Source organism: Oryza glaberrima, chromosome 11 (assembly GCF_000147395.1).
Source record: "Oryza glaberrima chromosome 11, OglaRS2, whole genome shotgun sequence".
NCBI classification, from domain to species: Eukaryota; Viridiplantae; Streptophyta; class Magnoliopsida; order Poales; family Poaceae; genus Oryza; species Oryza glaberrima.
This window is the reverse complement of record NC_068336.1, coordinates 530637-666756: the sequence shown is the minus strand read 5'-3', so window position 1 is coordinate 666756 and position 136120 is coordinate 530637. Positions and strand designations below refer to the sequence as shown.

At 44.0% G+C, this 136120-nt stretch overlaps 22 protein-coding genes, 3 long non-coding RNA genes, 2 other non-coding genes and 4 pseudogenes across 36 annotated transcripts in view; 15 read left to right on the top strand and 16 right to left on the bottom strand.

Annotated features, from left to right (window-relative positions):
- LOC127754323 (uncharacterized) overlaps positions 1-79 on the top strand; it is a 7722-nt gene extending 7643 nt beyond the window's left edge. The window contains exon 9 of the mRNA XM_052279803.1: positions 1-79. This exon is cut by the window's left edge and continues 720 nt beyond it. The gene's annotated coding sequence lies outside the window, so the exon portion shown is untranslated.
- A 2723-nt stretch (positions 80-2802) lies between these two features.
- LOC127754752 (probable serine/threonine-protein kinase WNK8) lies at positions 2803-9288 on the top strand. 2 transcript variants are annotated; one of them, XM_052280315.1, is made up of 3 exons: positions 2803-3984; positions 5808-7132; positions 8573-9288. In XM_052280315.1, the coding sequence occupies exons 1-3, from the start codon at positions 3944-3946 to the stop codon at positions 9007-9009; spliced, it is 1803 nt and encodes a 600-aa protein (XP_052136275.1). In that variant the 5' UTR covers positions 2803-3943; the 3' UTR covers positions 9010-9288. The 2 variants fall into 2 exon arrangements, with proteins under 2 accessions (XP_052136275.1, XP_052136274.1); XM_052280314.1 differs by having other exon boundaries at positions 2804-3984; positions 5824-7132.
- A 761-nt stretch (positions 9289-10049) lies between these two features.
- Positions 10050-10787, bottom strand: LOC127755186 (uncharacterized). The gene has a single exon (XM_052280845.1). The coding sequence runs from the start codon at positions 10525-10527 to the stop codon at positions 10228-10230; it is 300 nt and encodes a 99-aa protein (XP_052136805.1). The 5' UTR covers positions 10528-10787; the 3' UTR covers positions 10050-10227.
- A 2766-nt stretch (positions 10788-13553) lies between these two features.
- LOC127755207 (uncharacterized) lies at positions 13554-15306 on the bottom strand. Its single transcript, XR_008012974.1, has 2 exons — positions 13985-15306; positions 13554-13874 (listed from the first exon to the last, which is right to left on the bottom strand). It is a non-coding gene; the product is annotated as an uncharacterized LOC127755207 (long non-coding RNA).
- Positions 15307-16383: 1077 nt separating this feature from the next.
- LOC127754067 (protein GRAVITROPIC IN THE LIGHT 1-like) lies at positions 16384-18462 on the bottom strand. 2 transcript variants are annotated; one of them, XM_052279531.1, is made up of 2 exons: positions 18308-18462; positions 16384-17844 (listed from the first exon to the last, which is right to left on the bottom strand). In XM_052279531.1, the coding sequence occupies exon 2, from the start codon at positions 17837-17839 to the stop codon at positions 16571-16573; it is 1269 nt and encodes a 422-aa protein (XP_052135491.1). In that variant the 5' UTR covers positions 17840-17844; positions 18308-18462; the 3' UTR covers positions 16384-16570. The 2 variants fall into 2 exon arrangements, with proteins under 2 accessions (XP_052135491.1, XP_052135490.1); XM_052279530.1 differs by lacking the exon at positions 18308-18462 and adding an exon at positions 17988-18293.
- Positions 18463-22413: 3951 nt separating this feature from the next.
- Positions 22414-22815, bottom strand: LOC127754063 (putative RING-H2 finger protein ATL61). The gene has a single exon (XM_052279525.1). It carries the CDS (start codon positions 22813-22815, stop codon positions 22414-22416), a length of 402 nt encoding a protein of 133 aa, XP_052135485.1.
- A 568-nt stretch (positions 22816-23383) lies between these two features.
- Positions 23384-23821, top strand: LOC127755464 (probable E3 ubiquitin-protein ligase RHC1A). Its single transcript, XM_052281143.1, has one exon. It carries the CDS (start codon positions 23384-23386, stop codon positions 23819-23821), a length of 438 nt encoding a protein of 145 aa, XP_052137103.1.
- Positions 23822-35620: 11799 nt separating this feature from the next.
- LOC127754295 (CBL-interacting protein kinase 15) lies at positions 35621-38679 on the top strand. The gene is made up of 2 exons (XM_052279775.1): positions 35621-35782; positions 36778-38679. Exon 2 carries the CDS (start codon positions 37084-37086, stop codon positions 38386-38388), a length of 1305 nt encoding a protein of 434 aa, XP_052135735.1. The 5' UTR covers positions 35621-35782; positions 36778-37083; the 3' UTR covers positions 38389-38679.
- Positions 38680-41144: 2465 nt separating this feature from the next.
- LOC127754296 (uncharacterized) lies at positions 41145-42338 on the top strand. The gene has a single exon (XM_052279776.1). It carries the CDS (start codon positions 41145-41147, stop codon positions 42336-42338), a length of 1194 nt encoding a protein of 397 aa, XP_052135736.1.
- Positions 42339-44170: 1832 nt separating this feature from the next.
- On the top strand, positions 44171-45459 carry LOC127754297 (uncharacterized; annotated as a pseudogene).
- A 1777-nt stretch (positions 45460-47236) lies between these two features.
- On the top strand, positions 47237-48303 carry LOC127754574 (uncharacterized; annotated as a pseudogene).
- A 513-nt stretch (positions 48304-48816) lies between these two features.
- LOC127754298 (uncharacterized) lies at positions 48817-51159 on the bottom strand. The gene is made up of 2 exons (XM_052279778.1): positions 50598-51159; positions 48817-49182 (listed from the first exon to the last, which is right to left on the bottom strand). Exons 1-2 carry the CDS (start codon positions 50748-50750, stop codon positions 49066-49068), a joined length of 270 nt encoding a protein of 89 aa, XP_052135738.1. The 5' UTR covers positions 50751-51159; the 3' UTR covers positions 48817-49065.
- Positions 51160-53815: 2656 nt separating this feature from the next.
- LOC127754555 (stress response protein nst1-like) lies at positions 53816-59693 on the bottom strand. Its single transcript, XM_052280123.1, has 3 exons — positions 57914-59693; positions 56857-57782; positions 53816-54183 (listed from the first exon to the last, which is right to left on the bottom strand). Exons 1-3 carry the CDS (start codon positions 59267-59269, stop codon positions 54045-54047), a joined length of 2421 nt encoding a protein of 806 aa, XP_052136083.1. The 5' UTR covers positions 59270-59693; the 3' UTR covers positions 53816-54044.
- Positions 59694-62351: 2658 nt separating this feature from the next.
- LOC127754464 (phosphoglucan phosphatase LSF2, chloroplastic-like) lies at positions 62352-66533 on the top strand. Its single transcript, XM_052280013.1, has 4 exons — positions 62352-62754; positions 64842-65047; positions 65561-65731; positions 65813-66533. The coding sequence occupies exons 1-4, from the start codon at positions 62520-62522 to the stop codon at positions 66014-66016; spliced, it is 816 nt and encodes a 271-aa protein (XP_052135973.1). The 5' UTR covers positions 62352-62519; the 3' UTR covers positions 66017-66533.
- Positions 66534-66671: 138 nt separating this feature from the next.
- LOC127754465 (uncharacterized) lies at positions 66672-68052 on the bottom strand. The gene is made up of 3 exons (XM_052280014.1): positions 67277-68052; positions 67099-67161; positions 66672-66991 (listed from the first exon to the last, which is right to left on the bottom strand). The coding sequence occupies exons 1-3, from the start codon at positions 67947-67949 to the stop codon at positions 66978-66980; spliced, it is 750 nt and encodes a 249-aa protein (XP_052135974.1). The 5' UTR covers positions 67950-68052; the 3' UTR covers positions 66672-66977.
- Positions 68053-68313: 261 nt separating this feature from the next.
- Positions 68314-73967, bottom strand: LOC127754460 (uncharacterized). 7 transcript variants are annotated; one of them, XM_052280008.1, is made up of 14 exons: positions 73652-73965; positions 73399-73563; positions 72508-72606; positions 72247-72333; positions 72092-72160; positions 71905-72001; positions 71717-71819; positions 71204-71420; positions 70962-71075; positions 70033-70164; positions 69658-69738; positions 68970-69086; positions 68805-68848; positions 68314-68719 (listed from the first exon to the last, which is right to left on the bottom strand). In XM_052280008.1, exons 1-14 carry the CDS (start codon positions 73766-73768, stop codon positions 68698-68700), a joined length of 1464 nt encoding a protein of 487 aa, XP_052135968.1. In that variant the 5' UTR covers positions 73769-73965; the 3' UTR covers positions 68314-68697. The 7 variants fall into 7 exon arrangements, with proteins under 7 accessions (XP_052135968.1, XP_052135969.1, XP_052135965.1 ...); XM_052280009.1 differs by having other exon boundaries at positions 68811-68848; XM_052280005.1 differs by having other exon boundaries at positions 68805-68873; positions 73652-73963.
- A 516-nt stretch (positions 73968-74483) lies between these two features.
- On the bottom strand, positions 74484-77172 carry LOC127754466 (uncharacterized). The gene is made up of 6 exons (XM_052280015.1): positions 76955-77172; positions 76602-76707; positions 75572-75810; positions 75183-75380; positions 75032-75091; positions 74484-74909 (listed from the first exon to the last, which is right to left on the bottom strand). Exons 2-6 carry the CDS (start codon positions 76681-76683, stop codon positions 74751-74753), a joined length of 738 nt encoding a protein of 245 aa, XP_052135975.1. The 5' UTR covers positions 76684-76707; positions 76955-77172; the 3' UTR covers positions 74484-74750.
- A 2207-nt stretch (positions 77173-79379) lies between these two features.
- TRNAS-UGA (transfer RNA serine (anticodon UGA)) lies at positions 79380-79461 on the bottom strand. The gene has a single exon. It is a non-coding gene; the product is annotated as a tRNA-Ser (tRNA).
- A 353-nt stretch (positions 79462-79814) lies between these two features.
- LOC127754462 (peroxidase 4-like) lies at positions 79815-82253 on the bottom strand. Its single transcript, XM_052280010.1, has 4 exons — positions 81950-82253; positions 81672-81863; positions 81434-81599; positions 79815-80371 (listed from the first exon to the last, which is right to left on the bottom strand). Exons 1-4 carry the CDS (start codon positions 82172-82174, stop codon positions 79980-79982), a joined length of 975 nt encoding a protein of 324 aa, XP_052135970.1. The 5' UTR covers positions 82175-82253; the 3' UTR covers positions 79815-79979.
- Positions 82254-90618: 8365 nt separating this feature from the next.
- Positions 90619-91885, top strand: LOC127754468 (biogenesis of lysosome-related organelles complex 1 subunit 1). Its single transcript, XM_052280018.1, has 3 exons — positions 90619-90862; positions 90962-91167; positions 91472-91885. The coding sequence occupies exons 1-3, from the start codon at positions 90772-90774 to the stop codon at positions 91559-91561; spliced, it is 387 nt and encodes a 128-aa protein (XP_052135978.1). The 5' UTR covers positions 90619-90771; the 3' UTR covers positions 91562-91885.
- Positions 91886-92305: 420 nt separating this feature from the next.
- On the bottom strand, positions 92306-94099 carry LOC127754463 (cationic peroxidase 1-like). Its single transcript, XM_052280012.1, has 4 exons — positions 93806-94099; positions 93529-93720; positions 93100-93265; positions 92306-92873 (listed from the first exon to the last, which is right to left on the bottom strand). The coding sequence occupies exons 1-4, from the start codon at positions 94013-94015 to the stop codon at positions 92488-92490; spliced, it is 954 nt and encodes a 317-aa protein (XP_052135972.1). The 5' UTR covers positions 94016-94099; the 3' UTR covers positions 92306-92487.
- On the top strand, positions 93307-95956 carry LOC127754470 (uncharacterized). Its single transcript, XR_008012834.1, has 3 exons — positions 93307-93742; positions 94175-94348; positions 95366-95956. It is a non-coding gene; the product is annotated as an uncharacterized LOC127754470 (long non-coding RNA).
- Positions 95957-96635: 679 nt separating this feature from the next.
- LOC127754467 (uncharacterized) lies at positions 96636-99158 on the bottom strand. 2 transcript variants are annotated; one of them, XM_052280016.1, is made up of 4 exons: positions 98757-99158; positions 98528-98678; positions 97660-97726; positions 96636-97097 (listed from the first exon to the last, which is right to left on the bottom strand). In XM_052280016.1, exons 1-4 carry the CDS (start codon positions 99001-99003, stop codon positions 96954-96956), a joined length of 609 nt encoding a protein of 202 aa, XP_052135976.1. In that variant the 5' UTR covers positions 99004-99158; the 3' UTR covers positions 96636-96953. The 2 variants fall into 2 exon arrangements, with proteins under 2 accessions (XP_052135976.1, XP_052135977.1); XM_052280017.1 differs by having other exon boundaries at positions 97660-97707.
- A 2142-nt stretch (positions 99159-101300) lies between these two features.
- Positions 101301-102075, top strand: LOC127754938 (uncharacterized). The gene is made up of 2 exons (XM_052280550.1): positions 101301-101489; positions 101590-102075. Exons 1-2 carry the CDS (start codon positions 101429-101431, stop codon positions 101844-101846), a joined length of 318 nt encoding a protein of 105 aa, XP_052136510.1. The 5' UTR covers positions 101301-101428; the 3' UTR covers positions 101847-102075.
- A 2433-nt stretch (positions 102076-104508) lies between these two features.
- Positions 104509-106501, top strand: LOC127754171 (BTB/POZ domain-containing protein At3g56230-like). Its single transcript, XM_052279646.1, has 3 exons — positions 104509-104987; positions 105663-105839; positions 105935-106501. The coding sequence occupies exons 1-3, from the start codon at positions 104799-104801 to the stop codon at positions 106394-106396; spliced, it is 828 nt and encodes a 275-aa protein (XP_052135606.1). The 5' UTR covers positions 104509-104798; the 3' UTR covers positions 106397-106501.
- Positions 106502-106540: 39 nt separating this feature from the next.
- Positions 106541-112912, bottom strand: LOC127754172 (basic helix-loop-helix protein 004-like). Its single transcript, XM_052279647.1, has 4 exons — positions 112703-112912; positions 112090-112206; positions 106944-107135; positions 106541-106789 (listed from the first exon to the last, which is right to left on the bottom strand). Exons 1-4 carry the CDS (start codon positions 112784-112786, stop codon positions 106697-106699), a joined length of 486 nt encoding a protein of 161 aa, XP_052135607.1. The 5' UTR covers positions 112787-112912; the 3' UTR covers positions 106541-106696.
- Positions 112913-115420: 2508 nt separating this feature from the next.
- TRNAP-CGG (transfer RNA proline (anticodon CGG)) lies at positions 115421-115492 on the top strand. Its single transcript has one exon. It is a non-coding gene; the product is annotated as a tRNA-Pro (tRNA).
- Positions 115493-122984: 7492 nt separating this feature from the next.
- On the bottom strand, positions 122985-125732 carry LOC127753969 (uncharacterized; annotated as a pseudogene).
- On the top strand, positions 123458-128953 carry LOC127753970 (uncharacterized; annotated as a pseudogene).
- Positions 128954-130870: 1917 nt separating this feature from the next.
- On the top strand, positions 130871-132530 carry LOC127754573 (vegetative cell wall protein gp1-like). Its single transcript, XM_052280150.1, has 2 exons — positions 130871-130899; positions 131771-132530. Exons 1-2 carry the CDS (start codon positions 130871-130873, stop codon positions 132528-132530), a joined length of 789 nt encoding a protein of 262 aa, XP_052136110.1.
- A 1418-nt stretch (positions 132531-133948) lies between these two features.
- On the bottom strand, positions 133949-135379 carry LOC127755161 (uncharacterized). The gene is made up of 2 exons (XR_008012966.1): positions 134856-135379; positions 133949-134309 (listed from the first exon to the last, which is right to left on the bottom strand). It is a non-coding gene; the product is annotated as an uncharacterized LOC127755161 (long non-coding RNA).
- Positions 135380-136120: the final 741 nt, after the last annotated feature.

Here is a 136120-nt window from a genome sequence, read left to right as displayed (position 1 = left end):
ACTTGTAACATAGTTTTGCTCTGCTGTTGTTAGCTCGGCTCCAGGTTAAGAGAAAGGGGTATGATTTTGAGTAACACAACCATGATTGCTATTTACGTTTTGATTAGCATGGTTTTGCTCTTCTGTTAAATCGGAGTAGCCAATTAGCAAGTTTTTCATAGCTCCATGTCAGTAAGATCCCAATGTAGTGATGAGATGGCAAAGTCTTGAGATGTTCAGTCGCCACGTAAGCAAACCAAGGTGGTTTTGGTTTGAATGGGGTATCTTGAGAAGTTTGAGGTCGTGAAATGTACGCTTTTGTAATTTAAGGCCGATTTCTAATATTTTTCAAGAGCTTAGGTAGTAAAGCAGACTAAAGTTGAAGTCATGTCGCTTTCAAGATGGGAAACTTCAAACTCTCGATGGAAATACAATTAGACGAATCCTGAACCCCATCTTGATAAAAGATAAGATTGTCAAAGCAGGGCAGTACTCAAGGACATGTTTGGAGTTTTTGATTGGATGATTAGCCGAAAAAATTAATTACCGCTAGTCACAGACGCTATTTCTGTTATATGATTTCACACTAGATGCCACTCTACGTCGTAACAATCTTACAATTATTTCTATAAAATATTTCTGATGGTAGCATTAAACTACATGAATTATTGTATTGATACCCAATTATGTCACTTCTTATATTTTGCTTTGGTGGCTGGGAAATAAATAGATTTGGCAGATCAATTATTGTAGTCAACTTCAGAAAGCTGAAGAAGTCAAAGCTCAGCTCGCTAATGTGTGGTCCTTCGTTCTTACTTTAGGGTATTAATTTGGGTTGACAAATACTCCTACTAGAGTTTAAGGGCAGGTTACTTACCCTTTGTCTAAAGGCGTGTTTAGTTCACGCCAAAATTAGAAGTTTGGTTGAAATTGGAACGATGTGACGGAAAAGTTGGAAATTTGTGTGTGTAGGAAAATTTTGATGTGATGGAAAAGTTGGAAGTTTGAATAAAACGTTTGGAACTAAACTCGGCCTAACTCTGAGGGGCTGAAGAAAAATGAGCCTAAGATGTACTCCCTCCGTTTCACAATGTAAGTTATTCTAGTATTTTCACATTCATATTAATGTTAATGAATCTAGATAGATAAATATGTCTAGATTCATTAATATCAATATGGATGTAGAAAATGATAGAATAACATGTATTGTGAAACAGAGGAAGTATATTTTGTTTCTGAACTAATTGACGGTATAAATAATTCTCGTTTCGGAGGACAATTCTCGGTAAAATCAACAAATTGTGGCACACGTGTTTGTTTTCCAGCTCTTACATTAGCTTTTTATAAGTACGAGACAAAGTAAAAAAAAAAAAATCAGGTTCATTTCCACGAGAAATACTTGTGATATTATGAAATTTATGTACTGCCCTTTTGTTTAAAAAAGTTATTGTCTCATGAACAATTGAATTTAAGTTCACAAAATCCATACAAGAATGAACCATTCACAAAATCCATAGAAGAATGAACCAGTCAATCCTTATCCTGCCTGGCGACTGATGATGTATCACTCTATGAGTCCTTTTTCCTTTTCTCTGAAAAACGCACCAAAATTGCATTTAAAAAATGTATAATTGAATCGTTGACTTTGTGCTAAATCTGTCGCAGCATCCTGCTAGTGGATAATACCTTTTGATCTTTAGATCGGATCTTTCTGAATTATTGAGAGACAAGCTGATTGTCATCGGCCATCATTGGGACCCAGATCCATTTTGCCTGTTCTCATTCTAAACCACTCGTATGCTGAGTTTTTGTCCAAGTGTCATGAGAGCTGGGATAGAATTTTTCTAAAGTTGAAATGGCATAGCTCCTGCCCGCTTCCTAAAAAAAAAGAGAATTTTTCTATAGTTCCAAATGGTTGCAGCAAGATAACTTGTCAGTTTTTGTTAGCATGAGTGTTTTGACATGCATAATAGACTCCTTTCTCCCAAATCATGCGCTTTCCTATGTGTATAAAGGTTAACATAGTTTGAAGGTTCGTGTTGTTTCTTTTTAAGAGAAAAACAAATATGAGTATATATAAGCTTAGTCTCTTTTCTTTTCTTTCTTTTTATTTTGTTGTTCCTTTAGTTGTGGACTACTTGAGTCTATGTATTCCTGTAATCCATTATCTAAAAAGAAAAAACCTATCAAGTACTCCTCAAGTAGTCTGAAGATGCTTACTTTTTAATACTACTCATTCAATTTCACAATGTAAGTCATTCTAACATTTCTCATATTCATATTGATGTTAATGATCTAGATTCATTAACATTAATATGAATGTTGTAAATGCTAGAATGACTTACATTGTGAAACGGGGAAAGTACTATTTAATTAGTTAATCAGGTGTCAATCTTAGGAGAAGTGTGTGTTCAGGTTGAAGCCGGTGGTGGTGTTACTAGCACCCTGGCCTACAAGGGAGGTTGGACATGACAAGGACTCCAGGAAGGAGAACCTGAAACCCAAAATGAAGATAGAAAAAGGAAAAGAGAAATGATCGTTTGTCTGAATTCAAGATACAATATTCAGTCTAGTCAAGGAAAGGAATACTACCATTTATAACAATTTATTAGGCATGGTCTAAAATTTGTGAATACTCAAAGGTGTTTTTTTTTTTTCAAAATAAGAGTATATAAGATACCCCTGACATTACTTAAGCTAAGATAAAACGTGAAAAGAATATGTCAGATTTTTTACGAAAAAATAAGCAAAGTCAAATACGGATCATGTGAACATATTCTGAAAATTCAGTTGTGGTTGGTCTTGTGCTGTTCCAACGTAATCAACCTTTCCTCCTCTTCCCTCTGCACATCTGAATTGTCAAGCAACCACAACTCTTTCCATCCTCTCCAATCTTAAGCAGGATAACACAACGAATTCTTCCTTCCCATTCCCATTCACAATCCTTCCTTATTCAACAATTTGTCTGATACTTGCATGCCCACAGGCAGCTCAAAAAGCTAGCTACTTGTTTCTGACTTGTATCATTTCTACATAGATAGCTCAAAGCCTCTCAAAATCCTGCATTTCTTGCTCAAATGGATTTTTCAAGGCATAGATTCTTCAAATTCAGATCAGCAGCTGTCTCCTTCCTCTCCATGTAACTAATTTCAAGCTCTCAAGATCAGCAAGTTCAGCAATCACTAGACTAGCTAGGCTCACTCCTTCCACATATAGTCACAGCTGCTCTCATGAATCAATCTATCTTTCCAGCTTCCAGGTGACAATCGAGACCTGAATTTCTGAACTTTTTTTCCCTCTCGTCACTTCGTCAGTAGAAATCCAAGGTTTATATTCCTCTGTACTACTACACAACAGAGTGAGCGTAGTACGTGTCTCATCAGCATCAAAAAGTGACATACTGCAAGCACGCCACAATTGAGGCCGATTGATAGAATCGAATTCCACTCAAATTTGCACGGTGGAAGAGAATCCCCTGCGTGCTTGATTTGATCAGGATTTATATTGGAGGCATCCAATTCCATCACTCAACCGGAGCTGTCTGTCTGTAGCTATCGCCCTATTTCTGCTAGCTCGTGGCGTGCCAGTTTAATTTCTTCCAAAATTCTCCGGCCTCACCTCGCGTCGCGTCGCGTCGCTTGCGTTAGGAGGTGCCTAAGTAGTGGCTTGTCGGCGTCAGATGAGTGCAGGGACGTGCTGCTCGGAGGCGTCCATGGTATGGATCGACTGCTCCCTCCTCGCCTGGCTCCTCTTCCGCGTCGTCTTCTTCTCCTGCCACGCCAAGCAGTTCAGCATCTTCTAGCACTCGATCAGCTAGGCTGAATCCACATATACTCCAGCATATATATACAGCAACTGATTAAGTAAGCTGTTGCTCGCCGACGACGGTGGCCGAGCATGTCCGGTGCACGGCGGTGCGGTGGCCGGACGTCGGAGAGAAGCTCGGTGGTGGGCGACAACAGGAATGGATACGTCGAGACCGACCCAACTGGGCGCTATGGCCGGGTAATTTATTCACTTCTTCTTCTTCTTCTTCTTCCAAAGAGAAATTGGACTTGTTTCCTTTCAAAGTTCAATCTTATCATGATTGCCAAATGATCAGCAAGCAATTCGGAGCTATTCAGGGTCAATTCAGTTCATTGCTTTTTCATTCAAAAGAAAAAAAAAATCAGTTAGTTGCTTTTGCTTCTATTTGGACATGGATTGTGCCTATCATGCATGAATTTAGTTGTTCAGCTCTATCATGTTCTTTAGATGTGGGCTGGTAATTGGTAATTACATTTCAATACACGTTGTAAGCATCAGTTAAAACATGTTGGCTTCATTCTCTTTCAGAAAAGCATGTAGGCTTTATGTTCTTTAGCATAATTTTCTAGAGTAGATTCCATGTTGATGTACACATCGGAGCTAACACCTCTAAACTATGCAAGACACAATTATTGTGTCTTTAATACTTTCATCGTATCCATTTGGCTTTTGCTGCTATCTATGGGCTGCATAGGACAATTGAATATTGCGCATTGAAACATATCAGGTTTGAGGTTTCGTTGTTAATCCTAAGCCATTGCTGTACTGAAAGATAACATCATTTTTTTCTATATTTGGTCAAATAACGGAAGTGCATCATAAATTTGAGATGATGAGTGAGAATTCGATTATGATTTCTCTTCCAATCCAATCAGGGAAGGTAGGGTGTTCCTTATCAAACAAGCTAGAGTTGTTGTTTGGTTGGCATTTGAAGTTTCCTAATATGTTGGATTTGATCTGAATAGATAAGCATGTTCCATGTGTTAATCTGCCAATAATCAGATGTTGAAAAAGTTTCAAGAGTGGAGTATATGCCCTGTCTGGTCATGCTCATGCCCAACGATTTGATACGATCCTCTCACCTTTTTTATCTTAGTGGGATGAAGACGTATCGGCAACTTTATTAGTTCATCTTTTTTCAGTAGTTTCTCTAGGGTTAGAGGTGTACTTACTGGCAACTTATTTGTAGTTATGTGAGCTTTGCAAAAGTGTCTTACTTTTATAAATTTGACAACTACCTAGTACTTTGAGTTAACTTTTTATATGTATAGTAATTTTAACTTTTGATCAGAAGTACTGGTTGTTTAGTGCTAAATTAGGGAGAGTAGTTAATTGAGGGGCTAAATTGGTTCTCGTAACTCAAAAGTGTTGATTTTATTTGACTAGAGATTTTCTAGACATTACTGTAGCAAAACCCGTTTGGAATCTGCATTTTTCACTTCAGAACATTATGAAAAGAAAACTTATATAAGATTTTGAAATCCCATGTAAAATTAAATTTTAAAAGATGACTATAAATGTGCACTACAATAAATAAATAAATAAATAAATAAAATTTATCGCATTCTCTTGAAGAAAAGCAATTCATTAATTGCACTTTCTAGTGCAGTACAATACACAAGAATATTGTTTTCTGACCATGTGCTCATGATCTATAAGTATATATTTTTTCTGCATATGCATGCATGTTTGTTTCAAAAACTTTTTAAACTGCACGAAGTATAAAATATTTAGAATTTAGTGAAAGGAATATAGATAAATTAATTCGCTTCGTGCTTATCTCTGATATTTCAGAAATTTCGGTTCAATATTTCGTTTTGCACTTTCTGCTATTTCAGAAACTTGAGGAATTTCAGCCCCCCCCCCCCTAAAAAAAATGAAATTAATTTGGCTGAAAAGAAAAACATTTTTAATTAAGCAAATTTTAACTAAACTTTAACCAAAATTTGTTGAAATTTCAACCTTTTCGGCCTGAGATTTCCGAAATTTCGTTTCAATCGAAATTTGTTCAAATTTTGTAGTGTATACAATGTGCAGTTGTCGGAGGTGCTGGGGAAGGGTGCGATGAAGACGGTTTACCGTGGGTTCGACGAGCTTCGGGGTGTGGAGGTGGCGTGGAACCAGGCCACCATCTCCGACGTGCTCCGCACCCCGGACGCCCTCCACCGCATGTACGCGGAGGTGAGCCTCCTCGCCGACCTCCGCCACGACGCCATCATCGCCTTCCACGCCTCCTGGGTCCACCCCTCCCGCCGCACCTTCAACTTCATCACCGAGCTCTTCTCCTCCGGCACCCTCCGCTCCTACCGCCACCGCTACCCGCGCGTCAGCCACCGCGCCGTCGCCGCCTGGGCGCGCGCCATCCTCCGCGGCCTCGCCTACCTCCACGCCCGCGGCGTCATCCACCGCGACCTCAAGTGCGACAACATCTTCGTCAACGGCCACCTCGGCCAGGTCAAGATCGGCGACCTCGGCCTCGCCGCCGTCCTCCGCGGCTGCACCTCCGCCCGCAGCGTCATCGGCACGCCGGAGTTCATGGCCCCCGAGATGTACGACGAGTGCTACGGCGTCGGCGTCGACGTCTACTCCTTCGGCATGTGCATGCTCGAGATGCTCACCAACGAGTACCCCTACAGCGAGTGCGACAACCCGGCGCAGATCTACAAGAAGGTCACCGCCGGCAAGCTCCCCGACGCCTTCTACCGCCTCACCGACACCGACGCGCGCCGCTTCATCGGCCGGTGCCTCGTCGACGCCGGCCACCGCCCCTCCGCCGAGGAGCTCCTGCTCGACCCCTTCCTCTCCTCCCCGTCCCAGAACGACGACGATCACAATATCATTGCTCATGCCACTGCGCCGCCACCGCCATTGCCATTGGCGTGCAGTAATTCCAGTGAGGAGCAAGAGGAGGAGGAGTCGCCGGCAGCAAAGACGACGGACATGGCGATCACCGGGAAGCTGAACAAGGAGCACGACACCATCTTCCTCAAGGTGCAGATCGGCGGCGGCGGCAACGGGCGGAACATCTACTTCCCGTTCGACGTGGCGAACGACACGGCGATGGAGGTGGCGACGGAGATGGTGAAGGAGCTGGACATCGCTGACGGGGAGCCCACGGAGATCGCCGCCATGATCGACCAGGAGATCGTGCGGTTGGTGCCAGGGTACAAGCAGCACGAGTACTCGTACGCGGATGACGACGACGACGATGACGTCAATGCACACCCTAATCCCTTCTACTACCTCTCCTCTTCGCCGACCTCCTCTCAGGGATCTCTCTGCGGAGTGGGGCCCACATCGTCAGAGGGGTTTCCTGGCCCACATGGAAAAATTGACTGGTCAAGAGGTATTATAACAATCTTGCTTTCCTGTATATCAACAACGTGCTATTCTAATCTGAATATTATTCTAGCTATAGAAGATAAAAAGTTGGGTTTTATACAAATCACTTGAGTAGGGAGAAGAAACTTGCATAAACATTTTTACATACAGTTTGGAAATGGTTAAACATTCGTTAAAAAGAAAGAAATGGTAAACATGACGTAGTAGCATGCATGCAGATGATAATATAGTGGGCACCAACTTCCAAATGCATGTGTACAAACATGTAGCTTTTGTTCATTTGCACAACTGCTTTTGTTCCTAGCTAGGCAAGAAATTAAATTTCCTAGTCACCATATATATGAACAGAGAAATTGGAAGTCAGACGTGCAAACTACTACTTAGTAGTAGCTAGCTAGCAAGGTGGTTGATATATCTTTGTCCATTTGTCGTTGCTATTCGTGCCAATCCTGTGACAAATACATGCGTCAGCATCATATCGTTTTTGTTCCATAGTACTAGTGTACTACTACTCCCTCCGTCCTATAATATAAGGGATTTTTATTTTTTACTTGTAACGTTTGACCACTCATCTTATTTAAAATTTTTTAAAATTATTATTTATTTTATTTGTGACTTACTTTATTATCAACAGTACTTTAAGCACAACTTTTCATTTTTTATATTTGTAAAAAAAAATTAAATAAGACGAATGGTCAAACGTTGTAAGTAAAAACTCAAAATCCCTTATATCGTGGGACGGAGGGAGTAGTAGGTAGTAAAAACTCAAAATCCCTTATATCGTGGGACGGAGGGAGTAGTAGGTAGTAGCTACTAGCAGCTTACATACAGCCATGCATTAGGTTCGTGATGCTTAATTGTGGCTATCACTATCACAAATTGATCTCTCTGCAGAGACATTTTAGACGGATAAAAATTGCGCTCGGTTAGTCGTGTTACAATCATGCATCATGCCGGCGGCCAGCAGTATAAATGTCAAATGGAATATTTATCATGTAACATTCACATCAATCATATATCCTAGGCATACTACTCCCTCTGTCCCACAATATAAGGGATTTTTAGTTTTTTGACTTTTTGTTTACAATGTTTGACTACTCGTCTTATTTAATTTTTTTTTGCAAATATAAAAAACGAAAAGTTGTGCTTAAAATACTGTAGATAATAAAGTAAGTCACAAATAAAATAATTAATAATTTCAAAAAACTTTGAATAAGACGAATGGTCAAACGTTGTAAACAAAAAGTCAAAATCCCTTATATTATGGGACGGAGAGAGTAACACTACAAACACATGGTACATAGCTCGCCATTTCATTGTCATCGGCCGCATCTTAATTCATGTCCATTTATTTCATGCGCACATTATTAATTGCACTAACCAGCTAGTAGTACATGATGTTTTGAATCGACTAATAATCCGTTTGATTTGATGCATGGTGTAGATTACTGTTACTACCCTCCAAGCAGCGCCAGCGTGAGCGACGACGATGACAGCAGCACGAGCTCACTCTCTGCTGCAGTCAGTGCAATCAGCCTGCAGCAGCAGCATTGCTCGGCCTCTTCCAGCAGATTGGGGCCAGCATCTGCATCTGCATCTGAAGACGGAGGAGGGCACGCCGGACGGCCAGGGCAGCGAGAGGGGGAGGAGGAGCGGCGGCGGCGGAGGATGAGTCGGAACAGGTCGATGGTGGACATGCGGAGCCAGCTGCTGCACCGGACGCTGGTGGAGGAGCTCAACAAACGCCTCTTCTTCAACACCGTCGGCGCCGTCCACGACATCGGCTTCCGCGACCCTACTGCTTCTTCTTCCTCTAGCTCTTCCCACCACCGCCGGAGAAGCAACACCAAGATCGACCACAAGCACCACTACATGTTCTGAATAAACTTTTTAGAGCTAGTTATTTTGCTACTCCATTATGTACAGAATCAGATGCAGAGTATTACGTACCCTCCGACAATGAACTAATGTGCGCAATGCAGAGTTTGCATTGCGCGCGCGGCCACAAAATTGTGTATATATATGCGTGCTGTTAATGACAGTTTTGCCATGAGACATGTAAATGAATATGTGAGTGATATGTACAGATAGTTGTTGTTACCAGTGGAGTACAAAATACTACTCCAGCATGCATGCACTGCTGACCAGAGTTTTTACTGATGAACAGCTCTCCTCAATCAACGCGACTGTTTTTTTTTCAAGTTTCAATTTTGCTAATAAAAATGGCTCTCTCTTTTTGTTGAAAATGATTTCAGCTTTGGTGAGTTTGCTGGTCGTTCTTCGAAATCTTTTCCAATCCAAGTTTTTTTTCCCCGAAATGGATTGTTGAAATCAACCAAAATTTTCTACCCAGATCATCTTGGGCTCTGGACACACTGATGACCCTACCTTCCTGGGCCACGTCCATCGATCTCTGGGCTGCAGTATTGGGCCTTGGCCCATCACCGCGCGTGTGCAATTACTGCAACGCGTAAACACAGCCTGCAACTTGCTGTATCTGTATGCGTGTCGCCAGCTTCAGAGGAGGGCACGGCAAAGATCCAGAGTCAACGGTCAAATGTTCCCTATCCCATTTACATCTCTCTTGATCCAATGCATTGTACCACCATCTTCTCCAAGCACAGACCCTAAAATGCCTAATTGTTTCCTCTTTTTTTTTTTATGAAATAGAAATCATGTATTTGCCTCATCTTCTCAAGGTGTTCAATGTGTCTCAGATATCGGGCGTTGTCAAGGACCAAATTAAGCTACATATCTTGCTAACCTCTTTACATTTGTATCTAGTTGATCATCTCCTAATTAAAAGGTAGAAAATTTTGATCTGTAATTCTAACATCAATGTGCATAATAGCAGTCATAAATATTCAGAAAACTGCAGGGAAAACCAAAGAATAACGTTCCATTAGTTGTTGCGAACTAGCTAGCAAATCGATCTCATGTATATATATGTACATAGTTTCTGTATATCGAACAAATCAACAAAAAGAAAGAAACAAGGAAAAGAAGTAGCGTGTCATAAACTCATACATACACAACTAAGATCGAGAGCCTACAGAGGAGGAGGAAGAGGAAGAGGGCAAATACGAGTAGCTAGCTAAGCTAGTTTGTGCGCTTGCTGGGGCTGGATGGCTGTGGCCTTCCTCTGGGCTTCATGCTTCTCAACCAAGACAGCTGCTGCTGCTGCACCACTTGTTCTTCAGTCGTCGTCGTCGTATCTGCTGATGCTGTCTCCGATTCGTGCTTCAGCTGCGGCTGCATCGGCGTCGGCGACGGGAGAAGCAGAGGCCTGCTGCAGCTGCCGTGCTGCGCGAAGAAGACGAGCAGGAGGAGCAGCACAAGCAGCAGTAACGACGACGAGCTGCATTGCTTCTTGTTGCTTGACAAGAACAATGTGGCCATTTTACTGTTGCGATCTCAACTTGAGTTTCCTGTATGTGTTGGAAGCTAAGATGGATGGATGTGCAGAGGAATTGAAGCACAGGTAGCTATCCGGGATATAAATAGAGAAGAGATAGGTAGCCGCAGAGCGAAGAAAGCTTCAATTAAGTCAATGGAGAGGAGACGATCGATGGAATTATTAACTCTCTCATACAAGCTAAGACGTGTTTCCTCTTCCAAAAGATTAGCTCTCAAGACGTGTGGAATGGAATCAAGCTAGTTTTGCAAGCTGGAAGGAAGAAGCAGAAGAAGATGATGCATATATATATATATATATAGATAAAGAAGGAGACTTGGTCTGAGGGGAGGCGTGCGGATCAAGTTGAAGTTGCCAAGCAACGATCGATGGAGGACGACGCGTTTTGAGTAGCAAGCTCCACCTGGCGAGACCGTGTACACAATGATGCCACTAGTATACTGTTTGGGCAACCACAATGTATGAAAAAGATGACCTTAAGACAATGATTGTACTTATAAAGTGAGCCGTATACATTGTGGAAAGTAGCATTAGCTTAGGATGCACCTTATGCTTAAGTTCTACCACAAGCAAAAAGAAAATATTTTTTCTCTCTCATTCACTTCATGAACAAGAGATGAAACAATTATTTTTCCATTCTATGTGGGTCATCTTGTGGCTAAATTCTAACCATAGCATTGTGGGTATGGCTATAACAATGGCTCACTATTCATAGGGCCCACCTTAAGATTACACTACACCACCATAAGTACATTCTTCTTCCCTCAAAGGCTGACAGGCAGACAGGCCACGTGCCGACCTTCTATCAGCACGTACTTCCTCCGTCCCTAAATATAAAAGATTTAGGGAGTAGCTTGTAAGCACACACCTGTCAGTAACTAGTTGAAACCCCACGCGTTACCGCAGGATATTTTGTTGAGATTGGTGGTTGCATTTAGTAAATTAAAGTGGTATAAAAACCCCTCACTATTGAATTGTGCCACGATCAAATTAGATGGGCCTCCCGTGGTGGAAAATATACATGGGCCTCACGTGGTGATTGTGTGTGACAGTGTGAGATGGATTGGGTTGTTTTTTTCATCCAACGTTTAGAGATGATCAAATCTACTGCTCCAACAGCTGAGAATTAATGATGACGTGGTATATTGAGGACTGAGCTTTAGGATCTTAATTACAGTTAGTGAGTCATAACTTTATAGTAAGAAAGGAAATGCTAGGCCCCATGCGACCGAGGCCACGTCTTACCGATATTGGGAGTATCGGAGTTGGTAGGCGATAGACCACAACAACAGAGAATTATAGAAGATCTCAGATAAAAGCCCAATGTTTCACTAAACTAGTAGTGACTGTCTTTGGGTGTGATAACCCTATTGAGAGCGTTCTCAAGGTACACCTTCTCTTTCGGTGAGGATTTCTGGGTGAAAACCATATCCAGTTTATTTGGACGGGTGATAACAACGTCTTTTAGCATCGCAAACTTCGTGGAGACATCGTTTTTTAGGTCTTTGCTCTGTCGTGTAGTTGTTGGCCTAGTGGTGACCAACCTTGTATCAGTGGTTGGTTTAGTGCTCGGTTTACTCTCATATTTGTATGGTTGTATGCTTGATGTGTGATTTAGGGGGTGCATGCCCTACTTGACAACCGGTTGGCGAAAAAGAAAAGAATTCTAGCCTCAATCATATATATATATATATATATATATATATATATATATATATATATATATATATATATATATATATATATATATATATATATATATATATATATATTCAAAAATATTGTCAATTAAAAACCTCAAAATATATCCATAATAATAGCTGATACACCTCAAAATTTATATACAGAATCACATAAATATATATATGGAGAAGTCAGGTGGATCAACATGTACTCAATCAAACAGAACGAGTTAGTGATATACTCCCTCCATCCTAAAATATTTGACACCGTTGACTTTTTTAAAAATGTTTGACCGTTCGTCTTATTAAAAAAATTTAAGTAATTATTAATTCTTTTCCTATCATTTGATTTATTGTTAAATATACTTTTATGTATACATATAGTTTTACACATTTCACAAAAGTTTTTGAATAAGATGAACGGTCAAATATATTTAAAAAAGTCAACGGCGTTAAATATTTAGGAAACGAGGGAGTACTAATTAAATCACAAATCAACTTTGAGCGTGCGTACGTGTCAGACCATGTTATCTGCAGCATTATCGGCGGCGGCGGCAGAGATAACATCGGCTCTGCAAAGCGGGCAGGTTTTGTGGGTGCGAAGCCACTTGGTGACGCAATCCTTGTGGAACACGTGCGCACATCCCGGCAGCCATCATCCTCCTCGTCGCCGGTGTACGACGCCGCCGCCGCCTGCAGGCAGATGACGCACTCCTCCTCCTTGTCTACTCTATTGGGTACTCGCGTAGCAGCAACTTCTCGAGCGGCGAATTGGGCGGGTCAGCATTGGCGTTGCGGCGGCGCAGGAGGTGTCTGACCAGATCGGCGATGGCGATGGCGACGACGATCAACCAGACGGCGACGATGAAGCAGGCAAGGAACAATAATGCCTTCCCGTCCGTGCCTGCATGATTCCAATGGTGCGTGCATTGCCAGCTATGAGCTATGCGTACGTGCACTCGATCGATAAGTATCTTGATGATCTCAATCCAGATCACTACAGGATGGATAGGATTTGGAGGCATTTAAGAATGCCTCAACTACTTAAAAAAATGCCTCCAATCCTTAAAAGAAGGCACTTAAAAAAGTGTTGGATATACTGCTATAAGGAAAGGGATTTTAAGGCACTTTTTCAAAATGCCTTCATAAGTATAGATGAAGGCACTTTTTAGATTGCCTTTTAAACACATTTTGAGATAACATATGCCTCAATTTTTCTTCCCAGGCATTTTAGATAATTCCTTTGCTTTTCTTTTTAGGCACTTTCTTTAAAATGCCTCAAATAATATTGTTAGACGGTTTGAAGCATGCAAATAATACGTGGGACATGAATATACATGTACAGGATCACGTCCACCATATATGAATGTCAATAGGAAACAACAAATCGCACCAAATACAACCCTAAAAAATATAGAACAATAATTCCGAATTACAATTCAATCACACATTAAGTGGTACACTAATCATCTCAATGGTTATTAAGTTTGTAGAATGTGTCAAACATAATCAATGGTCTGCTCATGATCTACTGGACATTATACTTCATTGATCCACCCAGCGTTGTTTCTGTGAGGCTCTCATGTATTTGCAAGGAGGAAAAACAATCTGAGAATGGATTACACCAAAACCTGTTCATGCAGGTAGACCTGAAAAAAAAAACCTATAAGTTTCTATACAGATTGTTAATATATACTAGAAGCAAGGCAGAAAAATATACGCCCCAACAACAACATAACACAAACTTGTAGCATTATACCTCTAGGCTCTCTTTTTCTGTTTTGTAGATTCGGTCGAGATGAAGTTGGTTTCTGTTGGACAACATGTGAAGGTGACATATTCTCCTTATTCAAAATTGAAATTCATATTCATTACATGTTGATATGCTCACAAACTAGAGTTATAATATTTTAGATCCTCAGCTATAATTCAACACTCTTACCCACAGTAGAACAAGTGTCAAGGCAACAAAAACTGAATGCAAATAGCCAAACACTCCCATCTAACTATAGATTTTAGAAACACACTGATCCTATACTAGCATTGCATGAAAAAAGTTATAAAGTACTTCCTAATAGAACATAACTATTCCCAACAGTAGAGTTGTTCGAAGACAACAGAGACCTAGAAATAATCAATGTGCATTACCTAGAAATAGCTTAACTCAAAATTCTGAAGTTTGAACCATAGTGCATTACCTGGAATTCAGAGTTAAAATCACTGGTGGAAAAAACTGCACAAGGTGCTGCTAACAGTTCACTAGTTCTTATCTACCATAACCAGAAAATTAGTAACTACTTTTCTAAGATGGAATAATTTTTTAGTAAATCTATTCATCAATGGAAATTCAGATTACAGTGAAGTAATGCTTAAAATTTACTTGAAAGCAGTTGACTCCAAACTATAACAGAACCATACTGACCATACATGATTTGCTCGGATTAGTTAGGCGCTTGGTTTGCTCATATACAAACAATTTGTACCCAAGCCAGTGGCAAATATATATATGAACAACTGCAGAAACTCGCTTAGACAATACTGCAAACACCTTCAGTGCGCCAAAACTGAAGCTGATTTAAACCTTACAAATGGAAGGGTACGAAGCTGCATGTGAGGCCGTGGGCTGGAGGGTGGAGGAGGCGAGGCGGCGCAACGTGTGACGGTCGATCGTCGACGACGGCACCGAGATGGGCAGCAGGCGGGCGGGGCGCAGGGCGCTCGACGGCGGCGAGTCTCTCCCACGAGCTAGGTCACCGGGCGGCACTACGGCGTGATGCACCGATGGTGAGATGGGCGATGCCGCAACGGGCGACGGTCGACCGTCGACGGCGGCACGGCGCGACGGGCGATGGGCGGGCGGGGCGCTGGGCGGTCGTCGGCGGCGAGTCACCCCCACGAGGTTTCCGGGCGGCGCTGCGGCGCAATGCGACGATGCGGCGAGGGGCAGCGCCGCGGCGCGACGGGAAACGGGCGGGCGGGGCGCAGGGTGGCCGGCGCCGGCGAGTCACCCCCACGCGATCGCCGGGCGGCGGCTGGGAGTCGCCTAGCACGCGTGAGATTTTTTGAGGCGTTTTGCTTAGAAACGCCTCCAATTTTTCACGGCAGTTTTACAAAACGCCTCCTTATATATGTACTATTATGGCATATCGTGATAATGCCTGAAATAATCTTTTTTTAAAGGCGTTATTGAAAAATGCTTTAGAATCACATGAGCTTTCGAGGCATCCTTGATGAAAATGCCTTCAAATGATGATACTTTTAAAGGCATAACTTACATTTGCCTTGCAATTAATATTTTTTAAGGCATGTTTGTCAATAGTGCCTTAGAATGGGATGATTTGAGGCAATATTACAAAAGTGCCTTCAACAAAATGCCTCCAAATGCTATCCATCCTGTGCAGTGCTGCACCTGTAGTACTGCTCACTGACATGTGGGTCCACTGACATGTGGGTCCACATGTCAGTGAGCAGTACTGCAGGACATCTGCAGAAGACCCTTACTCTGATGATCCTGATCAACAATATAATTAATATAATTAATCGAAAGCTGATGATGCTAGCCGCAGTACGTCTCTTTAATTAAGCTGCCTGGCTGCTTAATCGATTGTATAACATGCTAGTATTTTTTGCCAATCGACTTGGGCATATATATCTCTATCCACACTGGATCGGAGTAATTCCTCCGTCACAATATATATTCTAATATAGTATTTGATGAAACACATTTTAATAATATAAATCTGGATTAGACTATACAACCAAATCTATAATCGAATTCGTAGTACTGAGATATGTTCCATTTAATACTAGTTACATAGTCGGGTTACGTGCGACTTTTGATTCCGTTTAAGTACTTTGCTATATGCAACCTCGTTATTCCGTTTATGCTTATGCTTGTATTTCCTAAATTCTTTTCATGACTCTGTAGTGTGAGACCATGAACAAATTACTCCCTCGTTCTAGAACATAGCAATTTTTAAGCATAAATCTAGATTGAGATTGAGGGACTCAAGAGAAACACACAGGGATCTTCTAGCTAGCTCCACAATGTGGAGGGCTAGACGATCTTGGTTCAAAGCCCTACCCTTTTAATTACTTGATATTAGGTCATTCCTTAATATTTGTGTTTTTTTTTCTACTAAAAAAATTGTTGCCCTTCTATCTCAATATTAATCTTCAACGTAAGTACAAGATACTAGTTAATCAGCCAATTAATCAATACAGAATTACCACATACAGTGACATATTGCAGAATACTACAATATACAACATGTTCGACATTCTTTTTTCAGTACAACTGCATGGCCAAAATTAAAGCGAACTCTAGTACAGCACAATCTATCTGCTATCTGAATTTGGGATTAGTTTCATCAGAAATAGTGTCTTGTTGATCGTGACAGAGGAACACTCTGCACGCCACCATGGTCTCACCCACCTTCATCCCCGGCGTCACGGTGAATGCAACTCCATCTCCTCCGCCACGACCAGCATCGGCGGCGGCGGCGGCCACGACGCTGTCCATGTACTCCGCCGCGTACCTGCTCCCTCTCCTCGCGTACAACATCCTCACGCTTCCACGGCCGGAACACCGCCGTCGCGCCGTCACCGCCACCTGCAGCGCCCACGCCGACCTCGCCATCGTCGCGAACGCCCTGTAGAACCACGTCCTCGGGTGCCCGCCTCGCGACACGAACGCCCTCACGTCCAGATTGTTTCTGAACATCGCCGACTCCATCTCTGACGACACGGCCGCTAAATACTTTGTTCGACAGAATCTCGCGAAGCTGGAGTTGGGGTGCTCCATCAACGCGTCAAGAGGGTCACAGCACCTCATGATTCGATCGAAGCGAGCAAGATCGAGTTCGTCATCGTCTTCAGCACCATCATGTACTGCAAGCATTGTCCGTGACAGGTAAGCTTCCAGTGAGTACCTCTTGTATGGTGAATGTTCGTCTGCATTGTTGGTGCAGCGATGATCAGATGAGGAAATCAAGCTAAAGATCAGCTCTGCGAAATCATGCACCGATGTCGATGCAACCTTGAACAAATCCAAGACTGCACTGGGTGTCGTCAATTTTTTCAGGACAATGGAGTAATCCTTATGATGGTTAACTGATGGTTTGCTGCTACTGATCTGTTTATTCAGTCTCGAATTGGCACTCTTCAGACCATCCAGCTCTCTTCTCAGCAGCATAATGTCTGAATCTTTCTTCCTCGTCTCAGCTTCCAGTTCCTGCACCAGCGACCATCGATCGTTGATCAGTGACCCGACGCTGCCATTCCAACTGCATAAGCTCTGAAGAGCAGTGACCGAGTCGAGCTCGGAGGTGATGATCTCGTCGGCGAAGGCTATCTTTGGAGGATTATAAGGGATATGGGCTTTCTGCAGCTTGATGTAGGCTGACTTGAGAGCTCCGATTTCCTCAAACAGTCTTGTGATAATTAGCCTCTGATCATATCCGCCACAATAATCTCCAAATTCTGTCTTCGTGTCAGCAAATTCAGGCGCGGCACAAATCTTTGTGATTTTGCAGAGCTTGGAGAAGCCTAATACGAGTCCAGGAACATTACAGGTGCTCCTTGCAACTGAACTTCTTGGTGTTCTTGACTCCATTGGGGCTGATTCAGTGAAAACCAAGAAACAAAAGAAGAATCTTTGAGACGACATGGGAGAGTATGGTAAAATTATCTACAAGAAAATCAATGTAATCAATGGTTTGAACTTGCTTTACTTCTCTAATTCGACAGAAAGACTAACAAACCTCTGTTTATGACCACAGACCAAATGCAGCAATATCTTTCATTTTGTGAGATGTAAACCCAACAGTAAACCACAGACTACATAGGCTCCATCTCCACTGTTTTGAGCACTTGCACAACAAAATTCAGATACTACAATGTACTATTAGTAGATTTGAGCAATAAGCTGGAGCCTTGCATTTGCATGGTTGTAATGGATAGAATTGGATAAAGCAGTACACAACAGATAGAGCTATGCAGGATCAAGAAAATATGTTGCAGACAAACAGATTTATTTGTTGAAAATGAAGGGTAGAACCGTAGAAGAGCAAGCATGAAGTACCTGGGACTCTGGGAGAGGGAGGCTGGGACTGACAAGTGAAATGCTGAATTGAATTGGTGTAGAGTGACCAAGTCTGAAGCTGCTGCTGCTGCTGCCTGCTATGCAGAGAGGAAAGCGAAAGAGCAAGCAGGAGCAGTAGTACAATGAAGGACAAGAAATGGACATGGCAGTGGCATTGGGAACAATAAAAGCAAAAAGGTTGCAGAGGCAAGGTTTTTGCGATGCATTGTGGCCACTGGAATGGATAGTGTGTGCTGTCCGGTGTCCCCTCCCTTGGTGGCCCGTTGTCTCAAAGCAAAAGTGAAAAAAAAGTGGTAAATGAGCGTATTGAGATGATCTTTCGTTCCAACCAAACCTTTTCCAACATTTGACTACTTCAAAATCAAATTTCAGTCACTTTCCGATATACTACTAGTAGCTAGGTAAATATATATCACTTCCAACGGTGATATCAAATAATGTACTCTTTTCTATCTATTATATTATTAAAACAGCCTTAAAAGGAGTCACCACGTTCACCGTGAAGGCTAGAAATTCCCATATTAATAGGAGAAAAAGAGAAATGTCTACACCGTTAGATCGTGGTGGGTCCAAATTATAACGGTGTAGATCAATTGATAACTTCTATAATTATGAAATAGAATTTGTATTCAACTAGAAAAAGGATATTCTATCTCTCCGTATTGGGTAGCAGCACATGCATATACGTATAGTAGAGTCCTGATAGTATTTAGATGTGGTGTCCGATTTGGAAAAGAAAAAAAAATGATGTTGCATGCACAGCCGAACTGGGCAGATACATATGCGGGCATAACTACAGATGTATGATCACATATTAGTACGAGTAATATAGCATATGTTGCCAAGTGTTTTTCTTCTACCTACATATTTGTGCGGCTATTCACTATATAGATTATTTACTGTTAGATATGTATTAAAGAAGACATTATGTTCGTTCATAAATTCTCACATTAGTAATCAGAGAAAAAAAATATCTTAATCGATACATCATGATGGGTTTATATAATAACACCATATATTGATCAATATAGTTATATGTAAAATATAATATATCTATCTAAGACAGCTTTGAAAGAAGGCAACATGTTTGCTGTGGAGACTAGAAATTCTTAGAAAAAGAAAAAAAATCTTAACCGTTTGATTACAGTGAGTCTATACTGTAATGGCTAAGATTGATCGTATACTTATAAGAAAAGAAAAAAAGTACTACGCAGTACACATATCCTCTTCAGATTTTGTAAAAGTGCTAGATAATCATGTCTGGAGTCGACTCCCAGCCGAACAAAACCGGACGGCAACAGGACAAGTTTTTTTTTGGAATCCTAGCTGAGAAGGTCAGCAACCGGACATGAAAAGTCCTACTGATACCGGATTCAATCTAAAAGTGACTAGCCGTAATCCTATTCATTCACTAATATAATTACAAAAAGTTTTTATTGACTAGCACATGCTACTTTTCAAATATACGTGTGGTTTATATAGATGGTTCGCTTTTGCTTTCAAGTTTCTAATCGTAAATACTACAAAGCCTATATTTGTCAATTTTTATTTTTAAAGAAATACTTCCATTTTTATTTTTTACATGATTTTGGTTAGTTAAAAAGCGAAGAGTGTTAATAAATAACATGTCCTAACTCAAAGCAATAATCCATGAACCATACATTTTAAAGACATGCAGTTCAAAATAACTCAAAAATAAGATACCATGGTCACTTTAGAGGCTTAGAAATAATCAATTTAAAATAATAATTAAGGACTATTGAAAGAAGAGATCATTTAGAACATAACACGAGTATTAAATTTCGGAGTAAAAAATAAAATAAATTCTGAAATTGGAAAAATAAAAATGAGAGTTCAAATAGGAATACAATTTAGAAATAATAAAATGTTCGGAATAAAGTATAAGGAATTTTGGAAGAACATTTCACATAGAACCCAACACAAGATTAATTAAAATTCATAATTAAAAAATTACAAAAGAATATTATTAATTCTAACTCCAAATAAAATTAAAACATCACTAAAATTAGGAAAAAATAACATAAAAATTTTTAAAAAGTAAATGCCGCATATGAAGAATTGTACATAGTATAATGCAATATATAAATATCCAAAAGTAAGAGTAACTAAAATTCTGAATAAAAATAAAATAAATTCTGAAATTTGGTTTCAAAACTAATTATAAATAAACTTTTAAAAAATGAAATTTAAAGTAATAATATAATCTAGAAATAATTGAAATTCTAAATAAAAATATTTAAGCAAACGAAGTGGGCTGTTGTGATGGATATATAGGACCTAAAACAAGTACCAATGTTCACTTTGGTTAATTGAAAATGATGAAACTAGATTTTAAGATTGTAGATTAAGAAAACAGATAAATGAAGAGTTCTGTAAGAATTACATTTATTTTTTTATATCTACTAGATTTTAAGACTGTAGATTAAGAAAACAGATAAATGAAGAGTTCCGTAAGAATTACAGTACTTATGTAATCTATTTTGATTACCAAAATGACAAAATCGAAGATTGACAATTAAAAATACACATTGGGCTAAGTCCTGCTAGGGTGGCGAGAGGGCGAGCTGCTAAAGTGACGAATAAGAGCTATGAAAGGGTGATTCGATAGGTGTAAAACGAGTAAGATAGGGAAGGAGGTATATCAACAATAGTTGGCGGGATATCTAACCCAATCACGTCGACAATAAATTTTGATTTTGTTAGGTAGCGACAACAACGAAGAAGAGAGACGACACGGGCTAACGAGTCGATAGGCGACAAAGGAGTACGGAGATGGTGATTGGCATGGGAGAGCGAGCAGAGGGGCAGCAAATGACAATAAAGAGGGGGTGGCAGGTGAGCCATATTGGAGTAGAGTGACATGTTGATGGGACATCTAAAAACTATAAAACAGAATTCCAATAACGATTTTAGAACCCCAATAATGATAAAGGGGAGGGCAACGAGTAGATCGTAAAGTAGTAGGGTCGCAAACGGGACTTTAGAAAGTAAAAAATGAACCCCGACAATGATTAGGTTTTATTTTTAAAATCCCAATGAAAAAAAGGCAATGGATAGCAGGTGAGGGGCGACGAGCAAATCGTAAAGTAGTAGAGTCACAAACAGGACTTTTAGAAAGTAAAAAAATAAACCCGACAATGATCAAGTTTAATTTTGAAAATAAACATGGCAAGGGATAGCTAGCGAGGGTCGACGAGCAGATTGTAAAGTAGCAGGTTCACAAACGGGACATTTAGAAAGTAAAAAAATGAACCCCGACAATGATCAGGTTTAATTTTTAAAATCCCAATAAAAATAATAAAGGGCATGGGATAGCGGGCGGCCATAAAAGAGTGGGGTGACCGTGTTTTCTTTCAGACTTTAAAATACTATAAAAGGAACCCAATGAGAAAATGATAGGCCTAATTTCTTAAAGGTCCCAATGAGGATGAATAAAAGCCGTGACGAAGCGGCAAAGGAGCAAGGGGTGATAGTTGGTCTAACTTTTATAAGTTGAAAAAAAACTCGATGAAGATAAGGTTGGGTTTTTTTAAAAAAAATTCCAAAACAACGCTATGACTATTGACAATTTTAAAGAAAATAATGTAAAAAATAGATGATTATCTATGGATGCTTTGCGCGGGCCATTCTGCTAGTTATCATAATAATACAGTAATTAAGTGTATGTAACCAAACTTCCGAAGCTTCCAAACAATTAATTACATATCTTTTCTAAAAATAGAAAAATGTCAGCTATACATCTCAATATACTCTTGCATGAAATACAGCTATCAATTATACATCTCAAAATATACTTGTATAAAATACTAGCAGCATACATAAGCACTGACTGGACATACGTATAGAGGTCAGGTGCATATATATATATATATATATATATATATATATATATATATATATATATATATATATATATGCTCACAATCAAATGAGTTAGTACTTCTCTCTCCGTCTCAACCGTCTCAAAATAAATCAAAGTATGATTGGATAAGATACTATCTACTGTTTCTAGGTTAATTTATTTTGAGACGGAGGTGACATAGTTAGTGAAATCTGAGATAGCGTCAGACCATGTTATCTGCGGCGGCGACGGCGACGGCGACGTCAGAACGGCAGAGCGGGCATGTTGTGCGGTTGCGCAGCCACTTGACGACGCAATCCTTGTGAAACGCGTGCGCGCACCCCGGCAGCATCCTCCATCTCCCCCGCTCGCCGCCGCCGCCGTCGACATCGTCCTCGTTCTCCGACAGACAGATGACGCACTGCTCGTTGTCTCGGTCGTCTTTAGGTCGTAGCAGCAGCAGCCTCTCGATCAGCATGTCGTACTGGTGCGCCGACTTGTTATTGCCGTCGTCGTTGCGGCGGAGGCGGATGAGATCGACCTCCACGGTGATGGCGAGGGCGAGGAAGAAGAAAAAGATGTTGCCCCACATGAGCCAGCTGTCCATGAAATCCTCCGCGTCCATGCACTGCACACACTCGAGTCGATCGATATGTCTCGATTTTCTTGTGTACGTACGTACGTATATGTCGATGGATCGATCATCGACTCTGAATTGGATTAGCAAAAAGTAAATCCGTTTCTGACACGTGACCGTCCTCCTGTCCTGCGCCACAGCCACGGCGACCCTTGCTTCGCCTCCTCATACATGGACCAGAGCATCTCACATCACAGATCGATCTTTTTTTTTCTCCGGCGATTAATTAAAGATCCAATCAACAGGCAATAATAATATCGTAGTTGATCCATTTCTTTCTTGTATGTATGCAGATCATAACAATATTTTTATCTCATCTCAAAAGGATTAAAAATCAAGTCCGAGCTAACAAGAGATCCATATATTGTGCACACAGATACCTAAAATACACTGATGCTACTATTTTTGGATCTGCATATATATAAAGGGTGCAACATATAATAATAACTGTTTGATGCTTGCAACACATTATTACGCATATATGCATGGGCGGCGCAGAACGAACACAATTCAAGTGGAATTGGAAAAAACAGAAATATCAAGATATAGTTGCGCGATGCTGTTCTTGAAAGAGCTGCCCATCTGGCAGGCGTTCGGGTTCTCCTTGCTCACAGGAGCCCTCGCCGGCAGCACCCTGTACGCCGTGTGCGTCGTCCTCCTCTGCTGTGTCGATCGCCAACGTCGACATGCCGGTGCGCCGCCGCCCGATCCGAAGATCTGGCTGCCGGACCACACGCACCATCGCCGGCGGCGGGATGAATCGTCGGAGTGCAGCATATGCCTGGGGGAGTTGGAGGAGGGGGAGAGGTGCTGCACGCTGGTGGCGTGCAGGCACGAGTTTCACAAGGAATGCATCTACCGGTGGCTCGCCAACCACAACACCTGCCCTCTCTGCCGCCACATGCCCCTCCCCCCTGCTTCATCACCACCATCTGCGCCGCCGCCTCACCATGCTTCTCCTCCTTCCAATGTACCGCCTGCTGCTCATGTTTAGATCATCATCTGAAGAGATTTAAAGGTTTCTTTCGGCTTAATTTGTTTGACCCCCCCCCCCCCCCCCTCCCCAAAAAAAAAAAAAAGAAAAAAGAAGAAACGTCTGGAAGAAAAATTGGAAGCACTGATGGACGATTGCTCTTTTACGTGATCATATATGTTCAAGAAGTTATACTACTTTGATTTAATAAAAGCTTAGCAAAATACAACTTGTGTGTGATATATGGCGTCGGCAGCCACTCATCCATTTTTGGGCGTTATGTAAAATTTCCTGCGCACCGCCGGCAGCCGTCCCTCACTTGCACGCGCGTAATTAGCAAGAGGACTGCTTCCTCCGTTTCATATTATAAGATTTTCTACTATTGTCCACATTTATATATATATTAAAATAAATCTAGATATTTTCTAGCATTCACATTCATATATATGTTAATGAATCATATATATATATGTGTCTAGATTCATTAACATCTATATAAATATGAGTAATACTAGAAAGTCTTATAACCTAAAACAGAGGTAGTACAAGATATAGTTAGAAAGGTACACTTCAATAAACCCTTCTCTTTTCTCTACCTGCGTAAGCAACTAGCCAACTACACGTAAAACACAATGTATCAAGAGAAAACTCAAGGAAAATCAATAGAAATAATTTCAATTCTAGGAAAAATCTAATAAAAAATAACAACAAACTACCCCTATAGCCAAAAAATTCCTACATATTCCCATTGCCCCTAAAAACAAACAATCAAGCGTAGGAAAAAGCACGCAAAGTCCTTCAATATGACTAGCTAACTCAAATCAATGAGCAAAACTAGCCTGAGAAATCACCTTAAAAAATGCTTAAAAACCACACGGAAAACCAATAAAAAGCTCGCCAATCCGATTTGCCACCACCTCGAAAAAGCCTCAAGAATGGCCCCTGCGATTTCTCCACCTCAAGTTGAGTTGGTTTTCCACAAAAGCACAAGTCGCTGTTGACCACACGGACCGATGACCACATGGTGCTCACCGCTGATGAGCCATGAGGGTGAGAGGGGGGAAGGGGGGGAGGGGAAGAAGAAATACAGGGATAGGATAAGACCAAATACCTGGTATACTGATATGGATAAGATGTTTAAGTAGATGATTATTCAGTCGCCATGTTCGGACGGGAGACTGTTCTATAGTATTTCCGGATTAGCAATTTGGAAAAGCTAGATACCGGTATCTCACGCCTAGCACCTGCGACGGTATCGTCTCCCTCATTCCCCAGAGCACAAGCACAGGCATGCGGCAACGGAGCAACGCTGGCATCAGGCATGCAACAGCAGAGGAAGAAGGGAGAGAAGGGAGCTCACTGGAGAAGGCCCCCGCTGCCTCGCCTCACTGCTTCGTCGGGGAGCACATGTAACGCTCCGCTTCTCGTGAGACGTTAAAAACTAATTCGGTAAAATCCTAATTGCGAAAATTTTGTTCTTTGTGTGCAAGTCTAAGTCGTGCCATGGATCTCAATTCAAATCCCATTGTACCCTCTCATCGAAATCGAAATCCTCTACCTCAAATTTCCAATCCCGATTCAAGTCACTGAGATCAAATTCCGAAATTCAATTCCTCTCCTTGAATTCTCGCCAAATACTTGTACTGACTCCAAAGATATCCAAATTCCATTTCCAAGCTCCAATTCTCTCCAATTCAATTCCTCTGCTTAAGTCTATTTTGCCTCCTTCTAATTTTGGATAGGCCGGATTTCCTCCCATCAGCCCACTTCTCTCCCTCAGCCCACCTCCCTCCCTCAACCGCCTTCCCCCTTCCCACGTGCGCCGCACACGAGCCGCTCGGGAGAGAGAGCTCTCTCCTTCTCTCTCGGTTTTCTCTCTCTCTCTTTCTCTCTCTCGTTCTCTCTGTTTCTCTCTCTCCCACGTCGAACTCCCTCTCCCCGGCGTCGATTTCCCGCCGTCGCCGTTTGAATCCGGCCGCGCCCTCGCGTCCGGGTGCGCGTGCTCACACGTGGCCGACCGCCCGGTTGCCGCTGCGTCGGCCCTGCCGCGCCTGCACTGCCCGGCCCCGCTGCCCTGCCGCGCTGCGCCACGCAGCTGCACGGCCCCGCACGCGTGCCCGAGCCGCTCCACGCGCGTCCTGCCAAAACCCGGAGGCCGAGCTCTCCCTCTCCCTCCTACTCCCTTCCCGAATCAGCTTGGAGCGAGCCTCTCTTTTTCCCTCCTTTTTCGCCTTTTCCCCCGACCAACACCGGCGTCACCCTGCCGCCGCTCGGCCCTAGCGCCAGAGCCAGCTGCCGCCTTGACCGCCCCGAGGTCGGTTTGAACCGACCTCCCGCGCAAACCAACCTTGCTCCACTATAAAAACCTGAGCCCCTCCCATCTCCCTCGTTGTCTCGCCTCCTCTCCCCGCCACACCATCGCCGCCTTGACTGCCGTTGTCATCGTCGCACGTGCCATGGGAGCCGGTGAGCGCGAGGAGCCAAAGAGGAGCTCCGGGCCGCCCCATCTTCGCACTCCCTCTCATCTTCCCCGGCGCACTCGCCTCGACGCCGCGCCGCCTCGGCGTCACCCGCCGTTCGCCGCCGCTCGGTCGCGTGCCGCCATCGGCCTTCCACCCCTTTCCATCCCCAAATCGCCGCCGATACCGTTTCCGCACGCTGGTGAGCTCCTCGCCCAAATCCTTGCCATTTGCATCATCTAGGACAAGCCCCGAGCCGTTCGGTTGCTCGCTCGTCCCCCTAAACGTGCCGCCGTCCGCTGTTCAGCCCCGGCCACGGCCTTCTTCCTCCTCTCGCCGCCCACGTGGCCTGGCATAGGTGCCACGTCGGCTTGACCCGGTCAAGCCGGTCAGCCGCTCGCCCTTGCCCCTTCATCCCCGTGCGCGCAGACCCCGGTGAGCCATGAGGCTGCACGTGGGCCCGCCGCCTCCTTGTCGACCGGCGCGCTGCATCCGAACCCAATCCACCGATCCGTCTCGCCCGTCCCCGCGTGCGCCCTCCCCACCATACACCCGACCGCCGCCATGCGGGCCCATCTCAGGACCCCGCGCCCTAATGGGCCGCCTCCCCGTGGCCGCGCTCGGCCCAATGGCCGGCCAAGCCTTGTGAATCCCTCGGGCCGCGCCTAAGTCGCCCGAGGAAGTCTAAATCCGATCCCTCCTTCCTTTTCTTTTCCAAGGGAATTAATAATTCCTTTTCCTTTAGACAGAAAATCAAATAATCCTTAGAAAATCCATATCTTCTCAACCGCTCACCCGATTGACTTCGTTCAACTTCCAGTAATTCCGTAAAATTGAGATCTATTTAATAGCACCATTATTTAGTTTAAATAGGGTCTTTTTCTTGGTCTTTTCTTTAGGTTTTTGTTTGTTTGCATATAGTTGCGGTTATCGGATTTTCGTCGATCGCGGGTTTTCTCGAAGATTCGTGAAGCTCCGTGAAGACCTTGAGCGAGGCAAGTCACCCTTTGATCAATTGCTCCTATAATTGAAAAATCAATATTATTTTGTTTGCAACTTGCATTATTAGAATCACTCCTATAACATACTTGGCCTCGGTTTGCATGTCAAACCGACGGACCTACCCAGTAGTCGCACTAATTCCTGTAGGCTGTACTACCCTAATTCCTTGTCGCTCCACCCTTGTGGTACCTCGGTATCCGTGCTCTCTGAGCGCGTATACCAAATATCCCACGTACACCGTTGATTGTCAAAAACTTGGGAAAGGGGTTTGAGAAGCCTTGAAAACCCGACATGTGGTGTCGGTGTGTTTAAAAATAAAATGAATTGTGAAAAATCGCGATGCGGGGGTTGTGCCTGCGTGGCACTGTCTCGTATTCGCATATAAGGACCGATTCCTGTGGGAAACTCATCGAGCATAATCAAAGTGCAACCACAAGGTGGAATGGGACACCCTGGCTAAGTAATTAGTCGGTTCAGGGAAACCTCGCATGCCAATAGTTGGGGAACGCCGGGGCGGGGTCGGTTGGAGCCAAACCGGGTTCCTGGTAAGCAAGGAAGAGAAGCTTGCTGAATTACCGATCGAGGTGGTTGGAGTTTGATTTGTGAAAACTAAAATGGCCTATATTTATGTGAGGATTTGATCCTTCTATGTGGCATGAGGTAACCCTGGGCCAGCTTAGGAAAGGCCTTGTTGCGAACCTCCGACACCGACGGGCGTTCGGAATAAGTTCGTATCTTGTGGGTAAAGTGTACCCCTCTACAGAGGTTAACTAACTGTTCGAACAGCCGTGCCCACGGTCATGGGCGGATGTGAGGTGGTTCCCGTTGCGTAGATTTGTTTGCCTGTGCTTTGTGAAAAGTTGCTGTGGGATGGGAATCATAACCAGAATCAGCCTATGTGGCAGATGGATGACCTGAGTGGTCAGAAACGAATCTGTGTGATTCGGGATGTCTACGGGCATCATAGACTAGGCTTCCCGAGTGGAAGCGGAATGTTGTGCTACTGGGCAGCTGGACTCTGGGAGTCCGAGAGAATGAGAGGCTCTGGGAGCCGATTAATCAAGTGAAATGGCTTTGGGAGCCAAGAGGTAATGATCTGACCCGGGAGGTCGGTACATTACCAATTGAGTTGTTAAAAAGCATCTCTTAAGTCGATTTGAGACGCAAGTCTCTTTTCGGCCCAAACTTAACAAGAAGTAAATCACTTAGTGATTTCAAAATGATTTCAAACAAAGGATTTGCAAAACAACCTTGCCCCTCTTCCAAGCTTGCATTAAACACCTAAATTCCCGTGACTTGCTGAGTACGAAAGTACTCACCCTTGCTCTATATAAATATATATAGTTCCTCCGTCCTGAAGTTGAAGATGAAGTAAAGTGAAGATTAAAGGTTTCGTCCTGGTTCCCAGCCGTCGCCTGTGGTGTTGGGTGTTAGACCGTTGGTTCCGCTGCTGCTGTTGTTGGTGTTTGCCTCGTCCGTGTCGTCGGTTGCATTCTCAGGCTGTCTGAGCTGCAACCTAAGTTAAGGTAAATAAGTCCTCTATTTATTTTAAGGATTGCAATGATTCATATTTGTCACCATGGGTACCAGCGCTATGTCCTGGGACTGGTACTGAGATCGCGGTTTCGTAGGGAGCGGTTCGCGCCGTTTTTCCTACGACACGCTCCTATCAGGTGCCGTTGTACGGCGGTGTCAGATTGGGGTGTGACAGCACATCACCAGAGAAGATATGCGGCGCCACGGGTGATGAGTTCTAGCATGGGACTAACGAGCCTCGGCGTGGGCATGTACGATGGAAGACGCGGCCACCGGCGACCAGCCCTAGCGTGGGGCGTGACAGCGGAAGATTCGGTCGCCGGCGTCGAGCCCCGGCATGGGGCTTGGACAGCGGAGGACGGGCTCGATGTGGAGGACAAGGCTAGCAGTGACGACGTCTCGGTGCCTAGCTCCTGATACCTAGTAAGAAACACATGATATCTGGCAGGTATTGCGCTCTGGTATCGACGAGTATCAGGTGGTATTAATAGGTATCAACATCAAGTACCAATGGGTAAGTATTACCTGATACCTGGCAGAAATCGTCTGCTACCAGTTAAGTATCATGACATGATGATACTGGTTAAATGCCCTGATACTTAATAGGTATCAAGTCCTGATACTTAACTGGTATCATTCCGTCCAAATGGTATTTATTGTATAACAGTTTGGATGGTCTATCTTTTTCTCTAATAGAGAGCTTGAACGGGAGATTTGGGAGGTACAGTCGCCTCGATATTACTATTTGATAGGTGGTAAAATTTGGATAGGATAGGTATGCTATACATGTTATTATAAGACCCTTCAAATGTAAAAATTAAAATCATATATAAAAGTAAATTTAAATGTTAATACAATGAAATTATTTTATCAAATAAAACTTAATTTGTAATAAAATATTATTGATTAAATATTTAAAAAGTTAAATTTTAAAATTCGTATGTGTCTTGTTGAGTGGATCGAGCAGAGGGGGTAATATTTTGCTCACATCACTACCACAGAACCTCATCACCAAGGCACTTGTTAAGAGAATATTTGTAAGTTGTAACAACCGAGATGGGTTAGAATATATCCCCATATCTAATTAAAAAAATGTGACACAATGAATCTGAAAATAATCTAACACCTATTCAACTTCTCCTCATAGGAGCTACAAAACACCTACAGGAAGCTGGGGTGGGAGCATACGCCATAGCATGCCTTAGTGGGTCCACGCTAGGGATGGCAATTTCCCCCTGCGGGGACCCGCCCCTACCCCGTAGGGGCGGGGGCGGAGGAGATTTTCGACCCGCGGGTGCATCGGGTATGGAGCCCCGCATTTGGACGGGGAGCGGACGGGGGACTAATTTCACCCGCGGGTGACCCGTGGGGCCTGGGGTACATATAAACCTTAAAGTATAGGTCAAAGAAAGCCAAAAAAACCCATATAATAGCCAATGTAAACTTACAGCTAATTCCTTGGCTTAATTTTTATGATGATATTTAAGTATTCATGCTATTTTTGATGGTGTGTTAACTATGCACAATATTTGTTTTTGCTGAAATGATGATTGTGTTGTATTTTTTGAGCTGATTGGATGAAGATGCTACTAAATACGGGGCCTCGGTCGGATTTGCGGGGCCCCGCAGGGGTCAGGGGAGGGTGATGTTTTCAACCCGCATCCATAGTCAGAGCCAGGGGCGGGAGGTAAAGTCGGGGGTCAGGGTCGGAGGAGTTCTAGCCCAACCCGCCCCCGTTGCCATCCCTAGTCCACGCCTAATACTCATATGAGCACGTGTATACATCGCGATCTGACTCATCAGCGTCAGCGTGATAGCGTGTACAGCGATCTTCTACTACGTATATATGTACATGCATGATCTAGACATACGTATACTCTAGGAAGAAATTAAGGAAGAGAAGAGAGACGAAAAGTCAGAGTTGTGTGGTGCGGAGGTGTACACACGCATGTGGGCGAGCAGTGCAGACGTGGCAGTGATCCAGCATCATCCATCGATCGATATGATTAGAGGAATTTTTGTCACTATTTTCATTATTGCGACGACCCTATCCAACTGCAGCCATCCATTTGTTCAGTGCATGCTCTAGTATATTCTCAATTACTAGTCTCTTCCCGTTTCTTAAAGCTTCGACATTAATGTATTCAATCATGTGAAACAAATACAAATCCTAGTCTATATATTTGGGTATACGGAGGGAGTTTATTTGCTTCATCCAAAAACCGACGGGCAAAATAAATTTATTTATACTACAACACTTACATACGCTCAAAGATGATAAATTTCAGCTATTTTTATTTTCTCTATCCGTACCAAAATATGCCAACTAGTAATGAATTAGATATAATAATCAAGTACGTTGTGTCTAATCCAATATTTGCTATATTTTAGTATGGTGGAAATAAATTATTGGTAAACTATTTATGCTGATTATATACTTATTATACGGATAAATTAAATATTTTAGGAAACAAAATTGAAAGAAAAGCTTAAACCAAATAGTCTAAATAATGTAAGTAAAATAATTTTTCTTTGAGAAAACATATATTTAGAGCTCTAGAGCAAATAATCTATTGCACTGACATCGTGAACAAGCTTGAAAAAAAAGGCCTTAGAATTAATTAATGGTTATAACTGAATTTTGCACAAATAAAAAATAATTACCTCCTCTTCTTGCTTTTTTCTTAGGAAAATCTTTTACCACAAAGCATGTTCGTTTCTCATTTTCTTCACTTCTTAGCTACATTTGAATTTTGATACCTCAAACGTTAGTTTTGTTCATTTTCCATTGTCATGCCATTATGTTGGATTTTCTAAGACTCAATTGTCAGTTTTTTTTTTAAAAAAGATGGTAATAGCGTTATTTCTATTCACATATAAGTTTGCATGATCTTTCTCCGTGTGCAAGTTATGTCCAACTAAATAAAACCCCGCACGTGGTGTTGTTCGAGTTTTGTATGATAATAGTATAAACAAATTTTAAGATAGCTAGACGGTATAGCCTTAAATAATTTGCATCTTTTGATTAATCATTTAAAAAAAACTAAGGTGATAATATTTCAAAAAGTAAAATTAAGGTGAGTTGGCTTCATAAAAGAAAAAACAAAAAGGAAGGAGACAATATAGATTGGTCATTCAAAAGCAAAACAAAGGTGATATTGCTTTATGAGAAAAAAAAGAAATAATTTGGATCATGTATTAATAAAAAATAAGAAATAATTTGGATAATGTATTAATCATCAAGTGCTAGAAACAGTGGGGGTGAGAGAAACGGCATCAATTATGAAGTGAATTAATTGACAGACTGAAAGACGCGTCAAGTACATAAAAACGATCAATCCACGCTTTCCTGAGAGTAGATCTGTCGATCCATAATCATAATAGAGGAAATGCCATCTTATGAAAGAATGAAGACGGAATTCACTCTAAATTACTTCTTGCGGCAATGGTTCCTAAGACCGTGGATAGTTCTTGAGGTCGATGAATGAAGCCAGGAATTTGGTGCACATGCATGTGCTGATTCGTGTTCCGATAAATGTACCACATAAAACCATCGGACGAATCAAGCCGGGGTTCTAGACAAGATTCAATGTACATGGGACTGAGATCAAGTTCAGCAAGGGGACAAAATAAATCATCAGAAGCAACAGAGAACAAAATCAACATCAGTAATAGATGCCACTCTATCAAGATTGTTGTTAGTTCATGGAATACTCCTTCATACCCACGTAGAAAAAAATAAAAATGCTTGATCGTACTTAATAAGCTAGATAGGAGTATTAGATAAAAACATTTAGTAATCACTATTACGATATTTTTTGGCCCCTAAGAATTTTTTTCTTTGTAATTTTGAAACCTTTAATTCCTCGACAATAATTTAATGAAATTGCAATTCTCTTGCCATTAAAAATAAAAGTTACTAGCGCTTGTTTCTTTTCAACATAATTGTTGCTATGAGTAAAGATAAATGGTCAAACGTCACATTTAAGTCAAGAATCAACGGTGTTATCTATTAAAAAAATCAAGAGTAACAATCTACAAATAAAATACGTTGCTTGAGAAGTATGTGTATAGCTTAACTGGTTAGGTTCCTTGTGGTGGAATTACCCATTCGGGTTTAAGTTCTAGACTTGACACGACACTACTAGAAAAACGATTTTTATTGACATTGGCTTTTTATTTTTCTAGGCGGACAAAAAAAAAACCCCTCTTATAACCGTTTGCGAAAATATATAGCTAAAGAGCATCTAGATTTAACTCCGCCTGTAAAAATCAATTTTTTCAGGCCTGCGAAAAGGCGAATCTTTTGAGGGGTTCGCCTGGACAAATATGGTTTTTGCAAGCGGAACCTTACGTGGTCCGTCTGCAAAAATCATGCCTACAGAAAAAAATATTAAAGTCCCATCCTTATCTTCTCCTTCACCATCCTTATCCTCTCCACCACTCATTTTCCGCCCCTTCCTCTCTCTCATCACACATCGGCTGAGGAGCGTCGGCGGCTCCAAGGAGGTTCACCACTGGCTGCGACGACGATGACGCGGACACCTTGGTCTCGCCGCCAGCTACGACGATGACAATGACTCCTCCTAGATCCACTGCTGGCTCGCCCCGGGCACACGGATCCGCCAGCGACCGGTCTCGGGGAGGGGGAGGGGAGGCCGCGGCAACGAGGAGGTGAGGCAGCGGCTCGGCTGCTTCCTCTCCAGCCAATGGCGGTGGCTCAATGATGAGGAGTGGAGGCGTCGGTCGCAACAAGGAGGTGAGGCGGTGGTTCAGCTCCTCCCTCTCCTGGCCCGGCGACAAGGAGGGCTAGCAGCAGCTTGGCGACGAGAAGGGGTGGTGGCAGCGGCGCTCCAATCCTCCCTCCCTTCCTCCCAGATTCGTCTACCAGCGGTGGAGGCGACAGTGGCGGGGGAGGAGCCGACGGCGGCGGCCACCGCAGAGAGCGTCGCCCCATCCCCTCCTAGATCTGGACGGAAGAGGTGAGCCAGCCGGCAGCAGCAGCAGACGGAGGAGGAGAGCCATCGGTCGGAGGGGGAAGGGCCAGATGGGGAGGCTAGCACCGGCGCCAGCGCCGGCAGGTAGGGGTGGTGGCGGCGGATTTTTTTTGTTCGCTGAAAATATTTTTGCAGGTCGGTGGATCTAACGTCTGTAAAAATCATCTATTTTCGTAGGCCTTTGCTTACAAGCGGTCATTTCTCCCGCCTGGAAAAAATATTTTTGGCCTCTTGGGAAAATGATTTTCCTAGTAGTGTGGGTGTTTATATTTATGGCTAATTATTATTTTAGTGGTAGATGACGTACTCATCGACAGCGAGGCGCCCGTGATGACTTCGTTAATTTCAAAATATGTCGGCCCAGTCTTTCGGATGTGCTCCAAGGGATAGGGTGTACGTGTCTATGTTTGTAGAGGTGAATGTGCGCTTGTTGTTAAAAAATTGGGTTGCTTGGTTTGATTGTATGAGTCTGATAAGTAATTGTTTTTTTTTTGTTTTTTTTTGTTGGAAGGAATAGGACATGTAACGATTCGTGCTGTATGTGGCACCACGACGCTGTTGCCATTGCAACGTAAGGTGTACATTCACCAGCTTCCCTTTCCGTTTTCGAGCAGCAAATTCCAAATGTAATTCCTTTTGTCACACGCAGGCAACACAACGCATGGACTCCACATATCGTGTGCAGATAATTAATTTTGGACAAAGACATTTCTTGGAAGTGGCACAGATTTTTTTTCGCTCTCATGAAAGGCTTGATTGATGCAAACCAATTGAGCCGTCATCGGCTATCTGTACATTATCTGTACAGCTGCCAAGTTTGTATTGATCGGTTTTCTTCGAGGTTAATTTGTAAGTATGTTTTTCTTTTAGTAACTTAAGTAATTTTTTTTAAATCTAAGGTCAATATGCATAACAACATATTCTGAAAAACTTATGGACAAGCTGATTATTCATTGGTAAAATATAGACAGGCCGATGTCAATAAAAACCAATGATGCCTGACCGAAACAAATACTACATGTCTACATCCATGCTAAAATTAAATAAGTTCAGTTCTATACATGAATTTGACTATATTCATATTTATGTAAAAAAATAAATTTATTTTTGAATGGAGGAAATAAGTATATACGGTGATAATTGAATACCGCTCACCAAAGATCCAGCTAGTAGCACACGGATAAATGGCTGCAAGTCACCAACCATTTCCGGTGGTCCAATACCTGAAGAACAGCCAACCCATTGATGAGTCAGCAAAGGATCAGATCATGAGAGATGAGCCAATGCCATGCATTTGAGTAACTCCAAACCAAATTAAACACAACATCACATGGAAAACTACTCTAACAAATGCCTCAATTAACATTGGTTCCTCAGAAAATAAAAGTTGCAGTTAACGGAATCAGATTAAAGAAGGAAAAAAGTGCTCATTTTCTGTAAGACAGCATCACAGCCTTCAGATCTATAAATAGGATTAGGCAAGGTGATTAGTGGTACATTATGTGCTGTACCTGTTTCAAGAACACAATGATGAGCTGTACCATCATCAATTGTGAAATAATTAATTAAATTATCATTAAGCACCAAGCCAAGCCAAACCAATCCAAGCCAAGCCAAATTGAATGATTGCTGTGGTGAAGGGCGACTAGTCAGGGGTGAGTCGGATGGATATGCTCTTTATGCGATGCGGTGCCCAGGAAACGCGGCGCAGCCAAATCAGGGTCATTAACGTCAAATCATTCTCTGCTAATAATGCAAGGCACCACTGTTTCTTCTCCAACTGGCGGCTGCCTCCTCTCCTCTTCTTGATCGGTTCCCCCTGTATAAAAGAGAACCCCGTCTTCTCGCTGTCCTCGCATCCACTCCTGATACTACCACTCAAAAACTCTCTCTCTCTACCCAAACAGGTGTTGAGAAAGAAGTGGGGGACAGATCCAAAAAGTTCACCTTTTGTTACCTGAATCTCCTCTTCTTCCTGTCACCGGAAGGTATGCAGTTCCTCTCTCCATATCATCTTCTAGCGTTTCTTTCTACTGATTCTTGATTGCTCGCTTTTTTCCATTATTCTCTTTTGCTCCAAGGTAGGGGTAGGGGCACATCAGTTGGACAAGTAGAAATTGATGGCACATCAATTGAGTAGATGCGAAAATTTATGGTTTTTAGTTAAAGTTTAGACCAAGCCGATGCCAAAGTGCTGCCGTTTAATCGAATACGACGATATGTACTCTTGCAATGGCATGTGTCATGAGGTGTTTGGGTTTGGCGAGGCTCAGTTTTCATTAATTTCCCCTCCTTCCCATGGCCGTATCAAACCTAATCTTTGAAAAATATTCAATTCATGTGGATGCGGAATCACTAGATGCAGCTTAACTCCATGCAAATCCTAACTCCTGCCATGTGCCCATGTGCCTGTCCCTTATCCTGATTTGCATCTGAATTCATTTGCTGAGTAATTTGCTTGTTCAGTGCCTAATCTGCTAGACGTCCAAACAAAGTTTTAATTAGGAGCAAAAGATCTAGTAATGTCATTTTTTCTAAATTCGTAATGTTTTGGTATCTGAATTCGTAATTGACTAGTTTTATTAATCACCTTTCTGAACTTGAACGAAAGATGTAGAATAATTCACATCGGTTGCAAATTTTAATTCGTAATTGACTAGTTTTATTTTGTTAGCTTCTGATTTACCGTCCTAGATTTCTGATAAGTACTTAGTTGAAGTTCCTTATTATATTAATTATCTATTACATAACACGTTGAACTCATGTAAGTTCTGATTGATTCTAGGGAACACTTATATTATATAAGTAGTAGGTATAAAAATGCATTTAGTTTCACAATAAGCCTTCAAAATTCTTCGCATTGACTTTTGTTTGGTTAAAGTTCTTACAGACTTTCAGATTATTATACGTACCTTGTTAGCACTTGAGTGCATATCCTAGGACATTCAATTACTAAATCTGATGCCTGGTTTTGTTTATACAGGGGAATCAATAAAAAAACAAGCAGTGAAAGCCTCAAGGAATGCTGAAAGATGTGCTTGCATAGAAGAAATTTTCCGTGTGAGATAAAACAGATTGCTGGTTCACCAGTGCTACTGATCTACTCAAGTCTTGATGTGAGTGATCAACTTTCCTGCACTAATTCTACACCATTTAGACTCCGAAACGACGATGATATAAGAATGTTGTTCTCCATCCACGATCATGACCTTGGGGAGGATGGCTAAAGAATTGCAGTCCATCTGATTGGTGGTCAAAACATAGTGCTGAGATTTATATCTTTGTGGGCATGGAGAGTAGAGGGAAGATTCTAATGGAGAGGTATGAGTTGGGGAGATTGTTGGGGAAAGGAACATTTGGCAAGGTGCACTATGCAAGGAATCTGGAGTCAAACCAGAGTGTGGCCATAAAGATGATGGACAAACAGCAGATATTGAAGGTTGGGCTTTCGGAGCAGATCAGACGTGAGATCACAACCATGCGGTTGGTGGCTCATAAGAACATTGTTCAGCTTCATGAGGTCATGGCAACACGGAACAAGATCTACTTTGTGATGGAGTATGTGAAAGGTGGTGAGCTATTTGAAAAGGTTGCAAAGCGTGGAAAGCTTACAGAGGTTGTTGCACATAAGTACTTCCAGCAACTCATTAGTGCAGTGGATTACTGCCACAGTCGAGGTGTGTATCACCGGGACTTGAAGCCTGAGAACCTACTGTTGGATGAGAATGAGAACCTGAAAGTCTCAGACTTTGGATTGAGTGCGCTTTCAGAGTCGAAGAGGCAAGATGGCTTACTCCATACCACCTGTGGAACACCTGCATATGTAGCTCCAGAGGTGATTAGCAAGATAGGCTATGATGGTGCAAAGTCAGATATTTGGTCTTGTGGTGTTATCCTGTTTGTTCTTGTTGCTGGTTACCTTCCTTTCCAGGGCCCAAACTTGATGGAAATGTATCGGAAGATACAACACGGTGAATTCAGGTGCCCCGGTTGGTTTTCACGCAAACTCCAGAAGTTGTTGTACAAGATCATGGACCCCAACCCAAGCACAAGGATTTCAATCCAGAAGATAAAGGAGTCTACCTGGTTCCGGAAAGGTCCTGAGGAGAACCGTATTTTGAAGGAAAGAACTTTGAATGAAAACACCACCAAAAATGTTGCTCCGGTGCTTGGTGTGAGACGCAAGAAAAATGCTCATGAAGATGTGAAGCCCATGTCAGTGACAAACTTAAATGCTTTTGAAATTATCTCTTTCTCCAAGGGATTTGATCTCTCTGGCATGTTCATTGTAAAGGAATGGAGAAATGAGGCAAGGTTCACTTCAGATAAATCTGCCTCAACCATAATCTCAAAGCTAGAAGATGTAGCAAAGGCGCTAAATCTCAGGGTAAGGAAGAAAGACAATGGTGTAGTGAAGATGCAAGGGAGGAAGGAGGGAAGGAATGGTGTTCTTCAGTTTGACATAGAGATATTTGAGGTTACCACTTCCTATCATATCATCGAGATGAAACAAACAAGTGGCGATTCATTGGAGTACCGACAGCTACTGGAGGAGGGCATCCGGCCAGCTCTGAAGGACATTGTCTTGGCCTAGCATGGAGATGAATAGCAGCAGTCGCAAGAGTAGATTTTGATGTCTCAAGCATTTAGTTTCCGCTCCTCAAATTCATTAGGTTTTAGCTCAAATGAATTTATTTGTCTTGCCTGTGTTCTTTTTAGCATCTATGTTTTTGTATCTGGAGAGTTCATGTTGAGACAATGTATGCAATTGTATTTGGAGAGTTGATGTTGAGGCAATTTATGCACAATTTAGATGGAGTCTGTCGAGAGTAATTTTATGAGAAGTTGAGCTGCAATATAAAAATTGGCTTTGAGCCTTTCAAGCTTTCTTCAGATATTCGTCCTGATACTGTCATAAAGCTATGTTTGGGTGCAATGTTGTGACACCATTAGCAAGGTTTCTGCAGCATGAAGTATGCAATTCTTGGTATTCACCAGACACTCAAGAATTTCTAGAGTTTTTAACTTTTTATTATCATCTTGTTGATGAAAATTCTCATATCAATAGTGCTACAGAGGTATACCTTATCAGCTATTGAACATAAGTTTTTATCAAACAAATAAAAGAAAAACCGAAGCGACTTCTCATTCTTCGGACGAACAAGATAACACGAGTGCACAGTCCTACAAGATAGTAGCAGGTAGGCAACGAAATACCAAAAAGTTGCAGTTTCATTGGAAGACAAAAAAAAGATTTTTTTTTAAGAATAAGGATATCCTTGTATTTGCCAAATAGCCACAGAGAGCGAAGTTATTGGTAAACAAAAGAAAATATAATACACATGTTGAAAAGTCTGAACAAAAGCTATTTAAACACCAGTTGTGAGTTGTGAGGAAAATAAATTGTCCCTGTCACTGAGGATAGATCCAACATCCAAGAGCTCATTTTTCACGGTCCTAATTGATCACCCAACAACTTTCCAAGATGTTAATAATACTGCTAATCAGACTGTCCAAATGTCGACTGGATTTGGTTAATCTCAACAACCCAATTGTAGCTGTGACAAGTTGTACATATGACAAAGGCTATACTCTTCAGATTGCAACTTGCGAATTTCCCACCTAGATGCTTTTGTCCTTTGTAAGATTTGAGAATTTTTTTTTGCTTTGAGAAATAATACTGAGATATCAATGATAGATTCCTGATAAGATCGCTGTAAATTAGAGAGAGAGAGAGAGAAAAAAAAACGTTTTAAGATAAGTCATGTGGTCATGCAAAATTCAGTTCTACTACTATACATTTATATATCTTTCAGCTGTTGCCAGTTTATATACAGTAGTGTTTGTCTTGATAGGATATGCTAAAAAAAAGCCTTGGCCGACAATATATGATGATGATGATGAGGTAATCCTTTATAACCAGTAAAGCAGAACAGAGGGAATAGTAGTCTGAATTTGCAAGAGATGGAGAAAAACCTTGACCTGCTCTGCTTTCCTGTCACCTTGACCTTATTATCCTCTCGGAGAGGAGATGGAAGGAACTAGGCTTTGATCTGTACAGCTTGTGTGCCGTTTCAGGTCCTGGTTGACGTTTCAGCTGAAGCTCATCAACCTCGTCTCTGGCAGATTTTGCGCCGTTAAGATCTTCACTTCTGGTGGTTACTCAACGACTCTGATGATGACATGATTCACTCTGATTTTGCTGCGGATTTTGCTGTTTTCACTGGCCTGCAGATGGTGCGCCCCCGTGGTAAAGATGATCCAAGAGAGGTTCGGATGATCAAGCACAAGTCCATGTATTACATTTTCAACGCCTATAACATTGAATTTGTTCTCTAAGAAACTAATTTCGAGTTTTTATAGATGAGAATTGGTGTGTTGAAAGTAATATTATTTTTCTATGAATCAATATGATTTTCTTTCTATGGAAATATATTTATCATCCACCTTAGTTAATTTCCGGTGGACGGTAGGAGAGTACTGACTACTCAGTAGTTGTTGGAGCTCTAATAAATTAGAGGTGCATGTGCAATACAGGAGTAGTGTCATGTGCATCCTATTTGGGCTGAAAAGTATTTTTATACCTAGGTGCAATGGCATTTAGGTATATGCATGAAACGAGATTTGGAGGGGGAGAAGTCCCTTCAAATATTTTTTTAAAAGAAAGTGTGAGCTTATTAAGAATTAAATATGAGATTTCCGGTGTGCAACTGTGATTCGTCTTGCAGACGCTAGCTTTTACAAGTTGCATCAGTACTTTGAATAGAAAATGAAGAAAGTAAGAACGACCCTATATTTCTGTAGTACAGTATCATTTTAACAATAAAACGCCACTGTCCAACCAACAAGCATCATTTCGACAAAACTAGAGGTTACAGTCGAACCATTTACTAGTAAAAAAAAAAAAATCTCTGTCGCAAGGATGAAATTGAAATGAAATTTGCAAGGTGTCGTGCGGACTTGTAAAAAGAAAAAGGAAATACTGGCCTACTGAACCGGCCCGTTGGACCCATTAAGGAGGAAAAATATTACTCATGTTAATCGGGCCAACGGGCCCAAAGACGCGAGCTGCCGCAGATTTACCTTCATCTACTCCATCCATGCCGGCACCTCCGCCGCCGCCCGCCGTCTCCAACTCCACTGCATGCATCGAATACCTCCGGCCATTGCTATAAACTCCAAGGATTACTTACTGCTTTTCGACGTATATATAGAGGGTTCTTCGATCTTCTTTAATTTCTCTCTCCACACCATATTGATCTTCTTCTTCGTTGCGAGCTGTTGCATGGTGTCTAATCTACATTAGAATCAGGTCGTCTCGGCGTTTGGAATTTGGAGCAGATACGTACCATGGGACGACGACGACTTGTGAACCTGGTGGTGCAGGGCGCCGGTGGACTCTATTCTCTGCGCCGCATACCCGCGAATCGTCTCTTCTACCCATCAACAAGAGCAGCTGAAGAAGCAACGGCAAAGTCACAAGAATCATTCATGGAGGAGCACGGTGGCAGGAAGCATCCAGGCCTCCACACCATGGAGATGTTGGAGAAGCTTCCCCGTTCGACGTTCGCCTTCGAGCCGGCCCCGGTGGATCGCTACCGTCTTAGGTCTCTCGACTTCGCCTGTCTCCTCGGCCACGAGAGCAGGATGCTCACTGCAGACAACAGGGGAAACACCGTCGTCTTCGACGCAGACTCCTCCTCCGTCCTCGCCTTCCCCAACCTCATTTCTCCCAAGAGGTACAACGCCATTTCCCTCTCCATCATCAACAACGATGGCAGCAACAACACCGGGTTGGAACCACCGCCGGAGTACGGCCTCTACATGATGACCCGGAGTCCCGACGTCCACAGTATCAAGGATGGTTGCTTTGAGGTGCTCAACTACTCTTCTTCCTCTGCCGATTTCCGTGAGATGACCCCCCATTGGGTTTCTCTGCCACTGCCGCCCTTCGCCGGCTGCATGAATGCCGAAATTACCTCCTACACGGTGGTTCACGGCACCACCATCTACATATCTTGCAATAAGCCAATCCATTCTACTTACGCCTTCGACACGGTTAGCCGTGAGTGGCGCCGGCTGGGCTCCTGGACAATGCCATTCCATGGCAGAGCTGAGTATGTGCCAGAGCTCAACCTCTGGTTTGGCCTGTCTGCTGACCATCCCTACAGCTTATGTGCTTTTGATCTTCCCTCCGACGACTCATCCGTCGCAGCAAAACCACCCACGGTGCAGCATACTTGGGTGGACCTTGACATACCTCAGTCCTGGTTGCCATGGAACATTAATCTCATCAACCTTGGCTGTGGCAGGTTTTGCATCGCCAAGATGTTCCATTCTATTTCGGGTGATGGCACATTTTGTTCCTACTCTGAGAGTGACGATGGCACAATTGAAGACTCTGACCCAATTCATGGGAGTTTCGCTATCTTCACTGGCCTTCACATGGTTCGCCCTCGTGGTAAACATGATGATGTCCAGATGATCAAGCACAAGTTCATGTACTACCAATTTTTCGATGATTACATCGAATGGGTTATCTGAAGCTGATGGTTATTTTGCTATCAAGCAGCTAGCATATGTGCCTTAATTTCACTTTGGTATTTGAAGCAATGCTAGCTTTAATCTCCTATACATATGTCCATGTTTCTAGCTACCTAGTTGTCTATCAGAGACTACTTAATTGGATTGGAATAATTAGTATGATTCATTGTAATAGACTTTTCTAAGTTACTAGTGGTATCTAAGTAATTAACATTTCTAAATTATTAGTACCTAATAAGCGTCATATCAATGTCACATGAGACGAATACCTAGTTAAAGGAGGCATGTAGGTACCACATCAGCCAAAACCAGGGACAATACCGCCAGAGGACCTTCTTTGCACTGGTTTGTAAGTTTGGGGATACGTTATGTCCGGTTTTGCGGTTCAAGGATGATTTTGTAATGTGACAAGATGAGGGATCTCTATTGTATTTTTTTTCCTTAAAAAAATATAGTACCATACCACTCAAGTAAAAAGTTTGTGGGTCCATGGGCCAAAGGCAGTTGGAGCAATCCCTAAAAGCCACGATTTTCTTTTGTATTTGTTTATTTAAAAGGTTTACAAAACTTAACTACCGTTCTGAAGTTTTGCAGAAATGTACTCCTTATGTCCTACCATAGGATAGAACATATAAATCATCCTATGTTAGGACGAGAAATGTAACATGGAGAACGACCGAAGAGGCGTGTTATTGAAATTTTATGGGTAGGGTGCTGCCTCTAAAAAGACATGATAAATCGCCATTTGTTAGGACAATCTACTGTTGCAATGGTTTATCTTAAAAAAAAATAACAAGTGGGGTGACCATGGACATTTGAAAGTGCCCCCAGTAATAAATCGTTCTACGGAAGAGTGAGAAGGGGTGCCTACAAAATTGCCACACGATGCGCGCCCCTTCCGTCATTTGCCACGTCTCGCACTTCCCCTTTATGGTATGGCGATTAATAAGGGTAATTTAATTTTTATTTTTTTAAAAAAATAATATAAAAATAAAGAAATCGCGACTACCAGGACCCAGACGGCCCTAATCCGTGCCATCGCGCTGAGGCTGAGCCTCGGCAGCCGCCGCCATCCTTCCTGACTTCTCCAACCCTCCTCCTTCCTTCCTGTAGATTGCACGCTGCCCCTGCTGTAGATCAGCAACTTCCATCTGATCTGCATCCCGGCCGACTGTCACAGATTGCAAGGAATTGAAAGGAAATCCACATCCTTTGCTGCTGCTGATGCAGGTATGGGGGTTTATTTTGCTCCATCCATTGCTGTTTCGTTCTATTGGTCCGTCTGGTCGTTCGTCGTGTTTTGTTTCTTTTATTCCTTTACGGAATTACTAAAATTGTGTCTCCACAATTCTTGGCTGATTATAGTAAGATTTATCAACATCATATCGATTCTCAGATTCGTTCTATTGCAAGCATGCAAGCCCGTTTTGAATGCCGAGTTACCAACTGCTCTTAGCTGGTATTTTTCTTCGGTCAATGTAGTGTATGATAAAGTTAAGGTTAAAAGGTACTCACATCACATTTGAACTACAATTACATGTCACTTACATTACAGTTACACCGTATTTAAAAATGTAGGTTTAGTTCTATGTGCATGTAAATTTATATTTTTATCTATTTTTGCACAGACCTTGCCTTCTAGCTTTGGTATTTAGCTATGCAGCTAGTACTTATGCTATAAGTTTAGTGTCAAATTGTTTCATCAGTAATGAGCTTTTGTTTTGTCCTGGCCGTTGATCTGTAATGGTGAAAAACTAACTGTTTTTAGGCTGAAATTGTGGCAACTGTTATATAGGCACTCCCACCCAACAATAGAATCATCCCGTCAGATAAGAAGATCAGTTTTGGTTCGGAAAAAGATATGGGGAGGCGATTTCTGAACCTTGTGGTGGAGAATGCCCGCAGTGGACTGTATTCTCTGCGCCGCATACCTGCAAATCATCTCTTCTACCCATCAACAAGAGCAGCTGAAGAGGCCACGGCAAAGTCCCAAGAATCATTCAACGCGTACGTTAAGGAGCACCATGGCAGGAAACATCCAGGCCTCCACACCTTGGAGATCAACCCCCTGGGATGGCCAGCGTCGACATAGGAATCTCGAGTTCGCCTCTCTCCTCGGCAATGAGAACAGGATCCTCATTGCTGACCACAGTGGACATACCATCGTCTTTGACGCCGACTCCTCCACCATCTTTGCCTTTCCCAACCTCATTTCTGACAAGGGCTGTGCAGCCATTTCCCTCTCCATCAAAAACACCAACACCAACAACAACATTAGTGGCGACATGTGGCATGAAGACAGCCTCTACGTGATGTCCCAGAGTGCTGACCCTGAAACCAAGGATTACTGCTTTGAAGTGCTCAACTACACTTCTTCTTGTAAGGATTTCCGTGGGAGGACTCCCTGTTGGAGTTCTCTACAGCCGCCGCCCTTTGCCAACTACATGCATGCCGACATTACTTCCTACACGGTGGTTGACAACTCCACTATATATGTTTCTTCTATGGAGCCAGATGCTACTTACGCCTTCGACACAGTGGGGCGTCAGTGGCGTCGCCTGGGCTGCTGGGCAATGCCATTCGATGGCAAAGCTGAGTATGTGCCTGAGCTCAAGCTGTGGTTCGGACTATCCGTCGACCACCCCTACAGCTTGTGCGCTTGTGATCTCCTCTCCGATGCAGCAAAGCCACCCACGGTGCAGCAGCAGCACACTTGGGTGGACCTCGACATACCTGAATCCTGGTTGCCCTATAACATTGACCTCATCAACCTGGGCTGTGGCAGGTTTTGCGTCGTCAAGATTTTCCGTTCTATTGCAGGTGACTGCACATTGGGTTTCTCTGATTACGATGACGATGACACAATGGACTCTGACCCGATTCAGGGGAAATTCGCTGTCTTAACTGGCCTACAGATGGTTGGACCTTGTGGTAAAGATGGTGATGATCAAGGTGGTGTCCGGATGATCAAGCACAAGTCCATGTACTACAACTTTTGGGACTATGAAATCGAATGGGTTATCTGAAGCTGAGGGTTTTACTATCAAGCAGCTATCTAGCATATGTGCCCTAATTTCATTTTGATATTTGAAGCAATTAGTGCTAGCTTTATTCTGATAAGCTTTATATCATGCATGTTTCTAGCTAGCTAGTGGACTGCTGTAAGAGACCCTAGTTAATTAGTAATTAATAGGATTGGATTTCTAAATCAGTAGTGCTATCTAGGTATAATATTTCTGATTAGTACCTGATATGTGTGTACCCATTCTAACGCAAATCGAATTGGTTCTGAAACTAATATCATTTTGCTATATATGAAGCAGAGTGGGTTCGCCTAAACTGATTTCATTTTCATATGAAACAATATGCTTCGTTTGATATGCAATTTATCATCCATATTTCCAGTGGACTGTAAGGGACTAGTGAGTAGGATTGAAAATTTGGAACTCTAAATTAGTGCATGGTCTGTAAGAGTCTACTTTGCTAATTGTATGAAGCAGTATCACTCTTGCTGGTTGTATCTTCAAGAGAGCTATCTTGTCAGAAATGGAAAGGCAGCGAAAACAGTGGAGACTGAAGATTTTTCCTTGTCAGCTGAACTAAATTTGGCCGAGTGTTCTATCTGAAACTAAATTATCGTTATGATTTCTATGAATCAGCCCATATGGCCTAATCTTATTCATTTTGATATCTGAAGGCTGAAGCAATGCTTTTATCTGATATGCAATTTTGCGTCCACATTTCTAGTGGACTATAAGAGACTAATGATCAAGTAAATTAGTGGTGGTATACTTACCAGTTAAGTAGGATTGGAATTCTAAACTAGCTAGTGGCATGTAATATTCCAGTGTTTTTTGGTCCTAACTGAATGACATTACTGGGCTGGCGTGTCATTTTGCTAGCTAGTTAGTGGTACAACAATATGTATCTTACTGTCATCTCCTGGTTTTCACTACCTCTCTGCAACCAGAAGCTTCATCCGTATATGTTGTTGAGCAAATACAAGTTCTGAATTCCTTGCATCAGTACAAAGTCATGTGTTGTCTCCGCTTCATAATCTGATTACTTGGAGGAAAACAAATTTATTCATGGAGAAGGGATAATTAGTTGATGGAGTGCTTGATAGATATGATATAAATTTGTTGCCTCTTGCAATGCCTGCACAGTTCTCCTTCCTGGAACATGTGAATATGAAGTAAAACCAACCTAAAGGGTGAGAGCCAATGTAAGAATGTCTCATGTGATAGGGTAGAAAAATAAAATTAAAACATTGAAAATATATAAGTAACTTGCTTATTTTCAGACCGTGTAAATATTATATCTGATTTAACCCTCTAAAAGGGCCAAGTGGTTCGGTTGTCTTCTGCAGTAGTTTATCTTATAGCTTGCCACCTTATCTAATTTCCACTTTATATTTGGGCTGTTATCTTTTGGTTTAGGATTGATAGTTAAAATGTTCTATCTGTTATCTCCTTGTAAGGTGGTGTCCTCTGCAATTACCTAGTGGTACCAAAAAAAACCTTACTATGTTTCTCTCAATAAAAGCATCAAAACTCCTCTCTTTTTTTTTCAGGAAAAAAAAGGGGAAAGGGGGGGCAAATCAGCTGAGAAGGGCACATTTAATCAGCATCAGAGTTTGTACAGTTATCAGCATATATATAGAGTAGATGATAGGGGAGCAATCCAATCAGAAAATAATCAACTTTCTTGCTGGTTGTCAACTACCGTGCAAGAACCAAGAAGAAGGCCCTAGGCTGTGGCCTGTCGGGCCATATATAGCCCAAAGGCACGAGTTCTCTGTTTCGCCTTCATCTAATCCATCTGACTTCACCGCCGCCGCCTGCTAATAACTTGTTCTCTAATTCGATTGATCAGGGCAGTAGGGTATTTGGAGATCGATGGGTCGACGGCGATATCTGAATCTGTTGGTGCACAACAACCACGACGACTTGTATTCTCTGCGCCGCATACCCGCCAATCGTCTCTTCTACCCATCAGCGAGAGCAGCCGAAGCAGCAGCCATGGCCAAGTCCTACATCGATCACGATGGCAAGAGGCCGCATCCAGGGGCGCTGCATTTCATGGACAGGTTCCGCAATTTCCCATGTCCCTTGCTCAACCTCCAGCCCACCCCAATGCATCACCGGAATGAAAGATCTCTCGACTTGGTCACCCTTCTCGGCGACGACGAGACCAAGATCCTCACCGCCGACAACCATGGACACACCGTGCTCTTCGACGCCGCCTCCTACTCCGTCGTCCACTTCCCCAACCTCAATTGTTCCAAGGGGTATGATGCCATGGCCGTCTCCATCAACCAAGAACCGGACTGCCTCTACGTCCTCAACCTCAGACACCACCCCACTACCAGCAACCATTGCTTCGAGGTGCTCAGCTATGGGGTTTTTTGTGAAAGGATCCCCATATGGCGTTCTCTACCGCCGCCGCCCTTCACAACGACCACCCAAACTACAATTACCTCCTACACAACACTATCTACGTTTCTTCCAAGCTCTGTGGCACTCACGCCTTTGACACGGTGAGCCGTCAATGGCGGCCTATAAGCAGCCTCTGGTCAATGCCATTCTTAGGCAAAGCTCAATATGTGCCGGAGCTCAAGCTCTGGTTCGGACTATCATGCCACCACCCCCATAGCTTGTGCGCTTGTGATCTCACCAATATTGCACAGGGTCAGCTACACACTTGGTTGGACCTCGACATACCTGAATCCTGGTCGCCGATTCGGCTCGACCTCATCAGCCTCGGCTCTGGCAGATTTTGCGTCGCCAAGATGTTCTCTTCTATGATGCAAGATGACGAAATTCACATGGAGTTTGCTGTCCTCACTGGCCTGCAGATGGTGCCTCCCCGTGGTACCAAAGATGATCAACAAGCCCCCTGGATGGTCAAGCACAAGTCCATATGCTACCCATTTGGCTACTATAACATAAAACGGGTTTTCTGAAACTAGTGAGAGTATCGTTTTGGTTTCTATGAAGCAATGCTTTTATCTGCTACGATGCATTTTGTCGTCCACATTTCTGCTGGACTGTAATTAGGAGGGTACAACTGTGCCTTGCAGACACTGTGATTTGATTTGCAACCCCCTACCTAATCTTCCGGCAGGCGGCAGCATATATATACGTGTTTTGAAGCATGTATGTATATGCTCCAGCCTCCAGCAATACCAGTAATCTTACCAGGATGAGTACAGCTAATTTTCTTTTGCACATCACAGCCACATATCTTACCTGAAGAACTTACCATAAGATGTGACATCAACCATGAAATTGTTGCCCCTTGCTTTATAAGCGCCATCACAAATACCAGGCACCTAACAGGACATTTCAGAAACACAGTCCTGGACCAGATACTTCAAACAACACATAGAAAGGAAGAAAGCTAATATTGAAGTATCATTTCAACAAAACAAAACAAGCATCATTTCAACAGGAAAATAAAGAATAGTGTCCAACTATTGTATTCAGAAACTTCAGTCCAAATCTCATGTATTAATAAGTCATACTCTCAGCATTGCCCCCAATTCTCCACTCATTGTTTTAGGTTACATGAAAAGGCTCAAACGTGAACTATTTTGTACATTTACTTCAAGATGTAATCCTCATGTTACAGTTGCCATCATATTACACTTCAAGAACAGAATCTAACCACAATAGGGGGTTACGTCTATTCCCAAATCAACAATGATATAAATATCAGAACTCCATCACTGGGCCTTCTCAGATTCACATTTTGTTGGTGGTGAAACAAGAGTGCGCCAAAGGTATTTCCCACTTGCCATGTCCACCATCGTCCAGAATCCTGTTTTCAAAGCCGACCCAACCTACAGTTTCATGCAAAATTATACTTCAATAGAGAGAAAGTTATGTGGCAAGCAACGAAATAAAATCCAATATTATGCTGTAGCTTGGTTAGGAAGCATGAAGATATGATGCCAGCACCCATTTTTACTACATACATCAAAAGATTCAACACTGGAACAAAAACTGGGGCTCAAGACCAAATATGGCCCGTAATAATCCAGCTTCCGCGATATAGGACGATTTGCTTGCTATCTGACCCGAACCGCGCGAAATGGTCGCCAATTACACGGCTCACAAACTCTGTCTGGGGTGGGGCTACCTATTATTCGTAGGTGGTACGTACGGCGTTCTGATGCGCTCCACCCTGAAGAAAAAATCTTCTTCCGCTATAAATTTTTTTTTTAAGAAAAAAAAGAGAGGATTATAAGTTTGTGGGCCTGGAAATATAAATTTCAGGCATCGTCAACAGGACAACAACCCAATCTTTTCCCTAGTACTTCTTTCAACAATCCAGCATCTCCAGTGTATAAACTATTATGCTTACATAATCCATAAGGACAGGTTCATAATGTAAAACCATGATACCATGGTTTAACACAATGTAAGAAGCACTGCCAACTAGCCAACTACATGTCGCTGTTTAAGATTTGTTATCAAGCATACTGCAACTATAGAAATACTTCAAAATAGCTCATTTTTTAGTATGATTCCTGATAATTTGCATGCAGTTTTTTTTTCTTTGGAATAAGAACAGGCAATATCTTTGCTTATCGTATTATAACAGTGGTTGCATATAAGTTTGGAATGACGGGTGTTAGTTCCTTTTCAACCTCCAAGCTCTAGACAATCAGCAGGAACCAACAATACTGTACTGAAACATTTGTTCTAATTGTTATAAGGCTGAAAAAAATGACCGAAAATGAAGCCGTGAATCTAAAAATTAGCATGAAAGCCATTGGATTTTTTTTGTTGTTGCTGTGCATGAGTCGATTATGTGTAGTGAAGTACTGCTGTGAAAAAACAAAAACAAGAGAGAACATGTTGTGTGCACTAAAAAGAAACATATGGTTGTGATTTATCTGAAAATTAGGCATATGCCAGAAACATTTCCAAAGCACATGATTTTCGTCCCCTTTCATAGGAAAGTTAGCTAGAAGATTTCTTTTTTTTCAGCCGTAAGAAGAAAGCATTCCTAGAATCGCTAGCTTCCATATCCAGCAACAGCAAACTAGAAGTCAAAGACAAGACAATGTTGTGATTTGCCATATGAGACGGGGTACATGGGGCTCGTAGCAGGAATTAAGCAGTAGAATTGAAGCGTTAGTCCTCTAGCAAGGGATGTCATGAAACGTGTGTGTGAGGTAACCTAACCCAAGAATAGTATGGAGCGACCAAGAAAGAATGGTTTTTTTTTCCCTTTTTTTGGTTTGATTACCTTGGAATGGAGGGGCACGGGGGGCCTTTCCCTTGGGGATTCGGAGGCGTCGGCATCGTCGTGGAGGTCGGGATCGGCGTTGAGGCCCCGGATGAGGAAGAATCCGGCGATGGTGGCGGAGAGGAAGATTAGGATCACCCTCAGCGGGCACATTCTTCCTCAAATGCGGTGCAAATATCAATGAATGAACCAAGGAAGGAAGGAGGCAAATCGAAAGGAAGGAGTGGATTTGGGGAAAGGGAGGATGGAGCAGTTGGGCCTCCCTTCCTTCTGTTCTTGACTCCCTAGCACGCCCCCACCTAACGCTGCGTTACCACCCTCTCCTCTCCTCTTCTCCTCTTTCTTAGAAATATTAAACTAGTAATAACAAATCTTCTCAAGGGAAGGTGAGAGAAGATGAAGAACAAGGATACAAGCACGAGATGACGGCGCGGCGCCGTGCGCTGCAGCAAGAGGTAGGAGGCGAGAGGAGGAAGAAGAAGGCGAATTCTCAAATCGCAACGAGAAAGAGAGGAAAATGGAGATGGGATTTGGCAAGGAAACAAAAAGAAGAAGAAGAATTTATTTATGGGATTTACGCGGCCGAGGAGAGGGTGAGATGAGATATCGTCAAAAGGGACGCGGTCCGCCTCTCTGGGCCCGCATGTCATTCTTTGTCTTTGTAACAGCCAAGCCAAACCAGCCCCCCTCTCTCTCCTGTTGACCTCTTCTTTTTTTTCTCTCTCTCTTTGACGCATTATGCAAACCACGTTGTTGTATCACTTGTAAAACTTTGAATTACATACTTTTCATTAAGCTATAACCCAATCTTTTTTCATATAATTCTTTACCACACCCATTTGGTACACGAAAAGTTATTACTGCTAGTATACGACTTTCGTCCCAAAATTTTATTACTTAGAATGAAATTTGACACATCTTAACACAATAAATCTGGATTTTAGGACGGAAGAAGTAGTAGACAGTGAAAAGAATTTAATAATTAATATATCTCAAGTGTCTAGGCTAAAAGTAAACATGTGGCCATGTGTCATTCATAGTCAGGGAACCTTATCTTAGTATATGATTTTCATCCCTTTAGTCCTTTTAATTAATTGTCCTTGTTTTTTTTATCACTATATATGTCACAGTGGTCTCCACGTTTTCTTTCATGACGGGTAGAAAGCAAGTAACTAAATGAGCCTTTTACAAGCAAGATTTTCTTCTGGAAGATGGACCGCCAAAAAAATAAATTAGTATTCATTCATTAGTCTATCCGTGCATAATATCCTATTGTTGGTTTGGAAAGTCAACATGCATGTGCACTGGATTAGTGGCTACCAACTACGGAGTATTCTTAAATGAATTCCATCTTAAAAAGAACTACTACTGTTTGTCCTTTTTTTTTTCATCATAATGGGGAGCTCACCATTAGTGATTAGCCAGCTAGATATAGCTGCTGTTAATTCTTGAAGGCACACAGGGATACAGCCAAGTAGATTTGTTGTAATGAGGTACTCCTTGTTTATATACTACTACTAGAAGTACGTATATTGATGTTGGTTGTGTAGCTGAATTGTTCAAGAAAGAAAGAGCCAGCCGCATGATGCAAAATATTGAATCAGTACTCGATCGGTTGCAATGCAAGAGATTGAGAGTGTAAGCCATGTGCTAACTACCAAACTAACCTGGACAGAAGAGTACGTGACCTGCTCTGGACAGACCGATGGCATTTTTTTTCCATGCAGTTGAGAAAATACGGGAGACAAGCAGGGTGGTACGGTAATATAAATACCGCGGTAACCTCCTTAAATTCAAATAAATTTAAAAAATAATTTAAATTTTTAATAAATTTTGCACGGTTTTATACGGTTTTTCACGGTTACCACGCGGTAACCGTGCTTACCGCCGGGGCGCGGTAACTCCGGCCCCGGCGGTTTGGGAAACCCTGGAGACAAGCATCGATCCAACTGTACTTACTATCGAGCAAGCTAGTGTCGTTTTTCGGAGGAAAGAAAGAGAAGCATACGCTAGCGATCAGCATCAAGGATATATAATGCTTGTCTTTGTAAGCATGCTGTATCGATCATAGCATCAAGTTAATTGTAAGCTTGCTTCGTTTCTTCTAAGCATTTGTTTCTACTCGTTCGTAATAGTGACTTTTCTTTTTCTTTTTTTTTTTTTGAGAACTCGTAATGACTTTTCTTGCTGCTCCATCTCAATTCTCAGTTTTTATGTATTTCCACGAGCAGTCGGTCCATCGCTCTCAAGCTTGTGTGGGTTCAAAGTACACACACCAGCCCACTTGAACATTTGCAAGAGATTCAGACAAGGGCCGCCCAACCAGATAGATAAGATACACATGCAGACATGCTTGTGCATCAGTCCAGGCGAATCCGGCGGCTACCCGGATATATCATCTGCTCATTTTTCACAAGGGGATAATGATAGTCTAATCTCACATCTGCAATTCCTTTTCTTTTGACTGGGATACATCCACCCAACAACTCTGAGGACTTACTCGGTTCATAGGGTTTTCAAATCATTGGTAGAAAAAAAATGGGATTAGGATGACTCGTGCACTCCAATTCATAGAAATTTTTCCAAGAGATCACCCATAATATAAAAAAAATCTTATAGAATTAGGTTGTAAGAATAGATTCCTAGAATTGGATAGGATTTATTCCTATGAAATGAATGATGGTAAAAAAAAATTCCTAAGGTTTCAATTCATACAAAAAACCTTTGAAAATCCTTTAAATCGAATGTGGCCTTTTATGCACCGGCAGAGGCAGTGAGTGAGCTAGTGAGCTTTCATCATGCCGCAATCATGTCCATGAGCGCAACAAAATAGTTAGGCAGGCAGCTAGCTAGTGACCCACTTGCCCACACACCTTTGGTTTGACTTTTGTGGACCGACTGATGCAAAAGGTAACCATGCAGATTAACAAACCCAATACTAAAACTTTTGTTATAGAAATCAAGGATCGGCGCGCTGGATAGATAACAAGCACAAAAAATGCAGTCAATTAATGGGAACAGCACTTGCTCCACAACCATTCCTTCCTTCATTCTCTTCTCTCCACACCTCTCAGCAGACTGAAAGCAAAGGTCACACTGGAACTAACCAGTCCAACCACAGGGCAAACTAGGGAATCCATATCCCCCCAGTGAAGTGCTGGACAATTGACTGAACTATGATTTCACTAGTCACCACATTAATAAGAGCAAGTAAGTGATTGTGCACCATGAGTTCCCAGCCCATTTTGCATTGAATCCAAAAAAAAGGTTAAATGCGCCAAAACATCAGGTGAGAGACCTAATGCTAACGCATGTTAACAGGTAAGTGATACTAAATAAAAGGGGACTATCATTCACGTCCAAGGAATACAGTCCAACATATCACCTCAACTTCCTAAACTCAAATGAGGCAAGGAAGCATTGGCTTGACATTGTGTTCTATATGTTCTATGTTGTCTCTTTTTGATTGAACGACCAAACTGACTGTACATCAGGATTAGTTGAAAAAAAGCCACCGCCAACATGTGCCCCTGTTGATGAGCAAATCTTACTAGCTTCCTGAGGTCCATTCAGCACCACTGCCTCCCTGCATAAATCATAACCAGACAAAGTCTGAGTTCCACGAAGATGAACGAATCTGTTTTTAATAATGCATGACTAGTCAACAGATGTAATAAAAATTGAACCATCAGTTGCAGCATACAAATTATTATTAGTTGCCTAGAACAATATTTTCAACACCAAACACATGTCGAAGAATACCAGAAAAGTTCAGGTATACACAGTTCACCATGCAACTTCTGAAAATGCAGTACAGCCAAGAGCCAAGCCAACCATAAAATCCCAACGGCCACAAACCAAGGTGGGGAGGAAGGGGTAAAAGAACAAGAATTACACAATCATGTATTCCATTTGTATAGGGCCCTGTACTTAGTTCCAAGCTAGCAACTCATCCAATCCAACTATTCGAGGATATATTCATGGTTTAGCTCAGACCATGTAAATGCAATTTCTTAGTTAATAGTTAGGCCCAAGGCATATATGTCAAAAAAAAAAACTAAATCTCATATATGTTCAACCCACCAGAGCAGTACAGGCAAGGGAAAAAACGAATGGTGAATTTATCGGCAGTTTCAAGTGATGACAACAATAAACAATTCAAAACAACATCCACGTTAGCACATTGGAAACCCCTGTATATCACCTGGCCAGTGCATAACCCACACGTGATCTAGTAACTGTATTTACTGGTGCTTACTGCTTAGATAATGCAGCTAACTATCATCACATAATGCAGCCCAATGGCCACAAGTTGAATCCAGCAGATAAAACAGCAAACTAAATGACTAAATCTTTGATTGCAAATATAACTAGTGAGAAAATCTTTGCACCTGGTTTCCAAAGGAACGTCCTTAGTGACTTTCAATTATTTGTTTACAGTTCAACAGGGTACCTTAAACCCCCGAAAATCAACCCGGTTAGAAAACAAGCATTTTTTTTGCTTTTAAAAGAAAAACAAATGGCAGTCTAATTACAAAAGCTTGTGTATTGATAACATGGAAGATAGCTACAAATTGCTAGAGAAACTGAACAGTGAGCGCATAACTGATTGCTCTGCCAAGTTGCCAACATTACATCAATCTATCATGCCTGCTCTATTTACATGGCAACAGTTCTGTATGTCAGAGACCTACTCCACAAAAAAACACCGAAGTATAAAAGCAAACCCTGTTAAGTTTTCATTATCTTGGACCTGATGCTTGGTCTTATGCCTCACGGCCTCATCTTTTCGCTTATGCTTATGAATATCAGCCAAAATTTGAATTTTCAACCTTAAATTTGGAGCTGATTTTGAGGTTTTTTCATCGAAGTTTATTTTTCAGCCTTTGCTTTTAGATTGCTAAGAACACGTATATAAAAGTTTTATTCGCAAATTGCTTTTCGTTTGCAAATATGCCGTTTCGCTTATTCCGTGAATAAGCAAAATAATGGCTCCGTCAAACATGAAACTTGGTTTGTTTGAACTATAAAACAGTTTTTCCAACAAGCCAATAACATGCATCGTTCTGTCATTCACAAAAAAGTCAAAAGAGATGCAGGCAAACCAATCAACATTATGAACTGAACACATTTTCTAAACAAATGTGTCAGACATCTACAATGTAAAAATATATATATCCAAAAAACAATATTGATTTTTCTATGGTGAAACAACCAGTTAATAAATGTCACATAAACAACACTCATCCATCCATGGATTCAGGCGTGGTTCTTATCAGTTATTTAGTTTGGACAGACAGTCAATTGAACTCCACTCTCAACCATTGAGTAATATACAGTCCCACATCCCCATGCTGACCGCGAAACAACCCAAAGAATAAAGAGCCAGACAAGGACTGTTGAAACAGGTTCCAGATTGGCAGTACATTTAATTTCTACGGCGTCATCATTCTTTCTAGCTAATACTACTTCGGAATGCCAGTGGAGCGTCACCAAGAACCACTAGACATAATCCCTTATTTTAATATGATATCATCATCAATCCATAGTTCCATATTAAATATAGAAATATATAAGAATACATTCTTTAAAAGAAAGAACAAAGAAATATTCAAGTGTTTCATACAACAAATGCACAAACACATAATTGCATGCCATGTGATGTGTCTCTCATAAACAGAATCCACAGAAAACTTGCACCCTGTCACTAATGCCTCTTATTTGTCTAAAGCCAAAATAACCATCTATATAAGGATGCAACCACTGCAAGGCATGGTCAAACTGGGCCATGGTCCCCAGCTTTTGGGGGCATAAATTGCTATTATGGAAATTTATGTATTTGCTCCCTTGATTCCTTCTAAATTGGAGACTCAGAGTGTATTGTTTGCTCTTAACTGGTATCACTCTTGCCCCATTTTTTATAGATAAAGGGCAGCACCCATCCTAGTCATTATGACAAAAGAAATTTAGGAGTCCCCTATGGCATATGATTATTCCTTGTAAGAGTACTCTGTGAATTTGATCTCATTTGGTCCTTATGTGTATTGATACACGAAGCTACATTCGTAATGATTTTTTATGACCTAAATGAAAATTATGCTCACATAATCAAAGTGTGGGGTAGGGTAATTCTGTTGTAAGTTATGACCATGTTTCTAGCTCAAACCAAGGTTATCGAATTGTTGTCTATAATGGAAGCAAATGCTTCATTGCTGCAGAAAATACTGAAAGCGGTACAAGAATGTCACAACATACTTACTTGGACCAAGAATGACCAGGTGGCCCAATGGGGTGCAAACGGGCTGATTTGTTTGGTGATCCAAAATCCAAATCGTTGTGTATAGCATTCTCTGAGACATCATGTGAAAGGAACAGACTCCTTGTATCAAGAGGCATTTGCTGGAAAGGCGCTTTCTGCAGCCATAAATCATTGTCATCCAAACCAGAACCCACTGAGCTTCTTGTTCCACCATTCAAATGACTGACACCATGGTTAAATTGATTTGCGTTTGGTAGGAGCCACTCAGTCTGAGGACCTCGTAGACCTAAACTTTCTTGAACTAATGGCGTGCCCCACATTTGCCATGTGCCCCCCTGTTCATTGCTAGCCTCAGGCAAAATAGAACCATTAGGCCCTTTTCCAGTTGAGTGCCTAATAGGATTATCCTCGAATGTACGTGATCTTGAAAGAGGAGATTCGATTGGTGAAGGCTTCGTATGTGTTTCCTTGGTGATGTCACTAGAGATGAACCCGCTATCCAAGTCGAGAGGAAAGTTATCTAGGGACTCTGAAACTGGCCCAAGCAACGCAATTGCATCAGGATCATAGCATGGGTCCTCAAATTGTTCTGGTTCTTCAAACACTGTTGGTTCTGGCTCACAATAGTAGGGCACATGTCCAGCTGGAAAATGAGAGAGTGACATGTTGGCAGGTGCTCCATTCACTGGTGGAAAACCTGGAAATTGCATACAGCGGCTTGAACTAGGGTTACTGTCCAGAGGGGGATACTGCGATAGGAAGATTTGAGCATTGCTAATTTGTGCTCCATATGGTTCTGGTTGCCCTTTCATTTCACGGGCTGCAGCAGGAACATCAGGACAAGGTGACACAGATGCTGAGCGACTAAACAGCTGGTGCCATGACTTTTTAAGGCCAGTAGGCTGTGACTGCACATTTGGACTAACCTGCATAAAAGCATAACAAAAATGCAAATGGTATTTGTAAGACGATAGTCAGGGTGAAAACAATTAATGACATATGTCGTAATCGTAACAGATAGACTGCTGCAGCAATTAATAATGCCTTTGTTACTCACAGGTCGATGAACATTAGTCCATGAATTTGTCGTTCCTCCAGCAGTAGCAGATTTGGCTGTTGCAGGAGGTTGGGCATCTCTTTTGACTACATTACTCTGGTCAGTTACAGTAACAAGCGGTTTAGTCACCTTGTTAACTTGAGGAGCAGAGGTCTGAGCACTTCTACCAAAAAAGGAGCCGCCACCAAAACCTCTTGAAGAAGATAATAGACCGCCTGTCATACGGCCAAAGTACTTTGCCTTGCTCTGTACTGTCTTACTACCCTGGTTGTTAGCATCAAAATTATAGGGCTTATGACCCTCAGCCCCAACTCTTGTTGCATCCCGCTTCTCTGGCTCATTTCTTCTATCAGAATCCCGCTTTCTCTCCCCTTCCCTGGTCACTCTTCTCTCGATATCCTCGCAATCTGAATTGCTCTTGCTTGATCCCTTATCCTTCTCGTCCTTCCTCCTCCTCTCCTGCCGTCTACGTTCCACTTCCTTCCGAGGATCCTTCTCTCCAACGGGGGTAGCGCCTTTGGATCGCTCTTCAGCCTCAGCTTTCTCATCCCTTAGCCTCCTCCGCTCCTCCACGAGCTTGGCCATCTCCTCCCGCTGCTTGCGTTCCTCCTCCTCTAGCATTTCCTTCTCCAGCCTCGCCAACCTCTTCTCCTCCGCCTTCCTTTTCGCCTTCTCGACTCTGCTCTCCTCAGCCTTTGCTCCGTTATCCCCTTCTTTTGCTAATCTTTTACCATCTCGGCCCAAGCCATCGCCGTCCCCCGAGGAGCCGAATCTGAGCACTTCCCTCCAGAACCACCTCATGCTGACGCAGAAGGAAGAGAACAAGCGCCACGAGAACCCCGAGTACAGGTTATCGGAGGAGCAGCGGAGGTCGAGCCAGTAGGCAGGGTCACCGGCAGCATTAGGCCAATCCTGGGTGCAGGGCCAGCCAGTGGGGAGGGTCCCGGCGGGGCCGAGGTCGAGGACGGGGCGCTTGGAGACATGGCCGCAGTAGGAGCACATGAACTTGCCGCCGCCGGGGTTCTGGTCGCGGTAGGGGTTGTTGCAGTTGCGGCAGCGGCGGGTGGCGGTCTTGCGGAGCTTGTGGAGCTGGAGGGCGTGGGCGCGGCGCTCCTCGCGGAGGCGGGCGGAGCGGCGGGCGCGCCAGAGGGAGAGGCGGGGGAGGAGGATCTCGTACCAGAAGAGGGTGAGGAGGAGGACGGAGACGCAGGCGAGGCGAGGGGAGGTGACCTCGAAGCGGTAGGCGGCGGGGAGGAGCTGGGAGAGCGCCCACAGGAGGATGAGCGGGAGCACCAGCCATGGCAGCATGGTGGCGACGCGCCGCGACCACCGTTGCACGGCGCACAGTATACACATTATCCGCCCACCTCCGCCTCCGCCGCCGTACCAATCTCGATCGCCAGCGCCGCCCCTCTCAATCTCAAACCCTAACGGACCCAAGGGAAGAAGAAGCTTGCTGGGTCGGGAAGATTGCTGCGATGCGAAACGAAACCCTGAAATGGAGGGGGGGAACCCAATCAAGTCAATTAAAGGACGCGGATGCGAGATGCTGTCCTTGGCTTGGGGGTGGGAATACGGGATTAATTAGGAGGAGTCGGAGAGATTGGGAATGGAGAGGGGGAGCTCGAGGTGGTGGGTGGTAGCCATGGCGAAAACCCTAGCCTAATTTCCTTTCGGATTGCCTTCCCCTCTTCCTCTTCTTTTTTTTTTCTTTTTTCTGTTCTCGCGAGGCAAGGGATAAAGCGTCTCGACGCAGCTGCTGCCAGCGTCTCTTCTTCTTCTTCCCTTTTCTTTTTTCTTCCTTCTTTGCCATTTTTGCTTTCTTTCCTCTAGTTAATTTTGGCTTGCTCCGCTTCTCCTTACTCCGACTACTAGTACTACACAATTAAAGAAAACACAGTATATAGTTTTTTTAATATAGGAGTTGTATTGAAAATTTTTCAGATTTCCTAAAAGTTTCGTATATTCTAGAGTATGCTTATGTGCTTTGTCTCAGCCTTTGACTATTAATGCAACATTTTATTCCTGTTTTAATAGTTGTTTTCAATTCAACTAATATTAGCATATACTTGGTTTTCCAAGCTATTCATCATAGTACTTTCTTTTTATCCTTATCCTTAGCTTTACTTTCTTTATAGAGGTTCCTTTTTTAAGAGATCAAGAAAAGAATGGTGAAGTACTATAGTTCTCCCTATGTGTATAACTAAAAGTGAGTACATGTCTATTCTTCTCTTAATTTAAGAGTATAGTATTTACATAGTAGTGTATTACAAGTCGGTGAAAAGAATATATAAAAATAGGATGCATCTCCTACACTAAGAAAGAAATAAGGCTGCCAGTTAAGATCTTGTTTATAAATGCAATATTTGGATATCATCATATTTTTAAGTGTATCATACTACCATGGTCCTAAATATTGTTTTAATTATATTAACATCCATAGTATTAATGTACTATAACACCTGTTGAGTAATTAAGCACATGCTTTCTAAAAGTGTACACAAAATGTTCACTTTCCATTGTTAAATCAAAGTGTTTGTCAAATACTATGGGTTGCTTTCAAGAAAGAGAGTCTAGTATTTAGTTTTATTGTCCAATATATTGTCCTAGGTTTTGAAATGGAACCATTTGTTATGTTAGAATGGCCACCTTGCCTATCACACGCTAATAGTTTCTTTAACATGAAGTTTTCTCATGCTCATGAAATTTTCTCTTATTTATTGTAGTATGTGTTTTCTATAGAGAAAGCTTATGCTTACAATTAGCACTATCAATAAGCAAAAGCAAACCAAAATGAAATAAAATTTAGGTAGTGATGTTGTGAAATCGTGTGGCTGCACACTAAAAACATATATCAACGTCGATTATAAATGTATACATAAGAAGATTATACTCTTTTGATTACTTAGATGCACATAGTATGCACTAACGACATAATCAAACCTAAACTAGTTATGAGAGGGAACCTATTTAAAGACAACTTTTTGGTGCGTATCAGAGATATTATCCTTCAGGCAGGATTAGTAGAGATCGGGAATGGAGAAGGGGAAGCTCAGGAGTCAGGATATAGCCATGGCAAAAACCCTAGCTTAGCCTTCGGGTTGCCTTGCCCCCTCTCTTTGTTTTTCTTGTCTTATCTTCCTTTCTATTCTTTGTCTTCTCTTCTTGCAAAGCATGGATAGAGCATCTAGACGCAACTCCATCTTACCTCTTCCCATTTATGGTCTTGACATGAAAACGAATGGAGGGTTAGGATAAAATAAGGTAAAATAAATGGATGGTTAAGATTAAACGTTTTTCCAATGAACCGTATGAGACAATGCTCATCTCATGGAATATATCTAAAAAGGATTACATCCTGGAATAAAAAAAAAGAGAAAAAAAAGAGTGACTACATAAGGTTAAACTATAGCAAGTGCTTCTCTTTGGCAAACATCAACATTGTCACATTCTGTTTGATTTTTGCAAAAAGGCTAGATAACAAGGTTTTCTTCTCCTGGTGCTCAAACGCTCTTTGATTTCTTGCTTTTCAGATATCTACGTGATTAATAAGACGAGTGTGCACCTTCCCCTTTGGGAGGGGCTTGGGAATTTTGCTAACATCGCCCAAGATTTCCTATACCTTGTAGCTAGGCTTCTACTAGTTGGACGCAAGCTTTTGACATGCCACCCGATTTACCTATCATACGGTTATAGTTTCTTCAATATGAAGTTCCCCATATTCATGAAGTATTTGTTTTTTTGGAAATGTGTTTATGCTTACTAATTACCACAAGTAACATTAAGTCAAAAAGAACAAAAATTCTGTAGACGAAAGAGATATATTAGTGTCTATTATAAAATGTGTGACGAAAAAAATATACTTGTTACACTCATTGATTACTTGGATCGAACCAACGGTTTTTAATTATTTCTTAATATCTCTCTCTTTAAAAAAGAGTAGCGGACGAGATCCCATTAATACAACGAAATACTCTATGTGCTAATGTCATACCGTCGTCAACACGATAGCTTGGTATGTTGTACTAAACCTAATATGGTACCAAGTATGATACTTATAGGTAATATATTACCATCAAAACGATTTCGTAAGTTATATCAGAGGCATCAAACATAGTATAAGTAATCAGCATAGTATCTACTAAATATTATACTGAAAGTTATCGACATATACTCTTTTGTAAGATGTAGTATTTCTGTTTTTTCCCAATGATTGCCATATGAATTTTAACCCTCAAAAGTAAAATATGTGTAACTGCAGAGTGCAGTAGTAGACCAATCTAGTTGATAGCGTCGTGTAACAAAATTCTTTTCTTCTAATATATTGACGTGCAATTTTTTTACGCGTTCGCGAAAAAAGAGTGCGGTTGTGGCATGAATATTTACAGCAAAAATGCTTTTTTTTTTTAAAAAACAATTCCTTGTAAATATTGGCATTTTCTTGGCTGCGTGGTCTCGTGGGCATCGTCCCAAGTCGCCGGGATCCAGAAGCCGCGCCAAATCCGGCCGGAATCCCCACCACCACCACCACCACCACCGGCCGGTCTCCTTTCTGCTTGCCTCGCTCTCTCGCATCGTCGCATTGGTACATCAACATCCTGCAAACATGGCCGCCATGGCCACCGCCCCGTGTTTCCCGGCCACCCCGGGACTCCCAGCGCGCGGCGCCGTCGCTGCTAGGAGCAGGATGGCCGCCGGAGGAAGCAAGAGCCAACGGCGGCGGAGTTCCTCTGGGGTTTTCCTGTGCCGCTCCTCCACGACGGGAAGCAGTAGGATGGAGGACTACAACACCGCCATGAAGAGAATGATGCGCAATCCCTACGAATACCACCACGATTTAGGTCCGTACCAATCATTTTTCCTCGTATACGCGCTTTTGATCCTACCTAGATAATGATTCCATTTCGGGATGGGGATTGTTAATTTCGTCCCGCCGAAACGATTGATTTGGTCCGTGCACGCGTTGTCTTGCTATAGCATTACTGCGTTAGTGCGCTTATATCAGTTAATGTTCGATTGTCCCGTCCCATCCATGATGCCTGAGTAACGCGTATCTGTGTTATGAAGGTTTTCTTGTGTGGATGTTAGAAATCCTAGACTGGACACGATCAACATTTTGGTAAAGATTCAATCTTGTCCGAGGAAATTTGGGTTCTTTCCTGAGTCAGGCCTGGGGAAATGTCAAATCAGTGAGTACACTGTGGGAGTTTTCCTGTTACCATTAGAAAAAGAGAGAAAAAAAAGAAGATTGTGGGAGGTAGGTCAAGTCTAGATTTGGTGTTCTGTTCTATCCATCTGTGCGATGTTGCTTATGATGTATCATGGTTCATGTTCAGTACTAAGTTTGCTACAAATGTAAGTAGTCGGTAATGGTTTGTGATGATTGTCAAAAACCATGGTATGTAAAAAGAAGCTAAACATCCTGTTTACCGAGCTGAGACTTTTTTAATTACCATTTGTTTCATTTTCTCTTTGAGCGCTCTTTGCTGTAATAGCTCCTATTGGCTAAGGTAGGACTTCTCTCCTTCCTGTGTGCACCCCCGGTGTTCGTGTTGTGTAACTTAAATGCTTTCTTCTAATTGAATGGCACACATTCCTTTTGTGCGATTGCAAAAATAGTTAGCAAGTTGCAGTAATTGTGACCATTTCTATCCTTCTTAGTCGTAATAAGTATCATTTATTTGAGCATTGTGCTGGGCCTTTCTCTGTCAAATTTGCATTGATTTCTTTTAGAAAGGAGGCCAAGGGCCCTGCATTATATAGAAAGCAATAGAGGTTACATAGGTTTAGCTGAGACTCCAGCTTACACAGCAGAGTGCATTACATCCACCCTCTGGTGATGGGGAGAAAACATTCAGACAAAAACCCACTGCAACAATTGCTGACCAAGGAACTCACACCAGCCAACGTCGACAACTGAAATGCAACAAAAACTAAGCTACCAAACTAGTAAACTAGCCAATCCCTACTCTTTCTTGGCGAAGGTTGTTGATGGCCTCACGAAAGCACCCGCCAGTGTCTCCAAGGTTGGAAGTTCTTCAGGTTTCAGGAGTGGCTTCCACTGTAACAACAGACAAATAATGCGAAGAGGAATTGTTAGCGGTGTCAAGATGAGTTTGCTTCTAAAAATCATATAAATTCTGACAGACCAAAGCAACCAACTCACAGCCACCGGTAACATGTATTCAACTCTAGTTTTTTTTGGAGCTATCATTCCCAATGACCATGGTAAAGAAATTCTCAAAATCTCGAGGTATTCTTTGGGCATCTAAAGCAAATGTGCACAGAGGTCTCAATTTCACCACACAATTGACAAAACTCTGATCCTACCCAACTTCTCTTCTTCAGTTGTGCAGATGATTGAATCCTATCTCTAATAGCCAGCCACATGTAGTGTTTTTGTTTTGGGGGAACAAGGCAACTCCACAGGGCTTGCATTCTTATATGTACCACCCCTCGAATAGTGATCAAATCTGCATTGTTGATCTGCATGGAAAGTACTTCTGCATTTTTTGGTCATCTTAAGGGGCTTGAGGGCTTTGGTGGTTTAGTATTTTATCTTCATATGGCAGTTTCACTGTGTTACCCTAAACATAACTATTTGAGAATCACTTACATAATAATGAAAGTTACACCATGATGTGAAAAATGTATCCTTTTAAGATGGTACAGGCCCTTATCTTTTGTACATTAAATGTTTGTGAAATATCCATTCTTTGATAAGTTTTATGAAAGTTCTTGCTGAAGATATAGCAATTTGATGTGGAGATAAACATTGGTGTCATACTTTGTCATGCTTAATTGAATTGCACAGCTTGCTTCAATTATTTTTATAAGTCACTGAAATAGATATGGCAATTAACCGGAGCAAAACAAAATCCCTACTTTGTGTTTATGCAATTCTTACTCAATTACTTGTGGAATGTAGGTATGAATTATGCTATCATAAGTGATAGCTTGATTGTTGGCTCGCAACCTCAAAAGCCAGAGGATATTGATCACTTAAAAGATGAGGAGAAAGTAGCCTTTATTCTTTGCTTACAGCAGGACAAGGACATTGAATATTGGGGCATTGATTTCCAAACTGTTGTCAATAGGTGCAAAGAACTTGGCATAAAACACATCAGAAGACCGGTGAGACGATTATTTATGTACTGAGCTAGTATCATGCTTAATTTGCTTATGAAATTCTGACTCAAACAAAAATGAGCATTTTACATTTCTACTTTCAAGCTTGATTAACTTTTATAGTGTCTGATCTTTTGCACCGGTGCATTTTTTTATTCATATAAGCATGACAAATGAGCTAAGAAGTTGTTTAATGAGAAAATATGGTAATTGTTCTTTTACTACAATGAGCACAGCTGGCCTTGTCCTTTGCATTGGACTTTATAATTCATTTGAGATAATCACAATTCATATCTGCCTAGCAAGCTTTCATATTTCCATTATATGATGAAATAGGTGAGCAATATGAAATATTGACCTCCAACATTGTACATCAGAAGAGCATAAAGAAATGGTATGCTGCTATCTTTGAGTGCCAAAAGTAAACTATAAAAGTCTAGGAAATAATTAATTCCAATGAAGCTAGTCCAAGTTTTTATTATGAAAGTGAGTTAAAAGCTTGCACTTATTTGGTTTCAGGCAGTGGACTTCGATCCAGATTCATTGAGGACTCAATTGCCCAAAGCAGTCTCATCACTAGAATGGGCTATATCGGAAGGCAAAGGGCGGGTCTATGTCCATTGCACTGCTGGACTTGGGAGAGCACCTGCAGTTGCCATTGCTTACATGTTTTGGTTCGAGAATATGGATGTAGGTTTCATCTTCTTGAAATCTTAACTTGTCAGGGTTATAAGCCAGGCCACATTCTTATCATTTATCCTTTGCTTGCAGCTTAAGACAGCTTATGAGAAGCTAACTTCCAAAAGGCCCTGCGGACCCAATAAGAGAGCGATCCATGCTGCAACTTATGATCTTGCTAAGAATGATCCACATAAAGAGTCTTTTGACAGTCTGCCAGAGCATGCTTTTGAGGGCATTGCTGGCTCGGAGAGGAGTTTAATTCAAGAACGGGTCCGTGCTCTTCGGGAGGCTTGAGAAGTAAATGAAAACTTCTCCACATCCTTCTATTCAAGCCTACAGGTCAGGAAATGCAGTAAACATATAATAGAACTAAATAAACAAATCTGCGCAAATTGAATTCATTATGGAACAGACAACAGCAGAACCTTAGCTCCTCTAGTAGTATTCTTCTTTGCTGCCAGATTGCTAGCTGGTGCAGATGAAGAGGTTCTGATTCACCTATCCTCAGAATAAAGCTCAGACAAGATCTAATTTAGTAGGTATCTGGTAATAATAAGAATGACAAAATAAGGAGGTGCCAGAAGATGGCATTGCTGCTCTGGATGATCTTGGTTCTTGGCTGCAATTGCATAGTCTTAATGGCGACCAGTTGTGTAATTGGGAAACTCACACGTACATAGTGCCTTGTATATTCAGAGTATCGAATAAGGCCGTCTTGAGATTGTCACTTTGCTCATGTGTACGGCTATTGCTGTTGAAAGTGAAACACATACTATTGCTGAAAGTGAAAATTCATCATATCATCGCCAAATGTGATGTATGCATGTTCAGAGGTTGACTGCGGATGTTTAAGTTTACTGATATTTATGTTTTCCTGTCAATTTGATTATTATAACAAGTAATGTTGTAGACAAAGCATTCCATTCCTACTGGAATTTTGCTGTGCAGTTGACCTGTATTTTCAGTTTCCTTGTTGTCCCAAATTTCACTCTCTTTAGTTGTGGAGAAAGAATACTTGATGAAATGACTTACATATTTTTTCCCTATAAATAAGAAATAAACTCTTACACCACGCATGATGTACCAACCTATCTTATGTAGTTATATAGCAGTGTGGTAGCTAACGCCGTGGTTTACTGAAGTACAGGCCCAGCTGTTTCTGAAAACACAACCCTCAAGACCAACAACAGCTTTGTAAACTTAAACTGAGATACTGAATCATCAGTAACCTTTGAATCGATCTTATCGTGAACCATCAAGGCGACATTGCTGCATATTAAGAAAACAACAACAAGAAAAACATTAGAATGCAAAAAAATCCAGAATGAGCAATGTGTGAATTAACAGGAAACCCAGAGAGCAAATTCAGCAAGAACCTGAAGAGAGCGTCGACCAGGAGTCAGGAACACGGGAGAGCACCGGTGGGTTAGGCTGCCCGGCTGCCATAATCAATCAAAGAATCAATAATATATCAGTTTTTCGTCAGAAAGGAATTCATCTGATAAAAATTTGAGAATGATGAATGAATGAGTGCAAGTGAAGGTAAGAACTGACTGAAGCAGATGAAGAGGACTTGAGGCGGGAGGACGAGGCCGCAGGCGATGGGGAGGTACATCATCCTGACGGGATCCACCGGCTTGGGCAGCATCCGGTTGACGTCGCCGAGGATCACCGGGCACAGGCACCTCAACGTCCGGTCACCCTCAGCCGCCGCCGCCGTGCTGTTCAGGAACATCCCCAGCCCGCCGCAGCACTCGCTCGCCGGCGTTGGCGTCTCCGCCTCCGCCCCCGTCAGGAACGACGCGCACGTCGTCAGCCCCGCCAGCGACGTCACGCAGTCCGGCGCCGACGACGACGAACCGCCGCTGCCCGGCATGCCCGGGATCAAGGTGCCCGGCGGCGTCGTCTGCGACGACCTCCCGCACGGCGGCGGCAGCGCCCCCGCGGGTGGAGACAGTGGCAGGCCGGGGACTGACGACGACGACGACGACGGTGGTGATGGCTTCGGCGGCGCCGCGCGCGGCGACGGCCTGGCTCCGGGGAACCCCGGGAAGCGCTGGCGGCTTCCCGGGAAGCCGGGGAAGCGGAGGACGCGGGCCTCCGACGAGACCAAGGCGGCTGCCTTCCTCCTCGGTCTCATCGCTTCCGACGGCGTCGCCATCATCACAGAAGCAACCACGACGAGCAAGACGACGGCGGCGCGCTTGGATGCCGGTGACGCCATCATCTTCTTCTTCGCTTGATCAATGATGAGCAATTACCTAGCTAGTGTTAAGCACTAGCTTAAGCACTTAGTGACTAGTATTAAGCACGAGAGGCTCGCAGCTTGATGATCCGGCGTGGCGCGCGTACCGATTTATAACTCACTCGGGGGATTCTTCGCGCGCAATTTTAAAAAGGGTTAGCACAAAGATCATGCAAGGCAATATTCATTCTACTCTCCACCATTCAATCTTGGTGCTCTCGCTTTGCAAAGAAAATAATAAGAAATGCAGCTTGTCTTTACATGTAAACATGATCAATAAGTTATCAGAAGGTGCCATGGGAGCACTTCTGTAGTATCAATTTGACAGTAAATTGTACAAGCCTGCAGATCATATTGAGTTCGCAAAAGAAGCAAAAATGCCCAACAAATCCAGCCTTGTTTTCTCATTAGCAATGTAACAAGTCACATGCATTGCCGTGTGCAAGACAGTATTATTTCTAACAATAGATGCAGAGATCACATACTCATCTGTTATTCATCTAGTCATACAGCATTCCTTCTTTCTCTATACATGTCGTATCCTTCCTGTAGTAATCCTAATGCTATATTGAAAGCAAAAAAGTTTCTTGATAAATCTTCTATTAATCTTACAAGGCAAAAGGAGTATCAACGCCAATGGCAACCTGACTTGTCGATGTGCCATATTTCTTTCTGCACTCTGGTTACTTACAGTGTGCATTTCTGTGGGTACGTGCAGCAGTTCCCCGTATCAAGCATTTGTGTTAAGAACACTACAAGCGAATAAGTAAGCTACAATCACCTTTACTATAGGTAACCAAGTACCTATCTAGGAATCTAAGATGCAAAAGAAGCAACCTGAACCTTGACAAGGTTTGTCTGGAGCCGGCCCAAATGAAATGCTGTGAGAAGCCACACGAAGCAGAGCTGTTATCAGAAGGGAGAAAAATAGTTCTTCAGTGATATATGCAATCCTATGTGGTGATGGGGTACAAATACAATGACTGAAACCATGACACATACCGGCAACGCGTAAAGGGTGACCATGGATGCCTTCTTCTCAAGGCTGCTGAACAACAAACTGTATATTCCGGCAGCTGTTGCATCACCAAGCCTTTGAACAACAACATCTATACAAACCTATTAGAATTTATATTCATTAGTTAAATAGTCAAAACTGAAATTGGTCATACATTTGTGAACACGTATTTAATATGATTTCAAATATAAGACTAAGAAGGCAACTGCAAAACTGACTATTTTTCTATTGATAGCCTACTTAATCTGGAAATTCAACTTCAAATTTCGCTGTTAATCACCCACTCTCCATTTTAAGAGACAAGGCTAACTCTGATGTGTCTAGGTGAATTCAAAACAGAGCCAATATTGAATGGCCAATTTTTCTAAGGAATACCATTGTGCTTCCCTGTGCAGTGCGTGTGTGTGTGTGTGTGTCTGTGAAACAACAGCATGGAAGATAGAACACACCACGTGTTGATGTGTATATGTTTGATATCTACCAGAGACATGTATAACACAATGCAAATTGATGAAAATTGGTGAGCAATCCAGGGATTAGAAATTTTGTTAGTTCTCTGCGGTGAATGATGATGTGTACTACTGGCACAACTCATCTATCGCATTCAAGCAAATGTATTCTTTCGTTTCTTATTGGTCACTAAATTCAAATAGGTAGCCGCATATCTTTTACCTTCGCTTTGTACTTCTCATCCTGTGAGACGACTGTGAATAGCAATTCCCTTCCAGGTCTTGTCAAAACATAAGTAGTTACCTACAGAGAATAGAAGATGAGACTGGGAAAGCAGCAATTTAGAGCTAACATTCAAAACCCTAAATTGCACAAAAATGGATTATGAGTGCTTAGATATCCTTGGCATGCAAAAATTCTAGATAAAATTCAAATTAATGTGTCTCAGCTCTCAAATATGAATATCCAGGTGGTAATGAATGCTCACATCTAGATATGCATATTTATTTGTATGTGACTTTTGGAAAGTATCATTTAATGGTAAAAAACGGTTATTACACCAAAAGTTACAATCATAGCTCCCTGGTCTATATGTACCTTTCGAATTGTTTCAGTGACAGCAACAGCAACCCAAGTTGGCCATAGAGCAAGGGCAACCATATTCAATGTGGCAATGAATGGGGATGCACAGATAGCAACTGTTACACCAGCTACGGTAAGGATACGACCCTGAAATAGTTGTTTAATTCATAACAGGAGTCAGTAAAGAAATTTCAAGAATTCTCTTTTTCTTTTTCAAAATGAAAGAAGAAAACAAAATTAGCAAAACTTCCTCCGTTATTGCAGTTTTCTAGCAACGTGTTGGTTAGGACATATTTTTAAATTATATTGTTTTTGTCAATGCTAATAAGTTGCTCAGTACTTGGAATGTAGTGATGTAGACATGCACTACATCATTTTGACTACATTGTAATGAACTATTCCCTTCTTTTGATGACATGAGATGCGAATTAGCTCTGAATTGTCAAACTGAAGAACATATGCGTGTATGAGAATTATATCAGAATTCAGAAGGAAAAACTATTGAAATTTTTACACATTCTTGTCTTCAAAAGAACAAAGGAAGATATCACTAAATAATAAGTTCAAAGTTGTATGAGAAAATATAAGCACTCTGGGGATACGCATGCATGCTCAAATAGATGTTAGAAATGAAGCTGAGCTTTCTAATTGACAAAAATGTATCCCCAACAATATAATTTAGATACGCATGCAATTTAGATAAGCACTCTGGGGATACGCATGCATGCTCAAATAGAAAACTGCAATATAATTTAACATCTAAATGTATCCCCAGAGTGCTCATTAGGAGAGCCTAATGAGTCAAAATGTTCAGTTTGCAACATATAAAGCTACTTCACCATGATGTACATCATAGTGGTCCTGTGCAGGACAATTTGTCAGGTTAAGATTTATTAGGAGTACTTAATAGTAAAACCAAGAACAATCTGGAGATGGACAAATACCGTCAAAGTGAGTTGCCCCGCAAGAATAAAGACAGCGATAAAGCTGTTTATGAGTGCAAAGGTTCTTCTTCTGGCAGTTGGGCTTGATATTGTTGTAGCAACTATCGTCACTTTCTGGAAATAAGGTAAATGCAAATGGATGGTAAATGGTGGATCCTTCCAACGATGTAACTAAGGAAGCAACATGGTCACAGTGATGTGGAATTTATTCATGTCAATAAACATATATAGAAGAACCATACCTGGAAGTAAAAGAAGGACGACACAACAGCGCTCAGCCACAAAAATAGAGATATATACATCAGATAGGAAGAGCGTGCAATCAGCCAGAAACCTTCAAACATCACAAAAATCTCAGGTTTGGTTTTGTGAGATTCGGAGACTTGGGATGGTGATCCTTGTGAAGTGACCAGAGAAGACATTTCATCATCAGCCTCTGTATTTTGGCTTTGTTCAGCTCTGCAGTTAGTTAGGATGCAATCATAAGCAAAACAAGAAATCACCAAAATACCGAATCAAATAAGCAGCAGGCAATCTATCTGTATTGCTATGAGACGTTCAAACTAACAAAATCCATTCAAGAGTTTTGAGGTTGGTTATAAAAGAAGGAATTCACAAACTATACTGTAACTTAGGTTTAAAAATGAAAGTAAAACCGGACATTAGTCCGTATAGATGATACGGTTTGCCCGTGTCATAGTTAACAGTCATAGATAAATCAGGATATTGCAAACCATGTCCAGAAGGATACATACATTGTAGAAGACAGTTCCATTGAACTGTGAGTATCATCAGTGCAGATTCCTTTCGATGACAGTGCAGCAAGTTCCATCAATAGGGATGAAAACAGGAGCAGAACTGAGGCACGTTTCAGAAATGTTAAAATGCATTCCAGAAATTTTAAGTCAGGAACTCATTTTCCTATTCAGAAAATCATACGTACAGGGCCCTAGCCATGCCATAGTTGCAGCAAATAATGAACCAAAAAGTTGCCCGAGAGTAGCACCAGCCCCAATAAAACCAAACAATCTAGAACCTGACTGAATTAAAAGAGTAATAAGGATATCAGAAGCAAAAGTAATCAGTTGTAAGTAATTGCAAATAAGTTTTAGAGCAGCTATAAATGATACCTCATTATCCATGACATCAATTACTCTTGCCCATGTTGATGATATTGCAATGAGATTAAGCAAGGAAACCTTCAAATAGACACAATTACTCAAATCAATAATCACTTTGAGAATTAGAATAAATGAACATGCCCATGTCGCATGAAAAGTCATACCCAAAGAAACAAGCTTATTCTCACTAATATGTAGAACCAACTGTGGTTTCCCCATCCAGGAGGTTTATTTGAAGCATCTTCGCTTGACTTGATTTGTACACCAAGAAACAGAGAAAAATTAGGAAATTCAGGGGGACATGCGAAGCAGCTGAGTGAAAATTCATGGTACGGTAATTTTTCCCCTTCACAATTTCATTGAAATTTAACAACTTTATTGTACATAATTGCAAAATAACCAAGATTAATAGCAATGTATATTACCTGGGAGATAGAAGGGGAATGCCCAGGGGTAGAGGCAAACCAAAGAACAAAAAAGACAAGAAGGGACAAACTGAAGAACCTGTGTATGAAAACCAAAGCCTGAAATTAAAGAATATAGATGATAAAATTAGCTTATGTCAGTGAACAAGAAATAACTGCAAGGAAATTTGTAGCCCGTAATGTTCTTCAGAATGTTTGGAATTCTTAAAATGTAGACCTCATCATCGATAAATAAACGGAAGAAAATTGAGGACAAGAAACTGGTATTTAGTCAAGGAAAAGCTAGCTGAACCATCTTAGATTAAAGGGGTTTACTGAAGAGATACCCAAATTATTGCAATCCCATGGTAAATATACAGAAGTTCCCACAACACAGACCAGAATTGTTTTTTTTTTCTTCTCAACAGACAGAAGAATACAAATTCAATTATTAACATGGTACTCTTAAGTAATTCATCAACTGTTCCAGTCATACAGAAGGCAAAGCTAGCATCTTGATCAATTGAAACAAACTAAAGGTATACTACTTTTAACTAGTGAAACACTAAAGCAAGAACAATTCAATCATTGAAATAAATGAGTTGAGTAAGCATAATATTCCTTCAAGTTTAAGAAGTGTGCCTACGTCTGAACTTAGAGCAAAAGCAAGTTTTCATCTGAACCAATTCAAGTTTTCATATTCGTTAAGAAGAGTTTTCATACTTGTGAGAATGTAATGCAGGTGTTGCGTGATTGACTACAATAAATGTGTAAAAAAAAAATTGCGTTGGCAAAGGTACAAAGCATTACCGAAGTTTGCATCTGAGAAATCTAAGTGGTTGACTTGTGGCATAAGAAGCAAGGTAATAAAAATAGATAATGTAAGTGAGGAAGAAAGAGATTGATACGGACCCTGGGTTTGGGGATGGATGGGAGGGAGAAGGCGAGGGAGGCGACGGGGGCGGCGACAAGGGTGAGGAGGAGGGAGCCGGCGAAGAGGCCCGGGAGGGTGGAGAGGCCCAGAGAGATGGCCCCCTCGTCCCGCAGCGGCAGCACGACGAAGTAGGCGCTGAGGATCTGCACAGCCATCAGCCATAGACGAATCAAGGAAATGAAATGAGAAGAAGCAAGAAGCAAGAGAGAGAGGGAGGCATACGATACGTACGAAGAAGAAGGTGGAGGCGGCGCTGATGAGCGGGGAGATCTCGTGGGGGAGGACGGCCACCACTGACGCCACCGCCGCATCCCGGAGCCGATGACTCCTCGTCGTCGTCGTCGTCATTCCAATCCAAACTCCGTTGTCTACTCTGCTTTGTCCTCCGGGCAAATCTAATCAAACAAGTCTCACACACACAATCACCAGACCAACTCCGAGGTTGACGTCGTGTGTGTGTTTTTCCTTTTTCTTTTCATTTTGACGAGAGAGCGAGAGCGAGAGAGAGGCTGTTCTTTCGTATTGTCCATGGCAACACAGCCTAACGCAGCAACAACAACAACATTCACGATGATTTGAACAGCTGCAGATCCATGAGCTGTAAATTTATAAGGGCACCCGCAATGGTTATCTATAGGCTCTCTACAAGATATCCATGTCAGCATATTTTCCTACTTGAAAAAGATTAAATGAAGAGAGAGAGAAAAACTATCTACTAACTTAGAGATAGTCTATAGAGAAAAACGAGGCAATGGATTAGAGAGCTATAGATATCTATGTAGACATACCATTGAAGTGGTTTACTATTAATATAGTCTATTGCTGAGATGTACATACTTTATAGATAATTCCTTACTTTACCATTACGGATGCTCTAATAGTCTGTTATGTTCGCGGCCGGATCCAAACTTTGCACACTTCAGTTAATTTGAACAACATCTATGTGACAAGTTTTATCATATACTACTATGTATGTATAAATTTAGTTTCTTCAGGTTGTGTACAAATTCTCGCTCAATTCAATACTTCAATAGTATTACCTCCATTTCTAAAATATAGTAACTTTTAGCTAAAAGTAGTTATATTCAAGGACTGAGTATGAGTACAGTACTTCATACTCCCAGCAACAAGTACACAAAAAAGTAATCATAGCATTACTTTCAGAATTCAGATAGCAGCACAAGTATGTGCACATAATTATCGTATCATCCCCTTCACATAGTGTATTGCCTAATATTTCATTAATAATAACCATATGTACAAGCTGCCATCACTTCGTCTTCTCCATGCCTACCACAACTTGATTCGTGTATGCACGCTTCCTACTACTTCATGCGTCACGCACCAATTTCCGTGCAGAGAACAAGTTGAGTGCCTTCCTCTTGCCTGCATCACAGGCTTGGATCATTGCGCACACATCGTTCTTCTCCAGGAACTTCTCACCGTTCACCAGAACCAGCGGTACGTACTGCAGAACCATCCTCTTGCACTGTCAACAAGATAACGTACGATTTCATCAAACGCATGTCACTCGTGTAGACATGTACATTAACCAAACTAGCATTATTGGGTCAGAGAGAGAATTTTTACAAAGTACTTCAAATGTTTTACCTGCTGCTGATGACCTTCAATCTTGTTGCATTCCTTGAGTAGTAATTGAATGATCTCAAACTGCAAACATCACACACAAGATGTTAGGGTCCAAATGTATGCTCATTATTTATTATCGATGTAATTGTGTAATCGAGGGAAAATCAATCACCTCTGCATCAGGATCTTTCAGTTTGGACGTAATTTCATCGATGATGTGGTGGCAGAATAAGCATGTGCTTTCACTTTTAACAGCTGATAAAAGAGCCATGTCCCTGCAGAGGCCATACTGTTTGCAGAACGCAGCTGGCTTGATCTCAGCAATTTTTGCAAAGACAAGAGTTGCATAGGAGTCCATAGTCTCAAGACACTGCAGAAATACAAAGTGATCATGTTATACTACTATTGTCCATGGAATATCTTTCCTGCTTGGTACTTTAGTAAGGGAATATAATTCCTACATGTGTCATATCTTTTGATCAAACTGATTGTATTTCTATTTTCTAATATACAGACACAATATATAAGATCTAACAAACCAAATCAAAAGGAAACAATTACCTTTTGCTCAAAGGAGAATGTCTGAGAACAAGTGTCATGAAGGATCGTCCTTATCTTATCTTGTATTTGTTTTTCACTAAGAAAATTGACAGCTTCACTTGTGATGTTTTCACAAGCCGAGCACAGTGAGCTGTGCTTGCTCCTCAGAAGAGTTACAGGTATCTTGGTCGACGCAATTTGCTCCTTGTACATTGGGCTAGCATCTTCCCCGATCTCAGTTGTTTTTAGATCAAGGACAACTGAGAAGGAATGAATAATAAACAAACAAATAAATAGAACGAAATAAGATTGTGAATTTTCAGTGCTACATAACTAATTTTGCCTAAATAAAATATCATGAAGGTCGTCAGCAAAAAAAATATCTATTACATATTTAAAAAGTAAGAGTAAACTATTGCTAATAATTGGGAAGCACATTCTCATTTCTGTGAAGCTGGAACTAGCTAATACTGTCACATTATGCGACATTGCATGTCTAGCCTTGTAGTATGTACCCATAATCCTTTTCATGAAGAAGTATGCACCCATAAGCAGTAATCGGTGTTGCAGAAATATAAAGAAGTAACACTGTTCAAAACATACCATAACTAGCATAAACAAATGAGTAATAACAAGCCCAGGTTTAACATACGAGAGAAATCAGAAATGCCAACAATGAGATTAGGCTATCCTCATTTTCTCTCTCTATGGAAAAAAATATCATCGATTGTGTACCAATGTATGAGATGAACATGGGACTTTGTAAAGAGTGCATGGCAAAGCTTGAACAAAAATAAAGGATGCATTTTGCAGGCAATGAATAACCAGGCTAAGAGGATCAGTAACAGGTTATTGTCAAGTTGAACTTCAACCAAATAAAATAATATTCACAGCAGCTGCCAATATATATAAATTTTACAATGATACTTTACTATGCACAATAAAAAAATTGTTCCATTTTCCCTTGAGAATGTTTGACATGTTCGTTCCAATCTGCATGCAGGAGGAGCATAGGTAAGGGAGGAAGGGAAGGTGTTTGATTAGGGCGTACCAAAATCGTTGCCTTGACCTTGAGCAGCTCCGCAGGTGACGATTAACAGGAGTAGGAGAAAGGAAGCAACTTTGAAATCCATCGCCTCTTTCTGGCTGCAATTGACCTGCAATTGAGTATGTGTGTGAAGAACAATTGGGGATTAATAACAGATAGGGCGGCCAAATCGAGAGATTGAGGAATCAAATCGCGACGATTCTAATCTAGGAGAGAAGAGGAAAAAGAAAGGGCCAGGCCGGGAATCCAATCCACACAAGAGAGGAAGCAGCAGAGGGAACAAGCAAGCAACTCGAGCTAGTTGACGATAGGGAAGGAAGAGAGGAGGGGGAATCGAAAGGGGAAAGACAACTCACAAATCGCAAGCGGCGGCGGCGGCGTAAATCCTTTCTGCTATGTTGGTTTGTAAAAAATCGATCTTGCCGCTGCAATTATGCCCTCCTGCAGGATTGATTGTAATAACAAGGGGATCGAAGAAGCAGAGAGGAAATCCTAGTCGTATCGGGGTGTGGTGTGGTTTCTGTTGTGTGGAGGGTATGAATTCGTGGAGGAAAAGGAAAAAAAAAACAGATTAGAACGCCGAATAGGATTGGATAGTTAGAGTCGGTTAATTAGACAGTGATTGGATTAGTTCATGCGGTTGGAAGTTGGATTTCGACACAACTGTGGGCTTCAGCTGTATGAAATGAGATGCGGCCCAATAGAAATTAAGGCCGGCCCACTCAAGGAGTGAGTAAAAAACAAAGGCCCATTGATACTGAAGGAATAAAAAGATTAAGGACAAAGTACACCGAAGGTCCCTCAACTTGTCATCGAATTACAAAATCGTCCCACAACCACAAAACCAGATATATAACGTCCCTTAGGGCATCAGCAACGTATGTCTACTGGTTGGGTATTAGTGCGGGCCCATGCCACAGGCGGCAGTAGGAGAAGACACCCTCCACAATGTTTATTTCTGAGAGACAGGCAATAAGGTGGGTCCACCAGTTAAAAAATCGACTCTGGCAGAAACCTTTCTATGCACAAGTTACGTTCCTGACTAATTTATGCGTACGTATCATTTTTTATTCCGTTGCTTCCGGTAGTAGTGCAATGACCCGGTTGTAACTATGCACCACTCTCACAATGTTTAATACCAGGTAGTAAGTAGTGATCTGACCCTTACTATCTGGTTTTTTACAACATTGTGGATGCCCTTAACTTACAAAACCGGCGGGTGAGTTAGCATGAGACCCACATTGGCCCCACATGTCAGGACGCCACGTCATCATCTCTCTCTTTCCCCTCCTCTCCCTTCCTCCTCCTCCTCCTCTCTCTCACTCATCTCCCTCTAGGCAAGCCGGCCGGCGGTGGGGAGGAGGTCACCAGGACGAGGAGGTCGGACGGCCAGCCAGCGATGCGGCGGTAGCAACTCGGCGGCGGCGACACGGGAGAAGGGGAGGGAGGCGACGGCAGAAGCACGAGGTGCTAAAGCAACCTCCATTAAAATCGAGCAGAAGAAGCCGAGGCGGATTTCGCATGAGCTAGCGCAAGCGTCGGCCATGGAGGAGGTCGTTGTCGGCAAGGAGCGCAAGCGCCCGTGCTGCGCGCTCATCGGCGTCGGCGACCACGGCGGCGGCGTGGCCGACGAGCCGGGTGGCGCGCGCGGCGGCGGGCGATAAGGACAAGCACAGCAAGGTGGTGACGTCGCGGGGGCTCCATGACCGCCGCGTCAGGCTGTCGGTGCCGACGGGCCATCGCGTTCTACAACATCCAAGACCGCCTCGGCGTTGACCAACCAAGCAAGGCCATCGAGTGACTCATTTGCGCCGCCACCGCCGCCATCGACGTGCTCCTGTCGCTCGACTGCTCTCTCGTCCTCCCCAACGCCACCCAGCTCCTCACCCGCTGGAGGCGGAGGCCGTCGAGCAGGCAGCCTTCGGAGGAGCAGGCGCGCACGAGGAAGGCTACGGTGGCAGCGTCGCCTAGGAAATCGGGAGAGAAGAGGCGGAAGACGAGGTCGGGGTGCGCGGCGCGGAGGGCGGAGTGCATCGCGAAGTTGAGGGCGCGGATGGAGGGGTGGATGTCGAGGCGCGAGGCGAGCACCTCGGCGGCGTTGGGCAGCCAGAGCTGGATCAGGAAGCCACCGACGTCGGGGAGCGGCAGCTCGTGCTCGTGCTCCGACGCGGGAGAAGGGAAGGGAGGCGGCGGCGGGAGCACGGGGGAGATAGAAGAAGATGAGCTCAAGCACGGCGGCGAGTGGAGTGGGGCGATGGCGAGGCGGAGCGACGGCGCGCGAAGTCGGAGAAGTGGCGGCGGGCGGAGAAGGCTGGCGAGGCAGTGGCGCGGAGCGGGGCGGTGGTGGACGACGACAGCGGCGGCCCACGCGCGCAGCTCCTCTCCTGCACGCCCGCCGGCTCCCGGCTCCTTCCCCGCCGCTCAGTTCTTCCGCGCCTCTGCCGCCCAGCTCCTCCCCCGTCGCCGACGCCGTCCAGTTCCTCACTCGCCGCCGGCGCCGCTCAGCTCCTCCGCGCTGGCCGTCCGCCGCGCCCATCGTACCCAGCCTTGTCGCCCGTTGAAAGGGGATGAGGGGAAGTAGAGGCTGACATGTGGGTCCCATGCTAAGTCAGCTGCCACGTCGGTCAAATCCGCCGAGAGACCTAGTTTGCAGTTGTTTTGTAAGTTAGGAGATACGTTGTATCCGGTTTTACGGTGGGAGGACTATTTTTTTAATTCGATGATAAGTTGGGGACCTTCGGTGTACCTTTTCCAAAGATTAAAAAGCCTAAAAAAAATGGTCGTCGACAGCAGGGTTCGAACCTGCGCGGGCGAAGCCCAACAGATTTCAAGTCTGTCTCCTTAACCACTCGGACATATCGACGCTGCTGTTTCGGATCTTGTGCTTTTTTAGTTAACTAGCTGAACCAACTACGCCATCAACAAAAAGATCAACCGCGTATATGATGATGATAGAAAGGTCCATACATTTTGTTGGCTTGTCACATCAATTCCTACTCAAGTTAAACACACACTATACTTCCACGTACAAGAGTCGATATTAACTTTGCCTTCCTTTTCTTTTTTTTTCTTTTGAATGTATTTTGCCTTTCGTTTTACTCATGCAATTCATTTTTTAGTTATAAACTCCTTTTCAGTCTTTCAGTCAAGTTCCATCGTGCTATAGTCCAAACCTAACCGATCATTTACCACCACATAAACTAAGCATATGTTACATTAAAACAAATCACATAGTACTTTCATTATTTCAAACGAACTTAATAATACATAAACACATGAAAGAAATTAAGGAAGATGTTGCAAACATATCCTCGAGAACACACGACACAATGTGCATTTGCACTACTGGACATGCACACCGCTTGCCTCTTAATCACTTAGTTAATTAATCCTTCTGCAGTTCTTCCTGATCTCCCCGTTTGATCCCGTCAACGGTGTGATGTCCCCCATCTTGATCATGCCCGTCACAAAATCAGCAAAGAATGTGCTCTGGCTACTAATGTAAGACTGAACCAGAGCATCAGTAGCTCCGCCATTGAAGAGCTCCTGATCAGAGTGCAGGAGCCCCTTCTTGACGACGAGGTTCTTGTAGTAGTTGTTCTCGAACACGGTTGGCGTCTGAAGATCCAAAGGTGCCAGATTGTTGTCACCTGAGCCTGAGCTACGAGGGCAGCCTGATTGCCTGCTCATCGCAAAGCCACTGTCGATGTTGGTTTCGTTGTATATGTGAGCTCTGAAGTTTGTGCATCGTGCTTGTCCAATGGTGTGAGATCCTGCAGGTACAATATGAAATCATGCTATCCTTAGTTTAGAATAATTTAGAATATTTAAGAGCTGAGCTTTTTGGTCTTTGCTTTTGTATAATATTGTGAATATTTTTGTTTTAGAAAGAAAGTATAGGTTCTTCACCATTCCCTAATTTTAATTGGAATAAAGAAAAAAAATCAACATTATTGGAACACATTATTAACAAACAGAACAAAAGGAACATTATCTGTGGTTGTAATTAACTTGATGGGTAGCCAGGGTTTATCAACTTTATTCTTGCTTTTGGGTTTTTAGGAAATAAATTAATTTTTGCTTTTGTAATTTAGCCAATTCACGGCATGTGATGGCAGACTGATCTTTTCGATTGGCAGCAGTCTGTACTGATTACTAACCTTAAAAAGAAAAGCCTGTACTATTTCTTCAGAAGCAAATTAACCCATACCGACAACGCAGACACGGTTAGGAGTACGTCATTACCTCAAATTAACTTTATGCCATCCCATCGACAACCATGCTTACCGACTTTGCTACTACGTTTTGTTTGGTTAACAAGTAAGTTAACAAATTGCATGTTAAACAGATGACACTGATTCTTTCTTTTTCTTAAAAAAAAATAAACAGGGGAGACAAGTGGGAACTCAGAGTCAGAGGTTATACTGCTAGTTGAATCTGAGATGTTTATCCAGACTTTCGTAAATGAATCATCTTGTCAAAGTAGTATAGGCTTGGAGAATGCCAAGTATGCTGCAAATTGAAAACGTAGCTATCTGTTCCGTTTGCGTGGTACCCAGCTGTGTGCAGATTGACACAAAAGCTACTGGTACTATTCAGAAACAGAAACAGAGTGTGAAATGAAGTTGTTCCGAACCTTTTTCCTTTTCCCTTCTAGAAGGGATTGAAAGATGGAACAGTTGTCGATGCTTGTTGATTTTGTCATGTGAATGAATTGATGCTTGCATTTTTAGTAAATTTTATTTTTTGTTAGTTAACAAGCTAGACTTAATTGAATGCTCAGTGGAAACAAAAGTACTAGTAACAGCTAGCTAGCTAGCACTAGCAGTGGTTACCGGAGAGGGCGACCATGTCTTTCTGGGAGAGGCCCTGCGCGGCGAAGAGGGAGGTGAGGTTGGCGAGTCCCGACGTCGGCGGCGGGATGTTGTTGTTTGCGCCGCTGAGGCTCGCCGTGCGCGAATCTCTCCGACCAACCTTCACGTCCCAGCTCGGCCCACCCAGCTGCATATACATATGTACCATTTTCAGTTTCAGTTTCAGTTGCAACATAGAGATCGAAGTAGGTGGACGTACGATGGCGACGCTGTCCCTGGCAGCGATGGCGAGGATGTCGGCGCAGGAGACGACGCCGGGGCAGATGGTCTCCACCGCCGACTTGATGGCGTCGATCACCTCGAACCCTCTGACGGAGCCGTTGTTGGGGTTCGCCATCTTCTCGCCGGTGAAGCTCGCCGTGTCGTCCAGCAGCAGCGATGCGTCGCAACCCTACACGTGCTTATGGTCATCGATCAGTCGCTGCAAGAATGGTTAGCCCAACACGTACCATGATCGATCGATGGTCAAACAGTTACTTGGACGAAGCAGTCGTGGAAGAAGAGGCGGACGATGGAGGCGCCGATACGCTTCTCATTGGCGATGGCGGACTGCATCCCGCACTTGACTGCGTCGAACACTCCCGGGCACGAGTATGAGTAGAAGCTCGGCGACAGCTGCGCCGACGACCCGCCGGCGACCGCGAGCACCACCACCACCATCACGACGAGGGAACACCTTGCTGACGAAGTTGGCTGAGCCATATTGCTCAAGCAGCTAGCTAGCAAGGTAGTGCCGTAATGCGTGCCAAAATATGCAGCACTAGTGCCTGGAGATAGCTAGGAGAGCTGTGGTGTGCATGTATTTATAGCTGCCCGGCGAGAAAGCTAGAGCTTCACAGAGGCACAAGAGTACGTAGCTAATTAATTAATTAACTAAGTAGAGTATGAATTAATATATGGTGTCTGCATGATTAGATTGCGTCATGATCATCTCTCGATCGATCGATACAGTATGTCTTAATGTTCACCTACTCTGTTGGACTTTGAGTTGATCATCAATCAAACCGTCCATGCTGAATATGCTGATGGCCGTCAGAGAATCAGACGCTTCCCACTATGCGAGGCCTGCACCTTCAACTAGCTGCACTGTCTATACCATCTTTCTTGCCGTGTCGGTCCTTTTTGCTGTGCCTTTTTCCTTATATTGTCAGGCACTGTGGAGTAGCCACGTATACTAGTGCACCATTCTCTTTTTTTTTTTGCAGTTTCAGAAAAAAAAGAATAAGAGAATGTACGCGTACTTTTAGCTATAGGATTTGGTACGTGAGAACACTTGGACCACGTCCAACAGTTATACACGCTTAAGTAAAGCTAAAGCATCATCATGCATGCCTACATATATATGCATAATGCATAGTATATATGTGTCTTTTGTAGTTGTTCCTTTCTCTTTTTCCCCCTTTTTCCTACGGGAGCTAGGCTAACACATGCAGTTAATTAACAAGCTGCTCATTATCAAATGATCGTATCATGGTAATCAAAGTACATGGCCTTGGAACCACCATTAATTCTCATCGCCATTTCAACTCGAAAGTAGCTACATAGACGTTCATGGTCAAAATATGTCTACGAGGGTCGACAATTCAGTCGTTTAGTATATGCTAGTCAAAGAAGATCATGTTGGTCGTTGGTTAATAAACTAAAGATTACTCACCTTTCAAGTTACTACTAGTATATGCAGTCAGCAAAAATTCTTTAGCTTTTACTAACTCGGATAACTTAAAATAGTATATGCGCAATGCAATTAATTTACTTCCGACATGATGCTTTTCTACCTGCCAGAGCATGGGTGCTAGCTTAGGCAGGAGTCCAAGCTGTTAAGCTTAAGCATGGGTGCTAGCTTAGGCAGGATCTCCATGCTGTTTTGCTGACGAATTTGAGAGATCAGGCCCCAATACACCTGAAGAAGGTTAGAATATTACTCTTGATGATACTCAGTTGCTTACACTGGTGGAGAAACCATCTTTGGTCGGTCGCCCAAAATTCACAATAGTCTCGGTTCCACTAAAAACCGGGATCTTTAGTCCCGGTTGGTGGCTACAGCGGACATATTTGATCTTTAGTCCCGGTTGATGTTACCAACCGGGACTAAAAATGATCTTTAGTCCCAGTTCTAAATCTGTCAGGCCTTGTCAGGCCCCCCGAGATCTTTAATCCCGGTTGATAACATCAACCGGGAATAAAGCGTATGCAGTAGCCCACGCACAAGCGCATGCGTAGCCCCTCTCTCTCTATCTCCCATCCTTATCTCGTTTTCTTCTCCTTCCTTATCTCCATCCTCTCCATCCTTCTCCTTCCATCCTCTCCCCTTGCTCTTCTCTCACCCCCTCTCCTCCTCCCCTCTCCCTCTTCCTCTTGCAGAGGCAGCCGACGGCGGCGGGATGGGGGACGGGCGCGGGCTGGCGGCGGCCGGAGGGGACGGGCGCGGGCTGGCGGCGGCCGGCCGGCGGTGGCGGGATGGAGGCGGCCGGGCGCGGGTTGGCGGCGGCCAGGCGCGGGCTGGGGCTGGCGGCGGCCGGCCGGCGGCGGCGGGATGGCGGCCGGGCGCGGGCCAGCGGGATGGAGGACGGCCGGCGGCGGCCTGGCGTGGGCCAGCGGGATGGAGGCCGGTCGCCGGCAGCCTCGCCCTCCCCTCCTCCAGATCCGGCCGGAGGGGAAGCGGCGGGATGGAGGACGGCCGGCGGCGGCCCGGCGCGGGCCGGCGGGATGGAGGTCGGTCGCCGGCGGCCTCGCCCTCCCCTCCCCCAGATCCGGCCGGAGGGGAAGCGGCGAGATGGGTGGCCGGCCGGCGGCGGGATGGGAGGCCGGCCAGTGAGTCGATTTTTTTTTGATTTTTTTTTAATTTGTGGTTTGGATGTTTTGATCTGTGAATGAATCTATGAATCGATATTGTGAATGAATCTGTGATGTTGTGAATGAGTATGTGACTCGATGTTGTCAATGAACCTGTGAATCAATATTGTGAATATATTTGTGATGTTGTGAATGAATATGTGAATGGATATTGTGAATGAATTTGTGGTGAATCTGTGAATCGTGCTGTGGAGTTGTGATGTGGATTTGGGGTTTGATTTGATGATATGCATACCACTCGATTCGGGAGAAAATAAAAAAGAAAAAAGGACCAGCTGATGGACTGCCGCTACCCTCTTTTTAGTCCTAGTTGATAACACCAACCGGGACTAACACCAACCGGGACTAAAGATCCCTATCTTTAGTCCCGGTTGGTGTCATCAACTGTTAGTCCCGGTTGGTGTCATCAACCGGGACTAAAGATCGATCTTTAGTCCCGGATTGGTAGTCCCGGTTTGAAAACCGGGACTACAGGGGGGATACGAACCGGGACTAAAAAGCACTTCTCCACCAGTGTTAGTATACTAGCTAGTTGGGTGCTCGTGCATAACAACCACTACTAGAGAAGTGATCTTTGTTGGGTTAGGCAAAAATCACAATAGTCCCGGTTCGAGTAGGAACCGGGAGTAAAAAATATCTTTAGTCCCGGTTTTAAAGCCCACTGGTATTTTTTGATCTTTAGTTACCAATCGGAACTAAAGATAAATCTTTAATCCCTAATGAGCTTGGTTGGTAACACCAACCGGGAGTAAAGATAGATCTTTAATCCCGGTTGATGATACCAACCGGGAGTAAATATCACTAATTCTCGCGTCATCCCCCTCTCTCTCATTTATCTCCACGTATCGCGCGCGCTCAGCCTCCTCTCTATCTTCTTTCTACTCCTCCACTCCTCCTCCTCTCTTATCCACTCCTCTCTTTCTTCTTTCCTTATCTTCTTTCTTACTATCTTCTCTTTGTCGGTGCAGGCAGGTGGTAGACGGCCGGGGGCACGCGGGGGGCGGCAGCGGGCACGCCAGAAGGAGGCGGCGAGTGCGCCGGAGGGAGGCGTGGGCGGCGGCCCGGCCGGATGCGCGTGGGCGTCAGCCCGGCCGGAGGGAGGCAACCGGCGGCAGGTGCGCCTGGATGGGAGGCAGCTGGCGGCGGGCAAGCTAGCCGGAGGGGATCGATGATTTTGTGTTGATTTTGGGGATGATTTTGTGATGGAAATTTGTGAATGATTTTTAGATGTTTTTGTGAATTTGTTGATGATTTTGAGATGTAAATTTGTAGATGATTTTAGATGTTTCTGTGAAGTTACGGATGAATTTGTGATGTCAATTCATGCATGATTTTGTGATGTTTCTGTGTGGATGATTTTGTTGTTGAGTTCGGTGCGAAATCAATATGCAAGTAGAAAAAAAACAATTAAAAAAAGAAAAGAAAGAGAGGCGACAGTCACGTGGCGCTAATATTTTTACTCCCGGCTCGTAACCCTAATTGGGACTAAAAATGGATCTTTAATTCCGGTTATTTCAACCGGAACTAAAGATGGACATCTTTAGTCTAGGATTCGGGGTCCCGATTTGCAACCTGAGAGTAAAGGGGGTTACAAACCGGGACTAAAGCCCACTTCTCTAGTAGTGAACTGAAACCTAAACTTAAATATAAAGTAATATTTCTGTTATTTTTCCCTTCTTCCTTTTTTACGCAAAAAGGTAGAATGACTCTACCTTATATCCATTAAAGAAATGGTGGTCAAAGGTACATAGCCAAGTGGCCAATGAAAGAGAAAAGGAATACAAGAAAAAGATAGACTGAAAACTGAAGAAGAAAGAAAAAGAAAGAGAAAAGGAAAGAAAAAAAAACAAAATTTCCCTTCTTTTTTACTAAAGGATATAATTAATGTTATTTTGCTCTTTTTTTTAACTGGCGAAGATAGGTAGGGGTGTGGCGTACTGGTGTAGATTAGTCTGGTTCATATAGGAAGCCTGTTTTCTTAAGTACACGGTTTTTTGACGAATCGATTTTTGAACAGCGCTTCATCTTGGGAAGGCCTTTTCTTGGGCAGGTGTTCTCTTTGTTAGATTGGTTTTCGAACGGCTGTGTTTTCTTAATGTACGTGGGTTAAGCGCCGCTTGTAGTGAGGGTAGGAGGAGGACGGCCTCTTGAAAGTATTATAGATTTATCAAAGATATGTGCATTCTTTGAAAAATGTTTTACGATTTTACAACCTAATCCTAATGTCGATACGGTATCTGCGTGCAATTATTTATCAAGACGAAGCTAATGGAAAATATTTGGCATTTATACCTACAACATACCATAGTATAACGATTAAAAAATGATACATAAAGACCTATTTATTTTCAAGATTATACTACATGTCCTTTTTTTTAAGAAAATCCTAAACCAACAAAAGAATGGCCTATTACATTTCCGTAAGTAAAAAGAAAAAAAACATAGATGCTATAAGAAAAAAAAAGTACAACATATCCCACAACTTAGACCCATCGCACAAACAACTAAAACAAATGACGGAGCACAGCATATACGTATCGTTGCCAAACTTGACACAAAAGTATCGTAACATGAAAAACTTCACAAATACGTGTCATTATTGTTGAACTTGCCGTCCAGTGACACAGCAGCTCGGATCTTAAGATGGACGCATCATCGAACCTATCTGTTATCGTGGTAGCAGTTAATGCCTTAATGGCATCGACTAATCGCTTGCTTAATGGACTCCTAGAGGAAGGAGTAGTAAATTAAGTTAGTCCTTACTACGGAAAGGACGAGCAAGATACATAAGGCCGGTCGATATAGGAAGTACATTATGAAATTAACTAGCAGGACAACATTGTTAGGTGGAGTGTCAGAATTAAGAATCAATTAGGCAAAGCAAGCAGCTGATGCAGTACAAATATTCGATATGGATCGTACTCACCAAACCTAAAACTCAACATAGTACGTGTACTCCCTGTTACTCCCTCCGTACTTATAAAGAAAATCGTTTTGGACAGCGACACGGTCTTTAAAATATAACTTTGACTTTTTATTTTTATAAAAGTATTTATTGAAAAATGATATATATATACTTTTATGAAAGTATTTTTCCAGACAAATCTATTCATATAATTTTTACATTTTCAAACTCAACGACTTGAGAGATTCATGATTTATATTCCCAAGGTTTGACTTAAGCATTGTCCTAAACGTCTTTCTTTGCGAGTACGGAGGGAGTATTGCAGATTAAATTGCAAATCGATCCTTAATTACCTTTAAGATGAAACATGCATTGAGCCTGAAAGCATCATATTGCCATACATGCATGTGATCAATTGAAGTAGTGGACAAATGGCATTTCAGGTCTTTGATTTAACCAATCGAAAATGGAGACAAGTCAAAATGTTCTTCCGGTAGCTCAAATGTCTCATTTTGTTTTCGGGGTATGTTTTTAGGAGAAGGCTGCACTTTATCAAGAAACCTTTTCTGGAACTACCTACCTAGCCAATTAACCATGACAAAACGTCTAGCTTGTTTCTTGTATACTATTCCCTCCGTTTCTAAATACGTTTCTAAATATTTGACGCTGTTGATTTTTTTAACATGTTTAACCATTCATCTTATTCAAACAAATTAAGTAATTATTAATTCTTTTCCTATCATTTGATTCATTGTTTATACTTTCATATATACATATAGTTTTATATATTTTACAAAATTTTTTTGGATAAAACGAACGGTCAAACATGTGCTAAAATGTTATCGGTGTCAACCATTTAGAAACGGAGGGAGTATATAGTACTCCCTCCGTCTCATAATATAAGGGATTTTGAGTTTTTGTTTGCAACGTTTGACCACTCGTCTTATTCAAAAAATTTTGAAATTATTATTTATTTTATTTGTGACTTACTTTATTATCTACAATACTTTAAGCACAACTTTTCGTTTTTTATATTTGTAAAAAAAATTGAATAAGACGAGTGGTCAAATGTTACAATCAAAAACTCAAAATCCTTTATATTGTGGGACGGAGGGAGTAGCATAGAATTTTAGCCAACCGAATTCAGTGCTAGATGGCTGCTGAATGCATCCGGTCATGCAGGTTTATTTGCTTTTGGAGCGCAATCAATGGAAGTTTTGGCTGACCAAACAGGACCAAATCTGCATACATGTCTAGTACTCTAGTCTACTGCAGGAGGAAAACAGAGACCATGCATCTGCAGTATATTAACAAGTCAATAGCCTACAGTGTGGTAGCTAGTTAAGCTACTTAGCTAGACCAGACAGGCCGGCTAACATTAACAAAAGTTAAAGAGCTGTTAAGATGTAAAGAGACTGGTCAACAATCAAAAGATGGAGATTGGGCAACAAGGCTAATACTAAGTTCCATCATGCATTCTTGTTAAGATAAAAAACTGATATGATATGGAGTTGCATCTGAAAAGATTTGGCTCCTAGAGGTAAGGTGTACAGATGCACATCCAACTGCATGCAAACCATCAGTTTTTAAACACAATAATTATAAACTTTGGTCCGCTAACCCACTACTATATTTATAAATTTCATCAAACACCATTAGAAACATTTATATCCTTACAAACTAGGCGTTCATCAGAACCGTGGAAACAGTTTTTAATATAATAGTCTTCAAACGTTCTTATTCGCAAGGAGGTTATATACCGTGCAATCAAGCATTAAATTCAGTTTCTAAGTCAATTTTAAAGACAACTAAAAATCGACTATTGTTTGTGATATTAAAAAACAATGTACAAATAGAAACTATAATTTACCTATCTTATTGTAAGTCATATATATGAACCTTGATTGTGGGAATTTAAGTACAAAGATTATAAATCTTGGTCTACTAACCTCTAGATATGTATGTATTATTCTTTTCACCCTTTTTCCTTTGTTCCTTGGTAAGTTGGTAGATCAACTCGAGAAGCTTAACCGATATATGCAACAATATCATGCCATCCACCATGTGCTCCATCACTCATTGGCCACCTCCTAGGTGCTACCTACGCATAACCTATCCACTCGTAATTGCGGCTCTTTCTTTCATCTCTCTCGTAGTATTGGCCTTCTCTGCCTTCAACATCATTTGCTATTGGATCCACTGTCATAACACAAATTGTCTCCTATCACTCTCTTCTTAGAGCCTCCAAAACTCTTCTCACTTCTCAACACCGACTCAATGTCGAAGCCATTGCTTGACCGTCTCCGTCACACAATGTTAGTCTTTTGTACCAAATCGATGCCCCTCTAAATGAGGAAACCCTCAAAATTTTGACAATCTAATCCTTTTAGACAACTTATTTGAAGAGTAAACCATGCCAAAAACTTATTTAAAAAATGAACTGTCACCTCAACGTCATCGGGATTGGCGCTGAGGTCCAATGGCTCAGCGCCAACGACCATGGCGCTAAGCGTTGCCACGCTGGTGGAGCCGTGGGCGGGGGGTCAGCACCATGCATTTTGGTGTTGACCCCATATACATATTATATCCAGAACATATTAGTATAGTTATGAACTTAAGTGTAGCACAATAGTGAAGCCATCCTTTATCAAGCGAGAGACTTGGGTTCGATCCCTATGTCTTGCAATTTTTTTGTTTCTTTTCCCGTGATTAAGGCAAGCAAAGAATGAGTAACGAGAATGAGAAGAACCTAGGATCTCTTGGTTTCTTGTCTAGCAGTTAAACCATCAAAGCACATTGAAGGCAATGACAAAAATTAGCACAAACTCCACTTATCACCGTACAAGAGGTTAGCGCCAAAGTACATAGCGCTGACCCCATCCAACCTCATGTCCCCGCCAAGGTGGCAACACTTAGCGCCATGATTGTTGGCACTGAGTCATTGGACCTCGTAGACCACGTTTTACTTTTTAAATAAGTTTTTGACACGGTTTACATTTCAAATAAGTTTTCTAAAAGGGTCAAATTATCAAAATGTCGAAGGAAACCCTCGTAAAAGTCTCCATCTCACTCACATGTTCAACCACAAAACTTAATCACATGTCGAGTTTGTCAAAGGTTAACAATTATCGTAGACACATGAATTGAGGAGCAAATTGGAAGGTCATAAATTTGTAAAATTTCCTCAATTTTATGTTGAACTTCTTTTAGCACATCTGATGTACATACGATCGAACATTTTAACAATTATTTGTTTTGTTTTCCTTAAAAAAGCTCACCATCAAATTTGTGAATTATGAGGGGTATGAAGGAAAATATCATCTTAACCCGAGGTTATCCGTTGGAATTAAACACCAGCCAATCTTGTAATGAACAGAGCTTTTGTCACTGACATATGGGCCCACATGTCAGTGATAGAGGATCCTGATCCCCAATCTCCTCCCCTGCAGGCCGCCGCGCCGGAGAGCGGAGACCGTCAACATCCTTCTTCCTCCTCGAGGTCTCGCGGCGGCGTTAGCTTCAGCCTCGGATTCAAGAGGACATGGAGGCGGCGGGCGGGCAGCTGGAAGCGGCGCTGCTCCACATCATGCAACGCCACCACCACCAATCCCTCCATCAGCGCAACAAAACCGGTAAAACCCCTATTGATTTTGCCCAAAACCAAATTTTTTGATGAAATTTCTACCTTTGATTTCTCGAATTGCTCATTCTCCCCCGTTGAACACATGTAGAGAGAGCAAAGGTGGATGCTGTGAAGAGCGCGGCGCGGGTTGCAGATCTTCTCGTGGCCACGGTTGACGGTGGAGTGCAGGAGCTCTACATCAACGAGAGGCGCATAGAGTTTGAAGCCCGCGCGCTGCTTGCTACAATCGCGCGGTACAAGAAGCAGACTGACCAGTGGCTTGCTGCCACCAACGCAATGAACTCTGTCTTGAAGGTCTACTCACCTCCCCTTTATCTCCTTTTCTTTTAGACGCTTTTCTCCGGTTCATGGATACTGCTCTTACTAGAGCACCAATCACATGCTCTTTTATCGTCAAATAATGAAAAATGAGATGACATTGCTTGGATTGCTTTCTTTTGGTGCAGTTCATTTTCCCCAAAAGTATCCATGTGTAGCACTGCATTTGGAATAACATGATAAATTCGATAGTACAATGCTGGGCAATTTGCATAGCTTCCTTAGTCGATCATATTCCATTTCTTGTTGCTGAAACATCTGTTGTTTTATTTTGTTACAGGAAATTGGAGATTTTGAGAACTGGATGAAGATCATGGATTTCGACTGTAAAAGTATAAATGCAGCTATCCGTAACATTCACCAATCCTGACTCTGCTTTCGACTATGGTGTTAGGAATATTTTATCCTGTTCCTACTCAGCTAGCACCTTTTTTTTTCATTTGAGTTGTCAACTCTGTTGTATAGGACTGGTTTGCTCTACACAATGGAAAAACAAAACCTTCCCAATCGTTTTAGTGGGAAACCTCCTGTGGGAAACAATATATTTTGTTGCAAATATTTGTCTACCTCAGAAAATAAATATTGGTTCTAAGGAGAAATCTCGATCTACTATATGACAAATTGTATACTCTTGACTATATTGTCAACTTTTTCACTTTGCTATTGAATATGACGATATATTCATGATATGATATATTACTAGCTTTTCCTTGTTGCTGATATAGGCTCTTGCATATCTGCATATCAAGTGCAGACAGTAGGAAAATATCTAATGCTCAAATTTTCCTTTTCAAATAAGCATGATTGCCGCATTTCTTAATGTTCATTTTGATCATCCTGTGATCATATATATACCTGAACCCTACACAATTGATATGCAATTTGTCAACTTGGATATACTACGGTGAAGAAACTATAGCTGAATATTAGAATTAAGCCAAGTAATGATCAATGCCAGCATGATAAGTCATTCTGAACAGCTGTTCTTAAGCATTATTATTACAAGTTTGTTTTAGTCATGAACTTCATCAACCATAGTAAGAGGCTTGGAGCCGAGTTTTGTTATCAACGATCTTTCAAGTGCAAGAATTGTAGATGAAAAGATGAAAGGCCATATAAACTGTTACACCAGTTGCCTTTTTATGCCATTTTATTCTTTCACATATGTGTTCTTCAATAGCAATACAGACACCTTTCAAGACGACTACAGCATCAGGAAAGGGACACTTCTCCCTTCTCTGAAGATTATACTCTTCCACACAGGCACACACAGGCTTAGACTGTAAAAATTATGACCTAGTTTACCTTCCTGCAGTTCTTCCTGATCTGTCCACTGGATCCAGTAAGGGGGTCGATGTTGCCCATCTTCACTATTGCTGCGCTGAAATCAGTGAAGAATGTTGCCATGTTTGATGAGTAGGTGGTCGTCTGGGAATCTGCTGAACCACCATTGAATAGTTGCTGGTCAGAATGCAGGACACCCTTCTTGTTCAGCAGGTTCTTGTAGTAAAAATTGTCAAAGGTGTAGGGTGTCGATGCATCAAGGGGGGATATGTTATTGTCGCCGGTCGTGTTTGGACAATTTGATTTCAGAGATGTTGCCAGGGAAGTGTCGATGTTGGTCTCACTGTAGATGCGGTTGCGAAAATTGACGCACCTTGCCTGGCCTATGGTGTGAGCCCCTGGCACATATTTTTATTTGATGTTAGTGATCAATTGATGAGTAGCATCTTGATACTAAACAACTTGTTGGGGTTGCACCATGATATATTGATACTCTACGTAAATGTAACACCACTTGTACAGTTTGTTTTGACAATCAAGCTTCAGCAAGGATAGCTGTTTTATTTTATGGTTTTATTATAGATGGTATTATATACCAAAAAGTTCAATTTACATACACAGTACCTGAGAGTGCAATCATGTCAGTTGCGCTTAGTCCTTTGTTTGAAAAAGACTTGGTGAGATCACCCAGGTCAAGGGTTGGTGCTGGAATGTCATTGTTTGCAGTATCCAGGCTTGCTGTTGTTGAGTCGCGCCGTCCCAGCTGGACAACCCAAGTAGGACCTCCTAGCTGAAAAATAAATTGTCAGTTTTTATATGTCACTACTGATTATATTTTATAAATATCAATCAATTTATTTACTATCTTTGACAACTTGACTTTTAATACTTTGTAAGGCTTGTTTTGGTATAGAATTTCATAGCTATACATAAAGAGTTATGTTTTGTTCATTTCAGTTGCTCATCTACTGATGTCAGGAGTTCCTGTTAACTTTTTAAGACAGACAAATAACTAACTCTTAGTTTGATATCCTTTGTATTTTCTCCCCTTACCGCAAAAACAGAGTCGCGTGCTGCCACAGCAAGGATGTCAGCACATGACACCACCTGCGGACAGATCCCCTCAACCTGTGCCTTGATGTTGTCTATAACATCGAATCCACGCAGAGAGTTGTTGTTCGGGGCGGCGGTCTTCTCTCCAGTGAAGGTTGGGGTGTCATCTAGCAGCACCGATCCATCACAACCCTGCATTGTCAGAATACTGAAGGTTAGTACTTGATACTTAGAAGTGAGAAAAACTTGAGTATCTGTACAGGTTCTGGACACTTTCATTGACAAAGCAGTCATGGAAGTGGAGGCGGAGCAATGATGCACCCATGCGGTTCTCCTTTGCTACGGCAGATCTCACCGCTGTTCGGATGGTGGACAGTGCATTAGGGCATGACTTATCATAGAAATTTGCGCTAAGCTGAGCTGAAACCAAGTGTGCAGCAAACAACAAGGCAATGACACTGCAGGCGAAGGGTTTAGGGGAAGCCATTTAGTTCAGGCTTGAGTGCAATGTGCTATCTGCCAGTCAAATGTGCATGGATATTTATAGGCAGAATTCAGTGCACATGCTCAATTGGTCATATGTATATTGTTGTGGCTTTGTAATTCTTTGCATTTTGTTAGTTGATCTTCCTTTTTTTTGTATCAGGCTAATTAATGGAAAACTCTACAGTCAGAAAGTGCATGCAAGTGGAGAGGATCAGATGGGGGCATGCCAACATGACAAGATACCCTTTGTGGTTTGGTCTTTTGATCCCTCCACTAAGATGTAACCATCTAGAAGAATTACTGAAGAACCAAATGGATAGCTCCAAAACTCGAGGTAAATATTATCCATGAATGCACATGTGTTTTGCTCCCTTTTAGTATAAACAAGATTGTGTGGTTTTGTACCCCTTTCTGTACAGAAGAATGTTGACATATTTTTTGGTGACAAAATTAATAGTTTAATTGACTAATCGTATAATGGAGGCGTTTAGTAGTGGAAAAAGTTGAATTTGAGGTTTTCTGACTTGAGTGACAAAAAATTGAATTTCTGCTGGATGGTAGGTGAATGATCTTATCAGTTATCATTGAACTTGTTATTTCTTATTGTTCAGGTTGACTTGTTCTTCTACAATATCGTTGTTGTAGTTTTTAGTACAACCTAGCCAAAACTGTTGTGGTTTAAGCTATTTGGGTAAAATATTTTAGGACTTACAAGGATTCAACTTATACATAAAAGTTCTGTATTAGACAATAGCTATTGCAGTTGTCAATAAGCTGTGCTAGACTGTATCCGCTTAACAGCCTGGAATATTCGATTTCGGTCACCGGGTACAAAGTCGGGATGACTACATATGTTTACTGAAGTAATATTAAATACACTACTACGTCGGAAACACTAAAACCACAGTTTGCTAATGGTTATTGAAAACTCGAACTATGGTATCAACAAATAGCTGTAGTAGTCCACAAATTAGAGTGGCTGCATTGAGATAATATATGTACTTTGGGCATGATCAGTTGGGTCATAACTTCAGGTGTGAACTAATTCGTTAGCCGGAGATACTTTGTCAACAAATTGTGCACCTTAAGTCACTTTTAGCAGTGTGATCTCCTTTCTTTTATTTTAAAACATGAAAATAATTAACTATTAGGAAGATAGAGGAGTATCATTAACCAATCCTATATTCCATGTATGCAAACCCCCCAAACTTTGGAAGTTTCTCTTGATTGTCGAATATTTTCATTGTTCAATTTGGAGGAGCTTTTCCTCTGGATGTCAATGGTGTTTTCAACTGCTTCTGTTACCTATCTGTTCATTCGAATTGATATGTGCATTTGCATACAACTGCAGAATATGGTGGTATCTTTCACAAGCCGCATCCAAGGACTAGTGACTCGGAAAATTGTGCTCAATCCTTGCATAGCCAATTGATGTATGTTGACTCGACTGCATGTATACACTGAAGTAAGATGGATAGAGTGGGAGCAGTTGGGCTGGTGGTGAGTGGTGAGCACAAGCACAAACCAAAAGCACAGCAGAGCAAAGCAAAGGAAATGGCCGCCATCTCTTTCAAAGAATATTCAGTGCCTTATTGTATTTGCAGCAGCAAAGCCACTCACTACTTATTTTAATTATCTTGGATTCTGCAAAGAAACAAGATTTTGACGAAGCTGATTGTGCCAGACGGCCTGTTTGTGGATAAAACGGTACCTACCTAGCTTGTAACAAGAATAATCTTCTTCAATGACTTGGGGTGGTTCGATCTGCGTGATCTAAGGCCATTCCCAACTCAATGATTAAGATGATGTCTATAGCATTAAATAAGCAGCCACTTAGAGCAAGTTTAATGGTATAACCAACTACTAGCTCCAATTCATCGATAGCTAATTTAATAGCTCATTCTCATTCATACAATAGTTATATACTACACTATTAATATATGGTCCCACCTGTCATACACACACTGCGTCTTGGAGTCCGTGCTACAGCTGGCTGCAAATCTGTAGCCCATTCCTTTTCTCTCTCCTTATTTATCTTCTTAAAATATATTTGTAGCTGGCTTATAGCCTGCTATCGTACTTGCTCTTAGGATGAAAAATGATGTGGCAAGTGAAAAATGAGGAAATAGAAGGAAACCATGTCTTGCATGAGACATGATTTCTACACAATATTCAAGATACCATGTGAGATAAGTAGCATTAAAGTTAAGTATGGAGTAGTGGTGTTTGCATTAGAAAAGTAGTGTCTAGTACTAGTTTCTTGATGATATGAAGTTTATGGAAACTATATCTGATCTCTTGGGTTGGGAATGGCCTAATAATGGCAGTATCGCAATCAGTATCTCTGTTTAATTGATTATTACAAAGAAACAAATGTTTGGTTTTGGTTGATTTGAAAAGTCATCAGTCCACACCTTATACTGCATGCTGCAAAAGCACATGTTGAACGGCGACATGGTATGACTTTTGTGTTGGTGCTAGGCACATGAAGCTCCATCTTTAGCTTCTAGCATAATTAGGCTGAGGGTGTCGAGTAAAATGCCAGTCATAGATTGAAGCAAATTTATGTACTCCTGTAACTTTGAAGAGAACTGAAGAAAAATCATCAGAAGTAACTTTGAAGAAAAATTAGTACTTCAAGCCAGCAGTTACTTCCAGAAAAAACAAAGATCATAGCCATTGTTTAGGTCAAACGGGGGAAAGCACCGGTCTCATCTTGATATCTAAGTACTACTTGATATTGTACAACTATAAGCAGAAGACAAAGAGAACGTCAGTAGCGCTTTGACTGGTGATGATTGCGGTACACGGGTTATACTAACTCGCAGTTACATTGTTGTAAAACTATGCGAGCGTGCTTCTGTACAGGTAGGGTAGTCACATATTCTAGTAATTTCATATAAGCTAGCTGCACCGATACACTGATTTAACTTGAGTCTTCACTCCAGGTCCGTCTCTGAGGCCTCCTCCTCTGGCAGCTCAAAGGCATCAACCTCCTCAAAGTAGGCTCTCTGCTTCTTGACAAAATCTTCTGGTAGCATATGTTTACCTGAAGATGTATTCTCCATCCTCGTGCTCTTCGTCTATTCAAAGTTTCAAGCAATAAAAAAGGTGAAACATCATGACAACTGTTTATTTTTCTTTGAGAGGCGTTTCTGCAAAAGCTGTTTATGAAGACACTGGTGCAGCTGGTTTCATTACCTTCACCGGCTCACCCGATAAAATATCTAGGACCGAAACTCAAAAACAAAACAAGAACAGTGCACTCTACTTGTGTACCTAAGCTAGGTGATTCCTAAAATGGCCAAGAGCATATTATACTTCGCCGGGCAAGAGCATATTATACTTAGCATCATAGCATATATCCATAAAGCACACTAATGCAGTGTGTGTCAAAATATTCATAGGATAACATCTGGATATGCAGTATCACAGTTGAATTGCAGAATATATATAAATATGGTCAGGGAAGTGCAAGAGAAATCAAATACATAGCACATTTAGCTTTTAGTAATTATTACATGGCAAAGGTGGGCAAAAATGTAATGGACAGTGCATCATGTAGATCACTCCAAGAGGCAATAGCACAATGATTCAATACCTAATAACAAAACATGTATTATGGTTCTAGGAAATGCAACTGACCTTTTTAGATCGATGACAAGGAACCAAGGATGAAATAGGCCGAGTACCCTGAGCCATAGAGGTTTTGCTAGTCAGAAAAACAACAAAGAAAAGTGCAATTTAGTATTTCAGATATCACCCACTGTAACTATTTGTTGGCTGTGAATGAACTAACAGCACAACACTTTCTCAGGGACTTCAATGAAAGGGCATGTAGCCTAGTGGTTACAGTGACCTGAGTAGTACTCCAAGGTCATGAGTTCAAATCTCCTATGAAGCGAATTTCAGATTGGGTTGTTTGCGGGGCTAAGTTCCCTATTTCAATGGCCGTATATATCCGGTTGGATGTAGAGGCCGGGTAAAAAAATACCCTTCTCTAAAAAAAAAAGAGCCTTACAATCTCAACATACAGATTCCCCTTTTTTTTTTGACGGGAAACATACAGATTCTTCACAGTAATGCAGATAGGATGCCCACAATTTCCTTTACAAGATTTGCAATTATCTGGGTAGGAACATAACATTTATCCTTCTACATGAGTCAAAGTACAGACATACAGCATCGTGCTAAAGTGGTGACAGTGATTGTCATGGACCTTTTACTCTTATTGTACCATTTCCAACTGCAATGCATTGTCAGACAGAACAAAAGTCTGGATTACTTCCACATTCAGTTTAATGTAGCTGATTTTCAGGCTAAAACAAGAGAATGATCCAAGGCACTAACCACCCCAGACCCCAGCACTAGAAGCTTGCAGTGTCTTTGTCCCATAAGTCAATTTGCACAACAAGGTAGTGCCGTTTGGGATGAAGCAAAATTATTACGAAATGAAAGTGAATGAAATCTGTAGTAGGTGCATGCAGATAAAGAAAGAAAAGTGGGGAGCAACCTGTTTTTACTTGCAAGAGTTGCAGGAGGAGGGCAGCTTGATGTTCCGGCAGGAAATGGTGTGTTGTCGTTGGTTCTCCTCTTCTGGGCGGTGTTGCGCCTTGTATACACGGTGGAGATGGCCGATTTAACCAAGCTACGCTCCTCAGCAGCTGCAATGGCGAGCGTTAGCAAAATCCCAATTGCTACAACGAAGCGCGCAGAGATTGGATTGGGGGCAGTGGTCTCACCGGCGGCGGAAGAAGGCTTGGAGACGGGAGTGTGCGAGGGAGACGCGGAGCAAGTGGAGGCAGCGGCGGTGGTGTCGGAGGGGAGTGGGCGGGGGCGGCCGGTGGTGGGGTTGGTCGGGGTGCTCGGGAGGAGGAGGTTGGTGACGTCGCCCAACGGCTGCGCCGCCGCACTCCGCTGCCGCTTCACCTTAGGGCTGCGGTGCCTCTCCGACGGCGGCGGTGTCGTGGTAGCAGCGGCCGGCTCCATCGCATCGCTGAGTCGAGTCGCTGACGCTGACGGCGGCGGCGGCGGAAGAGTAGAGCGGGAACGCAGGGTCGGTGGTCGGTGGCCGGAGTCGGAGAAGAAGATTGCAGAAGAAGCCAGAAGGGGAATTTTTTCCAAAGAAAAGATACAAGTTTTGGGCCGAGAGTGTGATTGTTTGTCAGCCCAAGCCCACCCATCGAAATAAGGGATATACGCCACGGAAATAAGTTCACTTTGACTTTCTTAAGTATTGACTGAATCTAATTCGTAGTATCTCTCAATCACAGCACCGGATATTTCGGCCCCACAACTATAAAACCGAAACGGTTTGGCTCCCTCAGAGGTTTTGTAGGGCGGTTTCGCTGACGTGACGGTGTTGACTCGGTTTTCGTTCGACGTGGAGTTGATGTGGCGCTTATGTGTATTAATTAAAAAAATATGTGCGGGACCCATTTATCATTCACACAAAAATAATATGGGACCCACATGGCATCCTCTTTCCTTCCTTCTTCCTCCTCGATCTCTCTCTTTCTCCCTGTTTCTTCCTTCTTCAAATGACGGTGGATCGTTGTCGTCAGCAGCCCCGGTGGTGGAGGCGTTGGGGGCGGAGACCGGAGGGAGAAGACACCAAAGGAGATGAGTGCGCGAGGAGGAGGGCAGCAAGGGCGACTCCCAGTGGCGCAGTTGACAGTGCTTGCCAGCGTCGCAGAGGGCGGACCCTCCTGCGGCTGCCGCCCGAGCGCTTGTCTAGCGATATCCAGCCTTGCGACGGGCGACGTCGGGTGAGCGCCGGACGGGATGAGGTTGGAGGAGGCGCCGGCCGCCGCCGCTTTGGCCCGCGTCCGCCGCTGCCGCTGATGATCCGGCACTCGCTCCCGTGAAGAGAAATGGGGGAGAAAGAGAGAGAACCCAATATATCTAAGGCTACGTGCAGCTAATAGCAGAGACAAACGGGAACGACCCTCCAACAATTTTTTCAACATAGAATTGCCCAATTAATTAATTAAGATAAATAAGTAGTAGTGTATTAGACCCTCTTAAGAATTTTAGATCCCTCTAGTATCTAAATAATAATTCCGTTGTCCACAAGGTCAGTACAGAGGAATTATGTGGGACTATTGTCAAATTGTCACAGCCCCCATGCTATTATGGCATTATTAAAATAAACCGTAGAAAATTACATGTTAACCTCTCGAGGAGAAAGAAAACTCTAAAAACGTGAGGAAAACGGTATGGGTAGGAGGGTTAGGTGGTGTTTGATCTAGGGACTTAACTTTAGTTTCTGTATTTAGACACTAATTTAGAGTATTAAATATAGACTACTTACAAAACTAATTACATAAATGAAAGCTAATTTGGGAGACAAATTTTTTAAGCCTAATTAATCTATAATTAGAGAATGTTTACTGTAGCATCACATAGGCTAATCATGGATTAATTAGGCTCAATAGATTTGTCTCGCGAATTAGTCCAAGATTATGGATGAGTTTTATTAATAGCCTACATTTAATATTTATAATTAGTGTCCAAACATCCGATGTGATAGGGATTTAAAAGTTTTAGTCACATCTAGGGTCTTATTAATTGATGATGTGGTTTGGTTAAAATATTGTTCTGTACTTGGATTTTTCATGATGCCATTCTCGATTAGGGGAGTTTCTGAACAAGAAAATACGAGACTTTTGCATGATTTTAAATCTTACATTAACTTTTCTATATATTCATTTTGATGAAGAATGGGTATGATCCTACGAAATTCCTATGAAATGCCTCATTCAATAAAAATTAAAGACCTGATCTCAAGGGAATTTTATTTGTGGTATCTATCTTTCCCTTCTCACATTTTAGTGTTTTATTAGTGGCTATCCAAACGGCTATTCCTACATTAATTTTCATGTTTTTTAATGATCTGTTTTGCCATTGAAGTCTTATGAATTTTTCTATTTTTAGAAAAAAAAATCATCATGTTCCTGTGTGAAATAAGCAAGCCTCAGCAAATGTAAAATACAATGACTGTTGAGTGGGCCTTTTACTTGTTACTACTAGTAAGAAACAACACAATAGTTGTGAAACATGCGAGGCAAACATGAACGAGGCAGATGCCTTGGCAAGAGAAGAGAAGAGAAGAAACCATGTGAGTAGCCAACAGACAAGGAAGACCAAAGAGTCCAAAACCGATAGAGCCAACTGTTGGGAGCAAGCAAAACCAACAACCTTGGGAGCCTTGTAGCAAAGAAACGGCGGCCCACAAGAAGCAGGTGGCCCGGCCACTGGTTTCAGTGGTACTATGTGTTTGCTGACGGTTTTGTTTTTGTGTGTTGGGGCTGTTGCTATAAATTCGATGCGATAGCATCCCATTTCTCATCACTCACAGTCTCACTCCCAAATCACATCCTCAGATTCAGAGTCGTCGAAAATCATCAAGAAGATGGAGCGGCTGAGCTCATCGGTGCAGTCGTGGGTGGAGGAACACAAGCTGGCCAGCATCGGTAATCCATCGAATCGATCCCCTTTCTGATTCAATCCAATTCCTTCATCTCTACAGTACTCCTTAATCAGTCAATCCTTTCTGAACATTCGTGTATTCAGGAGGGCTGTGGGCGACGGCGGTGGGCGCATCGGTGGCGTACGGGCGGAGGAAGACGCCGCAGATGCGGCTGATCCACGCCAGGCTTCACGCGCAGGCCCTCACCCTCGCCGTCCTCGGTGGAGCCGCCCTTGCGCACCACTACTACAACCCATCATCCAACACCAACAACAGCAGCAGCTTGGACTACGACTTCTACTCGCAGCTGCCGCCGGCGGCCACCGACGACGGCCAGGAGAACGAGAGGTGGAGCTGGTAGTGCTACCCTTCCTTCCTGCTGCAAGATGCAGACAAATGAAGATGATGACGATCACGATGATCAATTAGTAATAATCTAATCGGCTCCATTAGTTTTATCTTATCTTAATAATAGAGTATGTCCTCCTAATCCATCCACCTAAGATGGTCTTATCCACTCCAACCCATCCTCTGCTCTGTACTATGTAATTATCCATTCCATTCCATCCGGACCCTGCTTTTCCGATGCCTTGATTACAATTGATGTCAGTGGTATGCTTATTTGTTCCTCCATATAAATTGATCTCTAAAAGATGCACTAAAAATGAGTATATGCTCAACCTAAGGTTACGGATTAACTGCCAACGTTCTGTTGAGAAGGGCGTCATTCAGATTCAGTAATCGTGACATTTTATTATTACTCCTACCAATCTTCCGTTTTGTTATCAATAATAGTCCGGCTTGGAGTCAAGCCATGCTGTTAGGATCAACAAGTCAGCACTACTCTACAAGGACTACTACATGGTCTGTCACAAGTTCCGCTAATTGTTCAACACATGATTTATTTAATAATAAATAATAAAATAAAATGTTTTAGTTAGCGATTATTGGCAGGCGTCTTTAGGCCATGGGCTAAGGCCCATGAGACATACAGACGCCTGGCCCAGGTAACCGTGAGGCCTCTGCTTCTGGTCCGATACCTTGCTTTTCAATCAGAATGAGATCCCAAAAAAATTGTTGTCAAGGAATTAAACCTCAGCATATGCAGAAAATATATATAACCTGAATATATGCAGAACAATTAATGTGCTCTCCGTATTTTAAGAATGCTCTTGAAGAGAGGATAAATGGAGGCATCCTTAATAAGCTTGCTAATGAGAATGAGATGCTTCCATCCATCCATTTCATTGATTGACTCCACAACTACACTAGGCCAATCATGGAGAGGATATATATGATGGATTATTATGTGCCAACCAACATATATATCCATTCCCCGACGTTGATCTCCCGCCAAATTTGTCTTCACCCTTTTCATTTTTTATCAACACAAATTGCAGGAGCGAGCAGGACTGCCTTAATTTCCCACTAGTGACTAGTGTAGACCTTCTGTAATCCCAGGACTGTCTATTCCTCATGCATATTTTTGTTCCTGCTACAATCAAATTATTAAGAAGGCCTACAGTAAAAACATTTTGAAAAGCTAGCTTAATATACTATGTTACTACTTGTACTGTTATAGGCTTATAGCTTGCTAGCTCATCCTGAGACAGTAATTGCAGGAAGCCAGGAACATCCTTCCAGCTTCTGCTCTTAGCAGCAAAATGGATTGTTTAAATCATCATATCTAGTTTTCTGGTATATCATGCTTTGTTATAGTATCAAACACAGGCCGTTGGGTGAGGAGTGGGAGGGAAGTGGTTAGCTTGTTAACACATTAGCCAAGGCCGTGCCACCCTCCATGCCTCCGGCCAACTCCTACTTCCTACCTAAAGTCTCTTATAAGGTTGGAAAGTCCTTATCAACCTTCTCCCTATGATTCCTTCACGCATTATATAATCATGAATTCATCATTTTGTCTGAGTTAATTTCAGATTATGTTCTTCTGAGGTCTACTTATATCTTGAGAGGAAAAGACAGTATTGTCCCCTCAACTATATTGGTCATGTGTTCCTTTCCTTGGTAATATGCATAGTATTCATATTAAAACAGAGTTTTCTTGCGAGAAAACGCATAGGACAGCAACTTTTCATGCCTTTTTTTTTTCAAAATTAAACATATCACAGTTTTTTTTTCTCGCAAGGAAATGCATAACAAAATATCATGCCAAAAATTTTCAAAACATAGGTTATTACTATAGTTACTCTGTGGCTACGTATCTGGGCTATTCTCCTCAAACCGGGATTGCGGGATACTATTGTGGTGGTATCTCGACGTTTGCACTAGGTGGCACGGGATGCTTTTACCCAGGAGCATGGATGACGATCTAGTCTACGGATTGATAGTCACTAATACCTATGTTTTGTGATGGGGATTTAGTTTTATCCTTTTATTAGTTGTGTGTATTTTATGCAGAGGCCGGGTGGGCTCGGTTGAAATGTATCATCTTGGTGTTATTTGACTGAGTCATAATAAAACTTCCATTATCTTAAAATTTTTTAAAACATATCACATTGTTTTGTTCTTTTCATTTTCAAACAAGTTGCAAGATGAATATTCATGAACTGAAAAGAAACCACTAAGTATAAAGAGACAGCACTTTGAGTCTTTGACATTATATTGATCAATGACTCTGCTACTACTGCTCCCATATTTATTTGCATCGCTAGTAATTCTTAAGTAAAATTTAATCTCTACATTCTATGAACAGACTGTTTTTGGTAAACGGTAGTTGGCCTTGGCCTAAATAGACAATTGTACGTTGCGTTCCATTAAAAGGAAATCCCATGCTTTCTCTAACTTTATTGACAAGGCATTCTCTTAGTCCTGTAGGATTAGGACCCAACTTGAATGTTATGAATGACTGTTCACTGTACATTAATATGCACTTCATTTTGTAAAAGGACGTAAGGCCATTTTAGTCAATGTACTGAAACAAAAAAGTGCTAAATGTACCTACTACATTCATGAGTTGCACATTTTGCATATCTTTTTTTTTTCTCTCTGTGGAGAACAAACGTGTACTGAAGAAAGAGAGAGAGCAGGAGAATTTTAATTCCCCTGGTTGTCTTAGTTAGCAACCACCACTCATTACAATACATTAGTCCCTGCAAACGAAATAGCCAACACACCATCCTCCTCTCTATCCCCCTGTCGTCCCAAGCATTCGTTTTTATAGCCTCACCACAGCTCAAAAACACAATGCTAGCGTTGCTGTTCACGTCGTTGCCTAGCCACAAGGAGAAGGAAGAAGGAAAAGAAGGCAGAAGGCAGCAGCAGGAGCAGCAGGAGAAGGAGAAGGCGAGAAGAAACAATGGATTGCTGCGTGTGCAGTCCCATGGCGTCCATGTACAGGCTTCCAAGGAACGCCATCTGCGCTGCGTGCTATGAAGGTGCCAAGGCCATCATCGCCTTCTTCAACGACGACGACGACGAGCACGCCGATGCTGATCAAGGCTCGGTGAAGCCCAGCAGATTGACAAAGCTCAATAGCACAATCAAGGTAAGACCTTCTCATATCTCATTTTGCTCCTTTATTAGTCCTTTAGGATTGGTATGTTCGGTTTACAACCATCTCAAATTCTCAATTGTGCCGTGTGCTCTGCTTCCATGAAAAATCTTTCCTTGCGTGTTTCTAGATTCTAGGAGCAGAGCAATTTCGGAAGAGAATGAATTGATAAAAAGGAATTCCATGTCGCATGTAATGCAATATAAACTCTTGTTGCATTGGTTACATCATTCAGTTTCATTGACGCATGCGTCAGGTTTGCTGTCAACGTTGTGTTGGTTAATGGTGAGGAGCAAGTCTCAATCGAGAGCTGCATGAGAATGATAGGTTTGGTGGAAATCTCATTGTCAAAAGGTTCATGATTGATCGATGCTTAAAGCCCGTTTTCAGAAGCTGTATTTTATATACTAGTGTGCTTCAACAGCTGATGTTATCTTTTTTTTATTAAAAAACCAAACCGGCATGACATACATAAGATTCTCCTTGATTGCAATAGCTGGAATGAGGAAATAAAGGTGCATGCCTTGGACAAGTTGTTATGCTAATCTTCAGAAAGAATTAATTCTGAACAATCACAGATTAATGCTTTTTTTTTTGGTGGGGATGCATGGGACATACTACACTAATCAGCATCATGGTGCTAACATTTGTGCGTGTTACGCAATGTAGGGATTGAGAGATGCGTGGGAGGAGGTGAAGCAGATGCGATGCAGAGAGGAGGAGACCAAGCAGAGGGCATCGTTTCTCCAGGAAGGCTTCGCGGCGGCGTGGAAGGACGGCATCCACACCGACATCGCCATCAGGCCTGGAACTGGGCCTCCAATCCAAGCCCACAAGGCCATCCTTGTCAGTCTCTCTCTCCCTCAATTTCAGCCTAATAGGCCGGCCTTCTTTTAGTTTGATTCGGCCCAATGAAACTAATTAGGCCCAGCTATATACAGGCGACCAGGTCGGAGGTGTTCCGGCACATCCTCGCCGGCGACGACGACTGCAAGGCCCCCGCCGGCGACTCTCTGTTGCTACCGGAGCTGACCCACGACGAGCTCTCCCACCTCCTCGCCTTCCTCTACACGGGCTCCCTGGCGACGTGCGCGGAGGAGCGGCACCTGCACGCGCTGCTGGTCGCCGGCGACAAGTACGACGTGCCGTTCCTCCGGCGAGCTTGCGAGGCGCGGCTGGCGGCGGGGGTGGAGGCGGGCAACGTGCTGCGGACGCTGGAGGTGGCGGAGCTGAGCTCGAGCGCGGCGCTGAAGGAGCGCGCCATGGGGACGGTGGTGGAGCACGCGGAGGAGGTGGTGTTCTCGCCGGAGTACGAGGAGTTCGCCGTCAGGAACGCCGCCCTCTGCGTCCAGATCACTCGCGCACTTCTCGCCAATAAAACCTTACCCGCCAAGACGCCTTAATATTCTTTTTTTTTCCTTCGTTGATTTAGAATTTAGTTAGACGACGTGCGATGTATACGTGTAAATGATAGTACATGCATCTCTGGAAGATTAATGTGATCAATATATGCAATTTATATTAGTTTCTTTGCACGAATATTTAAACGAAAAATTAAACGCCGCCCTTGTTCATTCAGCACCAAAAGATAGCTAATTTTTACAACAAAATTAACTGAAAATATAGATATATTTAGTATCATCACAATAAGCTTGCGCTACGGCAGATGAGAATTTAAGTCGAAACATAAAATTCATTCTGGATCAAATTGATGATCCGTCAATGCATTTCTTGATGGCTTGCAGCACTGCATGACGAACCATTTGCTCATCCACGCTTGTCTCTGCAGCTTCACTCTGTAAATACAACAACTAAGTACTAATAAATAATTCACCAAAGATTTAATTTAAGTATAAATATCTTCCGTTGTCACAAGAAAGGGCCGGCTTAATCAGCCAAATTAATCAACGAAATAACTTGATCTATCGATAAATAATTAGTGGCACGTACTTGGCTGGATCCAAGCGCTTCAAGACGAAATGCGGTGTCGTCTGCGCACGACACGTCAGCATCAAGGACGTCGAGGCCAAGCTCCTCGAATGCTTCTAACACCGACGTCAGCAACTCAGGCTGACTCTTCTCCATTGACACATTGATTCGAAAACCTCTCTTCTTCTCTAGCTCTACCGATGAAACACTGACCTGCATACATCCATACGTGTTCAATACGGCATTATGTTTTTTTTTCCCGACACATTTTATGCTCAATGAGCTACAATTCGAAACTTAAAGTATCAAGAGAATTAGTTGCGGAACTAGAACCACCGTCGAGTCAAGACGACTAATAGCGTTTTTCAGTGATGGATTGATTTTTATGGACGTCAACAGCTATCCGTAGTAAAGATGGTAGCGGTGCAGCCCAGGCCCGGCCACCCGACTTGCTCGGAAGCTGTCTCCTTTGCTGAAGATCCAAAGCTATATTCTTCAGAAATTCGCTTGCTTCATTGGTGAAGGTGTAACGCTCCTCTTTTCGCGAGATGTTAAAAACTATTTCGGCAAAATCCTAATTGCGAAAAATTTGATCTTTGAGTGTGAGTCTAAGTCGTGCCGTGGATCTCAGTTTAAATCTCCTTGTCCCCTCTCACCAAAATGAAAATTCACCACCTCATCAAAGTTCCTCTTCCAATTCAATTCCCGAAATCAAATTCTGAAATTCAAATCCTTCCTTTGAATCCTCGCCAAATACTCCTCCGAATCCAAATTATTCCAATTTCCATTCAATTCCAACTCCAAACCCTAAATCTTCTCCAAATCAATCTTTCAGCAAAAGTCTAGTTCGCCTCCCTCAGATTTGGTGGGCCGAATTCCCTCCTCGGCCCATCTCTCTCTCCCGGCTCGCTCTTTCTCTCCCTCAGCTCTCCCCTCCCTCGCTCTGCTCGTGCGCCGCGCGTGTGTGCGCGTGAGCCGAGCCGAGCGCTCGCTCCCTCTCTCTCTCCCGTTCTCTCACTTTCCCTCTCCCCGTCTCCCTCCCCGGCGGGCTCCCCGCCCGCAAATTCGAACCCGCGCGCCGTTGCTTCGCGCGCGTGCGCCCGCGTGGTCGCCGCCGTCGTCAACCGCCTACTGCCCGTGCCTGCGCCGCCCGGCCCCGCGCCCTGCCGCGCTGCGCCACCTGCGCCGCGCCCTGCCCCGCGAGCCAGCGTGCGTGCCCGCGCCGCTCCACCCGCGCCCGTCCAAACCCGTGAGGCCGAGCTCCCGCTCCCATCCCTCTCCCTCCCCAAATCGGCAAGGGAGCAAAGCTCCTTTCCCTCCCCTTTTTGCCTCTTCCCCAACCGGCGCCATCGTCACCCCTGCCACCGCTTGGCCGCATGTACCGACGACCGCAACTCCTCCTCCTTGACCACCAATGTCGGTTCTTCCTCCCCAAACCGACATTGCCATCTATAAAACCGCAGTCGAGCCCCTCCTCTCTATCTCTCTCGTTTTCGCCCTGCCGTGCCTTTGCCGCCTTGCTAGCGCCGTCCTCTCCTCCCTCCACCGTCGCGCATGCTAGTGAAGCCGGCGTGCGCGCGAGGAGCAGGCGTGGGACTCCGGGCGCCGTCTCCTTCCCCTTCCCGGGCCCGAGGCCGGAGAGCTCGCTCCCGCGCCATCGGCCGCTCGTCACTGCGCCCGTCCCGGCTTGGTAGTGCCACCCTCCGTTCTCCCTTCTCGCTCGCCCTCTCCCTCCATAGCTCACGTGGTTGCTCGGCTAGCCTCTCGAACACGCACGGACGCCACCCCAAGCCTCGCCGCCACCCGGCATGGCCTCGCCGCCATTGCCGCCCGCTCCCGGAGGCCTCCTCCCGTCGCCGGGCCACCACGGCACCGCTCCGTCCAATCCGGCACCGGAAATGAATTCCTTGCACCTTGGAGATGCTCTCGCCGTCTTGAATCGATTCCTCATCGCCCCTCCGCCGTTTTCCCTTTTTCTCACCGCCGGTGTGCGCCGCCGCGATTCGTCGTCGCCGGCCTCCCTCCGGCGAATCCGAGCCGTCGGCTCGCTTCCTCTCGTCCCTTCCATCCCCCCGGTGTGCTTCCTTTTCCCGTTGAGGTCACGCCTTGCTCCGGTGAATGCCGCCGCCGTCTGCCGTCCATCTCGCCCCCTCCCTTCTTCCTCCTCCCGCCGGCCCGCGTGGCTGCCACAAAGGCGCCACGTCGGCGCCACCTCGGCATGGACCGGGTCAAGCTGACCCCAGTCAGCTGCCTCCCTCCGTCCCCGCTCGCGCGCACGGTCCACGGTGAGCCGAGCGGCTGCGCGTGGGCCGCCGCTAGCCCCGTCCACCCGCGCGCCGCGCGTGCACCACGTCCTCCCCCAAACCCTAGCGTCGCGCCGCATGCACCGCTCCCACGGTGAGCCGTGCCACCGACAAGCGGACCCCACTCGAGACCCCGCGAGGTGAGCCCGGTCCACCGGACCGCTCCCTCTCTCCCGCATGCCCCTAATGGGCCGCCTCCTCGCGCCCGCGCCGGCCCATTTGGTTCGGCGGAGCCACGCAAATCCTCTCGGGCCGCGCCAAGCCGCTCGGGAAAGTCTAAATCCGGTCCCTCCCTGAAATTCTTCCAAAAAAGGGTTTGATAAATTATTAAATCCTTTTTCCCTTGTTCCATAAATCAATCCTTTATTCCATAAATCCCTTCCTTTGGTCCCGTACGTCGGTGACTATCAATAATAGTCTTGAGAATATTATTTCTATAAATTCCATAAACCATTTCTCGTATTCCAGAAAATCCCGATAAATCATTTCCTAGTCCGGAGAATCCCATTCGAGCTTCCAAAATTCATATCTCTCGATCTGTAATTCCGATTGACTCCGTTCCACTTCCAGTAACCCTCTAAAATTGAGATCTATCTAATGGCACTATTAATTAGTCTAAATAGGGTTTTTCCTTTGGTCTTTTGTTTAGGTTTTGATTGTTTGCGTATATTCGCGGTTACCGGATTTTTCGTCGATCGCGGGTTTTCTCGAAGATTCGTGAAGCTCCTTGAAGACATTGAGCAAGGCAAGTCACCCTTTGATCAATTGCTCCTATAATTGGATAAATCATTATTATTTTGTTTGCAACTTGCATTATTAGAATCACACGTTTAACTTGCTTGGCCTCGGTTTGTGTGCCAAACCGACGGACCTACCCAGTAGTCGCACTAATTCCTGTAGGTTGTACTACCCTAATTCCTTGTCGCTCCACCCTTGTGGTACCTCGGTATCCGTGCTCTCTGAGCACGTATACCAAATATCCCACATCCACCGTTGATTGTCGAAAATTTGGGAAATGGGTTTGAGAAGCCTTGAAAACCCGACATGTGGTGTCGGTGTGTTTGAAAATAAAATGAATTGTGAAAACTCGCGATGCGGGTGTTGTGCCTGGGTGGCGCCGTCCCGTATTCGCATATAAGGACCGATTCCTGTGGGAAATTCATCAAGCATAACAAGTGCAACCACATGGTGGTATGGGACACCCTGGCTAAGTAAGTAGCTGCTTTTGGGAAATCTTGTATGCCAATAGAGGCGGAAAGCCGGGATGTGGCGGTAGAGGCATCCTGGGAGTCCGAAATAGAGGAAGGCACCCGGGAATCCTAAAAGGAAAGCCAGAGTTGGCCTGATGTTGGTCAGGGAGACCCTCTATGTGGCATGAGGTGACCCAGAGTTAGCTTTGGAAATGCCTTGTCGTGAATCTCCTTTTTCCAACCGTGCGTCATGAACACGGGTTAGGCGATGGGAGCAAGTTCGCGTTGTGTGGGTAAAGTGTACCCCTCTGCAGAGGTTAACCAACTGTTCGAACAGCTGTGCCCACGGTCATGGGCAGATGTGAGGTGTTTCCCGTTGCATAGATTTGTTTGCCTATGCTTTATGAAAAGTGTTGTGGTATGGGAATCGTAACCAGAATCAGCCTATGTGGCAGATGGATGACCTGAGTGTTCAGAAACGAATCTGTGTGATTCGGAATGTCTGCAGGCATCATAGACTAGGCTTCCCGAGTGGAAGCGGATTGTGGTGCTGCTGGGCAGCAGGACTCTAGGAGTCCGAGATAATGAAAAAGGCTCTGGGAGCCGCTTAATCAAGTGAAATGGCTCTGGGAGCCGAGAAGTAATGATCTGACCCGGGAGGTCGGTACATTACCAATTGAGTTGTTGAAAAACATCTCTTAAGGTTGAATCGAGACGCAAGTCTCTTTTCGGCCCAAACTTAGAAAGAAATAAATCACTTAGTGATTTTAAACTGATTTCAAACAAAGGATTTGCAAAACAACCTTGCCTCTCTTCCAAGCTTGCATTAAATACCTAAGTTCCCGTGACTTGCTGAGTACGAAAGTACTCACTCTTGCTCTCTCTCTCTATATATATAGTTCCTCCGCCTGGAAGTGAAGATGAAGTGAAGTGAAGGTTAGGGTTTCGTCCTGGTTCCCAGCCGTCGCCTGTGGTGTTGGGTGTTAGACCGTTGGTTCTGCTGCTGATGCTGCTGTTGGTGTTTCCTCGTTCGTGTCGTCGGTTGTATTCTCAGGCTGTTCTGAGCTGCAACCTAAGTAAAGGTAAATAAGTCCTCTATTTATTTTAAGGTTTGCAATGATTCATATTTGTCACCGTGGGTACCAGCGCTATGTCCTGGGATTGGTACTGAGATCACGGTTTCGTAGGAAGCAGTTCGCGCCGTTTTTCCTACGACACGCTCCTATCAGGTGCCGTTGTACGGCGGTGCCAGATTGGGTGTGACAGAAGACTTGTGTTAATTAGCACTATATATATTTGCCTTTTTTTTTAAGGAAAACTAAATAGACTTGCATTATTGCTGTACTCACTTCAGTCACAAATATTTCACGTTTAAAATAAAATTTGGATAAATCATAACCAAATCAATAGTCCTCGAAGGCTTAGTAACTTATTTAAAGGTATGGATATATTTGCTTAAAATACTATCATAATATCATAAACTTAATTATTAGATTTCATAAATTTGTTTTGATGTAAATTGTTGGTGAAAATTTAAAAGTTTGAATATTTATAATAGATGTATTAGCACATATTGTACTTGTTTACCCATATACACTTTGTATTATTGTATGCATGCGTCCTACCTTACAAATTATACAGAGAGAGGGACAAGTAACTATGCGATGCACATACTCTTGGCATTGGCATGGAACTGCTAGTGCTGCCCAGCTGTTCAGGCTCCTGAGATACCTTGTCCTTGAGCTCTTTGATGTACTTGGACGCATCTACAAGGATTGATGTCTCGTTTGCCTGCACATAATCATACATTCACTGCTACAGAAAATTGTAATTAAACTCTCACTGCTACAGAAAATTCTATCACTAACGATTCATAACTGGAAGCGCACAAGTTTTTAACCAGTAGTATGTGTGGCCCAGGCCAGTATCGCTGCCGGTGGATGGGAGTGAACCGACACTGATACATGCATGGAAATCACTGCTGGTTTAGAAACCGAAATCGGATATGAAATGGTGCATAAGATCGATGTAATAAGCCATCGTAGGAGGATGATGGTCGTTAATGTTTTAGGTTTTAAGCTCGGTCTTTATAAAATTCCAGTTTAGGAGAAAAGATAGGTGAGGATGCATTGAAAAAAGATCGATTTTTGCAATAGGAAAATTAGAAGTAACCAATGTAGATATAAGTTAATATAGCTCATCTTATTCTCAAATTGATATGGAGATACCGAAACATATATAATAACAATAATAATAACATGGATACAAATTAAGTTAAATTACATACCGCACTTGACTTTGTAACATCACGTAGGAGCTCGAGCTTCTCTTCTAAAGCTGTTGTTGCTTTCTTCTGATCCTTCCCTGACATCTCTCCCTCGATCTCGACCCCGATCTCTCTCTTTCTCCGGAAACACAAATCAAGAGAGAGACCAGCTGCTAGCTACTTTGTAAGGGGCATCTCGATCATATATAGATCGATCAATCACAAGCTCGCATGGTCATTATATATATACGAGGGGGCACTGAAATATAATGAGTGGTGATATGCATGATGATATATACCGTAAGTGGGCAGTACAGTACTTTGCTTTGTCGTACGTATTGATTATTGCAATTGTACGTTGGGGTGCACATGCATTATCGTTTCTGCACTGGTGTTGCCTGACAGCCTGAGGATGGATCCTAAGACAAAACTAATACTCTAGCTTGTTTTTCCTTGTCTCTTTGCCTTCTTCGTTTTGTTCTGTATGCACACGTTCCTTACTATTTTATTTTGATACCAAGAGGGTCGATCATCCCCTCTAAGTAATAGAGATTGAGTACAAGCAAGAAACGTCTCTAGGGGCGGAGCCTGTATCTTAGATGGATGGTGTCATTCGTCAACTATAATTGACGATCACAGTTTAAGTGAAACAATAATACATATGAAAATTATAAGAAATTCCTCACAATAGTAGTGGTTGCTTACTCCCTCCGTCCCAAAATAAGTTGATTCGTGGGTTTCCGTGTATAACCTTTAACCGTCCGTTTTATTTGAAAAAATATGAAAAAAATTAAAAAGATGAAAAATTTGAAAAGATAAGTCACACATAAAGTATTATTCATGTTTTATCATCTAATGAAAATAAAAATAATAATCATAAAAAGAATTTATATAAGACAGACGGTTAAAGGTTAGACACAGAAACCTACAAATCAACTTATTTTTGGACGGAGGGAGTATGTTTCACCTAATCACTCAAGAAAACTTATGATGCATGAACTTTATTTAGCCGTTGTGCATAGTCTCGTTGAATTAGCCATTGTGCATGGTCAAATAACTATAAATTATAGTTTGCTAGCAATTAATTTGTTGCTACTATGTAGTTGTTCATGTCCACATAAGCTAAACTTGTCTAACGAAAGTGCAAAATTATTCACACATTGATGTCACAAAGTAAGATTTATTGGTGTCACTCATTGAAAAATTAGAAGGGTACTTAGACTAATATGGAGATTATTGGTGTCCTGTGACACCACACTAGCTCCGCCCCTGAACGTCTCAGCTAGCTATATATAGCTATACTTACTTACAGTTTACATATATATTTAATTAGCTTGATATATACTCCCTTCGTCCCTAAATATTTGACACCATTGACTTTTTAGTATATGTTTGACCGTAAATCTTATTAAAAACTTTTGTGAAATATGTAACACTATATGTATACATAAAAGTATATTTAACAATGAATCAAATGATAGGAAAAAAATTAATAAAATTAATTTTTTTAATAAGATGAACGGTTAAACATGTTTAAAAAAGTCAGCGGTGTTAAATATTTAGAAACGGCTGGAGTATATCGAATATCGTACGTGTTGGAAACCTGCAAATCACTCTGCTTATATGTTGTATATTATCCTGATCAAGCTAGCTCCAGTCATTTTCTTTATCCAGATCACGTAAATGTGTACGTCAAACACGCCTTTAATCCTTTTATCCGGCACGTACTGATTAGCTTGATCAGTCCAACCGCGTCAGGCAGCTATTAGCCAATGCAACAAACTGATAGATTAATCAATATATACACATCAAACGCGTACGTCTAGCTTGTTACACAACATGTATACAAATTAAGAGACAAATTAACCATCAGATCAATGTGTTTTCTAGTGCTATCTCTTATGCCGGGGAGACCATGTCACCCGGCCTAACCTGACGTGTTCTGATGCCTAGCTCCACAGAAATACATATACATCTGATCGATCAATCGATGCGTTAGTGTTGTTCAGTCAAGCAGTACAGAGTCACAGCAAATGATTAACGTACGTACGTATACTGATGAGAACGATGGGTTGGTCAAACATATAGTGACTGCTTGCACGCGCGTGTTTGCTTGCTACACCCCGGCCAAACTTGTCATCACTTATTAATTATCAGTGCTCAAAGCTAGCTTGTATTATTATTTCATCTCTTTCCATGTATGCATTATACTATATACATACTGTATTAGCTAATGAAAATTAGTTTAAGTTTCAGAATTGGAGGCGTCAAATTAATTATTAAAAGCGATCGAAATGATGCATGCTTGCATTTGGGATGCTTGTGTGCGACGCAAACGCGTCTCTGCAGGCGTACGCATCGATTCTGCCATCCCATATATAGATGCATATATATTCATGCAGCATGATCGATCTACTTGTACATGACAAGAACAAATTAAAAATCCATACATCCATATGGTGTTTTGCTGTAATTGGTCCGCATGAGCTTTCTAGGTCTCGTGAGCTCTGAGCTGTGCGTCCTTCCAAATACTAATTACCTCTCTCATCACGGGTTCTCATCGATCAATCATCTCTTCGATCGATCTCCTGTACATCTTCAACTCAATTATCTCCCCACGCACAGCCACAGCTAGCTAGCGACATGCATCCATGATATTCACGTTGGAATTACGGTAGAAATAATAGGCTGCAAAAGTAAATAGTACAAGTAAAATTTATATACACTTATTTCCAGAAAGGGTGTTTGGTCTAGTGGTATGATTCTCGCTTCGGGTGCGAGAGGTCGCGAGTTCGATTCTCGCAACACCCCTTTTTTTAAAAAAATTTCCGTGTTGTATGCCTTTTTCCTATGTAAACTGATATGTTGCTATCGAAACTGTTTTTTTTTCCCCTGATCTGGATTCATCCTACTATATGGTTAAAAAATTTTTCTGTTCTGAATTCATCCTACTATGGTTTTTTCCTATGTAAACTGCTCTGATCTGTTGCTATCAAAACTGTTTTTTCCTTGTTTTTTTCCCTGTTCTGAATTTATCCTACTATGGTTAAATTTTTTTCCCTATTCTGAATTCATCCTATTATAATTTTTTCCTATGTAAACTGCTCTGATCTGTTGCTATGGAAACTATTTTTTTTTCCTGTTCTGAATTCATCCTACCATGGTTTTTTCCTAGGGTTTTGCTAGATTTGTGCCTTTGTGATGACACATTTTTTTGTTTGATTTCAGTCAGATTTGACCGTTTGATTTCCATAAGATTCGTGCATGCGTACATTTAGGTGTGCTAAACAACTTTATTTGTTGTTGCAATTATACATTTATACAAATTTACAGTGTAGTTACACCCCACTTACACATATAATTACTATATAATTTTGAAACTTACATATGCAAATTTTGAAACTTACACTATAAATACACTAAATTTACATATGTAATTTAGGGACTTACAATATAAATACATGATGAATATTTTTTATAAAAAATATGGCGTCATATAAATATAGCTACTCCATTTTTCCTATGTAAACTGCTCTGATCTGTTGCTATGGAAACTGTTTTTTTTCTTCTTATTGCTCTGAATTCTGAATTCATCCCAACGCCTCCCTTTTCCAGTTGGGAGAACATTATATATATATATATATATATATATATATATATAGAATAGAACATTTCGTGATCATCGATCCATATGGCGTGCATACAGTGCAGAGTGCCACAGTAAACAAATTAACAAGAGCCTTGCCGTAGCAAGCGAGCACAAGAATCAAAATTCTCTTGGTCGGATTTGCTCTGAAGAATCAAGCCCTGGTGGATGGAACGAAAGATTCCTTCTTGTATTAGATGTTAATTAATTTGTCACAATTGATATGGATGTGGAGATCGATCTCCCTGCACGCACGCATCAGAACATGCATGTCAATTGGCAGTGGAGCAGCCTCATCCTTAATTAGTTGAGCAGCGTGGGCTTCAGTTGTTTCTTCTACATTTGAGATGTGCTCATCAGACATGTGATATGATGTACCAGCCGGATAGAGTTTACAGACGTGTGACCACTCTAAGTTCCAACTTGAAGGAGCAGGGTCGGAGGAGATCGACCACAAGAAAGTGGCACTGTTAGTGCAGTAGTGCTGGTTAATCTGATTGGCATGCTGATTACAAGTGGATGGACAACATATCCGGCGAACGCTACTATCGAACGCTACAACATATCCGGAAGGGTCGCTGACTCTGGCTTTAGCGCTCAGGACACCCCTACTGGGATGGCCTGAAGGCCCCAGCCAAGCGGACCGTCTCCGATATGTTCGAGGCGTCCACCTTCTTCGTGCCGGGGGATGGTGAGTCGATGCTCTTCAGGTCTGAACGATGGATCGGTGACCGCTCAGTGGCCTCCTTGGCTCTAGATCTTCTCTTCACCGTGCCCCAATGCCTCCGAGGTTCGTGCACGGTTGTTTCTGGCCTGACGAACGACTCCTGGGTTTCTGATATCCGCGGCACTTTTACTGTCCCGGTCATCTCCTAGTTTCTTCTTATTTGGGATGCGGTGCATCATATTCAGCTCTCTCCGGGTGCCAGGGATCGTCTTGTTTGGCGTTGGACGAGTGACCAGCGCTACTCGGCGCGTTCGGCGTACCAGGCATTCTTCTACGGCCAACACTCTTTTGCCTGTACTAATCTTCTCTGGCACGCGAAGTGTCTTGCTAAATACAAGTTCTTTCTTTGGTTTGCATTTCAGCAGCGCTGTTGGACGGCCGATCTCCTCCAAAAACGTGGCATTGATAGCCACTCAGCCTGCCCCTTTTGCGCTCAAGAGCTTGAGACAACAAACCACATTCTCCTTGACTGCGTATTCGCTCGGCAGGTCTGGCTCCGTGTGCTATCACCTCCTGGCTGGGCTGCCCTTTCTCTCCCCGTGGCAGTTGGTTCCAAGACTGGTGGCCTTCCTCCAGGGCCTGCTTGCCTAAGCATCTCCGCGTTGATTTTGACTTCCTGGTACTCCTAATCTCTTGGCAGCTATGGAAGGAACGCAACTCTAGGGTCTTCGACTCGGCGCTCTCTTCAGTCTCAGTGATTCTGGAGTCCATTTTCTCGGAGGGTCATATGTGGTTTTTAGCTGGGGTTACCGCTTTTGGGGTTTTCCTGAGAGTGTAGCATGGCTTTATTCCTTCCCGCTCTTTGGAGTTACGGTTGGTCACCATAGTAGTTACTAAGCTTCAGTTTTTGTTTTTGTTTTTTCCTCTTTCCTGGGCATAAGCCGGTCTGGCTGATTGCGTTGTGTAACAAAATTCTTTTTCTTCTAATATATTGACGTACAATCCTTTTGCGCGTTCGCGAAAAAAAAATATTGAACGCATGCAAGGTGATATGGTGAATATACAGTATCAGCAACACAAGATGGTGATATATGAAACGGCAAGGTTCTTCTTCATTGATCAGAATTTGCGATAGATATAATAGATCGAATAGAAGGTGTTAGGTGTGCCATCCCAATTATTCCCACACGTCCTGATCGTGGCGCTGGAACACCACACGATTCCACGAACACGCGCGCTCGGATCGCACACCACGCAAAACGCACGAAAAAACTAGTTACAGCTACACCAACTACAGCTAAAAGTACAGCGAATAATAAGCAGAAGATTGCAAGGAGCAGATAGAGTAGAGAGGAAAAAGTACACCGAAGGTCCCTCAACTTGTCATCTAGTTATAAAATCGTCCCCCAGCCGTAAAACCAGATATATTACATCTCTCAACTTACAAAACCGTTTACTTTAGGTCTTTGGTGGTTTTGACCCCGATTTTGTCCGACGTGACAGCTGAGTCAACGTGGACTCACATGGGCCCCACATGTTAGGGTGGCCACGTCATCACCTTCTATCTCCCCTCTTCTCTCCCTTCCACCTCTCTCTCTCTTGTCTGGTAGGGCGGCCAGCGGATTGGGAGGATGCCGGCAACGGGCGTCATGACGGTTGCAGAGGCCGCAGGCATGGGTACGCGGAAGAGGGCGTCAGGTATCGGCGGCCGTGGCGGTTGCGGAGGCCACAGGCGTGGGCGCGCAGAGGAGGGCGTTGGCGGCCGGCTCACGTCCTGGCGGAACCACGAGTGGCAGGGAGAACAGCTCGATGCCGGCGGCGAGGTCGACGACGAAGTGGACCGCTGCTCTTTCACCGACTCCATCCCCAAGATCCAAAAACGTGGGCCCCTTGCTCCCTCTATCGCCTCCTTCGCTAGGTGGAGCGGCCTCCGGCTTGCCTCGCCGCGGCGCCGCTATCGGAGGTGATGAAGTGGTGGGCTTCTTGACGGCGACCTCGATTTCCAGGCTCTTGGTGAGGGGGGAGGCGGTAGATGTGCGGCGGCGTCGGAGAGGTAGGTGGATGAGGCGGCGGTAGCATGGGCGTCGTGGTGGCGACGGCGGTGGCGTTGGGAATAAGTGGAGGGCAATGGCGATGTCCTCGGCGGAGGAGGCGGAGAGGCCTCGCGTCGCCCGTCGCCGGCCTCCTCCCCATCCATTGGCTGCCCTGCTGTAACACCCCGATTTTCGTTCGGGATTAAAAATTAATTAATAATGCATTTTTTAGAAATTAAATAAATATTAAAGCAATTTAGTCAAGTGAAATAATGGGAGAATTAAAATTTTCCTTTAAAAATCATGGCCGTGAATATTTTGTAATATTCTTTGTGCCCTAACGAACTCTCTAGAATTTCCCGTGAAATTTTCGGAGCTCAAGAAATAATTTTAACTTTACAAAGTTCATAAAATCAATTAAAACAAATTGGAAAGAAATTAAAAATTCCATTTTCCCTTTGGGCCGCTCCCGGCCCAAAATCCCTTTCCTCCCCGCTCGGCCCGCTCCCTTTCCCCTTCCCCTCCTCTCTCCATCTTGGCCGGCCTCCTTGCCTCGGCCCGGCTTGGCCCCTTCCCCTCAAGTCCACATAACCCCCCACGGCCTCCTCTCTCTCACTCCGGCTGACATGTGGGCCCCATATGTCAGGGTCACCTCTAACCTCCAGCCCTCCTCCATGGCAGCCATATCGCCCACTCCCTAAGTCAAAACCGCCCACGCCGTCGCCATTTCCGCGCCTCCTCGCGCCCTCTCTCGCGCGGGCCGAGATGCCGCCCTCACCCTCCACCAAATTCCCCACTTCTCCCATCCAAAACTGGCGCCAAACCGCCCCTCCCAGGCCACGTCGGCGCCCCCATGTCGCCGGCCGATTCCGCCCCCTCCGGTCACGATCCCGAGCTCCCCGCACTATAAAAATGCTCCCCAGAGCCCCCTCTCCCATTTTCCCCAAACCCACGAGCTCGCCGCGCCCTCTCTTGCTCTCCCCACGCTGTTCCCGTGCGCCACCGCTCTCCGGTGAGCATCGGCCACCTCTAGCCGTCGCTCCCGCCGCCGCCGCGCTGTGTTGCCACCGCCATCGGCTCCGCCGCTCCACGCCGCGCCTCGGCCACCACTCGGCCGTCATCTCCCGCGCCCGAAACACCACATCCACCGCGGAGCCGAGCCACCGTCGCCATTGTCGCCTCCAGCCGTGTCGCGCCGCATCTCCGGTCCACCTCGCGCTGCGCCGTCGCCTTCCTCGGCACCGCAGTCACCGTGCGCAGCCCGTCCACCCCTCCTCCTCCTCCAATCGCCATCAGGACCGCTTCCTCACCACCGACCCGAGCTTCACCATCTTCTACCGTGCTCCAGCCGCTCCTCGCCAGTGAGAGGGACCTCGCCCGGCCACATTGTCGCCTCGGGCACGTTCGACGTGCTCGCCCGCACCTCGGCCACCACCTCCTCGTCGTCGGAAAACCTGCCGTTCGTCCGTGTTCCCGTGCGCCGGTGAGCCCTTCCCTCTCTCTTTTTTCTCTCCGACCGGTAATGCTGCCGCCCCTTTCTTCCCTAACCCCCTCCTCCCCTCCCTTGGTGCAGCCGCCGCTGTCCGCTCCTCCCCAAGCGCCGCCCATCGACGGAGCTCTGCCGCCTCCCTCCGCCTCTCCCCGCCGCCGGATGCTCCCTGTTGCCGCTTCGCCGTCTCCGCCCTCGGTGAGCACCCCTATCCTTTCCCCTCTCCCTCTCCACCGCATTTCCGTGCGTGCTGCCGCGCCGGTGGTCGTTGTCGGTGACCACCGGGCCGCACACCGCCGCTCCTCGGCCGGTCGGTCGGCGAGTCTTATCGCCAGTCGCCGTGGCCACCCGGTCCCCTTGCCGCGCCGTGCCCATGGCCGCTGATCGGTCGCCCCGGCCGATCCTGGCCGTCCACGTGACCCCCTGGTGCCGCCCCGCTTCGGTGCCCTCGTGGCGCCACCTCGCCCTCCCCGTCCGCCGTGGCCACCACGTGGTGCGCCCGCGGACCCAGTCCACCACGCACCCGCCTCCCTTGAGCCACCGATAGGTGGGGCCTGCTTGTCGGCGCCACCTATTCCCCTGGTGACGTCATGAATGGTTATAATTGTGCATAAATTCGGTTAATAATTCTAGAAATTCATTAAATGTCTCAAAACTTTCTAAAATTCATATCTAATTCATATGAACTCTAAATTGAGCTCTACATGTTTGTTTACTTTTTATGTATTATTTCTTTGGTTTTTGTTAGAGTTTTTCCTCGTTTTGTGTGCCAGCACGTAGATTTCGCCGTTTTGGAAGTCCGCGGTCGCGAGAAAAAGAGTTCAGAAGATTGTTTGAAGAAGCAAGGCAAGTCACACACTTCCCCCTAAACATGTTGATCCCAATTTATAAATGTTTTATCGTTTGCAACTATGTATGCATGTTTTACTAATTACATGGGAATAGGGATTACCCATCTGCTCGCTTGTGCCATGTTTACTTGACATCTGTCCTTTGTCAACCTTGGATGTTAATTTATCTAGCTTGTGACACTTATGTTGATCTTGCTAGAATTATATGCTTAGCCATGCTTAATTACCACTAGCTCACACAATGGGATAATCACATTATTAGACTCTTAGTATCAGAACGAGCTGCGTGCTCGAGACATTCGGCCATGCTTCATTGGTCGTAATTACCCAACTAAAATACGACTCTATGGTGGGATGTGGGTGCATGGTTTTGCAAGTCGCACCCATGGCAATTAAGGGTCGGTTCGCTGGATGCACTAGAAGACATACAGCTCTTGCCACAAGCGGGAATGGGTAACTGCTTGATCTGTAGTATAGCTTTTTTCTGGCTGACGTTCCTAGGCTAGGGTGGGCGTGATGGAGTATGGATGGGCCCTGCGACGGCCTTTGCTGCTTCCAAATTCACCATGGCACGAGGGAGGCTGCCCGTTGCCTGCGGGGGCGGGGGCGAAACCTGAGGTGTGGTGCGATTGGTCAGAGGGGGTTATATGAAGGGTTTTGTCACAATCACTCGACATGGTGACATGTCAAGCCAAGCACGGTGATATGCCGGTGGATTGTGTCTTGTGGGTACAGTTATGCACCTCTGGCCAGAGTAAAACTATTTAAATAGCCGTGCCCGCGGTTATGGGTGATCGACCAGAATCACCGTGATTAGTCTCACACTCAATTGGCTTGATGAACTGGTTAGTTCAGGTGGGATGGTTGGCCCTGTTCAACGTGGTGTAGCGTTGTTCAGTGGAGATTTTAATATTACCTTAATTAATCAACTGTTTTACTGTTTTCAACTATAAATGCTTTGCAACCGCCTTTATGCAAATAGCCACAAACCTTCCGTTGAATCCCCTTGCACGTCTGCATCATTGGTGTGGCTTGCTGAGTACGGTGGTTGTACTCAGCCTTGCTATTTTTCCCTCTTTTTTCAAAAGTGTCGTGCTTCTGAGCTGAAGGCGATGTTAGAGAACCAAGGCTCAGACCCCAGTTGAGTTTTGCCTGTGGAGTGGAGCTGAAGCCCCGCTAGGATCGCCTTTTTCCGCTGCTGCCGTTTCTTCTCGATGTGAGGACTAAGTGCCTCTTCTATAAGTATTTACGTTTTATTTACGTCTAGATCTGTATATTAATTTGTCGTTTTGTGTACCCTGGCTGATGCTTGGACAGGAATTTAATACACAAAATAGTCTGAAAATTTGGACTAAATTTCTGGGCGTAACACCTGCCCAGACAATAGAGAGAAAGGAGGAGGAAGGGAGAGAAGAGGGGAGATAGAAGGTAATGACGTGGCCACACTGACATGTGGGGCCCATGTGAGTCTCACGCTGACTCAGCTGCCACGTCGGATAAAACCAGGGTCAAAACTACCAAATGACCTAAAGTAAACGGTTTTGTAAGTCGAGGAATGTAATATATCTCATTTTGCGGTTGGGGACGATTTTGTAACTCAATGACAAATTGGGGGACCTTCGGTGTACTTTTTCCGAGTAGAGAAGGCCGAGCTGGCCCAATCTGTTATGTTTGGAGCTCACCTTCGGTCTATAATTGGGCCGTTTATTCTTTCCCAAATATGCAGAGAAAATTGGGCCCAAATGTGGTAAGCCCTATCACCAAAAGCTTCCTCACTTGATACTAATTTTACAATTTTGCAGGTTGATCCTCGGTGAGCTTCCTCACTTGATGCTAATTTTACAATTTTGCAGTGATCCTCGGTGACAATTATGTGCAATTAGCTTGATTCACATCGAATTTGCAAGTTGCTTATTTTTCTGGATCAATGCTCGAGTTTGTTGGGATGTTAACTACTCCTGAATTATGCAGAGAAATGTGGACCCGAATGTAGTAAGCTTTCCAGCTTCCACCTTAGCTGCCCTGTTCGTGCTAATTAAGCCTGCAATTTTGCACGCAGATGATCCTCCCCTTCCCTCGCCGAAATTAGCATGGTACCGAATTTGTGCGAAATTAGCTTGATTGGGTAAGGATTTGAGACCCGTGTTAGTCTTTTTAGTGCTTTTCACGTTTTGTTTGTCAAAGCTGCAGTCTGCATGGTATAGAATCCGCAATTGATACATCAATGTCGTTGTTACCTAACTGCCAAATTCTAATCGAGTTACCGCTGGAACAAACCACGTAAAATCTGCAAATCCATTTGATGCAAAACATGCTTCTATCAGGAAAACAAATCACTGCAAACATATGATGAACGGCATGCATTGATACAATCCATCAGATCACACACATTCATAATTCTGACTTGAAACATTTTGTGCTAGAAAAGGGAGAAATTAATATCCAGCATTTGTAGCAACTGTACCAATCCACGATTATGACATCAAATTTGGACTAAACTGTAATTGCATTATCTTTGGCAGCAAGAGGACTGAAACTGAAACTGCAATTGCAATCTTAAAGCACATCTTGAACAAGTTGACAGCAAGAATACCTCTACCAGGACGATCGATCAAACGAACATAACGGGGTAGAAGCCACGCCGGCGGTGAGTAGTTCGACGGGACTTGCTCCGGCAAGAACTTGACCGCTGACAACCACTTGCCGACGGCCACGTTGAACTCGGTGGCCGGAAAGTCGTCCGCATTGTACGATCTGCAGCGACGAACAGGAACAGCATCAGCCCACCCAGCGATTCCAGCTCTTTCCAAGCACCATCTCCAACACCCTGATCGCGGACGTCTTGGGCGGATAGGGGAGGAGAGGACATGGGTGCAGAGTAGTTGATGGCGGCGAAGAGAGGGTCGCGGCCACCAAGGCCATTCCCAAGTTGGGCTCGCCGTTGAGGAGCGCGTAGTCCAGCCAGGGAGTGGGCGTGTGGCCGAAGGCGATGAAGACCCAGCCACCGTCGTAGTACGCGCGTGGGTGGCATAGCCGGCGAGGGTGCACGCCAAGGAAGGTCCGCCGCGCGCCGGACGAGGATCGACGATGGCCAATTGTGGGTTGTGGCAGACTTGGCCCGCCAGTAGAGGAGCCAAATGTGGGCTATCCTGAGCAGCTAGCATGGCCGTGGCGGGGTCCGATCCACGGCGTAGCCCTCGCCAACGACGTCGACGTGGTCCTTCCACGCCCTGTCGCCTCCTCGGGCGCAGCGCCGCGTCAAGGTGGAGCAGAGCATGTTGCGCCTCGGCAGCCTCCGCCTCTCCCCGCCCGTGCCGGGTATCCAGTAACGGCGGGATGTCGGGGAGGCCGTGGCGGCCTTGGACGACCAGCGGCGCGCGAGTAGCTCCGCCGAAGCTGCCGCGCCAGATGCCGCAAATCAGGAGCAGCCGCGGCGGCAGAGGTGGTGGCGCTCGAACGGCACGATGCTCCCAACGCCCTGCTGGATGTCGGCGTGGGTGAGGCGGTGCCCGGGAACGACGTGGAAGCGGACCGCGCGCCGAGACGTAGTCGTCGTGGCCTTCGCCGACGAAGATGGCCTGGTCGTCCAGCGGGAACACCGTCATGTTCGGCAACCTATCGAGCTCGGCGAACTTGACGCGCATGGCCAGCGCCACGAAGCCATAGTGGTCGATGGCCTCGCGGATCATGATGCGCACCACGGACACGGAGGCGGCGGTGATGTGCTGTTGGTGGTGGCGGTGGCGATGATGCAAGCCGTGGGAGAGCGCGCGGTGGCAGAAACGAAGCCGTGGAGGCCGTGCACCCGTCGTTTGTAGAGCTCAGGGAGCCTGACGTGGTGGATGGCGAACGGGACCCGCTCGGAGCCGGCGAGGTTGAGGTTGAGGGAGAAGCCCCGGGAAGCCGAGGGGTGGGGGCGGTGGCGAGCTCGCAGCAGGGGAACCCGGGAAGTAGCCCGGGGCGATGTGCTCCTGTAGGACGCCAGCCGCCGAGGCCAGCGAGCTCGTCGTCGTGTTCGTGGCCGCGGCAGGTTCATCGAGTGGCGGAGCCCTATTCCCGCATCTGCGAAGGCGCCGTGGAGTCCAGAACTCCAGATCTGGCGGCTTGGCGAAGTCGATCAGCGTCGGGGTTGCCTCCGCCGCCGCCGCTCCCACCGCAGCGATGGCGGGCAGCGACTGTCGCGGCGGAGTAGTGGTGCCGTGGTGGCGAAGCGGGTGGAGGGGGACGGCAGCTCCTCATCCCGCCGGCGAGTGGTGGTGGTGGGACGTGGGAGTTGGGAGTGGGACGCGGCGGTGGTTTGGTTATGAGAGGGAGGGGAGAGAGAGAGAGACAGAAGGAGAGCCATGGATGCGGGCTTGGAAAGCATCCAACTCGCGGGCCGCTTATTTTCTTGCGTAAGGAGTTGGTGGTCCTTCCTAATTCCTTTGCGCCTTGGCCTGTTTCTCATCCTTGGGGAAAGAATTTTTCTTACTAAAATACTTACAAAATATAATTCTTTGTTTTGGAAATTTACAGATCTACACCCTTATAGAGGGCGAGAAGGGTCTTAAATGTTTTTTTTTGCATTAAGATCCTTCTAGCCGGTTTTAATTTTTAAAAAAATAGTAATGCTTATTTGACACTTTAAATAATTTTAAATGAAAAAGAAAATGATAAACAACACAATTGTAGATCTCATTTAGATATACAACTTTTGTATAAAACTTGTCTTCATCAGAGGTCATTTGACTCCTAAAGATCTTAAATGAAAAAGTTGTTAACCACAAAGTTTGTAGATCGTCTCGAGCTCTAAAATTTTGATTTAAAGTTTGACTTCATCTAAATTCATATGACCTATTTGAAATTATAAAAATACAAGTTGGCAAGCTTTACGTTAAAATTTGCATTTAAACTCCTCAAGGCAGGGCGTCGACTCTTGTACTTGCAACACATCACCTCTGACGACGTAGCCTACCTTGACATGGATGTGGAAAATCAGGGGCGTGGTTGATTATCACATCTCCATTAGGGTCCACCTTATTGACCGTTTCGCACCATACACCGACATGTAGGTCCTACCATTGGGAAGGAGTGGTGAACCATGTCCCCTGTATGGATTCGGAGGGGTGCGTCGCGAGCTACCCCCGCATCTCACATGTAATGGGCCCTGTTCAGGAATACCCCGAGGCCTTAGTGGATTGAGCGGGTGTGTGTGTCGAGCGATCGCCATGTTCCGCTCACCGTGGGTTCTATCAAGGCCTACCCTCGAGGCTAGTGGAGTGGGCAATAAGAGTTGTTGACTTGATTTTGCATACCCAATCCCTATAAAGCTAACTCTCCCCTTGATCTTTGGTCATGTGGTGTCCCTCTAGTGGAAGTGTAAAGAGAGCGGGACCAAGGGGGAGGGGTTGGCACCTAGGGAGTTACCACACTTAGATATGTGTATGAAGTCCTAGGAAATCTAAAAGAGAAAGGAAGAGAAACAGGTAGAAAAAGGAATTTGAACTACTCTGAGTAATTGATACACTTGTAAACTTCTTCACCACAACATGAGTAGACTATTATACCCTTGGGTGACTTGAACCTATATATGCCTCCTGTTCCTTGTTGGATTTAGCAGGGACCCAAATCCTACCTGACACGTGGCTTGTGCCCTCTCCCGCGGCCAAACTCAAACGTCGGATCTCCACTATTGACGTACGCATGCCAACAATGACATAGTCAAATACAAAAATACAATTCTCCCTGGCGATAATTTGTATATGCATGTTGTCATGTGTCCCAAGATTACATATCACGAAAGTAGTCATATTTTTTTTTAAAAGACAATGTTAACCAGATAGATTAATATGAGTTTAATCTAAAACTATTTTAATCTATCTTGTTATTGTTTTAATTCACGTTCAATACCGGAGACGTATAGCTTGTTGAACATAAAATTGATGATGCTTTTAATTTTAATTTGTGGTTATGTTTGAAGTTGAACAATTTTGTTGTTTGATTATATTGGTCACCAAAGGAAGGATCGATCGATCGATCCATGGATCCATCATCGTTTGTTTTGCGTTTTAATTAGCGCCGGCTCGTTCTGTGTGTACATGTGCATGCGTAATAATCTTGCCGACGTGGCGCCGATGACGTCCGTTCACCCAATCCGCGCGCGACACGTGCCCTACCTGGCCCCCGGTCAACGCGCCAGCTGAGCGCCTGTGCATGTGGTTACAAGAAAAATATATGGGCCGAGTCCCTGTACGAACTTGCACAACAAGGAAGGGGATTTGTTGGGCCTAGCCCAACAAGATCATCTCTGTTTCATTCAATTCGAATGCGAATGCGCCCCGGCCCTGTATAAAGCTACGGCTACCCCATCTCTCTCTCTCTCTCTCTCTCTCTCTCCCCTCCTCCTTCCTTCTTCCACCTCAATCCCCTCCCATTCCAATCCCTCTCTCCTCCTCCTCCTCCTCCTCCCCCACCGTTTCTCCCGCCCGCCATCCATGGCGGCCCGAGCGGGCTTCCGGCCGTGGTGGGATGCGTTCACCACGAACGTGAAGAATCAGGGAACATTGGTCATCGACAAGCTGAAGCGGGTTGTTCATCAGGATGAGTCGGAGTCGCGAGACGAGGAGAAGCTCAAGGAGCTGATCCGCAACATTGAGGAGGAGAGCAGGAAGAGATTCGAGAGATGGTGTAGAGCAGAGCTTGCCAAGGAGTGCTGGAGGGAGCACCTCCTTGGCGCTTCTATCCCGTTCGAGACCTTCACCTTCCATGTCGACGCCGACTTCTCTTCATCGTCCGTCTCCTCCGCCGATCACCGCGGCAGCTCGGTCCTTCCTCCGGGTCCGGGCGACATTGAGGTTGCACATTTGCAGAGCATCGCCAGCGCCAGGCTCGCGGCCTAGGGGTGCGAGGTGCTCGAGAAGATCAAGAGGGAGCAACTCGTCGAGTTCGAGTCGGTTTACGGGCTCCATGATTACTTCGACACCACCGGCACCCACGACGACGCCTCCTCCTCCGCCGACCACTGCGTCGGCCCGATCCTTCCTCAGCTCCAGAGCGACAGGTCCGCCCGCTTCGCGGCGTGGGCACACTCGTCATGGGCTCTCGCAGCGGCGGCAGCGGCAGCGGCGGTCGACGACGACGACGAGGGGAAGTGGATGAAGCCCTGCATCGGGCCGGTGCTGGCTTGCGATTGCGAGCCCGAGTACTTCGACTCCGACCCAGCTCCCCCCACGCCGCCGACCATCGCGAGGCCGCCTCGTCCTCTTCCTCCCGCGTCGCCGCCGCCACCGTCGACAGCAACGCCTCCGCCTTCACCCGCGTCGCCACCGCCACCGTCGACAGCAACGCCACCGCCTCCTTCCCCGACGCCCACCACTACCAGAGCGAGCCCGCCGCCGCTGCCGATACCGACGGCCACGGTGAGGCCTCCGCCTCCACTTCCACGCGCCACCGTGACCCCGACCCCGACCACGCCTCCCTCGACTGCGACTACTACACCGACACCGACATGGGTCTGGGTCGGCGGCGTGGGGGTCCTCAGTGCGGGAGTGGCCGCCCTAGCGATCAAGCTCGCCTACGCCTACCTAGGCGGCGGCCGCAACGACTGATCGATCCCATGCAGGCCCAGCCAGCATCGTCAACCTGGCCGCTGCGGTCGCCCTCGCCTCCGGCTCCAAACAGATCGCCTCCGCCGCCGCTTACGGCGAAAGACAGTGCGTGAGTCAATCATCTCCATTTTTTTCACCCCTGCTGCTGCGGCTGCGGTTTTCTTCTCTGATTAGGACAGGATGATGAGTAATGTGCTGTGACGACATGCATGTCCTGCCCTACTACTACTACTACTACTTTGTGTGGTTCGGCTTGAAATGAAATCTTTGAAGACATTTTCAGCGCCGAATGATGCTGCGTTGTGCGTTCCATCGTTTGGGTTTTAATTGGTTTTGCTCTGTTTTTATCTGCTACTCTGCTCTCTTTGCAAGGTTGTTGCCTACTCATTATGGAGTATTTTGGTTTCCTTAAAATTTTCTTTCCTGATGTGATATGCTAACTTCGAATCCTCCTACATCATTTTACAGCATTCACCTTAATTAGTAAGTACATGTGGTTTCTCAAGTGGTTCAGTTGAGTTGTTTGTCTTTATAGCTTTCCTGCCATCCTCTCCTCCGCCCTGTTGGAACACTGATTCTGAGTCTTCTGTTAACGATACGAATACACTTCTTGATCGATTGGTCAGTCTATATCAAATTCTGCAATGGCCTACAACTTGTGATGAAATTTGCGTGTGCCGAGTGGTTTGCAAGCATTGGCACTAGGCAAATGTGCAACCTGCAGATAACCTGTTAAGTTCATACTGGTACAAAAAAATTCAGTGAGAAATGTGTGTGATTCGATCGTGTGCACTAGTTGTTGGTTTCTTATCTGTGTAAGAAATGTGCAAATTCATTACGTAGGCTTCACCGATTCAGCACTGCCAAACCTTTTCTTGTATATTTTCTACTTGAAGGTTTTTTTTTCAAGTTGTGTTTAATGGTGTAGCTGCAACCCCCTTAATTTGTTTCATTTTCTGCTGATCTGGCTGGCGTCGTGTCAGGAGTTCATAAATTATGATCATGCTTAGTGCATAGTACATGCATGAATGCATACAAATCTTTAGTGAACATACTGATACTTGTTTATGAATCGTTTTATGCGCTTAATTTGTTGATTTTTTGTCTCCTGATGAGTTGTGCTAAGCTTCCTTTGTGCCTCACTGCGTCATCATGTTTAATGGTTAAAATATTTTCATTTCTGGAGGGAACATTAACTAATTTCTTGCATGTTACTCACTCCGTTTCTTTTTATTTATCGCTATCAGCACAAACCGAAAACATCCTTTTTATTTGACGCTCTAGTTCATCTCCACCTGCTATCCTACGCGAAATTCCATCCTTGCCCCTCGCGCCCTCTCCATCCCACAAGGCCGCAACCCAGTCTCCAGTGGCGCCAGCGCGTAGCATGGCGACCTCGGCCTTGCGTACGATGGCGACTTTCTGTCATGGCCTCGGCCCCGGCCTCCCGCAGCTCTGCACCATCTTGTCATTCTCGCATCCGCGGGGCTGGGGATGCTGGCTGGCGTGGCGATGGCGAATAGGAGCAGCAGCACCAGGAGGACGTCGTCGTCGCCGCCAGCGGCGTTGCTTCGTTGGGGGCGCCGACGTCCGCACCGCGATGCCGATGGATCAATCAAACCCCCAGGCTCTCGATCGCCGCCATCCGCCGGCGTCGAGCTCCGAGCTCGCCGCCCGAGCTAGGCAGAGCTTAGTTGGTTCTTGATTTCTCCCGTTGCTGGGAAGGAGATGAACTGTAATATGCATGAACAGCTCAGAGCACTAGATTAGCAGAAGATTATCAGCCATCTCTACAGTGTCCCGGTATCCATAGATTAGGAAAATGAGCAGATGGACGGCGGCGGCCGCTGACGCCGGCGTACATGAATCCCTCCCCCCCCCCCCCCCCCCCCTCTCCCTACTCTCTTTGCACCTGAAATGCATCAGCAGGTCGGCATTGGTTTCTTGTGAGTTCCGTATGGATTTTAGGCTTAACGAAATCGATTTCAATTTCATCTCCGAGTCAGTCGTGTCAGTAATTCACGCCCAGCGTCAAGCTCCTCTGTTATTTTTTCTGTTTTTTCTTAGTTTTAGTCTGAAAGAATCTTCTTTTTTTTTTTTTTTGCTGGAATGACCGAAGGAGGTCATTCAATGTAATTAAGATAGGAAGAAAAAGTTACAAAAAAAGTTTTACATCGACAGCTGGCTGTCGAGGAAGGATGTGCACCAGAGCACACACCCCGAACCATGTGCCAACCGTCCAAACACACACTACAGAGAGGAAAGCCAAGCACCGAACCGGCCATCGCTATGCGAGACCGATCGCCACCGAGCTAACGACACCACTACGACACGAAGACTCTAAAATAACGCCCTCACGAGGGTCACGACGCCAAAAGACGCCGCAGTCATCCATCCAAAGACTGGACAAGGTTTTCACCCAGAGCTCCTTGCCGAGAGAGGAGGGATACCTCAACAGTGCCCTCAAGAGGGTTACTACGCCCAAAGACGAAGTCACTATTGGCCCAAAGAATTGGGCTAAGCTTTCGCTCGGCACCCTCTACCACCGTGGTGCGTCACCCAATCCGAATCCGCCATCTGAACATCGGCGGCACATGGCTTCCACCACACTTGACCGACGCCCCTCCATCGGCCGGCTTCATCGAACCACCATCCCTGAGAACTGACCCAGGACCTCTCCGTTCCACCACTTGCCGGCCTCCTCGCCAGATCTGGCCGAAGGAGAACCTGGGATTGGATGGCATTGCTTCAGCAGCCTGAGCTTCCCCCGCTGACAAGCTGCCGCCTCAATCCAGTCTAAAACTCCCCACAATGAAGGGGAGGAGCTCCAAAAAGGGTGAGGGTGCTGACCGGTAACGAGGAAGACGACCCACCGCCGCCAGCTCCCTTAGCACAACCATCTGGGCCTGCGCCGACGGCGGAAACGTTGCCGCCCTGGCTCCAGCGCCACCCGCCTGCGCTCCCATTGCCCGGCCACCGCTCCCCACCTGGCCACCACGGCGGCATCCCGGTTGCCCAGCCGTCGAGGCCTGGCCGCTCGCGCCCGCACCGGCAAGCCACGGCCGCCGCACCCAGCCGCCACTCGCCCACTCCTCATCGCCGTCGAAGGCTCGGCTGGAACCGGACTGCACGCCTGCACCGTGCGCGTTCGCACCCTGCCGGACGGACGCACCCCCTGCCTCCACGCCCGCACCGGTGCTCGGCCTCCTCGCCACTGCCGCTCCCCACCGCCACGCCACTGCCGCTCCCCGCCGCCCTCCCACCGCCGATGGTTCGGGGGCCAGCCTCCCACGCCGGGGAGGCCGGATCCGGAGGGGAGGGGAGCGGATCTGGTCGTCGGCCGCCGCTTTGCGTCGTCGGCACCTCCTGCCCGAGCTCACGCCGCGCTGCACGCCGTCGCCCCCGCTGCACGCACCGCACGCCGCCGCCCCCGCCGGTGGGGCTAGATCCGGGCGGGGCGGTGCCGGATCCGTCGCCTGGCGCCGGAGAAGTCGTCACACCGTGCACCGCCGACCGCCGCCTCCCGAACGATGCGCTGCTCCGCCTCCTGCGCCAAGGAGGACCTTCGCCGGCTTGATTTCCCCGCCGCCACCTTCGCAGCCAGCCGCGCGGTTTCCGGCGGTGGCGAGGCGTGGAGAGAGGTGGGGAGGGGTGGTGGCGCGGGCGGCTAGGGTTTCGCCCCGAGCCGCCCGCGCGAGAGCGACGCGGGGCGCGCGCGAGTCATCCTCCACCTAAAAGAAACTACAGACATGAATAAGAGCTGGGCTCTGAGATGGTCAATCTTGCATAAACAAACCACTGGCATCATGCTAACTGACTACTGCATGCCAGAGATGAGAGCCAATGATCTTCTCAAAGCAGGTGAGTGAAGTGAAGCATAAAACTTCTACTCCTACAGGCTGCATATACATTCACTGAAAGTTCTGAAAGTAGCAAGAAAATTAACATGCAGAAGCCCGAAGGTTTAGACAGATTATGCTGTCAAATTGCACAATGATGCAGTCTATTTCATGTCTTAGATTATTTTATGTATCACAATCTGCAGCATATCAGGCATACTCCCTTTAGACATGGAAGTACTATAGAATTGCCTACTGCAAGCTTACAAATAGGAGTACATTCAGAGATGTAATGAGAATGCCTATGATGAGTTTGTAATGTGAATTTTCTGCACAAAATTGTACTCCAAGTAGCAGTTCAGATGCCTGGGCAGACGTGAAGTCCATAAATACTCAATATGTTTGTTTATCTCAATATCAGTTTGAGGGAATACAATATGTTGATCTGTTTTTTTTTTTTTAGAAAATGTTCTGAATGGCAATGAGATTTTCATGGTGGCAATCACCGGACAAATGCGCTGTTCATCAGCATGTTACAGGAATACCAGCCTGCACACACAGTTTGCAGCAGCTAGCAGCACCACCACCACCAGCACTAGCAAACACCAGCAAGGGATTAGCCTCTTTTACTCCATTCCTAAACATGAAGTATACTCACAAATATACCAGCAAGGGAGTACATGCTAGTGCTTATCATAAAACATCGGAATTAACCTTATTAGAAATGAGGAACTGCCATTCCTCAAAATTTAATTATGAAATACTCCTCGAATAAAAACCTGTTAGAAGTGACCCAAAATCAAACCAGGGAGTACTTGCATTACACACAAGAACACCCGGTATCTTCTAAGACCTGTCCAGTGAGCATCAAGATTAAATCAAATCCCTGAACCTAGCATTGTGTATCTCAAGATTCAATCAAATTCCCAACACTTTGGTTCTAAAGAGCATGATTCGGCCATTGATTAGCTAATTAGGAGTAACATTTCTTCCAACAGGAAATGGGACTTGTTCTGAAATCTAATTACTCCAGCAATAAGGGTGAACTGAAATAAGCTCACTTTTTACTAGTAATACACTAGCTATAATTTGATAATGCTTAAATTATAACCAAAGAACACACATACAAATTCTGGAGATCTCAAAATCCTCAGTCAGGAACCAACCTTGCAGTACATTAATTAATCACTTAATCGAGACCAACAAACCACACATTACAAAGTTGAGCAATATATTATGCATTCTGCACCCATAAGAACTGCATACATATACAAAAAGTTGCAATACATAATTAACGAATTAGTTCATTCCATACTCCCACCACAGTATCATTTCCATACGCAACAGTTCAATTAACTAACTAAATTAAAAAGGAAACTAAATGAGGTTTCTTTTGCTTCTATTGCCCATTGCAGGCCTTTTTCTTTTGCTGCTTGTGCCCATATCTCGGCTGTCAGGAGCAGCAATAGAAGGTAGCTTTCCTCTTGTCTTGCAAGTTCATTAGTGCTAGCCCTGCACTGCATATGATTGCAGAGACAAATTATAAACTGAATAAGAGCAGGTACAATAGCAGACCATAAACCAGCTATAAACATATTTTAAAGAGATAAAAGAGAAGAGAGAAGAGCAGCGGGCTACAGATCTGTAACCAGCTGCAGTACAGACTCCAAGATGCAATGCGTGTATGATAGATAGGACCATGTATTAATAGTATAGTAAGCAACTATTGTATAAATTAGCTATTAAATTGGCTATAGATGTTTTGGAGCTTGTAGTTGGCTATACTATTAAACTTGCTCTAATACTGCCGATTACTCATTAGTTTAGTAGCAGTTGCAACTCACAAATCCTGGTTTTTCACTTAGTTCATCGTTAGCTATGAGCCTATGACTATGCAGCTCACAACTCACCTATAACTAATATCTGCTGAAGTGCTAGTGCAGCAAGCAAACATAGCTGATTACCTGAACAAATACATCACAGGTGTCTGCACTTAACCACACCAATCGAACAAGCAGCTCTCATCAACTATTACTACTACCGCAAGTCATATTGCTGATTACCTATGCAAATACGCGAAGCCGTCGGTGTTCTTGACCCACGCGCAGCAGCAGTGACAGCAGCAGGTGGTGGCAGTGGGAAGCTTGTTGTCCTCGCAGATGTCGCCGCCGGCGGCAGCGGTGTTGGTGGCCGCTCTTGTGGTAGGGGAGGTCGTGCTGGAGCGGTTGGCAAGGCAGCCGCCGGGGACGAGGTGCAGGGGAGACCGGCGGTGGGGAAGCTTGCGGCAGGAGCGGCAGGAGAGACCGGCGATGGGGATCAGTCGAGAGAGAAGATCGGGATGGGGAAGGCGCGGCAGGGGAGGTGGGAAGAGAGCCGCCGTCCCCGCTGTCGGCCCTGCCAAGGCGCTCGGGATCGGGATGGGGCGCCGCTGCCGTCACGCGTAGAAGGGTAACGAATCGGGGAAGAGGAAAAGTAAAAGGGTTAATTCACGTGAATCTTAATTTCGCTGAAGCTGTCAGAAACGACAAATAAAAAGAAACGGAGGGGTACATAAATAGTATTTTCTTTTTTTTCTAAAAAAAGTAACCAGATAGATTAATATATACTCCCTCCGTTTCTAAATATTTTACGCCGTTGACTTTTTTAAACATGCTTGACTGTTTGTCTTATTTAAAAAATTTAAGTAATTATTCTATCATTTGATTTATTGTTAAATATAATTTTATGTATACGTATTAGATAGAAGCGTACCGCAAATTAAAGGCAAGTTAATTGGTTTGCACACAAAAATATGGCACGTTTATTAGTGTTAGGATTAAGGTAATTATATATAACCCATTAATGGCCCATTAGGCCCAAGAAGGACTAACGTGGGGGCGGGATCGATAGTCCGGAATATATACGACTCACGACGGCGCACTCACCCGCGACCATGATCCCAAGTCGATCTTCTTCCTCCTTCTTTCTTGCTGCATCTGCTACCCCTTGAGATTGGGATCCACACCGGCAAGCCCCACCGCCGCCAAGTGCAGATCGACATATCATCCCAAAGCTAGGTTAATTTGCCTCCTCTACAGATCGATCGATCGGATCCCCTCGATCCCAACCACCACCACCAAGTGCAGCTAGCGCAGTTCATCCCCGCCCAAAGGTGTGCCTGCCTCCTCATTTGCCCTGTCTTTAATTTCTCCTCCACAGCTTGAGCTTCTTCCTTCAATTCAGAGCTTCCTTCTCCCCCCGGCCGCCCCCATTGCTCACACACGGTCGCCGCAACATTACCATCACCATACCCTAGAAATTAACCCCCCACATCTAACTTATATACTCC

Bases quoted from the DNA above. Each gene is read 5' to 3' on its own strand.
- LOC127754466 (XM_052280015.1), bottom strand. From the start codon at position 76,683: ATGGATTTCAAAGTTGCTTCCTTTCTCCTACTCCTGTTAATCGTCACC. The intron at 75,092-75,182 runs GTGATTGATTTT...TGATGTTTGCAG, and splicing joins TGAAAGATCCTGATGCAGAG to TTTGAGATCATTCAATTACT. The intron at 74,910-75,031 runs GTAAAACATTTG...TCTTGTTGACAG, and splicing joins TTGAAGGTCATCAGCAGCAG to TGCAAGAGGATGGTTCTGCA.
- LOC127754555 (XM_052280123.1), bottom strand. From the start codon at position 59,269: ATGTGTATACTGTGCGCCGTGCAACGGTGGTCGCGGCGCGTCGCCACC. The intron at 57,783-57,913 runs GTGAGTAACAAA...GCTTTTATGCAG, and splicing joins GGACTAATGTTCATCGACCT to GTTAGTCCAAATGTGCAGTC. The intron at 54,184-56,856 runs GTAAGTATGTTG...TGATTTATGCAG, and splicing joins CCTGGTCATTCTTGGTCCAA to GGAGGCAGTGGTGCTGAATG.
- LOC127754172 (XM_052279647.1), bottom strand. From the start codon at position 112,786: ATGTCAGGGAAGGATCAGAAGAAAGCAACAACAGCTTTAGAAGAGAAG. The intron at 112,207-112,702 runs GTATGTAATTTA...GATTATGTGCAG, and splicing joins ATGTTACAAAGTCAAGTGCG to GCAAACGAGACATCAATCCT. The intron at 106,790-106,943 runs GTACGTGCCACT...TTGTATTTACAG, and splicing joins AAGCGCTTGGATCCAGCCAA to AGTGAAGCTGCAGAGACAAG.
- LOC127754463 (XM_052280012.1), bottom strand. From the start codon at position 94,015: ATGGCTTCCCCTAAACCCTTCGCCTGCAGTGTCATTGCCTTGTTGTTT. The intron at 93,266-93,528 runs GTAAGGGGAGAA...TTTATTTTTCAG, and splicing joins CACGCGACTCTGTTTTTGCG to CTAGGAGGTCCTACTTGGGT. The intron at 92,874-93,099 runs GTACTGTGTATG...AATATGTGCCAG, and splicing joins TGACATGATTGCACTCTCAG to GGGCTCACACCATAGGCCAG.
- LOC127754298 (XM_052279778.1), bottom strand. From the start codon at position 50,750: ATGTGCCCGCTGAGGGTGATCCTAATCTTCCTCTCCGCCACCATCGCC. The intron at 49,183-50,597 runs GTAATCAAACCA...ATGAAACTGTAG, and splicing joins CCGTGCCCCTCCATTCCAAG to GTTGGGTCGGCTTTGAAAAC.
- LOC127754171 (XM_052279646.1), top strand. From the start codon at position 104,799: ATGGATTGCTGCGTGTGCAGTCCCATGGCGTCCATGTACAGGCTTCCA. The intron at 104,988-105,662 runs GTAAGACCTTCT...TACGCAATGTAG, and splicing joins AGCTCAATAGCACAATCAAG to GGATTGAGAGATGCGTGGGA. The intron at 105,840-105,934 runs GTCAGTCTCTCT...AGCTATATACAG, and splicing joins AAGCCCACAAGGCCATCCTT to GCGACCAGGTCGGAGGTGTT.
- LOC127754462 (XM_052280010.1), bottom strand. From the start codon at position 82,174: ATGGCTCAGCCAACTTCGTCAGCAAGGTGTTCCCTCGTCGTGATGGTG. The intron at 81,864-81,949 runs GTAACTGTTTGA...AAGCACGTGTAG, and splicing joins TCCACGACTGCTTCGTCCAA to GGTTGCGACGCATCGCTGCT. The intron at 80,372-81,433 runs GTAACCACTGCT...TTGTACCTGCAG, and splicing joins AGACATGGTCGCCCTCTCCG to GATCTCACACCATTGGACAA.
- LOC127754295 (XM_052279775.1), top strand. From the start codon at position 37,084: ATGGAGAGTAGAGGGAAGATTCTAATGGAGAGGTATGAGTTGGGGAGA.
- LOC127754752 (XM_052280314.1), top strand. From the start codon at position 3,877: ATGTCCGGTGCACGGCGGTGCGGTGGCCGGACGTCGGAGAGAAGCTCG. The intron at 3,985-5,823 runs GTAATTTATTCA...TACAATGTGCAG, and splicing joins CAACTGGGCGCTATGGCCGG to TTGTCGGAGGTGCTGGGGAA. The intron at 7,133-8,572 runs GTATTATAACAA...TGCATGGTGTAG, and splicing joins AAAAATTGACTGGTCAAGAG to ATTACTGTTACTACCCTCCA.
- LOC127755186 (XM_052280845.1), bottom strand. From the start codon at position 10,527: ATGGCCACATTGTTCTTGTCAAGCAACAAGAAGCAATGCAGCTCGTCG.
- LOC127754067 (XM_052279531.1), bottom strand. From the start codon at position 17,839: ATGGAGTCAAGAACACCAAGAAGTTCAGTTGCAAGGAGCACCTGTAAT.
- LOC127754938 (XM_052280550.1), top strand. From the start codon at position 101,429: ATGGAGCGGCTGAGCTCATCGGTGCAGTCGTGGGTGGAGGAACACAAG. The intron at 101,490-101,589 runs GTAATCCATCGA...TCGTGTATTCAG, and splicing joins ACACAAGCTGGCCAGCATCG to GAGGGCTGTGGGCGACGGCG.
- LOC127754573 (XM_052280150.1), top strand. From the start codon at position 130,871: ATGCATCAGCAGGTCGGCATTGGTTTCTT. The intron at 130,900-131,770 runs GTGAGTTCCGTA...CCCACAATGAAG, and splicing joins CAGGTCGGCATTGGTTTCTT to GGGAGGAGCTCCAAAAAGGG.
- LOC127754296 (XM_052279776.1), top strand. From the start codon at position 41,145: ATGGGACGACGACGACTTGTGAACCTGGTGGTGCAGGGCGCCGGTGGA.
- LOC127755464 (XM_052281143.1), top strand. From the start codon at position 23,384: ATGCTGTTCTTGAAAGAGCTGCCCATCTGGCAGGCGTTCGGGTTCTCC.
- LOC127754465 (XM_052280014.1), bottom strand. From the start codon at position 67,949: ATGATGGCGTCACCGGCATCCAAGCGCGCCGCCGTCGTCTTGCTCGTC. The intron at 67,162-67,276 runs GTCAGTTCTTAC...TGATTATGGCAG, and splicing joins AGTCCTCTTCATCTGCTTCA to CCGGGCAGCCTAACCCACCG.
- LOC127754468 (XM_052280018.1), top strand. From the start codon at position 90,772: ATGGAGGCGGCGGGCGGGCAGCTGGAAGCGGCGCTGCTCCACATCATG. The intron at 90,863-90,961 runs GTAAAACCCCTA...GAACACATGTAG, and splicing joins CCATCAGCGCAACAAAACCG to AGAGAGCAAAGGTGGATGCT. The intron at 91,168-91,471 runs GTCTACTCACCT...ATTTTGTTACAG, and splicing joins CAATGAACTCTGTCTTGAAG to GAAATTGGAGATTTTGAGAA.
- LOC127754063 (XM_052279525.1), bottom strand. From the start codon at position 22,815: ATGGACGCGGAGGATTTCATGGACAGCTGGCTCATGTGGGGCAACATC.
- LOC127754467 (XM_052280016.1), bottom strand. From the start codon at position 99,003: ATGGAGCCGGCCGCTGCTACCACGACACCGCCGCCGTCGGAGAGGCAC. The intron at 98,679-98,756 runs GTGAGACCACTG...TCGCCATTGCAG, and splicing joins CAAGCCTTCTTCCGCCGCCG to CTGCTGAGGAGCGTAGCTTG. The intron at 97,098-97,659 runs GTCAGTTGCATT...AACTTTGAATAG, and splicing joins CTTGTCATCGATCTAAAAAG to ACGAAGAGCACGAGGATGGA.
- LOC127754464 (XM_052280013.1), top strand. From the start codon at position 62,520: ATGGCCGCCATGGCCACCGCCCCGTGTTTCCCGGCCACCCCGGGACTC. The intron at 62,755-64,841 runs GTCCGTACCAAT...TGTGGAATGTAG, and splicing joins CGAATACCACCACGATTTAG to GTATGAATTATGCTATCATA. The intron at 65,732-65,812 runs GTAGGTTTCATC...CTTTGCTTGCAG, and splicing joins TTTGGTTCGAGAATATGGAT to CTTAAGACAGCTTATGAGAA.
- LOC127754460 (XM_052280003.1), bottom strand. From the start codon at position 73,768: ATGACGACGACGACGACGAGGAGTCATCGGCTCCGGGATGCGGCGGTG. The intron at 71,820-71,904 runs GTACGTATGATT...AACGTGCCTCAG, and splicing joins TATGGCATGGCTAGGGCCCT to TTCTGCTCCTGTTTTCATCC. The intron at 70,165-70,961 runs GTATTTGTCCAT...CAACTATTTCAG, and splicing joins CGGGGCAACTCACTTTGACG to GGTCGTATCCTTACCGTAGC.